At 36.5% G+C, this 144,179-nt stretch overlaps 6 protein-coding genes and 2 pseudogenes across 6 annotated transcripts; 6 read left to right on the top strand and 2 right to left on the bottom strand.

Annotated features, from left to right (window-relative positions):
* The first annotated feature begins 24,125 nt into the window (after nt 1-24,125).
* LOC113335574 (dehydration-responsive element-binding protein 3-like) lies at nt 24,126-24,758 on the top strand. Its single transcript, XM_026581603.1, has one exon. It carries the CDS (start codon nt 24,126-24,128, stop codon nt 24,756-24,758), a length of 633 nt encoding a protein of 210 aa, XP_026437388.1.
* Nucleotides 24,759-35,893: 11,135 nt separating this feature from the next.
* On the top strand, nt 35,894-36,922 carry LOC113335573 (annotated as a pseudogene).
* Nucleotides 36,923-42,950: 6,028 nt separating this feature from the next.
* On the top strand, nt 42,951-44,945 carry LOC113335671 (transcription factor MYB30-like). Its single transcript, XM_026581691.1, has 3 exons — nt 42,951-43,379; nt 43,525-43,654; nt 43,785-44,945. The coding sequence occupies exons 1-3, from the start codon at nt 43,247-43,249 to the stop codon at nt 44,632-44,634; spliced, it is 1,113 nt and encodes a 370-aa protein (XP_026437476.1). The 5' UTR covers nt 42,951-43,246; the 3' UTR covers nt 44,635-44,945.
* Nucleotides 44,946-52,669: 7,724 nt separating this feature from the next.
* On the top strand, nt 52,670-96,201 carry LOC113335572 (annotated as a pseudogene).
* Nucleotides 96,202-122,291: 26,090 nt separating this feature from the next.
* LOC113335745 (mediator of RNA polymerase II transcription subunit 20a-like) lies at nt 122,292-127,757 on the top strand. The gene is made up of 4 exons (XM_026581759.1): nt 122,292-122,434; nt 122,520-122,844; nt 127,082-127,174; nt 127,378-127,757. Exons 1-4 carry the CDS (start codon nt 122,421-122,423, stop codon nt 127,600-127,602), a joined length of 657 nt encoding a protein of 218 aa, XP_026437544.1. The 5' UTR covers nt 122,292-122,420; the 3' UTR covers nt 127,603-127,757.
* A 1,121-nt stretch (nt 127,758-128,878) lies between these two features.
* LOC113335570 (codeine O-demethylase-like) lies at nt 128,879-130,994 on the top strand. Its single transcript, XM_026581602.1, has 5 exons — nt 128,879-129,142; nt 129,225-129,472; nt 129,706-130,030; nt 130,119-130,377; nt 130,942-130,994. The coding sequence occupies exons 1-5, from the start codon at nt 128,879-128,881 to the stop codon at nt 130,992-130,994; spliced, it is 1,149 nt and encodes a 382-aa protein (XP_026437387.1).
* LOC113335569 (probable peroxygenase 4) lies at nt 130,991-131,445 on the bottom strand. The gene is made up of 2 exons (XM_026581601.1): nt 131,111-131,445; nt 130,991-131,015 (listed from the first exon to the last, which is right to left on the bottom strand). Exons 1-2 carry the CDS (start codon nt 131,443-131,445, stop codon nt 130,991-130,993), a joined length of 360 nt encoding a protein of 119 aa, XP_026437386.1.
* Nucleotides 131,446-134,547: 3,102 nt separating this feature from the next.
* LOC113335568 (probable peroxygenase 4) lies at nt 134,548-135,108 on the bottom strand. Its single transcript, XM_026581600.1, has one exon. It carries the CDS (start codon nt 135,106-135,108, stop codon nt 134,548-134,550), a length of 561 nt encoding a protein of 186 aa, XP_026437385.1.
* Between the last annotated feature and the right edge of the window lie 9,071 nt (nt 135,109-144,179).

The following is a 144,179-nucleotide window of genomic DNA, read 5'->3' as shown; positions in this document are numbered from 1 at the left end:
ATACTAATGAAATCATTTACATCCACCATGAGATTAATACATTCGTTCGACAAGAAGTAAAACACAAGAGATCAATACTAAACATTGTAGGAATAATAGTAGTATTGATTTCTTGTTGTTTTTCTTCCTGTCGGACCAATCTTTGGAAATGGTTTAAACATTGTAGGAATAATAATAGTATTGATTTCTTGTTGTTTTTCTTCCTGTCGAACCAATCTTTGGAAATGGTTACATTAGTAGGATCTGGCTCATAATGGTAGAGAAACCAAGTGCAAATTAACCTTGCAAGAATTCCATAGCACGATCTTGGCATTGAATGAATAAGTTGAACTAATACATGTAAGGATCGATGGTAAGGTTGCATTGTTAATTACTTGAATTATAAGTGCAGTATATTTACGGTTCCCAACCTTCCAAGAAAATTCATTGTAGTAGTTATTTTATATTTATTTCTTCATTTTGTACATATTTTTTCAACACAAAATAAGACCCCAGTGACACTGTTAACAGTGGTTCTGCACGGACCGAGTGCTTAGACCACGTCAAAACCGAACACTGAATTTGTCTTACAGTTTTTTTGTTGTGGCCCCCGCGGAGGACAACATGGGGTCACAGTTTTGTTAAGCTTTCAGGACTGTTTTTGGTGTGGCGTTTTTTTTTGTTGTCCGTGAAGCATTTTTGCATTGCAGTGGTTCTGCACAGACCGAGTGCTTAGACCACATCAAAATCGAACACTTAATTTGTCTCACATTTTTTTTGATGTGGGCCCCGTGGGCCCCGCGGAGGACAGCAGGGGTCATAGTTTTGTGAAGCTTTTGGGACAGTTTTTGGTGTGGCGGTTCTTTTTGTTGTCCGTGAAGCATTTTTGCATTGCAGTGGTTCTGCACAGACCGAGACACTGAGTGCTTTGACCACATCAAAACCGAACAATGAATTTGTCTCGGGGCCACGCGGAGGACAACAAAGGGTCATAGTTTTGTGAAGCTTGTGGGACGGTTTTTGGTGTGGCGGTTTTTTTTGTTGTCCGTGAAGCATTTTTGCATTGCAGTGTTCTGCACAGACCGAGTGCTTAGACCACATCAAAACCTAACACTGAATTTGTCTCACAGTATTTTTGTTGTGGGACTGATAAGTGCATAATTCATATGATCTTAGTATCCATTCCATACTTGTTTTAGCTATTATTCTTGCATGTGTTCGTATTATTACTATTGTTTTCTCTTATTTTCCTCTATTAGGTGAATCATCCAAAAAGGAGCTACAAAGTGCTGAAAATAGCTATGAAGAGAAGTATTCCAAGTATCCAAGCGCCCAAGTCCAAGAGAAGTGGAAGAAGTGCGACGAAAAAGAGGAAAACGCTCGTAATCAAGACTCAGGCCAAAGACCAATCTCAACTCATTCAAATTAAGGATTTCTCATCATCATCTTGAAGACAATTGAAAGATAAAAATAATGCAAAAAAAATAAGATTATTCCAAGTTCGAATAAAGAAGTTGTGGCCAAAACAGTTTCCATTGAAAACCGAAGACAGTGAAGTCCGCGAACTGGGTTTGCGAACCGAGTTCGCAGACTTATTTCCGAAAATATCTGCTAGAATTTGAAGGTTGCGGACTGGGTACGCGAACTTATCAAATGGGAAACGTGTATTCACACCTTGGAAGGCCTAAGGGCACGTTTGGAGTCGTTATGTCATATTTTTGGGTAACATCTTTCACTTAACTAAACATTTGCACACTTCACTTTTCTATTTCCATTTTCTTATCTATTCATGTGATTTCAGTATGTGAGTGTTGTGAAAAACGTTGCAACAAGTACGATGACTATCTTAGTAGAGTTTTGCAATCAGATTTAATGTCACACTAAGTAATTGCTTATGTCTGATGATTGGAATGTATGTGGGATGTTTGCAGCTCAAGAACTTATGCAAGCTAATTATTTGGCTTTCTACTTTGTTATCCTTAGTGGTTCTTCCAAGGCGAGATATTGGAGTAGGGTTTTTGGGTATACCTCTTGTAAACCCTCACGAGACTATAACTCGTCCACTAGGGACACCTAGGGGTTTAAAGGCCTGTTATTCATGCTAAGAGTAACCGTATCCTCACGACATGAAGTTGTTGTATTTAGAATAAGTTTTATTTAGTTTGATCGAGGACTAGCAAAAGATAAGTGTGGGGGAATTTGATAAGTGCATAATTCATATGATTTTAGTATCAATTCCATACTTGTTTTAGTTATTATTCTTGCATGTATTCGTATTATTATTATTGTTTTCTCTTATTTGCCTGTATTAGGTGCATCATCCAAAAAGGAGATACAAAGTTTTGAAAATAGCTAAGAAGAGAAGTATTCCAAGTATCCAAGCGCCCAAGTCCAAGAGAAGTGGAAGAACTGCGACGAAAAGGAGCAAAACGCTCATAATCAAGACTCAGGCCAAAGACCGATCTTAACTCATTCAAATTAAGGATTTTTCATCATCATCTTGAAGATAATTGAAAAATAAAAATAATTCAAAAAGAATGAGGTCATTACGAGTTCGGATGAAGAAATTGTGGCCAAAATAGTTTCCATTGAATACCGAAGACAGTGAAGTCCGCGAACTGGGTTTGCAAACCGAGTTCGCAGACTTAATTCCGAAAATATCTGCTAGAATTTGAAGTTTGCGGACTGGGTACACGAACTTATCAAATGGGAAACGTGTATTCACACCTTGGAAGGCCTAAGGGCACGTTTGGAGTCGTTATGTCATATTTTTGGGCCGGGTTCCTAAACCTAACTAAATACTTGGAGACCAAGCAATGTAAACCTATAAAAAGGTATTAGGCTATGTAAAAATATCATCGAATCTCATATCACAAGTTCTACATCAAAACCTAGGGTTTACCCCTTTAGGGGGAAACCTCCATTATCATCTTCTTTGTAATATGAGGAGCTAAATCCTTTGTTGATCAAGGATGAATTCAATGTTCTAAGCATGAAGCTTTATTATTAATACAAATCTATTAAGAGTTTTTATCATCATCGTTTGTCTTTACCATATCTAGGGTTTATGAGTGATTCTCAGATTGATTTGGGATGCATACTAGATTGGACTATTGATCGTTCTATTGCTAGTGAAAGTTATGAGATAAGTAATCGTCGATTAACTCTCTACACAAGTAGAAATCGCAAGACCTCGCAAAGGGATTTTGTGGAGGAATCGTGTGTGAAGATAACACCATCAAGTAAACCTTGAGCTAAGAGTTTAACTACTGGGATTAACCTAATTCACAAAGCTTAAAGCATTCATCAGATTACACCTTGAGTGAGCTACTACTTGGTGGTTCAGTTGAATAGAATCTGATATTGGAGAGCTTCCGTATCCGTGGTATAAGGAGTTTTGAGGATAACACTGAGCTAGCTGTTATTCTACGGTTGGTGATGAATGGTTCTTACGAACAGTAGATAAGTATTCTAATCCTGTTAATGCTTGGTAACGGCGAAGGATTCCTTGATCATCCCTTTCTTCTTATTGTCTTTTTATTTATCTTAATACCAAACCCCCCTTTTGTTATTTACTTTATTTTGCTGATCATATAACCTATCAATTACACAACTCTCTGTGGGAACGAACTCTTACTACCGCTATATTATCAGTTAATTAGTGGGAAATATATTTACTAATTTGTTGTGCCTACGTCAGTGCATACAAATTTTGGCGCCGCTGCCGGGTAGCAGTTGCTAATTGATTTGTTATTTGTTTAGCTTTTTTTTTAGGTTTTTTTTTTGATGTTGTCTTTTGTTCTTGTGAGTCGTCATGTTTCCTTACGGAAATAACATGTATGGAGCACAAAATTACAAATACAACAGTGGTAATAAATATGGTATTCAATCTCACTCATATGAAAACTACCAACCATCTTATGGGTATAATCAAAACCAATCTTTTGGCTGTGATCAATATCCTACGGAACCATATGGTTATTCTCATGCATATCAACAACCTTATGACGGGTATGTAAGTGAAAAACCACAAGGATGGGGGGATAGTTATGCTTCTAATCATGATTCTTCTAGTCTTACAGATCTAATGCACCGATTTATGGATAATATGGATTGGGAAAATCAAAAGTTGGACCAGCACATTCAAATGATGGATGAACGCGACCAGACTATAGAAAGTTATGCTCCTAAAGATAGTTCTTCTACTCTCGAAGATCTAATGAACCAATTTATGAATAGTGTGGATCGGGAAAACCAACAGCTGGATGAACACAACAAAAATACTGAAGATACACTTCAAGAACTTCAAGAGGTTATTGACAACCTAAGAAGATAAATGGATCAAATCAAGAAGGGAATAACTAAGGAAGTAGTTTGGCCTCAAAGCAAAATCAATTCTGACGTTCCCACGATCACTAATGGATATACGATTCGTGAGTATCTTGAATATGAGCAACCTTTGGAAAGTCCTTGCAATAATGGTAATGTTATTCCAACTCTGGATCATTATAATGATCACTCGCCTATTCAAAAGGAGTAGAATGGATATGACATAACCGTTGTTATAAATGGTGTAACGTACTCAAACAATGATTTTAGGATTTGCACCAATGAACTAGACTTTCTAAGAGATGATTTTGATTCCGATGACGAGGTTGTTGAAGAAATAGAGATTGAGAATGAAACCAAATTGGTTGAAGTTGTGGAAGACCCAATTGAGCTAGCCAAGGATTATAATGATGCTGAGATTTTGATTGAAGCGGAAACTGACGAAGAATGGCTAAATAGTTTGATAGAGGACCACGATACTAATGGGGTAAATAATTCATTGCAATTCTATAAGAATGATGAGGATCCTGTAATACAAAAGATTGTGGAAGGTTTGTCTAGTTCTTTGCATATTTCTAAATCTTTTGATTGACATCACTTAGGATTGGAGTTGTGTTCTTCTAAAGTTTTAACGAATTATTTTGCTTCTAAGTATCCACCACTTGATGCTTTTGATTCGAATATTGTGCAGGTTCACCAAGCTGGGGAACCTTTTGAAGTTCCCGAATTCTATGTTCTCTATCCACTTTCAAGTGTAGAAAGGACTAAGTGTGGGGGAAACTTCAATAAAGTGATAGCTTCAATAAGTTATTAATGGAACTGCAGATTGTTATTTGGAAGCATTCCCAAATTTTCAGGTTATTGGTGTACGGACGATAACAATAACATCGGGCTGACGACGTTAAACCAAACGCTGCGTGGGAGGCAACCCATTGGTTTTGTATCTTTATCCCTTTTGTTTTTAGTTTTCTTAGTTTTTCATATCATATCTTGCATTACCATATTAGATTTTACAAAGTCCAATATCTATAATGAAAGTTTTGACGAATTCTCGTCAGAAAATTGTGACTGCGCACTTGTCACGAAAATAGCTCTCGAGACTTCATACGGAGTCCGTTTGAGTGGTTGACCCCAAATTTTAAAGAGCATAGAAATACCTTCCTTTTAAAAAAATAAAATTTGAATTTGGAGTCTGGTAAGTTGGAGCGATAGGCCTGGACATTTGAGTTTCATATTTTTACAGAACTTTTTCAGATTGCATGTCAGTCATTCCGGAGGTCATAAAAGTCAGACCATTTATGGAAACACTGTTCCCTTTTGACACGTTAAAGAAAAGACGCAGGTGAACAACTTTATTTTAGGATTTTTTTCCTAGTTCCCTACCCATTTGTACAGTTTTTGAGTTTTTCAGGGCTGTTATGTCAGAAATCAGAATTTTCGGTTTTAAACATTGAGGACAATGTTGAGTTTAAGTGTGGGGAAGTAGTTAAGCATGTTTGGTTTGCATACAAAATAAAAAAATAATACTATTTGATTTCTTGAATTCTTGAGACTTCATCTTTTGGAGTTAATTATGAGCTATTTAGGATGACACTCTAAACCTTTTTAGGTTGAAAAAGTTCTTACGGCTATAGATTAAGTTCCATTTATTTTCAATCCTTAAATATTTACGTTCATAATTGAATGCGAAACTAAGCTATGGAAGTCGTTCGAAAGAGTCATCCTCGCAATTAATCATTACTGAATCACTTTCTTTTTATTTTTGCAGTTTTATGTTTCTCTAAAGTGATTTGGTAGGATCCTGATACTACAGTGGATGTTGTAGCAAGGTAATCATTGGTTGAGTATTTGAAAGTCCCGTAGACAATTGTCTAACACTCATAAAGAGTGACCCGAAAAAAAAAAGAAAAAAAAAAGAAAGAAAAAGAAAAAGAAAAAGAAAATAAAATAAATAAGGCTCCTCTTCATTTATCGACACTAATAAATGATAGGTCCGGAATTGCGGATTAATCATAGTCGATAAAAAAAAACCATATCATCATTATATAGCAAGTCAAAAAAGACTATTGATGAGGTTCTTGACACTTGGATAGCAGTATGTGTGAAACATTGTCCCTATCTGCGTCTCCTAAGCAAGCGTGGAGTGCAAGATACAAGGCAACTATCATGTACTTGATGAATAGGAACATGCACTTAGAGTATCTAATCATGTGGTCGAGTTAAATGGGTGCTTCTCTCAACTAGTGCGCTATAAATATATATCCTTTGACGACATTCATACAAGTATTGTGGGTAACATTTTTCACTTAAGTCAACACTTGCACACTTCACTTTTCTATTTCCATTTTCTTATCTATTCATGTGATTTCAGTATGTGAGTGTTGTGAAAAACGTTGCAACAAGTACAATGACTATCTTAGTAGAGTTTTGCAATCAAATTGAATGTCACACTAAGTAATTGCTTATGTGTGATGATTGGAATGTATGTGGGATGTTTGCAGCTCAAGAACTTATGCAAGCTAATTATTTGGCTTTCTACTTTGTGTCTATCCTTAGTGGTTCTTCCAAGGCGAGAGATTGGAGTAGGTTTTGTGGGTATACCTCTTGTAAACCCTCACTAGACTATAACTCGTCCACTAGGGACACCTAGGGGTTTAAAGGCCTGTTATTCATGCTAAGAGTAACCGTATCCTCACGACATGAAGTTGTTGTATTTAGAATAAGTTTTATTTAGTTTTCTCGAGGACTAGAAAAAGCTAAGTGTGGGGGAATTTGATAAGTGCATAATTCATATGATTTTAGTATCCATTCCATACTTGTTTTAGCTATTATTCTTGCATGTATTCGTATTATTACTATTGTTTTCTTTTGTTTGCCTGTATTAGGTGCATCATCCAAAAAGGATCTACAAAGTGCTGAAAATATCTATGAAGAGAAGTATTCCAAGTATCCAAGCGCCCAAGTCCAAGAGAAGTGGAAGAAGTGCGACGAAAAGGAGCAAAACGCTCATAATCAAGACTAAGGCCAAAGACCGATCTTAACTCATTCAAATTAAGGATTTATCATCATCATCTTGAATATAATTGAAATATAAAAATAATGCAAAAATAATGAGGTCATTCGGAGTTTGGATGAAGAAGTTGTGGCCAAAACAGTTTCCATTGAATACCCAAGACAGTGAAGTCCGCGAACTGGGTTTGCAAACCGAGTTTGCAGACTTATTTCCGAAAATATCTGCTGGAATTTGAAGTTTGCGGACTGGCTACGCGAACTTATCAAATTGGAAACGTGTATTCACACCTTGGAATGCCTAAGGGCACGTTTGGAGTCGTTATGTCATATTTTTGGGTCGGGTTCCTAAACCTAACTAAATACTTGGAGACCAAGCAATGTAAACCTATAAAAAGGTATTAGGTTATGTAAAAATATCATCGACTCTCATATCACAAGTTCTAAATCAAAACATAGGGTTTACCCCTTTAGGGGGAAACCACCATTATCATCTTTTTTGTAATATGAGGAGCTAAATCCTTTGTTGATTAAGGATGACTTCAATGTTCTAAGCATGAAGCTTTATTAATAATACAAAGTTATTGAGAGTTTTTATCATCATCGTTTGTCTTTACCATATCTAGGGTTTATGAGTGATTCTTAGATTCATTTGGGATGCATAGTAGATTGGACTATTGATCGTTCTATTGCTAGTGGAAGTTATGAGATAAGTAATCGTCGATTAACTCTCTACACAAGTAGAAATCGCAAGACCTCGCAGAGGGATTTTCTGGAGGAATCGTGTGTGAAGATAACACCAGCAAGTAAACCTTGAGCTAAGAGTTTAACTACTGGGATTGACCTAATTCACAAAGCTTAAAGCATTCATCGGATTACACCTTGAGTGAGCTACTACTTGGTGGTTCGGTTGAATAGAATCTGATATTGGAGAGCTTCCGTATCCGTGGTATAAGGAGTTTTGAGGATAGCACTGAGCTAGCTGCTATTCTACGGTTGGTGATGAATGGTTCTTACGAACAATAGATAAGTATTGTAATCCTGTTAACGCTAAGTAACGGCGAAGGATTCCTTGATCATCCCTTTCTTCTTATTGTCTTTTTATTTATCTTAATACCAAACCCCCCTTTTGTTATTTACTTTATTTTGCTGATCAAATAACCTATAAATTACACAACTCTCTGTGGGAACGATCTCTTACTACCGCTATATATTTATTAATTTGTTGTGCCTACGACATCCCATACAAAATTTGGCGCCGCTGCCGGGTAGCAGTTGCTAATTGATTTGTTATTTGTTTAGCTTATTTTTTTAAGGAGTCCGATTTGAGTGGTTGACCCTAACTTTTAAAGAGGACATACATACCTTTATTTTACAAAAAGAAAATTTGAATTTGGAGTCTGTTAGGTTGGAGCGATAGGCCTGGACATTTGAGTTTCGTATTTTTACAGAACTTTTTCAGATTGAATGTCAGTCAGTACGGAGGTCATAAAAGTCAGACCATTTATCGAAACAATGTTCCCTTTTGACACGTTATAGAAAAGACGTAGGTGAACAACTTTCGTTGAGGATGTTTTTCCTAGTTTCCTACCCATTTGTTCAGTTTTTGAGTTTTTCAGGGCTGTTATGTCAGAAATCAGAATTATCGGTTTTAAACATTGAGGACAATATTGAGTTTAAGTGTGGGGGAGTAGTTAAGCATGTTTGGTTTGCATGAAAAATAAAAAAAATAATACTCTTTGATTTCTTGCATTCTTGAGACTTCATCTTTTGGAGTTAATTATGAGCTATTTAGGATGACACTCTAAACCTTTTTAGGTTGAAAAAGTTCTTACGGCTATAGATTAAGTTCCATTTATTTTCAATCGTTAAATATTTACGTTCATAATTGAATGCGAAACTAAGCTATGGTAGTCGTTCGAAAGAGTCATCCTCGCAATTAATCATTACTGAATCACTTTCTTTTTATTTTGCAGTTTTATGTTTCTCTAAAGTGATTTGGTGAGATCCTGATATTACAGTGGATGTTGTAGCAAGGTAATCATTGGTTGAGTATTTGAAAGCCCCGTAGACAATTGTCTAACACTCATAAAGAGTGAGCCGAAAAAAAAAGAAAAAAAGAAAAAGAAAAAGAATAAAAAAATAAAATAAAATAAATAAGGCTCCTCTTCATTTATCGACACTAGTAAATGATAGGTCCGGAATTGCGGATTAATCAAAGTCGATAAAAACAAAAACCATATCATCATTATATAGCAAGTCAAAAAAGACTATTGATGAGGTTCTTGACACATGGATAGCAGTATGTGTGAAACGTTGTCCCTATCTCCGTCGCCTAACCAAGCGTGGAGTGCAGGATTCAAGGAAACTATCATGTACTTGCTGAAAAGGAACATGCGCTTAGAGTATCTAATCATGTGGTCGAGTTAAATGGGTGCTTCTCTCAACTAGTGTGCTATAAATATATATCCTTTGACGACATTCATACAAGTATTGTGGGTAACATCTTTCACTTAAGTCAACATTTGCACACTTCACTTTTCTATTTCCATTTTCTTATCTATCCATGTGATTTCAGTATGCGAGTGTTGTGAAAAACGTTGCAACAAGTACGATGAATATCTTAGTAGAGTTTTGCAATCAGGTTGAATGTCACACTAAGTAATTTCTTATGTGTGATGATTGGAATGTATGTGGGATGTTTGCAGCTCAAGAACTTATGCAAGCTAATTATTTGGCTTTCTACTTTGTGTCTATCCTTAGTGGTTCTTCCAAGGCGAGATATTGGAGTAGGTTTTGTAGGTATACCTCTTGTAAACCCTCACGAGACTATAACTCGTCCACTAGGGACACCTAGGGGTTTAAAGGCCTGTTATTCATGCTAACAGTAACCGTATCCTCACGACATGAAGTTTTTGTATTTAGAATAAGTTTTATTTAGTTTTCTCGAGGACTAGCAACAGCTAAGTGTGGGGGAATTTGGTAAGTGCATAATTCATATGATTTTAGTATCCATTCCATACCTTTTTTAGCTATTATTTTTGCATGTATTCGTATTATTACTATTGTTTTCTCTAATTTGCCTCTATTAGGTGAATCATCCAAAAAGGAGCTACAAAGTGCTTAAAATAGATATGAAGAGAAGTATTCCAAGTATCCAAGCGCCCAAGTCCAATAGAAGTGGAAGAAGTGCGACGAAAAGGAGCAAAACGCTCATAATCAAGACTCAGGCCAAAGACCGATCTTAACTCATTCAAATTAAGGATTTATCATCCTCATCTTCAAGTTAATTGAAAGATAAAAATAATGCAAAAGGAATGAGGTCATTCCGAGTTCGGATGAAGAAGGTGTGGCCAAAACAGTTTTCATTGAATACCGAAGACAGTGAAGTCCGCGAACTGGGTTTGCAAACCGAGTTCGCAGAGTTATTTCCGAAAATATCTGCTGGAATTTGAAGTTTGAGGACTGGGTACGCGAACTTATCAAATGGGAAACGTGTATTCACACCTTGGAAGGTCTAAGGGCACGTTTGGAGTCGTTATGTCATATTTTTGGGTCGGGTTCCTAAACCTAACTAAATACTTCGAGACCAAGCAATGTAAACCTATAAAAAGGTATTAGGTTATGTAAAAATATAATCGAATTTCATATCACAAGTTCTACATCAAAACCTAGGGTTACCCCTTTAGGGGGAAACCACCATTATCATCTTCTTTGTAATATGAGTAGCTAAAATGTTCTAAACGTGAAGCTTTATTATTAATACAAATATATTGAGAGTTTTTATCATCATCGTTTGTCTTTAACATATCTAGGGTTTATGAGTGATTCTTAGATTGATTTGGGATGCATACTAGATTGGTCTATTGAACGTTATATTGCTAGTGGAAGTTATGAGATAAGTAATCGTCGATTAACTCTCTGCACAAGTAGAAATCGCGAGACCTCGCAGAGGGATTTTGTGGAGCAATCTTGTGTGAATATAATACCAGCAAGTAAACCTTGGGCTAAGAGTTTAACTACTGGGATTAACCTAATTCACAAAGATTAAAGCATTCATCGGATTACACCTTGAGTGAGCTATTACTTGGTGGTTCGGTTGAATAAAATCTGATATTGGAGAGCTTCCGTATCCGTGGTATAAGGAGTTTTGGGGATATCACTGATCTAGCTTCTATTCTACGGTTGGTGATGAATGGTTCTTACGAACACTAGATAAGTATTCTAATCTTGTTAACGCTTGGTAATGACGAAGGATTCCTTGAACATCCCTTTCTTCTTATTGTCTTTTTATTTATCTTTATATCAAACCCCCCTTTTGTTATTTACTTTATTTTGCAGATCAAATAACCTATCAATTACACAACTTCTCTGTGGGAACGATCTCTTACGAACGATCTCTTACTACCGCAATATTTACCAGTTAATTAGTGGGAAATATATTTATTAATTTGTTGTGCCTACGACAGCCCATACAAATTTTGGCGCCGCTGTCGGGGAGAAGTTGTTAATTGATTTGTTATTTGTTTAGCTTTTTTTTTTTTTTACGTTTTTGTTTTGATATCGTATTTTGTTCTTGTGAGTCGTCATGTTTCCTTACGTAAATAACATGTACGGAGCACAAAATTACAAATACAACATTGGTAATCAATATGGTTTTCAATCTCACTCATATGAAAACTACCAACCATCCTATGGGTATAATCAAAACCAATCTTTTGGCTGTGATCAATATCCTATGGAACCATACGGTTATTCTCATTCATATCAACAACCATATGACGGGTATGTAAGTGAAAAACCACAAGGATGGGGAGATAGTTATGCTTCTAATCATGATTCTTCTAGTCTTACAGATCTAATGCACCGATTAATGGATAATATGGATTGGGAAAATCAAAAGTTGGATCAGCACATTCAAATGATGGATGAACGCGACCAGACTATGGAAAGTTATGCTCCTAATTAAAGATAGTTCTTCTACTCTCGAAGATCTAATGAACCAATTTATGAATAGTGTGGATCGGGAAAACCAACAGCTGGATGAACACAACAAAAAGACTGAAGATACACTTCAAGAACTTCAAGAGGTTATTGACAATCTAAGAAAATAAATGGATCAAATCAAGAAGGGAATAACTAAGGAAGAAGTTTGGCCTCAAAGAAAAATCAATTCTGACGTTCCCACGCTCACTAATGGATATACGATTCATGAGTATCTTGAAGATGAGTAACCTTTGAAAAGTCCTTGCGATAATGGTAATGTTATTCCAACTCTGGATCATTATAATGATCACTCTCCTATTTAAAAGGAGGAGAATGGATATGACATAACCGTTGTTATAAATGGTGTAACGTACTCAAACAATGATTTTAGGATTTGCACCAATGAACTAGACTTTTTAGGAGATGATTCTGATTCTGATGACGAGGTTGTTGAAGAAATAGAGATTGAGAATGAATCCAAATTGGTTGAAGTTGTGGAAGACCCAATTGTGCTAGCCAAGGATTATAATGATGCTGAGATTTTGATTGAAGCGGAAACTGACGAAGAATGGATAAATAGTTTTATAGAGGACCACGATACCAATGGGGTAAATAATTCATTGTAATTCTTTAAGAATGATGAGGATTCTGTAATTCAAGAGATTGTGGAAGGTTTGTCTAATCCTTTGCATATTTTTAAATTTTTTGATCGACATCACTTAGGATTAGAGTTGTGTTCTTCTAAAGTTTTAACAGATTATTTTGCTTCTAAGTATCCACCACTTGATGTGTTTGATTCGAGTATTGTGCAGGTTCACCAAGCTGAGGAACCTTTTGAAGTTCCCGAATTCTATGTTCTCTATCCACTTTCGAGTGTAGAAAGGACCAAGTGTGGGGGAAACTTCAATAAAGTGATAGCTTCAATATTTATATTTTGTGCTAATGTTATTTTGAAGTTATTAATGGAACAGCAGATTGTTATTTGGAAGGATTACCAAATTTTCAGATTATTGGTGTACGGACGATAACAATAACATCGGGCTGACGACGTTAAACCAAGCGCTGCGTGGGAGGCAACCCATCGGTTTTGTATCTATATCCCTTTTGTTTTTAATTTTCTTAGTTTTTCATATCATATATTGCATTCCCATCTTAGATTTTACAAAGTCCAGTATCTATAATGAAAGTTTTGACGAATTCTCGTCAGAAAATTCTGACTGCGCACTTATCACGAAAATAGCTCTCAAGACTTTATACGGAGTCCGATTTGTGTGGTCGACCACCATTTTTAAAGAGAACAGACATAAATTTCTTTTACAAAAAGAAAATTTGAATTTGGAGTCTGTTAAATTGGAGCGATAGGCCTGGACATTTGCGTTTCGTATTTTTACAGAACGTTTTCAGATTGCATGTCAGTCAGTACGGAGGTCATAAAAGTCAGATCATTTATCGAAACACTGTTCCCTTTTGACACGTTATAGAAAAGACGTAGGTGAAAAACTTTTGTTTAGGATGTTTTTCCTAGTTCCCTACCCATTTGTAAAGTTTTCGAGTTTTTCAGGGCTGTTATGTCAGAAATCAGAATTTTCGGTTTTAAACATTGAGGACAATGTTGAATTGAAGTGTTGGGGATTAGTTAAGCATGTTTGGTTTGCATACAAAATAAAAAACTAATACTCTTTGATTTATTGAATTCTTTAGACTTCATCTTTTTGAGTTAATTATGAGCTATTTAGGATGACTCTCTAAACCTTTTTAGGTTCAAAAAGTTCTTACGCCTATAGATTAAGTTCCATTTATTTCAATCCTTAAATATTTACGTTCATAATTGAATGCGAAACTAAGATATGGTAGTCGTTCGAAAGAGTCATCATCGCAATTAATCATTACTGAATCACTTTCTTTTTATTTTGCAGTTTTATGTTTCTCTAAAGTGATTTGGTGGGATCCTGATACTACCGTGGATGTTGTATAGCAAGGTAATCATTGGTTGAGTATTTGAAAGCCCGATAGACAATTGTCTAACACTCATAAAGAGTGAACCGGAAAAAAAAAAAGAAAAGAAAAAAAGCTAAAATAAAATAAGGCTCCTCTTCATTTATCGACACTAATAAATGATAGGTCCGGAATTGCGGATTAATCATAGTCGATAAAAACAAAAACCATATCATCTTTATATAGCATCTCAAAAAAGACTATTGATGAGATTCTTGACACTTGGATAACAGTATGTGTGAAACATTGTCCCTGTCCCTGTCTCCGTCGCCTAAGCAAGCGTGGAGTGCAGGATCCAAGGAAACTATCATGTACTTGCTGAAAAGGAACATGCGCTTAGAGTATCTAATCATGTGGTCGAGTTAAATGGGTGCTTCTCTCAACTAGTGCGCTATAAATATATATCCTTTGACGACATTCATACAAGTATTGTGGGTAACATCTTTCACTTAAGTCAACATTTGCACACTTCACTTTTCTATTTCCAATTTCTTATCTATCCATGTGATTTCAGTATGCGAGAGTTGTGAAAAACGTTGCAACAAGTACGATGACTATCTTAGTAGAATTTTGCAATCAGGTTGAATGTCACATTAAGTAAAATAATTATTTGGCTTTCTACTTTGTGTCTATCCTTAGTGGTTCTTCCAAGGCGAGATATTGGAGTAGTTTTGTGGGTATACCTCTTGTAAACCCTCACGAGACTATAACTCGTCCACTAGGGACACCTAGGGGTTTAAAGGCCTGTTATTCATGCTAAGAATAATCGTATCCTCATGATATGAAGTTGTTGATTTAGGATAAGTTTTATTTAGTTTTCTCAAGTACTATCAAAATCTAAGTGTGGGGGAATTTGATAAGTGCATAATTCATATGATTTTAGTATCCATTCCATACTTGTTTTAGCTATTATTCTTGCATGTATTCGTATCATTACTATTGTTTTCTCTTATTTGCCTCTATTAGGTGAATCATCCAAAAAGGAGATACAAAGTGCTTAAAATATCTATGAAGAGAAGTATTCCAAGTATCCAAACGCCTAAGTCCAAGAGTAGTGGAAGAAGTACGACGAAAAGGAGCAAAACGCTCATAATCAAGACCCAGGCCAAATACCTATTTTAACTCATTCAAATTAAGGATTTCTAATCATAATCTTGAAGAGTATTTAAAGATAAAAAAAATGAAAAAAAAAATGAGGTCATTCCGAGTTCGGATGAAGAAGTTGTGATCAAAACAGTTTCCATTGAATACCGAAGACAGTGAAGTCCGCGAACTGGGTTTGCAAACCGAGTTCACAGACTTATTTCCGAAAATATCTGCTGGAATTTGAAGTTTGGGGACTGGCTACGCGAACTAATCAAATGGGAAACGTGTATTCACACCTTGGAAGGCCTAAGGGCACGTTTGGAGTCGTTATGCCATATTTTTGGGTCGGGTTCCTAAACCTAACTAAATACTTGGAGTCCAAGAAATGTAAACCTATAAAAAGGTATTAGGTTATGCAAAAATATCATCGAATCTCATATCACAAGTTCTACATCAAAACCTAGGGTTTACCCCTTTAGGGGGAAACCACCATTATCATATTCTTTGTAATATGAGTAGCTAAATCCTTTTTTGATTAAGGATGAATTCAACGTTCTAAACGTGAACCTTTATTATTAATACAAATCTATTGAGAGTTTTTATCATCATCGTTTGTCTTTACCATATCTAGGGTTTATGAATGATTCTTAGATTGATTTGGGATGCATACTAGATTGTTCTATTGATCGTTCTATTGCTAGTGGAAGTTATGAGATAAGTAATCGTCGATTAACTCTCTACACAAGTAGAAATCGCGAGACCTCGCAGAGGGATTTTGTGGACGAATCGTGTGTGAAGATAATACTAGCAAGTAAACCTTGAGCTAAGAGTTTAACTACTGGGATTAACTTAATTCACAAAGCTTAAAGCATTCATCGGATTACACCTTGAGTGAGCTACTACTTGGTGGTTCGGTTGAATATAATCTGATATTGGAGAGCTTCTGTATCCATGGTATAAGGATTTTTGGGGATATCACTGAGCTAGTTGCTATTCTACGATTGATGATGAATGGTTCTTACGAACAATAGATAAGTATTCTAATTCTTTTAACGCTTGGTAACGGCGAAGGATTCCTTGATCATCCCTTTCTTCTTATTGTCTTTTTATTTATCTTAATTCCAAACCCCCCTTTTGTTATTTACTTTATTTTGCTGATCAAATAACCTATCAATTACACAACTCTCTGTGAGGAAGATCTCTTACTACTGTTATATTACCAGTTAATTAGTGGGAAATATATTTATTAATTTGTTGTGCCTACGACAGCCCATACAATTTTTTTTTCGGCTCACTCTTTATGAGTGTTAGACAATTGTCTACGGGGCTTTCAAATATTCAACCAATGATTACCTTGCTACAACATCTACGGTAGTATCAGGATCCCACCAAATCACTTTAGAGAAACATAAAACTCCGTGAACCCCGCAGAGGACAACAGGGGGTCATATAACCCCGCGGAGGACAGCGCGTGACTTGGACCTAACTCAGCGACTTTTTTTTCTTCGACTGAATCTAGATTTTGGTGTTGATACTTCATTAATTCAGGTGCTTGTTCTTTAATTCTTCTTGTTTTTTGTATCATAATGATTCTGGATCGTTAATTCTAGTGGTTCTCATGGATTCTTCATCTAAAACCACTTCAAGTAATGGGTCTAATTCGGAAAAATCCTTAACAATGGTAAAGTTTCAACCAACAATTTTCCTTCGATAGATTTACCTGATGATCTCTTTGAAGATGCTATTAATCCATGGAAGTTTTCCTTGATTGGAAGGTTAAATTTACAACAAATCAAATTTATAGATGCTGCTGCAATTTTGAGAAAACAATGGAAATTAGTTGGTGACTGTAAACTCATTCCTCTTGGAAGAGGTTTCTTCACTATAAAATTAGATAATGAAACTGATTGTCAATATAGCAAAGAGGGTGTATGGGAGGTTCTTACTCAGATTCTTAAAGTAAGAAACTGGATTTTAAACTTTCGTCCTACAAGTCAAAGATCTTCAAAAGCTATGGTATGGATTCGTTTTCCAGGTCTGGGTCTTGAATTCTGGAAGGAGGAAATCTTATTCAAAATCTGTAAAGAATTAGGAACTCCTGTCAAAGTTGATAATGCAACAATTAACTGCGAAGTTGGATATTATGCAAATGTTCTGGTGGAAGTAGATTTTGCTAAATCCATACCTAATAAAATTTGGATAGGTACTAAGTATGGTGGTTTTTTTTTCAGGATATTCTGATTCCTGATTGCCCTAAGTTTTGTTCTACCTGTAAAATTATTGGTCATTTGATTACAAAATGCAGGGTAGAGAAAGCTAAAAGTCAATCTGTTGAAAAACCTAATCAGCAGAGAGCTAGAGATACTCAACAAAGGGCTAAAGGTACTATGGTTACTTTTGACATATGTGATAGGTCTGCAGAAGAGACTAGTCATACTATTGAAATGATTCAAGGAAGTACTTCAAATTCAGTCTCAAATCATAAGCAACAAGCAACAACATCAATAATTTCCAGCATTGCATCACCAGTTATTATTCAGCAACACAGTAATATAGAATCACCTATTTCTGGTAGCAGATTCAAGGTTTTGGTCAGGATGATAAACTAGAAGAAGATGATCTCAGTGTAGATGAAGATATTACTGTTGATATTGAACCACACAAATTAATTCATTTAGCTGAAACTACAGAGTAAGAGAAAAGTGAAGTCAAATTTGTTGATGGAGGTTCTGGCAAGGTTACAACATAACCAGTTTCTTATACTACTTGGGTTTCAGTCCTTAATATTTCCACATTACAGCAATCTCCAAGTCAAATAGGTAACACTCAATCTTTAGGTAAAAATGATTCTACTGAAAAGTTACATCATCCAGTCATTAAGCATATTAATCAAGGAAAGAATGATAAATCAAGTAACCCAGTTCCTGCTAAGTATAATTTTAGAAAAAATGTTGGTAAGGGAGGTCTAAAAAACCTCCATATCACACAATGAAGACAATTTTTTGGAATTTGAGAGTCCTTAGAGCGTCCACAATGTACGACTAAACCCAAATATAGTGTCCAGTGGATAGGCGCAGTGGGACGGACCATCGATCAAAATTTGATCAAAGACTAAAATCCAGACCAAATTTGGTCGGGGACCAAGACCAAATCCAAATATAGTCGGGCGTTTATATAGTCTACGCCCCATAACCAGGCGGACGTATAGTCCACATCCCACCCCAGGCGGACGTATAGTCCACGCCCCACACCAGGCGAACGTATAATGCACGCCCGTCTTTTTTTTTTTATTTCTTTTGTGTGGGACGGGCTTAATACCTCCGCCCCACTCTTTACAAACTTCAAATGCATGGGGCGGGCATAATACCTCCGCCCCACTTTTTTTCTTTTTTTTTTTTTTTCTACACCGGGCGAACGTATATTCTACGCCCCACACCAGGCGTTGGTATAATGTCTGTCTGACCAAATTTAGTTTTTCCATCGTAGGGTCACACACCAGATTAAACCCAAAATTTGGTCTTTTTTTCCTCTTTGGTCTTTGGTTATACTCGCACCACTGCAGTTGCTCTTAGAAGAGCTAGGGCCCAGCAAAAGTTAATATCTTTAATTAGTCAATTTAATCCAACTTTAGTGTGGATTACTGAACCAAAAATTAAGTGTTCTCATTCTTTTTGTAATAAACTAAATCTTTTAGGGATGCAACAAATGGTGATTTATAATGAAACTGCTAATCATAAAAGTAACATTTGGATTTTTTGGAGCAAGTCAATATCTACACCAAAAGTTATCTCCATAACAAGTCAGATGATTACAGTTGAAGTGGATAATGTTTTAGTATCTGGAGTTCATGCTCATGTCAATATGGTTCAAAGAAGTTTTTTTGGTCAGAAATGAAGTTAATTAGTGATCTTAAGAGGCCTTGGCTCATTTTGGGTGATTTTAATGCTATTTTATCTGTAGAAGAAAAAAAGGGTGGTAGAACTCCTTCAAGAAGATCAATGCTGGATTTCAGTGATTGTTTGAATGACTGTGAGCTTCTGCAAGTTCCCAAAATTGGGTTGGATTTCTCATGGTCTAACTGTCAGCAAGGTAATAGAAGAATTTTGTGCAATCTTGATAGAGCAGTATTCAACATGGAATGGTTAAATATTTACAGTGACTGGGGATACAAAGTTGGAACAAGAATAGCTTCAGATCACTCTCCATTACTGGGAGGCTTTGCTAATGTTCTAAAACCATGTAATGCTCCTTTAAGATTTCAAAAGATGTGGTTAGAACATCCTGACTTTATGAAGCTTGTTGAAGATAGTTGGTCTGCACCACTAAATGGAGATCCTCCTTATGTTTACATGCAGAAACTCAAGAGATTGGAAGTACTGTTGAAAGAGTGGAATTGGTCTGTTTTTGGAAATGTTCAAGTAAAAATCAAAGAAGCTGAGGAAAAAGTAAAGGAAAAAAATGCTCACTTCAGATAGTAATCCTAATGATGAGAATGCTCTGCAAGAATTAGTTATAGCTGATAATGAACTCAATTCTAGAGAAGTTCAATATAGTATAATGTTAAAGCAGAAATCAAGAATTTAGTGGGTCAAAGAAGCATCATCCAATACTAATTTCTTTCACTCTAGGCAAAGGAAAAATATGATTTGTGAGTTGGAAGATGAATCATGTAATCTTATTTCAGATCAGGACACGATAGTTGATATGCTTGTCCAATTTTTTGAAAAAAGGTTTCAATTTCAAGAAGCTCAAGTTGATGATTCACTCCTTGAGGCAATTCCTAATCTAGTTACAACTGAAGACCAAGCAATGCTTGATGCAGTTCTAGAGGCAGAAGAGATTAAACAAGCAATTTGGGACATGGATTCAAATAGTGCTCCAGGGCCTGACAGTTTCTCAGGAATGTTCTATAAAGCTTGTTGGAATATTATCCAAGCTGATTTTGTCAAGGATGTTCAATACTGTTGGAGGAGACAGTACATCCCAAAAGGTCTTAATTCTAACTTCTTAGTTTTACTACCTAAAGTTCAAGGAGCAAAGAAACCAAATCAATTCAGGCCAATTGGTTTGAGTAATTTCAGTTTCAAAGTTTTTACAAAAATTTTATCCACCAGAATGGGAAAACTTATATGTAAACTTGTCTCTCCACAACAAGTAGCTTACATTCAAGGAAGAAGTATTCAAGAACAAATTCTGTTATCCTCTGAATTAGTTAATGAAATGAAGAAGAAGAGAAGGGGAGGTAATGTAGGCTTAAAGTTAGACATTTCTCAGGCCTATGACTCAGTGAGCTGGAATTTTTTATTCAAGGTACTACACCAATATGGTTTTTCATCTAATTGGTGTGATTGGCTAAGAGTTTTATTTTCCTCAGCAAAAATTTCAGTAATGGTTAATGGAAGATCAAATGGATTCTTCTCAATGCAAAGAGGGCTGCAGCAAGGTGATCCACTTTCACCCATCTTATTTTTCTTAATGGAGGAGGCTTTAAGCAGAAATTTGACTAAACTAGTGGAAACAAATCAAATGCAACCAATGGTTACAAGAAATGGTATCTCTCCTACCCATCTTTTATTTGCAGATGATGTTTTCATATTTAGTAATGGTTCAAAAAAGAGCGTAGTTAATCTCTTAAAATTATTAGAAGCATATCAGCAGAGCTCAGGGCAATTTATAAAAAAATCTAAAAGTAAATGTTTTGCTGATGGATGTACCCCTTTGAGGAAAACTCAAATCTCAAGTTTGGTGCAGATGGAACTAACTTCTTTTCCAGATAAATATTTGGGAGTAATAATTCATCAAGGAAGAGTTAAATCAACATCTGTTTGGCCAATGGTGGAAATGTTGCAAGATAGTTTGTTGTATAGAAGGGAAGACTTTTATCTTTTCATGACAGACTTGTTCTTATCAAGTCAGTGCTTTGCAGCATCCCTATTTACAACATGGCAGTTTATAAGTGGCCAAGTTCAGTTATCAAGGTGTGTGAGAAAATCATAAGAAACTTTCTTTGGTCAGGGGACAGTGAAGTGAGAAAATATGAAATTTTGGCTTGGAAAAAAGTTTGTACTCCAATTTAAGAAGGTGGATTGGGGATTAGAAGATTGTCAGATGTTAACAGGGTTCTATTGATGAAGATGATGTGGAAACTTCTTAATTCCAAGGAAGATTGGGCCTTATTGTTTGCAGCAAAGTATAAAAACAAAAATGGACAATGGTATTCTCAATGGAAGTTATCATCTGTTTGGACATGTTTAAAATGGGATTGGCAGGCTCTTAAAGATAATATCAGATGGATTATAGGGATGGAGAAAGCATCTCAGTTTGGTTTGATACTTGGATAAGAGAGTGTCCACTTATTGAAACTCTAGGATTCAATGCTTTTGTTAACAATAATTTGCATATGAAAGTGAGTAATCTTTTACATAATGGTGTATGGAAAATTCCTGAAGATCTCCAACAATCTCTAATTCTACCACTACCAGTTGCAAGTGGTGATAAGGATCAGCTAATATGGTGCAATGGATTAAAAGGCAAATTCTCCTCAGCTTCTGCAGTAAACAAAATCAGACATAAAGAAGTAAGCATTCATTGGACTTCTCAGATATGAAAATCTTTTCTTCATCCATCAATTGCAAGCAATGTCTGGAAAATTCAACAAGGTGTCTTTGTGGATGATGAGAAAATGGTTAACAAGGGTTTCTCACTGGCTTCCAAGTGTTGTGTTTGTAAGAAAGATCAAGACAGTATGACTCACTTGCTCTGGAAATGCAAATTCAGTAAAAGCATATGGACATGGTTAGGTAACATTTTTCACTTTCCTAATCCATTTTCTTTTGATGATATTATAAAGTTTGCAAAACACAAAAGCCCAATTGTTAAGGAAATCTGGCTAACAGCTTCCTTTTCAACAATGAGAGAGCTTTGGTTTCAGAAGAATAACATTATGTTTGACAATGTCAAGCCAAATGAGAATAATTTTAAGAGAAGAATCATGAATTTAGTTCACTATGGGGGATACATAATGCATGGCACTAGATGGGGGCAATAATATGATTCTGATATTCTTAATGCTTTCGATCTAAGTAATAGAAGAACTAAATTTCAATCAATTAAGGAATGCTACTGGACAAATCCAAAGATTGATTATGTATTGTTCTGCTGTGATGGAGCTGCAGTTGGGAATCCAGGTATGGCAGGATATGGTATAATAACAAGAAGCAACAGTTGTGAGGTTATAGGGACTGTATCTGGAGGTTTAGGCATATCCACTAATTATATTGCAGAAAATCTTGCAATTATATGGGCCATTAAATGGGCAGGTAAACTTCAGTGTCACAAAATCATCATCAGGTCTGACTCTAAAACTGTTGTGGAAGATTTTATAAGAGGAGAAATACCCTGGTGTTTCAAGTCAAGATGGATTAAAGCTTGCAAAGCATTAACTGAGATTCACTATGAGCACTGCTACAGGGAGATCAATTTCACAGCTAATGATTTGGTAAAAAAGGAGTAAAACTTCAGATGAGACAAGTCATTCAATATATTGGAAGATCTCCTAATTTAGTTCAGGTAGAAATGCCAAACATGATATACTACAGATTCTGTTGAAATTTTGGTCTGTTGTAATTTTTAGCTTTTAATTCTTTCACTTCATTTTGTAACTCTGATTTAGTTTTTTATTAATAAAATTGGGTGATTAAGCAAAAAAGGAAAAAAAAAAAGCTACATAAATACCTAATAATAATATATAATATCTACCTGTACATACACGAAGTGGCTACCATTGGGTATGTATGTACATATACTAAATGGTTGCCACTTGCCACTACGTCTCATTCTAAGTTGCATTATGGGCCTTAAACCTTATACGTACCCTACTTGGTTTGGACCCAACATGCCTACATAAATCTCATTGCCGTACTGTTGGATTTTGCTGTCCTTAATCTTATTTGCAGGCTTGCAGCGTCCTCGAACGCGAACGCGAAAGCGATTGGTTATTGTTATTATCTACAGCTTGTGAACTTTGCCCGGGTGATACCTGAATAACAATAACTTAGACAGTTACCAATACCATCACCTAAATCTTACACCTTGAGCATTGGTAAGTCTTTTTAGGTGAATGTGAATATCAAGGTGAGTAACCCAGTACCACACCGTGTTGACCTTAGTTGTTCCTCTGTCATTTTTCTACTATTCTACTTGTTGAGAACCCAACCTGACACCTCTAAGCTCCGAAATTAACAAATAACAAGGTTGCTATAGGGGATTAATTACCGAGTTCCCTGTGAGCTTACCAAACTCCTGTTTTTGCTTGGTACTGGTATTGGCAATTTCCTATAGAAGCCTTGGAAATTAAGCCCATTAGATGTCGGCAGGTGAAATCAAGTCAAAGGCACAACAAAAATGATTTCAACTGCATGTAATGGTGTTTCTATACCTCCACTATATATAAACACATCTCTCTCTAATTGCGTCCAAAAAAAAAAAAAAAAAAAAAAATCTCTCTCTAATTAGTTTATAAAATCATACAAGTTTCTGTTTCTGTTTCTTTTTTTTGACAAAGGCGCAGATTCCATTTCAGTCTCTTGCTTATGTCTCTTTGGATCCATCTTTAGACACCAAATAAATCAGGAGGAGAAAGTAGTACTAATCGTATTTATTTTTATTCCTTTTTTGATCTATGAAGAATTTGGTGCTGGCTAGATTAAATCTGATAAATAACATATACTAGGAATCTTGTTATGGCAAATCATCAACAACAACAACAACAACAAAATTATGAAGAAACTGAAAACCCCACGACAAGGACGAAAAGGAAGAAAATGATAAGAGATTGTGGAAAACATCCAACATACATAGGAGTAAGAATGCGTTGGGGTAAATGGGTATCAGAAATAAGAGAACCAAAAAAGGCATCAAGGATCTGGCTTGGTACATTTCCGACACCAGATATGGCAGCAAGAGCTCATGATGTAGCTGCTTTAAGTATCAAAGGTAAATCTGCTATCCTTAATTTCCCAGAACTTGCTTCTTCGTTGCCTCGTCCTGTTTCGTTATCACCTCATGATATTCAAGAAGCAGCTTCTAAAGCTGCTATGATGGACACCTCGTTACCCTCATCATCATCATCCCTACTGTCACTTTCATCAGCTACAGCCGAAGATGAATTAACTAATGAAACCGTTGAATCTTTCGACGAATCACAGATGAACGGTTATATGTTTACCGATGATTCTTCTAATGATGGTTGGTTTTATCCTACTCCATGGTTACAAAGTCCTAAAGTTGATTGTAGGTTTTTTGCTGATCATATTTTACTTCATCCTGGATGTTCAACTTCTTCCACTTTGGAATCCTTGTTGTTCGACTACTAATTTTCTGTTTTCTATTTCTTCTTTTTCCATTTGTGTGTGCAATTTCTTTTCAACCATGTTGATATATAATTCCAAGGGGTTGCTTGATTGTTCAAGTTGTCACTGCGTTACTATATTTCCATTGCAAAACTAAATTAGACTGTGACAGTTTGTCCAGGAGATCTTTTTCAAGATTGCTACAGGGGGATACCGCTCCAACGTATGTCATGTCGTACTTCATTGACACATTTTATGCCTTTAGCTTGTGTGTAAGTTTTTTTTTTTTTTTTTGCTCTAATAATAAAATTTCTCGTTAAAAACCAAAGAAAACACTATACAAGAGAGAGCTACCCATTAAAGTAAGCTAGAACAAAAAAGAAAAGCAAAATGAAACAAAAAGAAAACTCAACTGAAACGAAACCTCTTTACAGACCATTCCAAAACCCCAAATGAAACGAAAATAAAATGGGTGAGGAGTTTTCAGACCATTTAAGAAAAATGGTCGCACATTATGCTCTGTTACATCCCCTCTAACCAATCAAGCCCCTCTTAATTTGTCCGCACTGTAGCTAAGCACAAAGTTGATTCTGTATAACCCTGAGCAAAAATTAGTTGCTATACCTAAACCACCAGACTTTGCAAAAATGAATCCACTTCTGTGGTTTCTGCATATAAAACCATATCCTGCAATACCAGGGTTACCCTTAGAAGCACCATCACATCAAATCAAAATTTTATTTGCACTTGGAAGTTTAAAGTGGATCTTTGGTACTAGTTGCATTCTGACTTTCTTGTCTGTTAGACCAAAATTTGATTTTAGCTTGTGTGTATGTTAAATTGCTAGTGTTGTGTAACTTTTGCCGTGGGTCTCCTGCTTGCCTCTCTTTGGTGGTGGGTGACATGGTGGTGAAGTGGGGGAGGTGATGTTATGGTGCTTCCCTTGTTGTCCATGTTTTTAAGTCCATGTTCCATGTGTCTCGATATTTCCTGAATACCAAATCTTTAATTTATCAATCAAGATGGTAAGGTAAACAAAAGTTTTCTCTTTTATCTTCTCTCTATCATTCTCTTTTTCTGGTTTGGAAGAAGGGCCACACAAATGCCAAAAGAAGAAAAAGATCCACAGTTTTCGTCTAACCCAAATTTCCCCTTTGTCTTTGATCAACTCTTATAAAACATCTTTCCTAAATTTTAGGGGACAGGAGAAAAAGTGCTCCAAATAACCCACTAGTAAATCTACTTTCAGGGCACTTGACAAGTGGTATGGCTAAATTACATATGATATACTCCTTGTATCCCGAATATGTATGTATCATGTTGTGGATTTTGGTTGTCCCATTAGGTTAGAGCTGTCAAACGGGCAAGCTAGGGTCAACCCGGCCCTAGCTTGCCAACCCGTACTAGGGTTAGGGTCAACCCTAGCCCTAGTACTATTCACGAACAAGCTCAAAACCCCAACCCTAGCCCTAGACGGGTCAACCCTGACGGGTTGGCGGGTTGGCTTGTTAATGTTATCAATTTAAAAATTAAATTTAAAATTTAGGATTGTTTAGGATTATTCATTTAGTAAAGGTCGAACCTAGGTCAATTTGGTGTTTAACTAGAAGCCCCACCACTGAGTTGTAAAGTGGACGTTTTTATTGCCACTTAATCAACGATATAGCCGGTTACGGCGCTTTAGTTTTCTTAGGCAGAGAACCCTAACATCAACTAAGCATTTTACTTTTTTTTTTTTATCATTTTATAAGTTTAAATTAATGTGAGTAAGACTAACTCACTGTTTAAATTATTCTAGTCCTTTTATTAATTTAGGACATCCCGAATAAATATGTGATTGATGAATCTAAGATGTAATTTAATTTATTGATTGATTATTTAAAATCTAAAAATTGTTATATTTGTTTGGATATATCCAAAATTAGCTTTATTTATTGATTTAAAATTAACTAATTCTAATATATGTTTGCAAATCATGGATTTTAAAGAGTTGGTGGGATTGAGGGATATATTTATTAATTTTGACGGGTTGACGGGTAACCCGCGGGTTGGCCCTAGCCCGACTTGTTTTCTAGTAGGGTTGTATATGCCAACCCTAACCCGGCCCGTTTAGACAACAAGCCAAGCCGGGCCGGGTTGAAACAAGCCGGGTTAGGGTCAACCCGCAAGCCGGGTTATAAATTGACAGCTCTACATTAGGTAGACCAAACTCCTATTCTAATATGACATTTTCCATGTATGTCCTTATCTATAATCATCGGAAAATGGATCATTTGTCCAAATATTTTTAAAACATGGTTCTATTGGTCAAGTAAAAATTAGTATGAATGAAATGGACACCAAAAAAATAGCAAGAATGAAACTGGATTTATCCTGGCTTAAACTTAAAAAAGAGCGAGGATGAAACTGGATGCATCCTGATGTAAATTAAAAATAAGAAAAAGTATTTTAAAATGGGTAGGATGAAACTGTTTACATCTGGCTATTTTTACATTCTCATCCATTTAAACAATATCAAATTTTACATGTCTTTTTCACCCAGGAATTGTTGATTTTGGTCTTTTTAACCAATTTTGTGTATAATCATCGATCACAATTAAATTAGCATTTCTAATATTGAAATTAAATTAGGGATAAATCAAAAATAACTCTTTTTTCTTTTTTAATAAATATCAAGTAAGCTTTTACTCTAGCAATATTTATTTATGATCTTTTTATAAATTCGTAAAACTATACTTAAACTCGAACATTTTTCTCTCTCATCTCTTTAACAAGGATTCTCTTAAAATCCAACAAATTTATAGTGAATTTCCTGACTTTCAAGAATTAGGGAAACACACACTATTTATCTTATTCTCTAATTAATGAGGTCCAAACTAGAGTTAATCATAGAGAATGGAGTGTCATAAGAGGCGTCCAAAAAATTAAACTGTGATTGAAGAAAGTTCATTCCAAAAATGGATTGCACAAAATGAGAGTATATTAAAGAATACAAATTACCAAAAAAGAATTCATTTCTGAAAAAGCACCGCAAAAAAAAAGAGGATACCCTTATAAAATACGGAAAATGGGTCATTTGTCCAAATATTTTTAAATCACGGTTCAAATGGACGAGTAAAAAATAGTTTGGGTGAAATGGCCAAAAAAAAAATAGTAAGGATGAAACTGGACACATCCTGTGTAAATTAAAAATAAGAAAAAATATTTGAAAATGGGCACGATGAAACTGGTTACATCCTGCTTATTTTTACATTTTTTTCCATTTAAACAGTATCAAAATCTAACTGTCCATTTCACTCAGGAATTGTTGATTTTGGTCTTTTTAACCAATTTTGTGTATAAAATAAACCGCCAAATAATCAGTTCATCTGCCAAAATAAATCATCATTTAACTGTTGGACAAAGTATCAATTCAACTTTTATTAGAGGATAATGTCATCCAGCATTTTTAAGGATCAAATATCAATTTTTGGAAAAAATAAATAGTCATTAAAGAAAAAAACCAAAGATCAACTAAAACCTAATGGTCGAACCTATAATTTTGTTAAATGACAAAGTCATCCCATGTCTTTATTGACCAAATATCAATTTTTAGATCAAATAAATAGTCTCTGGAAAAAAAAAACACAAATCAAGAAATCCCTATTAGCCAGGGGAAAAGAATAGATCTTTTTATTTATGAAATACACATCCGAAAGTGGAACGCTAGTTAGCAATTCGAGGTATGGGAAACGTTCAAAACGGGATACGTACGAGTATTATACGGATTCGAAAAGGTTACATTCGGTCAAAATCCGGTCAACAGTTCGCGATTCGGTAGTAATACGAAAGTCATATGTACGTGTATAATCCGTTTTAGAGATTTGAATTCGCCATATATTAACTTGTAAAAGAATCACTTCTAAATAATCTCTCCTTAGATATTATGATTTAGTAATTTACATGAACTATCTATACGTACGATATGTGCATTACAATCAACAAATAACAGGTAGTTGGTGGTATAGGAATCAGACTGGTATATGTAAGATTTTAAAAGTGAAAAATATAATAAAGAATGATAATTTAGTAATGATGTGGAAAAGTATTATACGGTCCGTATGATTCGATAATTCGTAAATATGTATACATATAATTCGTTCGGGCTGGAAATTCACGAAACTAGGTCGGGATTTCAGATGTGTAGATGATACGTACAGATTCGATCGATACGGACAGATTCGCGAATTATACTCATATAATTCGCGAACTTACTAACTAGGAGTGGAACCACCTCAAATATTTCCAGTTTTCAGACAATGCACTTTAGATTGACAACAAAGTTTAAAAAATGTATTAAAGTTAATGACCCACTTACTATTAGTGCTAATGCTATGATGAAAATGTTCATTTTATGTTTATGATTTTGTTGAATAGACGGAACAACTTGGTTTATAAAGTTATCAACAACTTGGTCTATAAAGTTATAAGACAAGATCTTTAAATGATTTCATACCTTATGTTTATTATAAAAAAACTCGAAGACCCTTCTATATGTAAAACCATTTCAAGTAGAAGATATAATATGTTCTTTAGCAACCCGAAAGTAGCATGAAACAAAATCTTGTCAACAAATTTAGCAAAATTAAAAGTAGCATAATAAGAAGGTGAGGTGTTGACAGTGTGATATTGGTATGGAAGGACCTACATATGTATAGAATATGCATGCCAAAATGAACAATATAATTTTGAGTGATCTAAATATCATTGAAATTTCATGAAAGCGATATAAACCTTTTCCTTTAAGTTAAGGATATGTGTGGTAATAGTTAGCGTGATGTCTAGTACTGTAATACTTCTTTTAAATATATTGGTATGCATTACAGTTTCAGTTCAAGAGTTTTATCACGTTCAGACATAAGTTGAAAACTGAAGTGCTCGGGGAAAGTAAGGTCACTAAGAAAGGGAAGTTACTATTTAGCAAGTTTGTTTTTCCAGCCCATTATAATAAAAGGTGTTTGCTATATTAGATGAATCTAAGCATCCCAAAAGTACAACTCTTAAAGTTCAAAGAAAAATAAAAGCTCTTGGAGCGTCCATGATCATGCGACCATACCATAACTAAACTAAAAACTAAAAAAATTTGGTTATACTTGGGGTTGCAAGCAACGGTGTTGGAGTAAAATTTGGTCAAACGTAATTATAATTTGCGCCTGAAATCGAGCGTAATTTTAATCTACGTCTAGCAGCCAAGCGGACGTATAATTCAGCGCTCCAGTGGGGCGTACTCTAAATCTACGTCTGATATGAGCAGAGTTTTAATTTATGTTTGTTGCTGGACGGAAGCTTAAAGTTGCGCTTGCGTGACAGACGCAGATATAATCACCGCCTGATGTGACGATTTCAAATTTACTAGTTATTACCATAAGTCATTGAACAAGTGGTTAATGAGGCTGATGAACATGTGGTTAATGGGGCGAACATTTAAGTTGCGCCTGATGAACATGTGGTTAATGGGGCGAACATTTAAGTTGCGCCTGATGGGGCGAACTTTTAAATGGCGCCCGTCTGGAGCGAGCTTTTAAGTTGCGCCTGTCCATCGAACGGATTTTTAAGTTACGCCACATTTCAAACGTAGATACCATTGGCGCGTGATACCAGACTACTTTAAATTTCCGCTCGACTATAATTAGTTTTACTGCACCCTATCGACCAAATTTACTCTGAAACACATTCTCTCACCAACTAAATATGGTTATACTCTTGTTTATTGCGATTCGATTTTCGACCAAATATGGTTATACTCCACCTTTTACTCGTCTATTGTGGAAGCTATGCTATGAGTTTTAGCAACAAACCAGAGTAGGTAAGCATTTACGAAAATATATGGGAGAAAAGTATTATATTTTTCAGTCAAAGTGCTAGCAAGTACTCTCTCCATCCAAATTATAATAGTGGAATGTTGAATTTGGCTTGTCCAATTAGATAGGCGAAATTCTAGTTCCAAAATGAATTTGCATACATACTCGGAAACGATAAATTATATGTATATGCTTTATTTATGATAGTATCATCAAAATTGTTTATGCTTCGAAAGAAAAAAAATCAAAATTAGTTTAATATATGAACGCAATTATTAACAATAGGCCTTTTCTGATCGATCAAATTAATTATTTATTTATGAGGAATAGGTCAAGGGAAAAAAAGAAAAAGAAAAAGAAAAAAAAAATTTGAAACCTATATTTTTTCTTAATCTAAGATATTTAAAAGTTTTATGTTTATAACTTGGACGGAGTAAATAGTTTTCTCTAAGGATGTACGGCACAACAACAACATACGATTTTAAGTAGGAGGTAAATGAGATATTTGTACTCTAAGCTCAATACAATAGGTAATTGGTAGAATAAGATGACGTATATTTTCCTTAGGAAGCTGCTTATAGTATCTTGTGAAGAATATTCCCACATCCGATAAAAAGCTAAAAATTCTGCGGTTTATAAAGGTTGGGCCACCCCAGTCGCGCAAGCCGGTTTTCGATATGAGTTAGGCCCATAGACTTCATTATGGATTAGAATTAGAGCATGCAATGTGATGAGTTTTATATGACCATATCACACCTATTAAGCATCACCTGATTCGATGTCCATGTATTAGACCTAACAAGGCTACACGTGAGGGGCATGTGTACGGTTTTGCAGAAACCAACGACCTTTTTTACCATGGGGTATTTATAAAAAGAAACCTATTATAGGGACTCCAAACTTTTAGTTTTGAGACTTCCTATAAATTCAAGTGCCTCAATTATGGATAAGGGGATATTTTACCCATAATAAAAAAAAGGAAGATATTCTTAAATAACTAACATAAAGCCAAAACCTAAATCTAATCCTCTTCTTTTTCTCAATTGTTTCTCTTCTTCCTTTTTTTTTTGTTTTTCTTCAACCACGATTCTCCGCAAGTAATTACTTCAATTAGGTAAGAATCGAAAACCCACCCTTTTTCGTTGCTTTTGATCGCATAAATAGGTTAGATTTGATCAAATTAGGGGTTTTGAAATAGTTTCGGAGTTACTTACGGTCGGGAAGTATTGGTTTTCCGAACCGTAAAATAGTTATACGGTTGGGAAAATATGAACTCCCAACCATATTTTAACCTGAGTTTTTTTATGGTAGGGAGTTCCAACCGTATGTGGTAGTTACGGTTGTAAAAATATAAACTCCCAACCATATTTTAACCTGGGTTTTTTTTACGGTTGGGAATATGATAGTTACGGTTGGGAAAATTGAAGACTCCCAACCGTATATTAAATTAAAAAGAAAAAGTTAGATTTTGATTTTGATTTTCAAACCCTAACTATAAATTAGTCTAACTTAATTTCAATCATACTTAATTTAGTTAATATAATTATTAGCACTAAATAATGGAAGATATTATCATTAACAAAATTAATAGGTTAAGGGGTTTTGTCGATTACTATTTCATGATTCTCTATTTTGTCATCTTGTGAGTCCCTAAAAACCAAAATTTGGAACCCCTATAATAGGTTTCTACATAAACACCAAAAAGGACCGTCATATTCATTTTGAAGAATTCCCCAATCACCCTATTTGTTAAGTACAGTAAAGTAAATAAGAACAAGACTTCTTTTTTCAAGCATTAAAGAAAATAAAAGAAATATAAAAGGAAAAAAGATGGAAATCTGCATATAAAAGAGCAACCCACTTAAATACTTAAAACCGATATACAATTATAGATACTTGCCTTAGTTCCAAATTAAGAATAAGACAAGTTTCCCTGATGTAGCAGTAGGTAAAAACAAAACTAATATAATGATTAAGGCCCATTTGGTATCATAAATTCATAATTAATCAACCAAAGAACATAATTTCAGGTTAACAACGATTATACTTGCACTTTATCATTTTTAATCACGTGAACATGTTTCTCAACCCCAAGATCCCCACCCAATTGGTAATATAATCTTCTTTTCTTTCATCATGTGTAGACCCTATAAGAGGAAAGAAAGACATCTTATTGTATCTTTTCTATTCTTAAATATATAAGTCTGTGTGTGGAGATTTAGAATTTTAGTGTAATTCTTTCTGTACACTAGTCACTAATGTTTTCGTTCATACTGTTTCTTACTTAAATCCCCAAAACTCTCGAGAGTCATGTTACTCATGTACTCATGTTTTCATAGAGAAGAAAAAACGAAGTTTTAATAGTGATATGATAGGGATTGAAATGTTTAGGATAGCTATTACTCTCAGTAGTAAAATGATCCTCTCGAGATGGCCAGCTCTACCTTCTTGTGTTTTGTGTATATAAGTGTTCGGATATCACAAGAGAAGCAGATTTCCGACTTAAAAGATTAGTTTTAAATAAACAGACTTCAGGATTCAGGGTTCAGGGTTCATACGGGCACTACCAAAAACACCTTCCACGTAACCACCATAAACGTTATCGAGTTGTTCTTAACGGTCTACTTTCGATTAAGCTAGTTGGATATATTAAAAATCCAAAAGTTTGGATTCATGTATGGCAACTCACACTATCAACCAAGTTAATATAGTTTTTATTTCAATTTTAGATTTTTCATTTTTGATTCTGGAGGTCAGGTTCCTTACCCTGTCCGTTCATTTATAGTTTTTTTAATCCTTTTCTTTGTGTACTAAAGAAGAAGAAAAAAAATCTAAACTTCCAATCTGAAAATATTAAATTAAAAATGACAACATTTCACGATTTTATTATGCTAAAGGTTTGTTGGGCACAAAGGAAATTACTTTTCTTCTTGCAGGCCGACAAACAAAAATAGCTAGAAAGTTAATGTCTAGCAAAATAGTAAAACTAGAGGATTATGACCTAGGTCTAATTAGTCCATATAGGAACTCTGAACGAAAACCATCAAGATGTAACAATGTCCATGTTTAGTGCTACAAGAGATGCATATATATACAATACTCCATCCTCCATAAGTCCATCTCCACTGCCACTAAGGTACTGTGGTTTCCTAGTCCTTTGTTGGCGATTATATTTGTGTCCCCCGGTTCAATATATATAACTTTGTCCAGTGCGTCTTGAACTACTCGTTCTGATTTGGAGTCGAGCACTCTTGTTGCCTCAGTTAATAGTAATACCTTTGGGGCTTTACGTATAGCACCCGTAATAGCCTTGCTGTATCTTTGTTTTGCTTAGCCGTTATATTTCTCTTCGTAAAGCTTCATACGCTTCTCTTCAGCGCAACATAAACCATCCCTGCCTTTTGTCCCCAGACAACCGAATTTCATTCTCACATACTAATATGTCTAAATCCTGTGGATTCCAGTTAGTATTATGATTTATTTGCATTATATGTGAATGAGAGATAGACACACAGAAAGACATATGGTCGAAAGATTTGTAAACCAAGGAAAAAACGGAAGCCTCAGGCATTTTGTCTATGAAAATTAATTAATGGCAGCATTGGCAAGCTCAGTTGCAAGTCTAATTTCTTTTGGTGCTGCATTCTCCGTTCTTTATGACTCCTGTCTGACGAGCCCAATTTTTTGCCCCGTCCGAACCAATTACAGTAGAAACTCTTTCAGAATTATGCCAGGTATAAGAATTTCACCTTCTTGTGGGTTATAAAATCTTTCTAACAGACTAATTAAAGTTGACTTGTTGGATTTTTATAGAAACTTCAACACTCGATTATACTTTGGAGATATATAAGCATAGTAATTAGTGTTGCTTATACAAGCTCCTAGTAAACTAGTAGATGAAGCAAGATTTGATTCTTTCGAACTGATCTTTTCTTATTAGTATTCTTGCTCAGTTACAAAATGGTACTGGATTCTCTTATTTATATGTGTATTTCCTACTTATAGGCTACAATGACCGACCACAGAACAATTTGTGTTTTCTAGATTTTCCTTTTTCTTTTTTATCTCTAACTAGTCATCTAGTTCACACTTACTTGTTACATCGACTTTCACTAACACTACAACCTTAATCTAGAACTCATCTCGCTTACCCACCACTTATTTTGTTTAAACTATACAGTAATCTCTAGATTTATCTAGATAATAGTAAACAATTCTAGGCATTACAAATTACATACCAACATGAATTAGTTTCCGCTTCCACTTCGTCAAACCAAACCAATGGTTGTACCGCTAGGAATGTATAGAGAGAACCCATTGAATATTTCTCATTTGGTCTTGTAGGGATAACCAAAGCGAACATCCCTGAACCTAACATGTCCACGAATATATATATATATATATATATCATCCAATATTCTCCCACAAATGGTGTCAGCATCACTCCCTGGCTTCCTGTTTTGAACACGTTAAAGGCTGATGCTTGTCCGGAAGCTAGCAACTGCACCCAAACATATAGATGAAATCCCTAGAGACCTGAAGTGTAAGGATATAAAGCTCTAAGAATACCTTACGTACTGTCAAAGTTTAAGACCATATAACTAAGGATGGTGCAAAGAGCAACTTACCCGTAGCCAGTCATTAGTGCACGAGAATGTTAAGAAAATCGCCGCCTCTATCACATTTTTCACTTATCAATCTTGCTCCAACCCATACGGCCAAGCTGTAAGAGAAAAATGAATATGGGGACTATGTTGTAAAAGGCGAGCGCCCGGAGCGCCTAGGCGCCAAAGGCCCACTAAGCACAGGTCTAGCGCCCGAGTAATCCTATTGCATGCTACTTTCCACGCCAGCGCCTGAGGCGAGCGAGTTTGGCGTTTTTGGCGCCTCGCGGAAGTGTTAGGCGCCAGCCTAAGCGCCAAAGGTGCCAAATTCGATTTATTTTTCCTATATCTTTCTCTTGTTTCCGATATTAATGGTAAGTATGCATATATTGCAGAGATTTTATAGCTAATTGGTTATCAAATATTCAATCCAAACTTAATCGAAGAGATTTTATAGCCAATCAGTTGACTTCGATCACTTAATTGGAGATATTCTTAGCTAATATTAGTTGTCAATGTTCAATTAGATCTTAATTGCAGAGATTTTATAAGAAATTAATTGTCAAATTTTCAATATAAAAGGTAAGCCAGAATATGTTGTTAAAGATATGTGTGACCATATCAGGAGCAAATTGAGTTTTAGTTTCCTTTCTTTGTTTGTAAATTTTGAATTTCCTTTATACGGTATTTACTACCTCATATCACGGCTGTAATTATGTTAAGAATGTATACAAATATATGCTTTTGTTTTGGTCTTTTGACTCTTTTCATCGATTGAGAAAGTAGGAAAATTATCTTCTCTAACTTAACTACGTACATATATTCTCAATCAAAGAATATCGTTGATATACACCATGAATTTTTACAGGAATTCTCATAAATCACAAGGGAGTATAAGAAGATGATGCTCATATCACAAAAAGAGGAAGAAGACCCGTTGATGATGAGAGTTGGGATAGCTAGCAGCCTAGGATTATGAAACAGACGTTCAACCACAAGGCAGTACAAGAAGAGCATTGCAACCAAAACAGGATTACGATAAATTGTATTTGTGGTCGCCTAGGGCGCTAGGCGACAGGCTTGGCGCCTCGCCTCGCCTAGCGCCTGACACAACATAGTATGGGGATATGATTGATAACAATGAGTTTGTGATTCGGTTGAACAATGAGAACTACAGGTTATGAGAAGAATGTGGGGTCGAAAACTAGTATGTCGTTTGTGAATAGCAATATATTGAATATTTGTGCTAGAAGGGAGTCGTGCTTTTGTCATCCATATGGTGAAAACTGAAAAGGTTCCGATTGTTATGTATATCCGTCAAGCAATACATTTGATGGATTTTACTATCAAAAAAGCTCCGATGCTTATTATAAATGCGAGGTTTGATGTTCTATGTTCTCGCATTGTGAAATATTATTCGTTAAAACTATTTATGGAGGAAACTGGGAAATCACCTGAAGAATGGCCTCCTTCGCACGATGAAAGTATGTTTCATTGCTCTTCGAGTATGCAAGCTGTAATGCTTGCGCTAGGGATTTGGGGTAAAGTTAGTATATTTGGGTTTGGGAAATCTGACGTAGCGAAGCACCATTATCATACTAACAGAGTAACAGGATGGCAGAGCTTCATTTGCACGATTATGAAGCAGAATATGCTTTCTACTGCGATTTGGTATGGAAATCCAGAGGTAATTCAATTCCTTGTTAACAAATTCAAAGTACGTCCGATGGAAATATATCATTGATTTATGTTTAAAATGTTTTGTGATATGTGGGATCAGTTGTGTCTTGGCTCTGGTTTCTTTCTTTTGATGTTGTAATAGTAGATTACAAAACGTACTTACTCGACAAACAATAATCTGGTAAATTTTGCTGGTAAATATATGGAGCCAGAATTTTCGCACACTTACTCTGCGTCCCGTCACTTCCATTTATTTCTAAGTTTTTAGTTTTGCTAATGGGCGATTCTGAGAATGCTAAAAGCCTATTTGTGAAGTATATTGTAGTGGTTTTTGTTAAGATATGGTCAAGATATGATATATCTTGATATTATTGTGTTTGTTATTTGGTTGTAACTGCATATATATTTTTTCTGTATATATCCTAGATATTGTTAGGTGTATCTTTTATTTGCCTTATCTAGTTGTTAGGTGTATCTTTTATTTGCCTTATCTAGTTGTGTAAACATGTATAAATCAGGCTTTTGCCTATCAATGAAGATACAGAGAATTATTATCACAACTACATTAGAATCTCTATGCTCATGTTTATCATGGCATCAGAGGTAGGAAAGATCTGAGAACCAGTTTCCGCTGCAATACAATCCAGAGAAAACATAGTAATCATATCAAGAGAAGATTCTCAACCTATCACTGTCTGTTTTGATGGAACCAATTACAATCACTGGTCATTCCTCATGAGGAGTTTTCTTAAAGGAAAGAGTATGTGGAAGTATGTCGATGGTATAGAAAAGAAACCTACAACAAGCAGTTCTGTTGAAAAAGGGAAAGAAAATGAAACACAGAAAAAGAATCCAAAAGAAGAATGGGAGATTAACAATCACAGAATTCTCACTTGGATTGGAAACACAGTCATTCCTTCCATAAGCATGCAACTCACAAGTTTTTGAGGTAGCCAAAGATGCATGGGATTTTCTTTCGAAAAGGTACACCCAAATCAACTTTTTGCTCAGAGGTATAAACTCGAACAAGATATTAGATCTATGAAACAATCGCATGATCAGTCTATTTCTGTTTTTCATTCTGAGATGTCTTTAATCTAGAATCAATTAGCACTCATTGAACCAATATGGACCGTAGATTTGGAATTGTGGCAGAAGTATAGAGAGGAAACACGTTTAGTTCAATTTCTAATGGCTTTGCGTGATGAGTTTGAGTCTGTTAGGGCATCAGTCCTTCATCGTTCACCTCTTCCCACGGTGGAAGTTGCTTTGTCTGAACTTATTACAGAAGAAACAAGGAAAAGAATCACACCGGAAATATCAGGAGTATTTGTTGTGCCCTCACGATCCAGCCCTAACAATTTTCCAAGAAACTCAAATGCTCAAGTGCAACGTGATATGTCTCAAGTACAGTGTCATAACTGCAAGACCTTTGGACACTTGGCAAGGAACTGCAATCTCCCATCGGCCAATACATCACCTGCTGCCACAATACCTGACACACCCACAACACAGTGTGGGTATTGTAAGGAATTTGGTCACTCATCTAGATTCTGCACCTCACCAACCTCAAGAAACATGAGAAGGATCAATGCTAATGGAGGAAACAAATTCAATACACCTACCAGATTTACGAGAGCTCCAGTTTCATCTGCAACAGATCCATATGCAACATCGACAACCTCATCTGCATTAGTTGTACCTGGTGGTGGTTCAGCACCAAACCTTGCTGATATTCAAGAGATGATTAAACAAGCACTCTCAATTGGTAACAACCCTACAGCTGCATCTGCCTTCTCTATCTCCTCAGGTATTTATTCAACAGAATGGTTTCTCGACTCAGGAGCATCAAACCATATGACTTTTAATCAAAAGTTTTTTGAAAGTCTTCATCCTGTCATCAACCCTAAGATTCATACTGCTGATGGATCAACAGTAACTGCAAGTCATATAGGCTTGGTCAACAATTCAAATAACTTCTATGTACCAGATGTGCTTCTTGTTCCAAATATTACAATGAATCTTATTTCAGTTGGTCAACTGTGTGATCAAGGTTATAACGCATTTTGTTTTCCTTTTGGTTGTACTATAAAGGATCTCAAAAGCGGGAAGCTAGTTGGGATAGGTCGTAGAGTTGGTCGTTTGTATCTCCTTCAATCTCTTGCTCTCTCAGCGGAATCTAAAAGTCATGTCGTAGCTGCTACTCCCACTGCACCTGTGTCAATATCTCCCTTCATGTCTTGGCATTCTAGGTTAGGTCATACTTCCTTTTCTCGTATTTCATATATGATGAATAAGGGTTTACTAGGAGATACTCGGTTAGATAAAGAACCAAATTGCATCTCTTGTAAACTGGAAAAACAACCAGCTCTTTCTTTTAATCTTAGCACTTCTGTCTCAACTGAACCTTTTGCTATTATACATTCTGATGTCTGGGGTAAATCTCCAATTATGTCAAAGGGAGGTGATTTGTATTATGTCAGTTTTATTGATGATTATTCGCGTTATACATGAGTATATCTATTCAGCTCTAGAGCAGATTTTCTTAAGTTATATGTTGATTTCTCAACCATGATAAAAACTCAGTTTGGTAAAGTGATCAAAGTCCAATCCTATCAAAGAATTTATTAAAACCCAAGGCACCATTCTTCAACTGTCATGTACTGAAACTCCAGAACAAAATGGAGCCGCAGAACGTAAACACCGTCATATTATAGAGACATCTAGAACTCAGTTAATTTCTGGCTCAATTCCTTCAAATTTCTGGGGAGAATCAGTCCTTACTGCAGTCTACACCATCAATAGAGTCCCAACAACTGTCATAGGAGGAATGTTACCTTATGAGCGTCTCTATGGTAAGAAACCAAACTATTCTGAGCTTCGAGTCTTTGGTTCAACTTGTTTTGTACTCCTTCCAGAACGTGAACGTCATAAACTTGGTCAAAAGAATGTCTTGTGTTTCTTCCTTGGTTATGGTATTGAACAAAAAGGGTACCGTTGTTATGATCCAATTAATAGAAAGCTTCGTGTCTCTCTTCATGTCACATTCTGGGAGAAAGTTCCATTCTGGTCACTTCCAAGCAGCAAATCATCATCTTTTGAGTCTTTCACTTATTCTGATCCATTTCCTAGTGAATCCAATCCTAGCACTTTTCCTATATCTACTCCTGAAAGTCCATCTCCTCTAGTTGTTGATCCACCAAATACGGATGACCAAGACCACTCTACGACTCAACCTAACAGTGCAACTCAGTAACGAGATCCTGATTCTGAAGAAAATTCTTTGCTACCTCGCAATCGAAGACCACAAGCTAAGTATGCATACTATCACTGTTCCTTGTCTTCTATTTTGTCATTTTATGAACCAAAAACATACAGAGAAGCTGCAGCCATTCCAGAATGGCAAGATTCAATGGATGATGAATTGGAAGCACATGCAGAGGCAGGCACATGGGAAATGGTGGACCTTCCTCCTGGAAAATCAGTTGTTGGAAGCAGATGGGTCCATAAAGTTAAGACCAGGTCAGATGGTGAGTTTGAACGATGTAAATCACAAGTTGTTGCAAAAGGTTATACACAAGAGTATGGTGTTGACTATGAAGAAACATTTGCACCAGTGGACAGAATGGTTACAGTTCGTACATTACTTGCTGTTGCTGCAGCACGACAATGGGGGCTTCATCAAATGGACGTGAAAAACACGTTTCTTCATGGTGAGTTACAAGAAGAGGTTTACATGCAACCTCCTCCTGGTTTGCCTCATGAACCTAATTAAGTATGTAAGCTTCGACGGGCATTATATGGACTCAAACAAGCACCTCGTGCTTGGTTTGAGAAGTTTAGCAATGCAATTCTCCAGTATGGCTTTACACAAAGCTTCTGTGATTCAGCTATGTTTGTCAAATCGTCAGAAAAAAGAATTGTCATTCTTATCTTGTATGTTGACGACATGGTTATTACTGGCAGTGATCTACAAGGTATTACTGAACTCAAATCATATCTCAGTGATTGATTTAAGATGAAAGATCTTGGATCTTTAAGTTACTTTCTTGGCATTGAAGTTGGCATGTCACCCACTGGTTATTTCATATCACAAGTCAAATATGCATCTGAGATTCTACAGCTATCTGACAATAAGGCAACTGACAAACCTCTTGAATTGAATGTAAAATACAGTCCTACAGATGAGACTCTATTGTCTAATCCAACACTGTATCGTCAACTAGTAGGGAGTCTAAATTACTTGACCATTACGAGACCAGACATAAGTCATGCAGTTCACATAGTCAGTCAGTTTATGTCTGCCCCAAGATTTACTCATTATGCAGTTGTTCTCAGAATTCTAAGATATATCAAGGGGTCTCTTCATCAAGGTCTGTGTTTCTCATCCAAGTCTGATCTCACTCTTCAAGCTTACTCAGATTCCGATTGGGCTGGGGATACTACAGATAGAAAATCTATTACAGGCTATTGTGTGTTCTTCGGAGACTCGTTGATTTCATGGAGAAGTAAGAAACAAAGTGTGGTTTCTCGTTCAAGTGCTGAAGTAGAGTATAGAGCACTTGCTCACACCACATATGAACTCATTTGGTTACGGTGGCTACTTCGTGATATGGGAGTTCTAATTTCTGCTCCTACACCACTGTATTGTGATAACAAGGCTGCTATTCAAATTACACACAATGATGTCTTTCATGAGCGTACAAAACATATAGAGATAGATTGTCATTTTACTCGTCATAATTTCAAGAAAGGTACAATCACTCTTCCACATGTTAAATCAGAATTTCAAGTGGTTGATCTTTTCACCATGACTCACTCTGCAGCTCGTCTTCGATTCTTAATCTCCAGACTCAAGATGTGTACTCCACCACCTTGAGTCTGTGGGGGGGGGGGGGGGGGGGTGTTAATATATGGTAAAGATATGATATATCTTGACATTATTGTGTTTGTTATTTGGTTGTAACTGCATATATATTCTTTCTGTATATATCCTAGATATTGTTAGGTGTATCTTTTATTTGTCTTATCTAGTTGTTAGGTGTATCTTTTATTTGCCTTATCTAGTTGTGTAAACATGTATAAATCAGGCTTTTGCCTATCAATGAAGATACAGAGAATTATTCTCACAACTACATTAGAATCTCTATGCTCATGTTCATCAGTTTTGATTGTGAAGATAAAAGATGTCACGTGAGATGTTCGAAAAGCTTAGAATCTGAATCCAATGTTATCGTAAATTGATGTTTCCATTGCAGATAATTTCATCTACATATACAATTCATCGAATCCGAGATACATATTTTTTCTTTATTCGACTGTATAGGAGGCATGCGAATGGGTAAGTGTACGTGCCGAGTTTTTCCTTAAAATGACCGAGTTCTTATGGATATGTTTGCTTTTACGTGCTCAAAATTAGGCCTCGGTGATCTAAAAGGCATTCACGTTAGCAATTAGGGAGTAGATGAAAAATAAACGTTAGAACTCACTAACATTTGGCAATTTTCTGATGTGTCACATTATATGTTCGATATATATAAGAACTTAACCATCTACCGGAGATGCTGTTATAAAATAATTTACACCAGAAGATATTCTCTAAAACAGGATTTCTAGGCGGGTTCAAAGCAAAACTTGCTTGGTTCCCAAACCATCCAAATGCCCGATGACCCGTATATATGTACTCTTGTTGTGCAACTAGATTGGTTCGGAAACCAAACTTGTTTGGTTCCGAAACCATCCAAATGCCGCAAAACCCCTTGTATATTCTTGTTGTGCGACTAGATTGGTTCGGAAGCCTCGGGTAGTTTCAGAACCTCCCTCATTTTTCTTCAAATAAACCTCGACAATCTTCAACTACTTTTTTATAAGATAGCCCCCACTAAAATAAATTCCTGCCAACATCGATGTTAATGTTGCATGGATTGTTTTCCTCAATAGATTTTGACATGCACCATCCTTCCTCACCACTCCGCTGCTAGTTTTATCATCATACAGCTAAACTACAGTGGAGACGGGAGAATTATAACGTGTTGGCATGCTGATCATAATCATCCCCTTTTGGTTAGAACTGCCGACAACAACTAAATAATTTACTACTCCGTGTTTATATATGCACACACCATTACTACTGCTGTATCTAGCTAGGAAACACAAACTCTCATGATTTCCTACAAAATATCTTCACAAATTCTACCGACTTACTGTAAATTTGACTGAATTTAGAATGCATGTTTTGATGAGAAAGTTAGTAATAGAAGAAGCTAAGTAAGTCAGAGACTCAGAGGTACCCGATCGAAGAATATTCTTATATATAATTAGTATAAAAAGATAAAATCATACCAAAATATATAGAGGAGAAAAGAAAAGAAAAGAAAGCAAGCAAGCCATGGGAAGACCTCCTTGTTGTGATATAGTTGGTATCAAGAAAGGGCCTTGGACTCCTGAAGAAGACTTAATTTTAACATCTTATATCAAACAACATGGATCAGGGAATTGGAGATCAGTTCCAACTTATACCGGTAAGTATAGAGAATATATCCTTGATCATCAGTACTTTCTCTACTTGGAACTTGTTAATTATGAATTTTATATGCAACATGTTGATCTTTATACTTTGATGTGTATGACCCTAATTTTTTTCCATGTTTGTTCGATTATTTTAAGGTTTGCTAAGGTGCAGCAAAAGTTGCAGGTTGAGATGGACTAATTACTTAAGACCAGAAATTAAGAGGGGAAAGTTCACTGAAGCTGAAGAAAAGATGATAATTAGTCTTCAAAGTGTATTGGGCAACAAGTATATATACTTACATTTCTCTCATAAACCCTACTAATATTTAGTTAATTTGATTCCGAAGTCAATTACTACAGTATGTTAATAATTATTCTACAATTTTTAACTAATAGTTCCTAACCTTTTTTCACAGATGGGCAGCAATAGCTTCGTATCTTCCACAAAGAACAGATAATGATATAAAGAATTATTGGAATACACATTTAAAGAAAAAACTGGACATGTTTCATTCGGTACGACACCGGCCTCATCATTTGGGATCATCATCATCATTGGATTCTTCAACAAGCTTTCAATTTTTTAAAAGAGAACACCATCATTTGATCCATAAAAGCTCATCCCTAAATAAGTTCATCAGTACTATTACTAGTAATAGTACTAGTACTCCCTCATCTACTACTTACGCTTTTAGCACAGGAAACGTTTCAAGACTCTTGAAAGATTGGATGAAGACTTCTCCTGATGAGTTGAATAGAAATACTACCCTCAAATTAAAGACTACCCAAACAAGAGAGAAAGTACTACCCGATGGCATCGATAATTCCAATAACAACAGTGGTAACAATAACCTTGATGATGGCAAGATACTTGCTAAGAAGATTAAAATAGAAGAAATCTGTAATGGCGATGATGATTTTATCTCAAAAGAGGCTGCAGATTATAACTTCGAATCTATTTTAACATTTGAGAATATAAGTAGTTGTTGGGAGCAGAACTCTTCTTTAGACTCAACTACGGTTCATGGGTCGACATCGGCCACCCGGGAAGAATGTCAAACAACTACCACTACTACAACTACTACCCCAATCAATGATAAGGTTGATCCGATATCCGAGAGTGGTCGCCAAGGGTTGATTGAAGGTGATCAAAACCAACCTCTATTTTGTTTACTGGAGAAGTGGCTCATGGATCATGAAGCAACTGGACAGGTTCTTGAGGAAGATCATCGCCAGAAATCTCTCCAATATTTTGATCAAATTTAAATAAAGCATGCGGTTACGGCATATTGCTTTTCTTCTTTCTCTCCATATGTGCACAACTTACGCGCAAGAAGAAAATTCGAATTAATAATTATGTGGTGCGATGATCTAGATAAGGGGTACTGTTCTTTATGAGTATTAGTTTGTGTTGCAAGAACATGATATGTAATCTCTTTCACAGAGTGAATCATGCAACGGTTACGGTTTATTATGAAAATAAAATGTAGCTAGCTAAGCTGGATCAATTTCAATATTCCTTTGCTTTGCTGGTTTACCTAAGAGGTTTCGTATGTTATGCGTGGGAGAAGTACTGCTTGGAGTTTCTTAAAAACATTAAGTTTGAATTTTCGCACATCTAGCAATGATTGTGCTGATATTCTAGCCAATTGTGTGTTGGAATATTTTCAACGCCGCTAACCAAAAGGGGGTCCTGGGGGGCATCGCCCCCCAGGCTGTGGTCGATAAAAGCCTGTTCGAAAATTTCGAATCCAAAAGACACCATTGATGTCTGTTGATGAAGGAACCTGACGTTTCGTGAATAGAAACCTGTTGGCGAATAAAAAAAAAACCTATTCCCAACAGGTGCAAAACCCTTTATAAATAGCTTCTCCCAGTTTCGTTTAAAATATAAGAAAAATCAATCTGTTTTCTCTGTTTCAAAAAGCATCATCAGAAATCAGAAATCTCTTTGTGTGTTCTTGATTGAATCAAGGGGTACAAACCTTGAATTCAGTTTTCGTTGCAGGGTTTTCATTGTATCCTGAAGGCAATATTTCGCATACCTGTTGTAATCGCCAATTGTTATTGGGAGGGTAGAAATATTTGTCTAAAAGAAATTTATACAAGCCTTGAAAGTTTTGGAGTGCAACACTTTCTTCTCTGTGTCATTCATCCTTTGTGAAACCCATTTTTTTCCAACAGTTTTTAGACAAATAATCTTCTGGCAATGGAGGGTGAATCTTCGAATTCGAATGCTACTGCTCAATCTCTGCAAGTGATGAACCAAACCTTTACTCGATTGGAACGTTTTGATGGTGAAGGTTTTACCCGTTGGCAAGAGACTGTGAAGTTTTTCCTGATCATCATCAAGTTGTGGTACATACTTGAAGATGGATTGGAGGAAATTCCTACTGCAACTGACAATGACACTGAGGAATTGAAGGCTAGACGAAAGCAGCGTCAGGAAGATGATTTCATGTGTCGTGGTCATATTTTGAATGCTCTGGACAAACATGTGTACAATGCACATCGGAGTATTGGGACTGCAAAGGGATTGTGGACTGCGCTTGACAACAAATACAAGATTTCTGAAGCAAGCAACAAGAAATTCCTGATTTGCAATTTCATGGATTTTAAGATGGTTGACAGTAAGTCAATCATTGCCCAGGTCAGTGAACTTTTACTCATAGTTAATCATCTTAAGGATGCTGGAATTGATCTTGTTTCTGCGTTTGTTGTCGGGGTTATTATTTCTCGTCTCCCCCCTTCTTGGAATGGTTATAAGAAGAAACTTAAGCATGCTGAGACTGACTATGATTTAGAGGCCTTACAACGTCATCTTCGCATAGAAGAGGACTCTCGTAAGCGAGAACTTAAGGATAGTCCACATTCTGAAAACCATTCTAAGGTGAATAGCGTAGAAGAATCTAAAACACCGAATTCCTTGAAACCTAAGAATGATACTCAGTTTAAGAAGCATCCCAACAAGAAGAGTAAGAAGAAGGGCGCTGTCGGCCCTTGCTACTTCTGTGACAAACCCGGCCATTTTGCTCGTGACTGTCGTCTCAAAAAGAAACAACAGCAGAACCAGAAAAAGGAGGCAAATATGGTCGATGACAAACTTGTGATCGTGGTGCAAGCCGCCAATGCTGTTGCTGAAACTGGGGGTGGATGGTGGTACGACAATGGTGCAACCATCCATATCTGTAAGGATAGAAATCTTTACAAGACATACGAACTGGATAGTGGAGAAGGAAACGATGTTGTCTCCGCAAACGGTCAACGCAGCAAAGTTATTGGGAAAGGCACTGTTGAACTCTCGTTTACTTCGGGAAAGACTGTGACGTTACTAATGTTTTACATGTCCCTGACATCGTGAAGAACCTTGTTTCCGGCGACCTTGTTATGAAGGCTGGATTCAAGACGACCTATGAGTCTAATAAGTTTGTGTTGTCCAAAAATGGTGTGTTTGTTGGACAAGGATATGCTTGTAATGGGATGATTAAGCTTAATTTAATAAATAATGGTTCTGCTTATATTGTTGACTCTGTTAATTTATGGCATGGTAGATTAGGGCATGTGAATTATGGTTCTCTTAGAAACATGAATCGATTAGGCTTGATTTCTGATTGCAATTTTGATCATGCTTCTAAATGTGAAATATGTGTGCAAGCAAAGATAACTAGAATTTCCCATAAGTCTGTAGTACGAAATTCTTCCTTACTTGAATTAGTACATAGTGATGTGGGTGATTTGCATGGTTCTGCCACTCGTGGTGGAAATAAGTATTATGTCACTTTTATAGAAGATAGTACTAGATATGCTTATACATATTTAATGAAATCTAAGGATGAAGTCTTTGATAAATTTAGGATTTATAAAGCAGAAGTAGAGACACAATTAGAGCACAAAATTAAGATTTTACGTTCTGATCGTGGTGGTGAATACTTTCCTACTGAATTTAATTCCTTTTGTCAAGAGCATGGTTTAGTTCATCAACGTACTGCACCTTACACACCTCAACAAAATGGTATGGCTGAAAGGAAAAATAGAACTTTGATTGATATGGTTAATTGCATGCTTATAAGTTCTGGTTTGCCTAATTCTTTGTGGGGTGAAGCTATGTTGTCTGCATGTTATATTTTGAATAGAATTCCTTTGAAAAAGAAGAGTGTTTCTCCTTATGAGTTGTGGTTTAAGAGGAAACCAAACTTGAGAAGACTTAAAGTCTGGGGTTGTTTAGCATATGTTCGAAAGCCTGATCCCAAAAGACCAAAGTTGGGAAACAGGGCTTATAAATGTGCTTTTGTGGGATACTCTCTTAATAGTATCACCTACAGATTTATAAACCTTGACACTTTTGAGATTATAGAATCTGTAGATGTGGAATTCTTTGAGAACTTAAATAGGAACAGTTCTCAAATGCAACCCATGGAGAATCCATTGTTACCTGATCTAGAACCTATGGAGATTGATAACAATGATGAAAATCCCTCTCCTACTATGACAATGATATTTCAGTGCCTACTGAAGATATCGAACCTAGAAGGAGTAAGAGAGGAAGGATTGAGAAAAAGCCTGATCCAAACTTTATTTATTACCTTGTAGAGGCAAATAAGAATAGAATTCTTAGTGTTAACCAGTATGTTATGCATACTGATGATGACCCTAAAACTTATGCTGAAGCCATGAGTTCTAGAGATGCAAATTTCTGGAAAGAAGCCATCAATGATGAAAAGCATTCGCTTTTGACTAACGGGACTTGGGTATTAGTAAATTTACCTCCTGGTGCTAAAGCAATAGGAAGTAAATGGATATTCAAGAGAAAGTTGAGAGCTGATGGTGAAGTTGATAAGTTTAAGGCAAGGCTAGTTGCCAAGGGTTATAAACAAAGACATGGTATTGATTACTTTGATACATATGCTCCTGTTGCCCGCATCTCATCCATTCGTTGCTTGATTGCACTTGCTTCTATTCATAAGTTGGTTGTGCATCAAATGGATGTCAAAACTGCTTTTCTAAATGGGGATTTAGAAGAAGAGATATATATGGAACAACCTGAAGGTTTCATATTACCAGGCCAAGAGAAGAAAGTTTGCAAGTTAGTGAAATCTCTCTATGGTTTGAAGCAAGCCCCTATGCAATGGCATGAGAAGTTTGATAAAGTAGTTTTGTCATATGGTTTGTGGTGAATGATGCGGACAAATGTATCTATAGTAAGCATGATAGTTCTGGTTGTGTGATTCTCTGTTTGTATGTTGATGATATGTTAATCTTTGGGTCTGACATATCTGTTGTGGAAGAAACAAAGAAGTTTCTTAGTTCTAACTTTGATATGAAGGATTTAGGAGAGGCTGATGTAATCTTGGGAATTAAGATCCTAAGAAAGGGAGATGAGTTGGTTTTAACTCAATCTCATTATATTGAGAAATTTCTCAAGAAATATGGTCACTTTGATGACAATCCAGCACCTACTCCTTTAGACCATACTATCAAGTTAATGAAGAACACCGGCCGTACTCATGCTCAACTTGAGTATTCTAGTGTTATTGGGAGTCTTATGTACGCTATGCATTGCACAAGACCGGACATAGCCCAAGCCGTGGGAATATTATGTCGTTTCTCAAGTAATCCAGGATATGAACACTGGAAAGCAGTTTCAAGAGTTATGGCTTACTTGAAAGGAACAATAAATTTTGGTTTGCATTACCAAGGCTATCCCGCTGCACTAGAGGGGTACAGCGATGCTAACTGGAACAATGTAGAATCAAATTCCAAGTCAACTTCTGGATGGATTTTTACATTAGGGGGTGCTGCTGTGTCTTGGAGTTCCAAGAAGCAGACTTGTATTTCTGATTCAACAATGTTGTCAGAATTGATAGCTTTAACTGATGCATGTAAGGAGGCAGATTGGCTTAGAAACCTACTTATGGAAATTCCTTTTTGGAAGAAGCCAACTCCGGCGGTCTTGATTAATTGTGATAATCAAGCTACAATCTATAATGTCTCTAATAAGACTTATAATGGAAAGTCTAGACATGCAAGTCTTAGACACTACATGGTTAGGCAACTACTCAAGAGGGGGGTAGTTACGGTTAACTTTATTGAATCAAAGAGGAATTTGGCAGACCCATTTACGAAAAGTCTACCAAGTTCAGTGGTTTCAATAAAAAGGAAACAAATGGGACTAAGGTCTGTGAAGGAAGTTTGATCTCCCATAGCAGAAACCCAACCTATGTTTTGAAAAGGATAAACAAGGTTCAATGTGGTACCAACAAGTTATGGATGTGGATTATGGAGCACTAATATAAAAACTTCCCATTTCTTATTAGTGCTGGTTTCTGCAAGAAAATAGGATGGATGTAAATCCTTAATGAGTCTATGATTAGTAAAAGGTGTATCGCAGAAACACCTTCGAGACTTACCTATATGAGTATGGAAATAAGGCCGTTTCCTAAGAGAAGAAGACCGTTCTCTAAAGAAGACTCATGAACAAGGATATAAGCACATGGCCATTAACGTGCTTGGCTACAGAACACATGATTTTATGAAATCAATATGTGTGGAGACTCCGGTTTTATCATAAGGGGTACTTGGTTCAAGACTGGTTTCACCATAGAACCTCGATAAGGCTTTGAGTTTCTTACACTAAGTGAAGGTTCAAATCCAAAAAAATACCTATCATTTATGTGTTGATTTCAACGATGATGCTTAGTCTCAATTGTGCTTGAACTACGTTGGCTTGATCCCACTCGGGTACGTAGGCAGTCACTTCGGTGATGCAGTCACTCTGATTTAAAAGTTTTAACTTTGTTTTATGGTTTTTGAAAATAGGGGGAGAATGTTGGAATATTTTCAACGCCACTAACCAAAAGGGGGTCCTGGGGGGCATCGCCCCCCAGGCTGTGGTCGATAAAAGCCTGTTCGAAAATTTCGAATCCAAAAGACACCATTGATGTCTGTTGATGAAGGAACCTGACGTTTCGTGAATAGAAACCTGTTGGCGAATAAAAAAAAAACCTATTCCCAACAGGTGCAAAACCCTTTATAAATAGCTTCTCCCAGTTTCGTTTAAAATATAAGAAAAATCAATCTGTTTTCTCTGTTTCAAAAAGCATCATCAGAAATCAGAAATCTCTTTGTGTGTTCTTGATTGAATCAAGGGGTACAAACCTTGAATTCAGTTTTCGTTGCAGGGTTTTCATTGTATCCTGAAGGCAATATTTCGCATACCTGTTGTAATCGCCAATTGTTATTGGGAGGGTAGAAATATTTGTCTAAAAGAAATTTATACAAGCCTTGAAAGTTTTGGAGTGCAACACTTTCTTCTCTGTGTCATTCATCCTTTGTGAAACCCATTTTTTTCCAACATTGTGGTGCCACCGTTTCTAACGCTCAGTAGTGGCTGATCCACCTCATTTATCCGACTATGGGCATAGATTTAGATTTTTCATTTTCTTTCTTCCGGAGGTCAGGTCTTTGCCCCCTCCTCCTATATTTTATTTTCTTCAATCAATAAATCGACCTGTTTGCACGTAGGAATGTAGGATTCTTCAGAAAAGAAAGAACAAGCTTTCTTGTGTGATTCATGAAGAACGTAAAAGAAAAATGATTCGCGGATAGCCGATCAACAAAAAAGAAAAGGACAATCGATAGTCGATCGACAAAAATGAAAAGGACAATCGGTTGAGTTGGAGATTTGGTGTTCCCTTCCAATCTTCTAATCGCTTAAAAAGTGCTAGCATCAAATAATGGAAAAGTCCTTGAATCCATTATTCTCTCCCGTAGGCAAGCGAGAAAATAGTTTGAGAGTAAAATACGGGGTATAAAGCACTTTCTCTTTCCTTTATTTCTTGAGATGGTAATTCGCTTTCGATCATACCACTGTACGTACTTTTTGCATGAAAACAGGAGAGAAGAAGATGAAGTTATTATACGTAGTCTATTTCGGTGCGTGTCTTTTTCTCTGATATTATGTGTTAAGTGGTCCTTCTTATGGTATCGAATTTATGGCTAATGGTTAGGTTAAATGTGGTACTAATGTACGATGAATAGACCTTATGGAGTAATACAGATCAACTTGATCTCTAGCATCAATAGAGAGAAAAAGAAGATAGATAATAACATGTCTAAAAGAGATGGATAACTCCCCTGCTCGAGTAACATTTAATTCCCCTAATAGCAATAGGTGTCTTAAACTCTTCCATAAATCTTTCTTACTAGAGGTGTAAGGTTTGGGATGTAGATTTTGGTTAACGAATTATCCACAAAAGTTAACACTTGACTGTACATGTCACGGTGAACCCAAGCCATCAACAAACATTTAGAACCCAAATATTAAAGCATGCCAAAATCTAGACCCAAACGCTGGCTTGGTCCCGTCAATTTGGTGGCTTTGTGAACGAAAAAAAATTGTGGCCCCTATTTTACCTGTTTTAGATTTTAATTTTTTTACAAAAATAACTAGAAAAAAATTTCATTGTTTTTGTAGATTTTCACACGTGAAATCATGTATGTAATCATTCCATAGTCGTAAAGAGAGCTTCGACGGAGTTACATATTCAGATTACTTAGGAGCTATAGGTTCGTCAGCAGCAGAATCTGAATACACGGACTATCTATTCGTGCAACTAAGTTGATATGGACTTCTTACTTACACGAGGAGTTACAGATTCAGATTAATTACCAGACCTTTCAGAATTTTTTGTGACAATCATAATGCTAGAAGTCTTGCCTTGAATATCTTGTCTTTCATTCAAGTGTAAAACACATTGAACTTGAATATCATTTCATTAAGGATCTGTTTGCAGGTGGCTGCATAGAAGTTCAATTTGTACATCCAGAAGATCAAGTGGATGACATATTCACTATGGCTTCGCCTTCTCATATGAATAAAATGAGCCATTTTCAGTGAATGCGTGTAAAGCATGTACCCTTTTTTTTTTAATGAATAGAAATTAATTAATTCATGTCTTCAAGTGCATGCATAAACACCATGCATCCATTTATCAGAGGATACATATTAGAACCATGCCAAAAGTACAAAATTTTATTCTTTTTAATCCATGCAACCATTTTTCAGAAGACGCAACATGTAAATTGTTGTCACTTGTCACATATTTTTCATAGATTTTCATATTTTAAAAAAAATTGGGCTTTGCAATAGATTTTTTTATCTTTTGGGTCTGATCTCAATTTCCCAATCCCCATTCAAGTCGAGGACTTGAGTGAGTATCACAGATTCGCAGCTCATATACAAGCCCCTTCAAAACCCTGGATCGTTTTTTCTTCCTCGGTACTTCAAATCTAAGAAGAAACCATGCCTGTAAAATGGTAAGAACCAAAACCCTAGTTCTTAAATTTCAATCCCAATTTTTGTTTGTAGTATCCTTGTTCTGATGGTTTTCTTGTTATTGTTTGTTTCAGGCTATTATATTGGGCAACCAAATGCCGGAATAACAGTGAATACTCAAATTCTAACAGAAATATCACAATGTATTGAAAGTAGTATTAATGGTATTAAAGGCGGAAGATCGAAAGCAATACTCGTATTCTACAAAGCAATCACCAGAGATCAGACTTCACATAATGGTTATCTAAGTGACTTGATGGGTGTTTCGTTACCAGAGCAACCAAATAAATATTATTTCGTTATACGTACTAATAGGATTGTCTTGGAAGCTGATTCAAATATTCAGTCGATTATGGAGAAAGCACAGTCTTATAAAGCTAGAGTTAGGTGCCCCAAAACGCAAGAGGTTTCGAGGTTTGCTTTCCTTCCTTGTTTCGCATTGCTAAAACTACATAGTCCATAGTTATTATCTATGTATTTGAACATGCTTAGAAGTCCAAATTCTGCTCTTATACTATGAAGATGAAAGAACCCCTTCTACATTTGATGCTGCTCTATGTTGAAATGTATAGTTAGGTGCCCCAAAACGCTTTTTTAAACAATGTTCATAGTAATTGAGTATGCTTTAGACTCTAGAAGTTGAAGTTATATATGTAAACTAGATTATTTCTGGTTAATTATCTGAACTAACTAACGCTAGACTGACTAGGATGAACAAAAGAGAGTCCCTTTTACATTTTATGCTGCTCTATGTTCAACACATTTCACTGCATATTGAAACCTGTCAATCTAATGTGTTATGTCTTTGTTAGACCTGTGGTTTTGATTAAATGGTTGCAAATAAAGCATAGCAGCCTTGATTAGCTGAAGTATTGGTTTCCAGTTCACCAAGCCGGCAAGCCTTAGAGTTTGTATGGATTGTAGTCTTACTAATTGAGAGCGAGAGCCTTTGTTATCTAATGTAACTAATAGAGCTGTGATGAGAGAACATGTTAACAGAAGTGTGTGGGTTCTTCCTAATTTTTTTAATGCGGTGTTTGAAAAGTTGCTAGCCTATGTATGTGTTCTCAAATCAACAATCATATGGATCCTTACATTTATAGTACCCAAAGTGATGTATGCTTGTGCCAATTATTAGCTTAAAGATAAGATCATCCTTTAATACTCTATAAAACAAGGGTTAAAGGACAAAATGCCCCAAAATCGACCCCCAAGTTTGAAAATGCCGGACGTTAGGCAAGAAATCAAAATGCCCCAAAACCGTATCAAAATGCCTCATTCACGTGGAAATTTTTTGTTCTTTATACCCTTCTGTTCACCAAGATGACAATCTAGGGTCCTATTTTGGGGCATTACATTTACCGTTTTTTTTAAATGACCACGGTGTCCTATTAGCTAGGATCGCGACACGTGGAACATCCTAGCTAATCAACGGCTAGATTTTCCGACCGTTGTGAGATTCCGACCGTTGTAATAACGGTCATTTTTTTTGTCTCCCCTGACTTATAAATTGTGAAGATGATCCAACCAAAAATCAGTAAAAAAAATTCCTTCTTCATAATGGCTGCTACATCGAGCCAGGAATGTGAGATGTGCAACGAAAGAAATCATCAATAAATTGATTGTCATTGGATCTACACAAGGTGTAAATTAGTTCCTTGTAATGGTATTCGTAAACTTTTAAAGGTCAAAGATGGTGCTAATTCAGGGAAGAAATTCTTCTCTTGCTCTAATCCCATGTGTTCATACTTCGAATGGTTTGATAATGCAATTAAATCCATTGCACCTCAGTACAATGGAGGTTGTAAAGCTTGTTTTGGTGATCACAAATTTTCTGATTGTCCTTGGTCACAGACTAGATGTATCAACCCCAAATGCAATTCAACAAACGTGAGGATTTTAAACATAGCTCAAACATCATGGAATTATGGTATTGGCTACCTAAAATGCCTAGAATGTGAAGATTTCCAATGGGTTTCTGATGCAATCTTTATGAAGAAACAAAAGCAATTAGATAATATTGAAGATCAAATTTGTGCACAACTAAAGATAAAGTGCACAATTAGAAGATAAAGCACAACCAACTAAATTTGTTATCATATTGGAAGTATTCCTCAATGTAATGAGCTGAATTAAGAAATAAAACCATGATTGTGTCCATACTTTTTAAACCCATAGATTCATAAATAAAAGTATGCTAAAACTTTCAACATAAACTAACTAGTAGTATGTCTGCCATTAAAAGACATAGGTCTATAAATGCTAAAAGACAAAGACATAAAAATACATAAAATAGGAACCCAACATTTCTATTGTTGATACTTGGAGTTAGGTTCTCTAACCCTTTTTGATGATGGTTCGGTAATGTTGATTGTTTGGCTAGAAATGTTAACAGTACCATTAAAAATCTGGTTAAAACATGCACTAGAAGGTGTAGAAGAAGTAGATGGTACCTTCCTTTTAGATCCAACATCAACTGCAGTGGAGGAACATGGTGCAGTTGTCTTACACTTTTTCTGGGAACCAGATGTAGAAGAAGATGGTGTAGTAGCAGCTTCCTTACCCTTTGAAAATGGTGGTACATCAGCAGTAGCAGTCTTTGATGCAGATGTTGTTGCAGTGGTTGGTGCAAACAAGGCCTTCCTCATCTTCTTTGTTGGTGCAGCAGTAATACAAAACTCATCTCCATTAACAGAACATTCCATTCTAACTCCTTTCTTCTTTGGATTAGAACCAACTGGAGGACCTTGACAGGTAAGGATGTTATGATCAAGACCTTTACATACACTGCACTTTGTTACTCTTTTGGGCTGCTTGTTCTTCTCATACCAAGACTTCTTTCTCTTGACACAAGGTCTTCCCTTATCTCTCAATCTGTGTGGATGTATAATGTTGATACCAGTCTGCAAACAAAATAGAAGTTAGGGTTAGTAAACTTTAAATGCACAGATCTAGAGAATAAAAAAATCCATAATAATAATACAATAAAGTAAAAGTACAAAAGTAGATAATATTATTCAATGAAAAGATTCTCAAACAAAAAAAAAATTGAAATCAGACAATGGAAAAAGTAAAGACTTTTGAAAAAGTTAAGGGCTAAAAGTTAAAGTAGGTTGTCCTTTTGATTATCAAACCTTATTCTGATACTCATCAATGTCTCCCAAAGGTGTTATTGACCATTGGTAGGCTGTCCTATAGTAATCTACAGTGTAGTACTTACTGCAGTACCTGCACAAATAATTGATAGAATCAGTCATCATTCATTTATTGCATAACCACATTCAACTATGTAGGTGTCGTAGATTTACTCACTTGGACCAATTAGGATTCAATTTAAACAATGCAACTACACCATGCAAGCAAGGGAACTGCCTCAATTGCCACTGTCCACATGTACATTTTTTTTCTTCTACTTTTACCACAAAAACTTTGCCAGTAGCTTTGTTGGTCACCTCATACACTTTGTGTTCTACAGAAGGATCACATTCATAGTTACCTCTAAGATCACACATCACCTTAATGAGATCTTTCCCAGCAGGAACAAGGTCACCAGCTTGCCAAGTTGCAGCAAGATTTCTTCTATTTGAAAACAGCACCATCACCAAGTGTGTGTACATATCAACCAACTGAGTGAGAGGCTTGCCTCTGAATTTCAGGGCCATGTTGTTAAAACTTTCTGAAAAGTTGGAGTAGATGTGCTCACAAGCAACATCATGAGGAAACCATGACCTTTCCCAAGACTTTGGTTCTGCATCAATCAGGTATTTGTATGCATCTGGAGATATCTCTGCTATTTCTTGCATGGCCTCCTACAAATAGGTGTCTAAGTTAAATAATCTGATGTAAGAAGGCTTGACTAATGAACATTCAATATAATCAAACATTTCTTACCTCCCAATGATGATATTTGTATGCCTTTGCAGCCTGCCAAAGAAGCTGTACAAGTCTTGGATTTCTGAATCCTTTGGTCAAGAAATTCTTGTATAGGTGCCTGAAAAAAAAAAGATAATAAACAAGGACAAATATTAATAAATTTCACTGTTAAAAAAAATTGTTATCTTTAAAAATTATTAAACAAAATTACCAGTCAAAACTAAATGTACCTGAGGCAGTATCTATGATTTGACAAAGGATACAATCTTTTTACTGATTCAAGAATTCCCTTCATTCTATCAGAAATAAAGGTCAGTCCAGCCATATCTGGTATCCTTTTTCTCATTTCTTTTAACATCATAAACCAATTTTCTTCAGTTTCACCCATACAAATCATCATACATAAAGGAAATACCCCATTCTGAGCATCTATACCTGTTGCTGAAAGCATCACACCACCAAACTTACCAGTTAGGTGAGCTCCATCTAACCCAATAACCATTCTACAACCATTCATAAAACCTTTTATCTGTGCATACGCCAAAATGAGACTCTCAAATCTGTTATCTTTATCATCTTTGGACCAGCTGAAATGACCTATGCTCCTTGGGTTCAATGAGGTAGCAGCTATGGCCAATTGTGGTGTTTTTTTGTAACAAGTCTCAAATGTTCCATCCCTTTCTGCTAGCACCAATCTCTGTGTACACACACAGATAAAAAATTAGCAATTCAAATATACCAAAATTTATTAAATAAACAAACAAAAGGTAACAAAAACAAAGCATAAACATGATACCCTTGCATGACGAGCAACCCATTTTGGTATTTCAGTTTGCAACTGAGGTCTAATGATTTTCTTAGCTATATCATCTGCCTTCTCCACTGGTGAAGCAACATCCATCGTCTTCAACAAATACTTAGCTACAAATTTTGCATTGCATTTTCTGCTGTAGTCTTCATTGGGATTTTTACAAGTGTGTTCTATGTTGCATTCTCTGACTGTGACTGTCATATCATCTTTCTCTGGTACCTTTCTTGCATTCACCATCCAAGCACAGTTTTGGGCATCCCTGTAACCACAGTAAGAATAGTTTCTAATTTTATCTCCTTTCTTCACCTTAAAATCCCTATGTTTCAACACCGCATATTCTCTAAAATGATCCTTATAAGCTTGCATACTTCCAAAAGCCATACCAGTACTTGGTGTGAAAACGAAAGCGCACACAAAACCTACAAGTATAAAGGGCCAAGTTATAGTAAAGGGATGAGTAAGGGGAAGTCCACAGGGATGTGGTGTGTAGTGATGGTAGCTAAGCTACGAACCAAGGCAAGTAGCCAAGAGCAAGGGAGATAAATTGTAACTAAATGCAACCTATCATGAAACTAAGAGTACAAACTAAAACAGGAAGTAAGCAAATTGCAGGGTGATTTCAAGCACAACAGTGCAAGGCAGAGGAGGACGGTGCACTATAACTAGTGCACAACAAGGTTTAAGTTGCACAATTTAAGCAAAACAGTGAAGAAACAAGTAGCTGGGTAATAAGCAAAAACAGAGAATTTCAAGTGACAGTGAAGTGAGTTTGTGGACTAAACTAAGGTTCTGAATCCACCTAGTGACCTAGCCAGATAGTGTAGTTCTAGGTTAAATCCCTATCCATAATGGAGCTAGGTGAAGGTTCAAGCCTGCCTATGTTCCAGGGCATACATAGATGGAATGGAAGAATAATAAGCTAGTTCAACTGTTTTACTCCTAGCATTGACTGTCTTTTAACAGCACAATCAATCACAACCAAAGTTGGACACTAATTTCCTCCATTCCTCAATCAGTTCAACTTACATGAGTTATAACCTAACATTCCACCACCTAACTGTGTACTAAGGTTTCATCTAAACCTTAGCTAATGTAACTTAGCTCATAACTAACATGTTACTAATATCATACATCTTAAAAGATAATTGACACATAACTTCAAATTTTTACTGAACTCAAATAACTGAATTTGAAATTGGAAATAAAACTACTACAATGTTCACTGGCTAGTCCAGATATGATTCTAACATTCACCCTTCATCTCTATTTATACCCAAAAAATTCAATTAGGGTTTACAAGCATTTTCCCCAAATTTGATAAAATTAGGGTTCTTGGGAAATTGGGGAAAACTCACCATACCCTCTGAATTCGTTGTCCCCTCTGCAATTGAGCGCTGACCCATGCTTCCACTTGCTCCTATCAACTCGAACAACGCTCCAATTTGGTCTTCTCTCCACTGTAACTGAACTCTAGCTCTGCCTTTCTTGTTTGTAGCATCTAGGGTTGATGTGTTTCTGTGATGGTCGGGGAAGAAGGTGGTGATGGAGCTCGAGGTCTGGTAATGTCGGGGCATGGTGGTGAAGGAGTTGCAGGTGATGGAAGAGAGGAAGTTTGGGGAAGAGAAGAAGAGGTCGACAGTTTGGGGAGAATGGAGTGTTTGGCTTGAGGTCGATGGCTTTGGAAGTTAGGGTGTTGAGCGGGTGTGGCAAGGGGTGATGATTTGCGAGGAAACGTGTCGGATGTGAAGATGGTAGGTGGATCCAACAGTGAGATGGGAAGATATTGGAGCGACCGTAGGATGAGGAAATGCAGCAAAAAGGACGGCTCAAGATTGAGATGGGCGCTGCGATGTGAAGCGAGGACTTCGGAGTTTGATGTGCAATAATGGAGCGACCGTAGGATGATGAAATTCTTCGATCTGACGGCTGAGAACCGAGGCGGGCTTGGGTTGAGATATTTGCGTAATTCCTCCCGGCCTTTCACTACTTTTCTGCTCTTTTCCGCTCCGCAATTCATCCAACTTTATTTATTACCTAAAAATGCAAAATTAATTAATAAAACTATTTAATCTTGAAAACAAGGAAAATACAGAATATGGGGTAAAATGTAGAATTTAATGCACAAAGGATGAGTTAAATGCCAATAAAAATATATAGAAATATGCACTTTTTAGCACTTATTAAATACCCCCAAACCTAAATTTTACTTGTCCTCAAGTAAAACAAAACTAAGGAAATCCTACCTATACCACTGTCACTGGTCTCTCGATTGCATTTAGCGAATGCAATAAGCCTTTTAAACCACTAAGTGTCCCTAGTGGACGAGTGAAGTCTCGTGAAGGTTTGCTTAGAACGTACCTACAAAGTTCTAGGTCAAAATATAAGCTCAGATTCCATCAAATGTGACATGTGCAAGTCAGTTTAAGCTCACAGCAAAATGGAGATGTCAATCTAGCTATCAAAGGAACAATCCTAGCACTGATAACAAATAAAGACATGTGATAAGAGTGTAAAGTGTATCTACACATGTGTAAAGAAAGATCGGATGTTATGACCACTAATCACCAAGAGATAGTTTCTCAGGCTAAGAACCGAGGTCGAAATCTAGCTAGTTGTCCGGACTTTACGAGAATTGTGAATGAGTTGGAGGTATTTCACAATTACTCGCGTTGTACATCAATGGCATACACCCTTCCTTGCTTATAACAATAAAACAAAAGATGACTCTTTACATGACTCTTATTTACATTGACTACTCTCTTTTATTTTTGGAACAAGAGAGGATGGAATTGATAAATAGTTTTTTTTTTTTTTTTTTTTGATAAGGAAACACTTTTGATACATATACAAAAGGAAACAAAATATTACATGACACTTTGCAAGAGGTATCCCTTTTTGATGCACCCAGTTAAATTCGATGGTTGTCTTTCTTAATGTAACCTCCACCTTCTATCCCAACCAACCAAAGAACAAGCTAGTCAAGTTTCGTTCAGTATTCTAAAGTGATTGGCAACTAAAACTTCCGATAGAACACCTCAAGGATGAGGCTATACATGTATTGGTAGATCGTGCGCGTGCAAGTTTCTTATCACTATGTGAATTGTGCTAGAATCAGGGTGCCTAAATATCTAGACTAAGACTCCTAATAATTACATATTTGCACAAGAGTCAACATTTCAAGGTAAATGAGCTCCCTTTTTATGTTTTTTTTTCAATTTTTAATTTTTTTTTTATATATATAACTCTTTGGTTTTAATGGGTTTGGTTTCTTGGGATAAATTTGGTTTAGACGGGATTATGTCAAAAAGAAAGAGGTTTGTTTTCCTATTATAGCATGTTATCAGGGTTCCTAAATCTACCCACAAACCTAAAATAAACAGTGTCCTCAATGTTTTAGAAAGGAAAGAAAAACTGTACATGAAGAAACAAAAATCACAAGAAAAGAAAGAGCATGGAATGTTTAACCTGATATATGTACAAGGTTGGATCAGCTTAGTCCACATAGACTGGGTCCTCCAGGTTGGTTGTTTCAATGTCGGGTGGGATTGGTTCAAGGAATGGCTTTAATCTCTGCCCGTTGACTTTGAAAAGTTTCTGTTGGCGACATCTTCCAGTTCCCAGCTCCATGAGGGAAAACTGTGCGTACTAAGATGGGCTCGTCCATCTGGAACACGTTTGCCCGGAAAAAGATGCAATCGGAGTTTGACAACAACTTTCTGACCAGTCATGACTGAATTGCGGAGAATCCGCTTGTCATGAAACATCTTCATCTTGCTTGTACAGCATGGCAATATAGCCTCATTTCTCAATTCTTCCAACTCGTTGTGGAGTTGGAGTTTCCTTTGAATACCAGCCTCGTCCAGAGAGAAGTTAAGCTTTTTGATTGCCCAATAAGCACGATGTTCTAATTCCACGGGAAGATGGCACGACTTTCCATACACTAGACGATAGGGGGACATGCCAATCGGTGTCTTATAAGCTGTTCTATAGGCCCACAAAGCATCATTCAGTCGTAATGACCAATCTTTCCGGGACGGGTTAACCGTCTTCTCTAGAATGTGCTTGATTTCCCTATTAGACACTTTTACTTGTCCACTCGTCTGAGGGTGGTACGGAGTTTCAACCTTGTGAGTTATGCCATACTTGCGTACTAAAGACTCAAAGTACTTGTTACAGAAATGTGAACCGCCGTCATTGATGATAGATCTAGGGGTACCAAAACGTGCAAATATGTTTTCCTTTATAATTGAAAGTACCACCTTGTGGTCGTTTGTTCTGGTTGCGATGGCTTCTACCCACTTAGAAACGTAATCAAATGCGACTAGGATATACAACCTACCGTCAGAAATAGGGAATGGACCCATGAAGTCGATCCCCCAAACATCAAAAAGTTCCACTATCAAAATAGGGTTCAATGGAATCATGTTTCTCCTCGAAATACTTCCTAGCTTTTGACAGCGTTCACAAGCCACACAGTGATCATGGCAGTCTTCGAACAATGATGGCCAATAGAACCCACACTGCAGAATCTTTGCAGCGGTTTTCTTGGCACTGAAATGGCCTCCACATGCTTGGTTATGACAAAAAGATATCACTTCTCTCTGTTCATTGTTGGGGACACATCTCCGAATGATTTGGTCCTGGCAGTACTTAAACAAATATGGGTCGTCCCAAAGGAAATGTTTAACTTCATCCAAGAACTTAGAACGGTCTTGTCTAGACCAATGTGAAGGCATTCTACCTGCAGCAAGGTAGTTAACAATGTCGGCAAACCAAGGAAGGTCTGACACAGACATCAATTGCTCATCAGGAAATGATTCTCTGATTAGTATAGACTCATCATAGACTCAATGGTTAATCTAGACAAATGATCAGCAACCACGTTCTCACAACCTTTCTTATCACGGATTTCGAGATCGAATTCCTGTAATAAGAGTATCCATCGAATAAGGCGAGCTTTAGCATCCTTCTTGGAAAGAAGGTACTTCAAAGCCGCATGGTCAGTGTATATGATGATCTTAGATCCTATGAGATAAGATCTAAACTTGTCTAATGCGAAAACGACACAAGCAATTCCTTCTCGGTAGTTGAATAATTGAGTTGGGCATCATTAAGGGTTTTGCTAGCATAGTATATCACACATGGTAGTCTATCAACACGTTGTCCTAAAACAGCACCAACGGCATAATCAGAGGCATCACACATGAGCTCGAACGGTAGTCCCAGTTGGGTGGTTGACAATAGGAGCTGGATAAGGAGAGTCTTGAGTTCTTCCCACGCCTTCACACACGCAGCATCAAAGTTAAAGACAACATCTTTGGCAAGTAGGTTACACAAAGGGCGAGAGATTTGGCTAAAGTTTTTGATGAATCGCCGGTAGAATCCGGCGTGACCTAAAAATGATCGAATCCCCTTCAAAGTGGGGTTGGGGTAAATGTTGAATGAGGTAGACTTTAGCTTTATCTACTTCAATTCCTTTTTCCGATACGATGTGTCCTAGAACTATGCCGGAGTTCACCATGAAGTGGCATTTTTCCCAGTTTAAAATCAGATTCTTTTGCTTACATCTTGATAGCACAAGGACTAGATGGTCCAAACATTCGTCAAAAGAAGAACCAAACACAGAGAAATCATCCATAAAGATCTCGAGAAAACTATCTATCATGTCTGAAAAAATGCTCATCATGCAACGCTGAAAAGTAGCAGGTGCATTACACAGCCCGAAGAGCATACGTCTAAAAGCAAATGTCCCAAATGGACACGTGAATGTAGTTTTTTCCTGATCTTCCGGTGCAATGTGGATTTGGTTATAACCGGAAAAGCCATCTAGAATACAGTAGTGACCGTGTCCAGACACACGTTCTAGCATTTGGTCTATGAAGGGAAGGGGGAAGTGATCTTTTCTTGTTACTGTGTTCAACTTCCTGTAGTCGATACATACTCGCCATCCTGTGGTTGTACGTGAAGGGACTAACTCATTCTTTTTGTTTCGAACTACAGTAATGCCTGACTTTTTAGGAACAACTTGAATGGGACTAACCCATCTACTATCTGAAATCGGATATATGATACCCGCATCAAGCAGCTTCAAGATCTCACTCTTAACAACTTCTCTCATGTTAGGATTAAGTCTCCTTTGCATTTCCCTCGATGGTTTGTCATTCTCTTCAAGGTTAATGTGGTGCATGCAAATGGTGGGACTAATTCCTTTGAGATCTGAGATGGTCCATCCTAAGGCCTCTTTCTGCTCCTCAAATACTTCTAAAAGCTTGTTTTCCTGTTCCATGTTTAGTTGGGAAGAAATGATAACAGGTAAAGTATCATCAGGACCTAGAAAGGCATACTTCACAGTATCGGGTAGGGGTTTCAATTCCTGCTTGGCCTTAGGAGACTCATCCGAAGATATGACAGACTTCTCAGAAAGTGGGAGTTGTTCCACTTTAGTCTGCCATTCAGTGATGTCCATATGAGGTACATATTCGAGCAAAGATTGGACTTCACCAAGGTATTCATCATCATACAACTCCAAGTCAACTTCTTCCAGACATGCTTGCAAGGGTTCGACTGACATCATGTTAGTCAATGAGTCTTGTATCAAACTCTCAATCATATTGACCTCATGTACATCCTCATCATCAAGATTCACATGTTGTTGACTAACATTAAACACATTCAGCTCTACAGTCATGTTTCCAAAAGACAGCTTCAACACTCCATTACGGCAATTGATGATCGCATTAGACGTCGCCAGGAAAGGACGCCCTAAAATGACAGGAATGTGGCTATCCGGGTTATGTACAGGTTGAGTATCTAAGACAATAAAGTCTACAGGAAAGTAGAACTTATCAACCTTAATCAAAACATCCTCAATCACACCTCGAGGGATTTTGACGGATCGGTCCGCCAATTGGAGAGTTATGGGTGTTGGCTTCAACTCTCCAAGACCTAACTGCGCATAAACAGAATATGGCAGGAGGTTCACACTTTCACCTAGATCTAATAAAGCTTTATCAACCATGTGGTTTCCTATAGTGCAAGAAATTGTTGGACAACCTGGGTACCTAAACTTAGGTGGGGTTTTTTCAGAATGATGGAACTCACTTGTTCAGCTAAGAAAGCACGTTTGTGTACATTAATCTTGCGTTTTTGAGTACACAAGTCTTTGAGGAATTTGGCATATGCAGGGATTTGCTTAATTGCCTCAAGTAAAGGAATGTTTATGTTGACTCTTTTGAACAGTTCTAACATCTCATTGTAGTGGGTGCTTATCTGTTGGCGAACTAACCTCTGAGGATATGGAGCAACAGGAGCATTAGGAGGTAGAAGGATATTCCTAGCAGTGGGATTGTCAGCTTCACTAATGTGCTCGGACTCTTTATCTAAACTGGAGGTTTCCTTAGGTGGTGTAGGCAGTGCTAAGTTTGGCTCGGATTCACTTGTTTGTGGCATGCCTACATTGTTCTCAACAATCTTACCACTTCGGAGAGTGGTGATGGAATGGACTTGATCGGTTGAGGTTTCTTCGCAAGATGATGTGCCTGCTTGAAATATCCTCTTTGGATTTTGTTGGGGTTGGCTAGGAAGTTTACCCTTTTCTCTCTCACTTATTGAATCACAAATTTGACCCATCTTTTGATCTAGATTTTTCTGACTTTGCACCAAACTCTGGAAAATCTCCTCTATGTTGGATAATCTCTTGTCGGTATTGTGTTGAGGATATGATTGTTGTTGAGGGTTCCTAGGGTATTGATATCCCTGATTGTTTTGATAGCTTTGGGTGGGTTGAGATGGTCCTCCTTGAGTGGGGCCTTTGGACCATGAAAAGTTGGGGTGGTTCCTCCATCCTGGATTGTAGGTCTGTGAATAAGGGTTATGCTCTGGTTTTTGAAACATAGCATGTGATTGCTCAAGTCTAGCTTCCTGGACTGCAAGTAAATCTGGGCAACTATTGAGTTGATGGTTGGGATCATGGCAAGCAGCACATACAGACATTTCGACATGTTACCGGAGAGTAGTGGTGGAAGGTTTTGCATTTTTATGTAGTTCTAACTCTTCTATTCTCCTAACTAACGATTCCATCGTTGCATTTCCCTCAAAATCTGACTCAATCCTAAGAACCTTAGCTACAGGTGTAGTCTTTCTGGGTTCACGAATGGATTCCCACGGTTGCGTCTTCTCAGCTACCTCAATTAAGAAGTCCCAAGACGCATCAGCAGTTTTGTCTACGAAAAGACCATTGCACATCGACTCAATCGTTGTTCGGGTGGACACATCTAGACCCTCATACAAAATTTGCACAAGTCTCCATTTTTCAAAACCATGATGGGGACATTGGAGCAATAATTCATTGAATCTCTCCAGGTATCTAGCTAAGGTCTCACCCTCTAATTGCACAAAGCTATTCAGACTTTGACGAATTGTCGCAGTCTTGTGGTTTGGGAAGAATTTTTTGAAAAACTCCTTTGTGAGGTCATCCCATGTCATGATGGATTGTGGCTGTAAAGCATACAACCAGGCTTTTGCCTTATCTTTCAGGGAGAAAGGAAAGATCCTTAACTTTAGGGTTTCCTCGGTCATTTGAGTGAAACGCAGAGTTCCACAAATTTCCTCGAATTCTCTCACGTGGTGGTAATGGTTTTCATTTTCAACACCTCTAAAAACAGGGAGCATTTGTATTGTGCTCGATTTCAGCTCATAATGGCCATTAGCCTCGGTTAGGACAATGCAAGAGGGTTGACTTGCTCTAGTTGGGCACATATAATCCTTGAGGGTACGGTGTTCTCCCATTGTTTCAGATTGGTCCGGTGTGTTTTCCTCAGAAGTTGTGGGTATGTCAATTGGGTCTATTTGATTTACTCTAACTAGTCTATTTGATTGGTCACTAAAGGTTACAATCATATCCCACTCATGAAATAACAAGCCCACAGATAATGGAGAAAACACGGCCCATAAGGATTATGAAGATTTGGTTTTGAAAGGGTTAAGTGGAATTTGGTTTTAAGGAGTGGAATTTTTGGTTAAAATTGGGTTTGGGAACTTTGGTTGAGTTGGGTTTGAACTAAGCCTAATTTGGGTTAATTTAGGCACACGAATTTGAAGCTTAATATAAATTATCACACATCCACAAAAGAAAGAAAAATAACAACAATAAAAAATATTACAAGCCCATGAAAGAAAAAGAAAAGAAAAAACAAATAAAAATTATTACAAGCCCAAATGAATTGAATAAATTATTACAAGCCCAAATTGAATTTTAATGAGGCCCAGTTGGGTTAACTCATGGGTTAGGCTTACTTGGTTTTGGAGGGAAGCCCAGTTGGGATTTTATTCCCTTTGTTGCACTAGCCCAGTTGGGCTTGGATCATCCTTAGCCTTTCTTTGCATCAACCCAGTTGGGCTTGTCTCTAACTCAGCTTCACTGCAGCCCACAGCACCTTGGTTCAGCTCACCCAACTGGAATAGCAGCACTGGATCAGGAGAACAAGGTAGAGGTTGGTAGCACAAGCAGCAGCAAAGCAGAACAACAGCAGCTAGAAGCAGACAGTAGCAGCACCAGCACCAGCTACACAGCACAGCAGCAGTAGCACACAACAGCAAGGGTGATGCAGCAGCAAAGCACAGAACAGGTATCTGCTTAAGTTACAGCAGGTTAAAAAGGGAGTTGGCAGGAAAGGTAGGTAAGCAAGGCTGGAGCCAGATAAGGAGGTAGCCAGCAGCAGGGACAAGCACTACTCAGCGCACATCCCCGGCAGCAGCGCCAAAAACTTGGTGTGAAAACGAAAGCGCACACAAAACCTACAAGTATATAGGGCCAAGTTATAGTAAAGGGATGAGTAAGGGGAAGTCCACAGGGATGTGGTGTGTAGTGATGGTAGCTAAGCTACGAACCAAGGCAAGTATCCAAGAGCAAGGGAGATAAATTGTAACTAAATGCAACCTATCATGAAACTAAGAGTTCAAACTAAAACAAGAAGTAAGCAAATTGCAGGGTGATTTCAAGCACAACAGTGCAAGGCAGAGGAGGACAGTGCACTATAACTAGTGCACATCAAGGTTTAAGTTGCACAATTTAAGCAAAACAGTGAAGAAACAAGTAGCTGGGCAATAAGCAAAAACAGAGAATTTCAAGTGACAGAGAAGTGAGTTTGTGGACTAAACTAAGGTTCTGAATCCACCTAGTGACCTAGACAGATAGTGTAGTTCTAGGTTAAATCCCTATCCCTAATGGATCTAGGTGAAGGTTCAAGCCTGCCTATGTTCTAGGGCATACATAGATGGAATGGAAGAATAATAAGCTAGTTCAACTGTTTTACTCATAGCATTGACTGTCTTTTAACAGCACAATCAATCACAAGCAAAGTTGGACACTAATTTCCTCCATTCCTCAATCAGTTCAACTTACATGAGTTATAACCTAACATTCCACCACCTAACTGTGTACTAAGGTTTCATCTAAACCTTAGCTAATGTAACTTAGCTCATAACTAACATGTTACTAATATCATACATCTTAAAAGATAATTGACACATAACTTCAAATTTTTACTGAACTCAAATAACTGAATTTGAAATTGGAAATAAAACTACTAAAATGTTCACTGGCTAGTCCAGAGATGTTTCTAACATTCACCCTTCATCTCTATTTATACCCAAAACATTCAATTAGGGTTTACAAGCATTTTCCCCAAATTTGATAAAATTAGGGTTCTTGGGAAATTGGGGAAAACTCACCATACCCTCTGAATTCGTTGTCCCCTCTGCAATTGAGCGATGACCCATGCTTCCACTTGCTCCTGTCAACTCGAACAACGCTCCAATTTGGTCTTCTCTCCACTGTAACTGAACTCTAGCTCTGCCTTTCTTGTTTGTAGCATCTAGGGTAGATGTGTTTCTGTGATGGTCGGGGAAGAAGGTGGTGATGGAGCTCGAGGTCTGGTAATGTCGGGGCATGGTGGTGAAGGAGTTGCAGGTGATGGAAGAGAGGAAGTTTGGGGAAGAGAAGAAGAGGTCGACAGTTTGGGGAGAATGGAGTGTTTGGCTTGAGGTCGATGGGTTTGGAAGTTAGGGTGTTGAGCGGGTGTGGCAAGGGGTGATGATTTTCGAGGAAACGCGTCGGATGTGAAGATGGTAGGTGGATCCAACAGTGAGATGGGAAGATATTGGAGCGACCGTAGGATGAGGAAATGCAGGAAAAAAGGACGGCTCAAGATTGAGATGGGCGCTGCGATGTGAAGCGAGGACTTTGGAGTTTGATGTGCGATAATGGAGCGACCGTAGGATGCTTAAATGCTTCGATCTGACGGCTGAGAACCGAGGCGGGCTTGGATTGAGATATTTGCGTAATTCCTCCCGGCCTTTCACTACTTTTCTGCTCTTTTCCGCTCCGCAATTCATCCAACTTTATTTATTACCTAAAAATGCAAAGTTAATTAATAAAAATATTTAATCTTGAAAACAAGGAAAATACAGAATATGGGGTAAAATGTAGAATTTAATGCACAAAGGATGAGTTAAATGCCAATAAAAATATATAGAAATATGCACTTTTTAGCACTCATCAGTACTTATTTCACCAGGTGTGACCTCAGGAGTATCTTCATTTATCATTTCTAGACGTTGTGGTTCATTTAAATGCTGACCAAAATCTTCTTCCCACTTAGTTTCTTCCTCTTGAGTGACTTCTTGGATGGGAAGATCTTCATCTGAAGATGCATTCACTGGTGCACTCTGTTCTTCATAAAAGCCACCTACATTGAAATCTTCATTACAATCATCAGGGTCATTACCAACATCTATACCCCTAGCACACATAGAAGCCCAATCTTCATAATTCATCTTTTCTTGTGTTTCTTCTTCACTATCATCTCCACTCGCATCCTCACTTTCATCTTCACCATCCTCTTCCTCATCATAGTCCTTAAAGAAAAATTCAGGCTTGTCATCAGGATGACACTCATCTTGATGCACATTAGGCAAATTCACCTGGTCATCTTCATACCCCTGTACATGGTTGGCTGCAACAGATGACTGTGTAGGAATACTTTGAGATTCATGAACATGGTTGTGAGCAACAGATGCTTGTGTCAATTCCACTTGCTCTTCATGCTCAAAATCAAGTCTTGTTGGTCTCATATCTTTAAGCCCACTAACAGTAATAGTCTTATTAAGTCTTGGACTCCTCCTAACCTCTACCCTTTTACTAACAGTTTTCTTCCTCACTGGGCTGATATAATTAGTCACACCACTTACCCCACTAACACTGGAAGCATCATAAACATAACCCCATTCTCTCACTGAAAAAGTAGGAATAATTGGAGTGAACCACAGTCTGACCAAATTATCTTTATTTACTTTCCCTTTGTTCCAAAATGAAATAAACATTTCTTCTGATTCACACATATCACATGCATTCCCTTCTTCATCATTAAATAAAAACAGTTCAAGTGTAGAGTTCATACCTTGTTCATTCACCAACTTAGTCTTTACCATAGCCATAAAAGCATCTCCACTGGTACCAGCTTTACAACCAAGAATATGCAAGTCTCTAAACCGGCCACCTATATCAGTTAACCAGAAATTCCTATCCTTGCTACCCATTCTGTAACAGATCCCCAACAAAAAAACAATAATTATTACAGTAGTGAAACAAATTTTACAGTAATCATTACTGTAAACAAATAGTATGAAACAAAACACTGAATAATATGATTACAGTAATGAAACAAATTTTTACAGGAAATTTTTTTACAGTAATGAAACAAAATAATACAGCAAGGGTGTTAGCAGCCATGGTAGTTACATAAATGTTTTGCAGTAATCATACTAATGATTACAGTAATCATACCAAAAATTTCATAAACATACTAATTTCATTTTCCCTGAATCAAATTACAACACAATCAAATTTCATAATCATACTAATTTCATAATCATACCAATTTTCTTCAGTTTCACAAACAAACCCTAATTTGTACTTTCTGAAATCGATCCACTAGGTTTGCATATCCATAATTTATCAACAACCCTTTCACCCTGCATCCATTACCAACTCAGTTTAAATCTCAAATCGTCACAAACCCTAACTTCAGATTATAACAACATCATCTCAAACCAATTTCATAATCACATTCCCTGAATCGAAAAATCAAAAATCATAAATATCCTAACCCATATCCTAAATCGCAAACCAATTTCACAAACCCTAACCCCAAATCGTAAAGCATATACCAAATCAAACAGATCAAATGTAGAAAGATACTCATCACATGGTTAATCACAAACCCTAAAACGTCAAATTTCTGAACAAAAAACTTACATGTTCCTCACCGGGAAGAGAAAACCTGCCTCTTATCTACTCCGTCTCATCTATCTTATCGATCTGCAGTTCCCTTTTTCCTTCCGATCTATCAGTCTCTCAATATCTCGATCTCTCTCGCCTGTAACCCTATTGCTCTCTGAACTTTCGATTTCTTTCTGTGACTGAAAATCGATTTTGGTGAAGATAATACCTGTAGCACACGTACGAAACACACGTTTGCTACAGGTGTCAGTCCTTGACCACGTGTCCTTGAAATAGATGCCCACGTGTTAATAGAACCATATCAGTACGTGTCGGGTATTTTTTCTTGCGAAGGGCAAAAATGAAAAATCACACTATAGTTGACTGGTCAAATGTAGTGAAAATGCCCCAATTTTGACCAAAATTTGAAAACTAACGCAATAGGGCATTTTGATTTCTTGCCTAACGTCCGGGGCATTTTCAAACCTGGGGGACGATTTTGGGGCATTTTGTCCTTTAACCCATAAAACAATTAGAAGCCACATTTGAAAGTTTTTGCAGCTTGCTAATTCCAAATTATATTAATCATTTGTGGCATCTTCTTTACAGGGGTTACAATATCAACTTGGTGATTTCCAATTAAAAGTTGGAAAAATTGCAGTTACTACAAATCCTGAAATTTTGAGGGGAATTGCTATGGAGGTTGTTGGGCCGGTCACAACTAATGGTCCAACATATGAGGTATCCCCTTAACCATTTGAGGGAAGAGCCTAACACCTATCCAAGTTAGGTTACAAAAAGTGAGAAACGATATTTGTTTCTCAGTCATCTTCTTTACATGTCGTAAAGAAAGAAAGGGAGGCGGCAATGAGAGGGAGTAAGAGAGATAGTGTGTAGCCACCATTAGAATTAATCTTTGGTGATGATTTGAAGTTAATATTTGAAGAAGAAGAAAGAGTTCTTAGCTAAGGATCTATTGGTTAGTGTGGTGAAGATTGATTGATCAATTTCAACATCTCTTCAAAAGGGGAAAATCTAGGGTTTGTTCAAACCTTAGTAGTAAGTATCTCTTACTCTTGATATTCTCAAATTGATAGTGAATCTCATCTTATTGGTGAATGAATTGTTGATCCATCCATTGGAGTTAGTGTAATTTAAGAAAATTGTTATCCAAGTTCTATATGCACCTTGATTATGGTGGAAGATTTTCCCGTGGTTTTTTACCCTTCACCTTGGAGGGGTTTTTCCGGGTAATTCTTGGTGTTGTCTGTTTGCTTCTCATATCGTCGTAGTTGTGTTATTTCCGCATTGTGTTTCATTACTTGTGTAGTTTTCGTATTTCACAAAGCGGCTCGGATTTTGCAAGTCTCCCCCAACAACTGTATTAGAGCTTTTAGGTTGAGCTAATCCTTTGCAATGACGGAAGGTAGCACTAGTAATAGAATGGTCGTTTTGACCAGTGAGAACTATGTGATATGGAAGACGAAGATGAAGGATTGGTTATATTGTGAAGATCTCTATGGTCCAATACAGAGCATGGGTATATGTCATGTACAATCAGTACCGAAGACTCCACAACATAATGGTGTTGCAGATCGGATGAACCGCACTATTCTTGAGAGAATTAGGTGCATGTTATCTCATTCCAAGTTGCAGAAGCATTTTTTGGGTGAAGCAATGAATAATGATGTGTACTTGATCAATCAATCACCTTCAAGACCGCTAGATGGATGATGAGTGCTAAAAAGTACATATTTCTATATATTTTTCTTGGCATTTAACTCATCTTTTGTGCATTAATTCTACATTTTATCCCATATTCTGTGTTTTCGTTGTTTTCAAGAATAAATACTTTTCTTAATTAATTTTGCATTTTTAGGTACTAAATAAAGCCTGGTTATCTCACGGAGCGAAAAGAGAAAAGGAACGGCAAAGACTCTCGCTAGGAGGAAGCAAAGAATGATGTTTGCAAGAGACGGATCAACTAGAAGTGGGCTTGAAGAGGAAGAATTGATCTTAAAGAAGATATGGGCTTGGCATACCCAAGACCCAAAACCCTTACCCAAATCCATTTCCATTATCCATACCCATTTCCATGAGAGCCGTCAGATCGGATCCATTCCATCATCCAACGGTCGCTTCATCATCGCGCATCGAGATTTGATATCCCTGTCTAACACTTTAGCACCTAACTCCATCTTGGACCGTCAGTTTTGATGTATCCATCATCCAACGGTCGCTCCACCATCTCCATCGCTCCATTGGATCATTCTATCATCTTTTCATCCAACGTTTTCCCTTATCAGAACATCTAAAATTGATGAGTCCGTCTAACACCCTAGTCACCGAACCCTATTACCCAACCAAACGGACCCTTCTTCTCCATCGGGTTATTCTTCTCATCTTCCATAAAAACTCCACAGTCCTACCACCATACCGCCTACAACTCCACTGCCACCACCATCTCTTCCATCACCACCTCGAGCTTCACCATCTCCATTCTCCCGACCAAATCAGAGCCATCACCATCATCCAGCTCCCTAGTATTTCCCTATCTTGTTCTTAGCATCAACATTAAGTTCTACAAATAAGAAAGAGAAAAGCTAGGGCATCAGTAGACGCAATTGGGAGCAGTTCAAGCTGAGGAGGAGCAGAGTGAACAACAACAGGGCATGGGTCGAGCAGAATTCACACATGGGTGAGAGAATTTGATTTTCCCCAAATCAATTTAGGGTTTTCAAAATTAGGGTTTTTAGAAATTAGGGATTTGATGTAAGCTATAAATAGAAACTGATGTAAAATGTTTAAACGGTTCTTGGGTCATCCGAGATACCCCCTAATTGGGTTAATTTCATGTTTAATTTCAATTTCAATTCCATAATACTATCAGTACATGTTCTTCACTGTTAAATTTTGTTCTTATGTTCTAAACTTTGTTCTGATGTTATGTTCATGTTCTTGTGTACGTTAATGTTCATGTAATTCCCCTGTTTGACTCACATGTTCTTGTTTTGAGTCTTAATGCTTGACAAACATGAAAACTCCTAACTTCAGCATGTTCTAATTCACCACTAGGGTGAGAAGACCATTGAACCATGTTGGTTAGCCATTTGGGTTAGATCCTGTTGAGCTCAAAACACTTAGGTTAGTGCCATTCCAAGGGTTCACTGGCTTGTGATTAGTGGTTCTTTAAACAGATCATTAATGCTAGAAGTTAGTAATAATCTAAGGGATGAACAAACCATATTAGTTAGAAACCTAGGAACCTAAATGACCTGTGATTGTTTATGCTTTAATCATATAGGAAATGCTAGGGGTTAATCTAAGGATTTTAGATAGTTAACTAGCCACATGACAAGGATTTATCCTAGGCTAACTAGCTAGGTGAAAGAGAATTATCATCCATCTCCATACACTTCCATCTTCAACTGTTTTGCTTGTTTTCTGTTTTCTTTCATTTATTTTACCTTCATTGCTCACTGTTTGTTTTCCCCTCATGCTCACAGTGGTGTCTTAACACCACAATATTTACTTGTTTCACTCACTATTTACTGCCTCCATTCATCTCCATGTTAGCTTAGGAAGCAGCTAGAGAAGCTAGAAAACAACATTTGCTCCCCCTTGTCCCTGTGGACTTTCTCTTTCTTCCCATTCTAGCTACAATTGACCCTGTATACTTGCAGGTCAATTTGTAGGTTGTTTATAAAACCCACCAAGTTTTTCGCGCCGCTGCCGGGGACTCTGTTGCGGCGCATATGTTGTTTTTCTTTCTTTGCTCATTTGCTTGTTGTTGCTCTTAGCTTGCAGCTGCACTTGCATCATTTGTTGTTTACAGTGCATTCTTGTTGTTTGCATCTTCATCTATTTGTTTACTTGCTGTTCTTGCACAGCATCAGAGCATCTTCTTGCCTGTTGCTTTAGTGCACTGCTGTGAACTGCTTAGCCCAGTTGCACCTTTGTTGCTGGTTCTGCCTTGAACCTGGTGCTGCTGCTGCTTGCACTGCCTCTGCTGTTGCTGGTGAACTGGTGGAACTGAGGCTGTTACTTTCCCTGCTGCTGCCTTCTGCACCTGTTGCTGTGTGACCTGACCCAAAGCCTGTTGTTGTGTTGTTGCTGCTGCTGCTGATCTGCTCCTGCTGCTAGGCCTGAAGTGGTGTTGCTTCCATTCATAAACCAATCCCAACTGGGCTGAAGCTGCAGAAGGAGAGGAAATTGAACCAAGCCCAACTGGGCCTTGAGAGTTGAAGCCAAAGCTTAGGATGATCCAAAGCCCAACTGGGCTTTTGCAACCAAACTGAGCAGTTGGGCTGTGCTTAAGCAAGTAAGCCTAAACCCATTAAGAGAACCCAACCTGTGGGCTTCCATTTTTAATTTGTGGGCTTGTAATAATTTTTTCCATTTTTATGTTGGGCTTGTAATTTAAGTTAACTTTTGGGTTTGTATTTGAGCTTAACTGTGGGATTGTCCCTATCAAAATTTTGGGTTTCAAAAAAAAACCCAACAAACAACCTAAACAAGTTTAACTGAACCTACCAACTCAGCTGGGCTTCGTTAGTTTCTGGTCTTGTTGAAGTCGTTAGTGGGCCGTGTACCCAAACTCTAGGCCGAAAGTTGGGCTCTGTTTCACAACAATTTTTCCAAAACCCAACAGTGGGCTTGGCCTTTTATCCCATAAAACCAAAGTTTTCAAAACCCAATAAACCAAAGTGTTTTCTTTTCCCATTAGGTCCAAATTTTCTAAAACCCATTAAAAACCAAATTTCTTTTCAAACCCGACAAAACCAAATGTTACCCATAAAAACCAAATTTTTCCCAAAAATCCAAACCCATTAAAAACCAAATTTTGGGCTTTGTAACATAGTTACTTAGCTTTTGATCCAAATCATGTCTAGATCTTGGTCTACAGTTGGGGAATACAACAAATCCCTTAGAGAACTTGCGTATGGACATACTCCACGTTATGAACCTCCCATAGACCATGATGTCAATAGTTATAGGAATTATTATGGACATTTTCAAAGTCCCGAGCCTCAATACATGAACCCTAATAACTATTCACACATGCATCATTCACCACAACGTGAAAATGAACATTTTGCTAGTGCCTCACTCACACAATCATCACTGATCGATCAATTAGAAGCTCGAATCGCAGCTTTAGAAATGCAATCACATGAGGAATCTGTCACATCTAATTTTCTTAGGAAACCTGAAATCTATGCATGTCCCGCATGTGGTAGTTTAGACCACCCTGTTGAGAATTGTCATATTTTGCATAATTTTAGGCAATCTAGAGAAAATCCAAGGTATGAAATGCCCATAAATTGTGAGAATGATAGTCATTGGGACCATAATCAATCCTTTGAGGGTTGCGATCAATATTTTGTAAACCCTAATGACCATGCACACATGTACCATTCACCACAATTTGAACATGAACAATTTTGTACTCCCATGAATTTAGACTCCACCACAGAAGCTTTCAGACTCAGTAAGCAAAACTTTGATAGATCTACATCACGAATTCAGGCATATTTAGATCAGATTTTTCTTCACCTACAAAAGGAGGAAATTCATGAGGAAATGTATGTTGTCCCTAATGAAGTGTCTAGTCCCATTCATGTAAATGATGTTGAATATGAACCTAATTTAGAGGAACATGAATCGACTAATGACACCACCACTGTTAATGAGGACCAATATGCATGCTACCATGATGATGATTATGATGATATGTTAGAAGAACATGAAAATATTGTGGAACCTGTTGGTTCAATAACATATGGCTTCTCGCCCTCGACCTTCATGAATGTTGTTTTTTCTAATACTCATTGTAATTCATATGATTTTGATATTGACATGGGATTCGTCCAATTATTCTGCGAAGATGAGCATGACATAGGAATAGTTGAATCTTCTGTAGACACTAATGCTAATATGCATGAAAATATATTTGATGTGTCTGATTCTCTACCTAGGTCACATTGTGATATTTCTCCTGATTTGCCGATGCATGAGAATAAATTCGTTGATGATGTTGATGACTCTGATTGTGATCTTGCCAATTTGTTTGATGATTGTGAGCATGTTGTGACACGTGTAGAAGACTTAGGAGATGTTGATGTGATTAATAATGATGTGCCTATCTTCCTACATAAGTCACAATCTGATGGCCTTCCACCCAACCTAGATTTGGTTTGTACCCATATTGTCAAACCGACTTTTCTGAGAGTCCCTAATCTAGGTTTGGAACTGTGTGCTTCCCAAGTCCTCTTGGACTATTTTTCTTCTAAGTATAATACATTTGAGGAACCACAGTTGGAATTAGCATGTTTTCCCGTCCCTAGCACAGTTCACTTTGAGTTAAACCTTGTACATGATGAACCCCCAAAACTGCGAGATTTTGTTTCCAAAATTTTGTCCGTTGAAAAATCCAGGTTTGGGGGTAGCTCATTTTGTTTCACAGTTTCACTTGCGTTTATTTCCTGTTATATTTGTGTGAAGCTGTTGAAACCTCTACACTTTGTCTTTTGGGTTGATCCTCAACTCTTTAGATTGTTAGTGTATGGTGAATTTTTTGTATATAATCCAGTAGATAAAATTTCTTAAAACCCTTTTGTTCCTTTTGTATATATTTTGCTAATCCAATATGATCTCGGCTGACATATGTTGGATTCTTGCCTTGAATAATGGAGTTCTAATATTGCTTTCGCCGAAATCGGGTATTCTCTTTCCTTTTTCTCTACTCAACATGATATGTTGTATTATAATTTTGTTCATATTTTGAAACATTGAGGACAATGTTTAGTTTAGGTTTGGGGGTGAAAAGTAGATACTTTGATAATATGCCATAATTGAAAACAAGAACTCCTTCTTTTTGAAAAAATTAAAAATTCTAAAAAAAAAAAAAGTTAAAAAATTAAAAAATCACAAAAATGGAGCTCATTTACCTTGAAATGTTGGCTCTTGTGCAAATATGTATTTTTATTAGGAGTCTTAGTCTAGATATTTAGGCACCCTGATTCTAGCACAATTCACATAGTGATAAGAAACTTGCACGCGCACGATCTACCAATACATGTATAGCCTCATCCTTGAGGTGTTCTATCGGAAGTTTTAGTTGCCAATCACTTTAGAATACTGAACGAAACTTGACTAGCTTGTTCTTTGGTTGGTTGGGATAGAAGGTGGAGGTTACATTAAGAAAAACAACCATCGAATTTAACTGGGTGCATCAAAAATGGCTACCTCTTGCAAAGTGTCATGTAATTTTTTGTTTCCTTTTGTATATGTATCAAAAGTGTTTCCTTATCAAAAAAAAAAAAAGATCAAAAAAAAAAAAAAAAAAAAAAAAAAAGCGATGTATATATTCAGAAAAAAATATCAAAAAAAAAAAAGTATTTTCAATTCCATCCTCTCTTGTTCCAAAAATAAAAGAGAGTAGTCAATGTAAATAAGAGTCATGTAAAGAGTCATTTTGTTGTTTCATTGTAATAAGCAAGGAGGGTGTATGCCATTGATGTACAACGCGAGTAATTGTGAAACACCTCCTACTCATTCACAATTCTCGTAAAGTCCGGACAGCTAGCTAGATTTCGACCTTGGTTCTTAGCCTGAGAAACTATCTCTTGGTGATTAGTAGTCATAACATCCGATCTTTCTTTACACATGTGTAGATACACTTTACACTCTTATCACATGTCTTTATTTGTTATCAGTGCTAGGATTGTGTCTTTGATAGCTAGATTGACATCTCCATTTTGCTGTGAGCTTAAACTGACTTGCACATGTCACATTTGATGGAATCTGAGCTTATATTTTGACCTAAAACTTTGTAGGTACGTTCTAAGCAAACCTTCACGAGACTTCACTCGTCCACTAGGGGCACTTAGTGGTTTAAAAGGCTTAGTGCATACGCTAAATGCATTCGAGAGACCAGCGACAGTGGTATAGGTAGGATTTCCTTAGTTTTGTTTTACTTGAGGACAAGTAAAATTCAGGTTTGGGGGTATTTGATGAGTGCTAAAAAGTACATATTTCTATATATTTTTCTTGGCATTTAACTCATCTTTTGTGCATTAATTCTATATTTTATCCCATATTCTGTGTTTTCGTTGTTTTCAAGAATAAATACTTTTCTTAATTAATTTTGCATTTTTAGGTACTAAATAAAGCCTGGTTATCTCACGGAGCGAAAAGAGAAAAGGAACGGCAAAGACTCTCGCTAGGAGGAAGCGAAGAATGATGTTTGCAAGAGCCGGATCAAGTAGAAGTGGGCTTGAAGAGGAAGAATTGTTCTTAAAGAAGATATGGGCTTGGCATACCCAAGAAGCAAAACCATTACCCAAATCCATTTCCATTATCCATACCCATTTCCATGAGAGCCGTCAGATCGGATCCATTCCATCATCCAACGGTCGCTTCATCATCGCGCATCGAGATTTGATATCCCTGTCTAACACTTTAGCACCTAACTCCATCTTGGACCGTCAGTTTTGATGTATCCATCATCCAACGGTCGCTCCACCATCTCCATCGCTCCATTGGATCATTCTATCATCTTTTCATCCAACGTTTTCCCTTATCAGAACATCTAAAATTGATGAGTCCGTCTAACACCCTAGTCACCGAACCCTATTACCCAACCAAACGGACCCTTCTTCTCCATCGGGTTCTTCTTCTCATCTTCCCCAAAAACTCCACAGTCCTACCACCATACCGCCTGCAACTCCACTGCCACCACCATCTCTTCCATCACCACCTCGAGCTTCACCATCTCCATTCTCCCGACCAAATCAGAGCCATCACCATCATCCATCTCCCTAGTATTTCCCTCTCTTGCTCTTAGCATCAACCCTAAGTGCTACAAATAAGAAAGAGAAAAGATAGGGCATCAGTAGACGCAATTGGGAGCAGTTCAAGCTGAGGAGGAGCAGAGGGAACAGCAACAGGGCATGGGTCGAGCAGAATTCACACATGGGTGAGAGAATTTGATTTTCCCCAAATCAATTTAGGGTTTTCAAAATTAGGGTTTTTAGAAAAAGGGATTCGATGTAAGCTATAAATAGAAACTGATTTAGAATGTTTAAACGGTTCTTGGGTCATCCGAGATACCCCTAATTGGGTTAATTTCATGTTTAATTTCAATTTCAATTCCATAATACTATCAGTACATGTTCTTCACTGTTAAATTTTGTTCTTATGTTCTAAACTTTATTCTGATGTTATGTTCATGTTCTTGTGTACGTTAATGTTCATGTAATTCCCCTGTTTGACTCACATGTTCTTGTTTTGAGTCTTAATGCTTGACAAACATGAAAACTCCTAACTTCAGCATGTTCTAATTCACCACTAGGGTGAGAAGACCATTGAACCATGTTGGTTAGCCATTTGGGTTAGATCCTGTTGAGCTCAAAACACTTAGGTTAGTGCCATTCCAAGGGTTCACTGGATTGTGATTAGTGGTTCTTTAAACAGATCATTAATGCTAGAAGTTAGTAATAATCTAAGGGATGAACAAACCATATTAGTTAGAAACCTAGGAACCTAAATGACCTGTGATTGTTTATGCTTTAATCATATAGGAAATGCTAGGGGTTAATCTAAGGATTTTAGGTAGTTAACTAGCCACATGACAAGGATTTATCCTAGGCTAACTAGCTAGGTGAAAGAGAATTATCATCCATCTCCGTACACTTCCATCTTCAACTGTTTTGCTTGTTTTCTGTTTTCTTTCATTTATTTTACCTTCATTGCTCACTGTTTGTTTTCCCCTCATGCTCACAGTGGTGTCTTAACACCACAATCTTTACTTGTTTCACTCACTGTTTACTGCCTCCATTCAGCTCCATGTTAGCTTAGGAAGCAGCTAGAGAAGCTAGAAAACAACATTTGCTCCCCCTTGTCCCTGTGGACTTTCCCTTTCTTCCCATTCTAGCTACAATTGACCCTGTATACTTGCAGGTCAATTTTTAGGTTGTTTATAAAACCCACCAATGGAGAAGTAGCAGAGAAGGTTTGGAGAGACAAAGAGCCTACTTATGATCACTTGAGAGTGTTTGGTTGTAGGGCATTTGTTCATATCCCAAAATATTAGAGGTCAAAGCTTGATGATAAAGCGAAGCAGTGTGTGTTCCTAGGCTATGGAACAGAGAAGTTTGGTTACAGATTTTGGGATCCAGTTGACAGGAAGGTTATCAGAAGTAGGGATGCAGTATTCCTTGAAGACCAAACTATTGAAGACTTTGAGAAGATCGAAAATCCAAAGCTTCAAGAAGATACTTTCTTGGATCCAAATCCAGTTGTTCCTTCTCTTGAACAACATGATGATGATGTTGATGGTAATGATAATGAAGAACAAGGACACAATCATGAAGATGTTCCAGTAGGTGATGTTGAGCAAGAAGCGCAATAACAACAACCAGAAGCTGAGTTGAGAAGATCCAGCATGACCAGATTACCTTCAACAAAGTATACACCACATGAGTATGTAATGCTCACAGATGCAGGTGAACCAGAGTCTTATGAAGAAGCTCTTAATGTTCCTTAAATCCATAAGTGTTTGAAATCCATGAAAGAAGAGGTGAGCTCTTTAAATGAGAACGACACTTTTGAGTTGGTTGATATGCCAAAGAACCAGAAAATTCTGAAGAACAAGTGGGTATATAGAATCAAGACTGAAAATGGTTCTGATATGAAGACAAAGCCGCTACCGAAGTACAAGCATGTGCATTTTTGTACCAGGGCAGGTTTGGTAGTGATGGGTACCTCACCATAAGTCGTGAGGGGGAGATTTTTGGGTCGGTCACAACTTATGGTCCAACATATGAGGTATCCCCTTAACCATTTGAGGGGAGAGCCTAACACTTATCCAAGTTAGGTTACACAAAGTGAGAAACGAGATTTGTTTCTCAGTCATCTTCTTTACATGTCGTGAAGAAAGAAAGGGAGGCGGCAGTGAGAGGGAGTAAGAGAGATAGTGTGTATCCACCATTAGAGTTGATCTTTGGTGATGATTTGAAGTTAATATTTGAAGAAGAAGAAGAAATGGTTCTTAGCTAAGGATCTATTGGTTAGTGTGGTGAAGATTGATTGATCAATTTCCACATCTCTTCAAAAGGGGAAAATCTAGGGTTTGTTCAAACCTTAGTAGTAAGTATCTCTTACTCTTGTTATTCTCAAATTGATAGTGAATCTCATCTTATTGGTGAATGAATTGTTGATCCATCCATCGGGATGAGTGTAATTTAGGCAAATTGTTATCCAAGTGCTATATGTACCTTGAAGAAGAGTGTATCCCCAAATTGGGAGAATTGTTTGTAACCCATTATTTGATTATAGTGGAAGATTTGCTCGTGGTTTTTACCCTTCACCTTGGAGGGGTTTTTCCACGTAATTCTCAGTGTTGTGTGTTTTCTTCTCATATCGTCCTAGTTGTGTTATTTGCGCATTGTGTTTCATTACTTGTATGGTTTTCGTATTGCATATATCAGCTCGGATTTTGCAAGTCTCCCCCAACAGAGGTAACATCTACTCTTACTAATACTTCATTTGAGATCATCCTTTTATGTACATTGATTGTTAAGAGTGGCGCTAACCTATATATTTGCCGTATTTTTCTTTGATTGTTTAGTTTCCTATAATAGTAAATAGTTAATCCTTCAATGATTAGGGTTTTGCTATACACAATATGCTTTTTACATAGCCTTCGTTGATGGTTCGTATTCAGGTAGGTTCATATTGTGAAAAATATGGGTTTTGGATGTTGGTCGTTCACGAGTTGGGTGAAAAACTTGGGGAATTCCTTGCATTTTCATTTTTCATTCAGCGAATTCTAATTCTTTGGTTAAAGGAGTTACTTCTACCAAAGAAAGGTTTCTTCTTAATTATTCTAGCTAAATGGATTCTTTTGCAGGTGGAGTACCTTCCACTCTCATCGCTTGAAAGATTCAGACAAGTCATGGAAGATTTTGTCGGTATATTGCAAGAGATTGTTTCGCCAAGATCATTACCAAGTCATTTTACACATATCGAATAAAACTTTTCAGAATACAGCCTTACCGATGATTACAGTTCTCAACACACCTCACTTCACACTACAACAAAAAATGCTATAGATCACACACTAAACATCACAAAGTTTGAACACTTGTGGTATTTTTAAGGCTAAAACTTAAAGACCATTAATATTATAGTGTTTGTGATCTTAGATAGAAAGACCTGCCCATACATCTCTTACATTTCAAAAAAGTGTGATATTATAACTGAGCCTTTGGCCACTATCAATATTATTTTTGTGATCAAAAATTTGTCTTTCGATAAATTTTAAAAAACTATTGCGGTGAGCGTGGCTCGAATTTGCGACCTTCAGATTCCCATCAGGGGAAAAAAAGAATGCCCATATATAAATTAATTTCAACTTTTGTTCGTCCGTAAAATTAAACCCTAATATGGAAGAACAAAAATTGATATTAATTTTCCAACAAGACTAACCTGTAATTGTGGATCAAATTTTCTCCAGAATTCAATAAATTTGTATAAACTAACCAATCTATCAAGTAAAAACCTAAACTAACCTAAATCAGAATCAAATCGCGAAGTTAGATCACATGCCAAAGAAAACTTCATCAATCTTCGAAACAAAATCTCACACGAGGTTCAGATTGCATACATCTGCTGAAAAACGACATTGAAATCACATATCAAAACAAATAAAATTATACCCTAATTTCAAATCTCAAACTTCAATTTTTGAATCAGATTCCAAAAATAATCCAAACAAGAAAGGGAACCAGTTGAATCCTACCTGAATCCAAATAAAATTAACTATTTCGACGACAACTCGAGATTGTTATTTGAATTCTTTATGATTGATTGAAGAAAACTCGATAGATAGATGGAGAGAGACATAAAGATTTCGAGTGAAAATGAAGTTCAGATTGAGAATACGAGGATTTTCTATTGGACCCCCAAAATTAAGTAGGCATTCTTTTTTTCCCCTGATGGGAACATGAAGGTCGCAAGTTCGAGCCACGCTCACCGTAATAGTTTTTTTAAAATTTATCAGAAGATAGATTTTTGATCACAAAAATAATATTGATAGTGGTCAAAGGCTCGGTTATAAAATCACACTTTTTAAAATGTAAGAGATGTATGGGCGGGTCTTTCTATCTAAGATCACAAACACTATAATATTAATGGTCTTTAAGTTTTAGCCTTAAAAATACCACAAGTGTTCAAACTTTGTGATGTTTATTGTGTGATCTATAGCATTTTTTGTTGTAGTGGTCTTATAAAGCTAAGATTGCACTTACATTCGAGGTTTGGTTTCGTGTGATCTCATTGTGAAATGTACATAGTAGTAGTAGATCCTTTGTTAATGTGTTGAAAGTAGTGATAATGTGTATGTGTATCACATTGTTCCTAGTTTTTTAATAGTGTTCAGATTAACCTTTTATGATCCAGATCCTTACCGTTTAGATAGTAATCTTCCAAATATTTCTCCATGCGTCTTGTTACTCTTGTACTTGCATCAAATTTTAGTTTGGAGATAACCTTTTCTGACATAACATGGATCGTAGTGATAAGCAAAGAGTCTATGACACTACGAATTTCATGCAATATCCGAATGAGTCTGCAGCACTATACTTCTTCCGACAGGGGTTCCAGTTTCTCGGTGATTTCCAATTAAGAGTTGGAAAAGTTGCACTTATTACGGGACATACGTGGCGTATCCATCGCATTACTTCATCTTTTAGGCGTGTCCGCCCAATTAGTAGGTAGCTTTTTCTTAAAGCGTAGTAATTATAATTAATATTAGGTGGTTGGTTTGTACATCCTGCAGGTATGTGGCGAATGGTCGCACTTAAAAGGCCTTTTTTTTTCCTTCTTGTTTTTATCAGACGTACAGTTGAAAAAATTGTGGGAAAATATTATGAGGATAGAGACATAGGTAAGTACAGTGACACGCGGCTGTTATATCATCAGGCTATCATTACCACTGATAAGGACATTTCATAGAGCTATCAATACCCCGATATTATATCTCTTGTCATAGGCAATTGATGTGTACTTTCTACCATTATGTGGTAAGCAGTCCTGCACATGAACTGGAAAACAAAATCTGACCAATGTTGCATGTTACGAAACAAAAAAACTTGAGATGTATTGCGGAAACTTTCTCTATGCCAAGGTAAGGTGGCACTGGCAGAGAAGTAAAATGAACCCGCAACTCTTTAAGAAAAAATATTTGTGGGAGATTAATATTATGGATTACTGATAGAGACATGGTTAAGTACAGCGACACGCCGCTGTTCGCATGCCACAATATCGTTCACGAGTCCATTAATAGACAAATTGCGGGTAAAACTCCATTAATTTTTTTTTGATAATCAAACCAGAAGTATTTCATTCCATAAAAGAAACGTTTAAATTGATGGTTTTCAAGATAGATAAGTACATCAAAAACAATAAAACAATTAAAAGTAAGATGCAACGCGCAGATAAATCGCGAAGAGAAAGAGCGATCTACAACAACGACAAAACCCAATTCTTGTACATAGAGACTGGAAAAGGAATGGTATTCGAAATTATAATTCGACCATTTTGATTTGTTTTCTTCTTTAAAAGAGGTGCTCCTATGAGAAAGGAGTAATTTGCCCAAAAAATCTTCATGCGTAGCGAATAACCCGGAAAATCTAGATCTATTTTTTCTGATGGAACCTTGATTTTGGCTGTGTTAAATCGCCGATGTACTTGTATCTCGATAACGAATCACGAACAAATCTAAGAAAAGAAACACTATGAAAGTGTAAATAGAATCGCCCTAATAGCGAAAAATAAAATCGCCCTAATATCAAAGAGAAAATCGCTCTAATAGCGAAGAAATTTATTATAATCGACTTCTAATCACGATTAACTACAAAAGCAAGAAATCTTTGCTCAGATCCGGACCCTAAAAGACCAGATCTGAGCAAAGAAGAAAAAAAATGAAGAGATGTTTTCTAAGGTTTTGAGAGGAAGGAGAGAGAAGAAAGAGAAAAAGGATATAAAACTCTATTAATTAATACTCTACTAATGTATTCTACTAATCTATCTAAATACTCCATCCGTCCTATATTTTACTTGATTAAAATGGTTTTTGCTCATAGATTAAGGAAAGTAGAGAGAAGAATTTTTTTCCCAACATAGGTTTATTTAAGATGTGCATGGGAAATAGAATTACCTGATTCCAACATAGGGGTAAATTAGGCTAAAATCGGAAAAAAAAAAATGAAACTTAGCAAGTAAATTAGGACAAAAAAAAATGTCAAATTTAAACAAGTAGACTATGACGGAGGGAGTATAAAATTTTTTATGATCCTAACTATGTTAATAAAAATTAAATTCTAACTCGTTAAATTAATAATTTTATATAATTACTAATTTTTTGTTTATTGTCGTATTTGATTTGAAAGGGATTGGATTGTGATCTTCTTTTTTTCTGGCCATTGTCCTCCTAATCTAGACAGAAACTTCATGAGTAAAGTTTAATTTTTTTTCCAAGGCTTTTCTGCCCAGATCCGAATTATTATATCTTAAAGACTCACGCCAAATTGCTAATATTTATAAGTTATCCCCTAGACTCTAATGTCTGCCAAAAGAGTCCTCAGACCGTGTGTACGGCACACTCATATGTGTACTTAATGTTGAAAAACTAAAAAGTAGGATCCTAGTTAGCAATTAGGGGTACAAGAAACGTTCGGAACGGGATATGTACGAGTATTATACGGATTTGTAAAATTTAAATTCGGTCAAAAATCCGGTCAACGGTTCGTAATTCGGCAATAACACGGAACGACATACGTACGTGTATAATTCGTTTTAGAGAGATGAATCCGGCGTACAAAATTCGGCATATATTAACCTGTTAAAAAATCATTTTTGATATAATTCCTCTTTAGATACAGTAATTTAATAGTTGACATAAAATATATATATGATATATGAATTACAATTAGCAAATAACATGTATGTTGGTGGTATTGGAATCAGATTGGTATATGTAAAATTTTAAAAGTCAAAAATATAATAAAAAATGATAATTTAGTGATGATGTGGCAAAGTATTATATGGGCCATATGATTCGGTAATTCGTAAATGCGCGTATAATTCGTTTTGAGCTGGAAATTCGCGAATCTAAATCGGGATTTCAGTTATACGGCTGATACGTACGAATTCGGTCGATACAGACGGATTCGCGAATTATACTCGTATAATTCGCGGTCTTATTGAATAGGAGTAGGATGATTCTAGATAGGCAGACCGTCCTCCAACACAACACCAAAACATTATGTTGGAGAAAATAAGTTTTTAATAAAAGGTTTTTAGGAGTCCAATTTTGTGCACACTCCTTTAAAGAGTGTGCACATAACAAAACAACCTTGTTCAAAAACTAACGTTTGTTAATTAATAAATTTAGTTTTTCTTATTTTTAAATTGAATACTCCCTTCGTTCTAAATTAAGAGTCCGCTTTGACTTTGTCAAGATATTAAGGAAATCCTGTAAAATATTATGACTAGCCCTTGACTAGCCTATTTAATGTTATATTATTACCAAAAATAAATTATTAGCTTAAATATGATAGTATTATATTTTAGGGAATATTTTAAGAAAATAAAAACAAATTTATATTGTTTTTATTATGGAATCCACAATTTAAGAAATATTTTTATAACTATCCATAAATGTGTTTATTTAAAAAGGAATGACAATTAATACAACGATATTGAGTAAGTTTTCCCTTATATATGGTGATATTATTTACGATTTTGATATTAAAAATGATTTTATGATTATTAAAAGTAAAGGGTATATTTGATAGTTTAAGAGAAAAATATGTCTATAAACAAAGCGGACAGATAAAAATGAACAAACCAAAGTAGAAATTAGGACAGATCAAAAAGGACAGAGGGAGTAGTAATTTTATAAAAAGGAAAGCATATATGTATCATATTTAATATTCCCTAAAATATACTAATTCAGGGAAAGGAAGCAATTGCAATAACTTTTAATGGTGAAAATTTTACTAAATGTGATTAAAAATACAGTGATTTTTTGAGAGATTCTAATAATTTGCGTAAAATCGGCTTTACACTTTCAATATTCAATTTCGTTTTTAACTGTAGTTTGCGACTTTGACGACAAACATTTTGGTCCTTACCTCTATTATTTTGATCTCGCCTAATGAACGATGAAGAAGTCTAACACAAAAGCTAAGCGTAGTGCGACTGTGATTGTGAAATTATCACAGCAAGCAGTTTCGATCATCAACTTTTAATTGACTGAACATCTTATGTTGTAATCATATTTAGTATTATTTCAATTGCTTACTGTTGATATCTATGGTAACACTTTCTTAATTTTCTTATCGCATGATGATCAAACTAATCATCACGTTTCGATCAGTTGAAAAACCTATTTTACGATAAATAACCCGATTGTTGCGGTCATCTCTTTTTTTTTTTAAACTAAATCTCGATATTTTAGGGGATCTTAGATCAGATATGACTAGTGTTTTCTTTCCTTATTCAAGATTAAAATTAATTTTATATTAAAGAAAAACTAATTTTATTAAATAGAAAACGGTAGATCTGAAACAACCTTGTTTTGTTTTGTTTTGTTTTGTGCACACTTTTTAAAAGAGTGTGCACAAAATTGGACTAGGTTTTTAGGTCTTGACATGGTTTGATTTGATGACCTAAGGATCTAAGGGTACTTACTCTTTTTGTGAGCAAATTAAATGATCATTTAGCCTCACATTATGGAACACTAAAGAGGAACTCCATTACATATCCATTTGCTTATGGATATATTGACAAATGAGGATGGAGCTCTAATATGCGCGTATACCATGCACCAAATCTTGTTTTACTCCGAAATTATTTTTGCAAGTTTTTTCTTTAGGAAGTTTTATTTATTTTAGAAAGTTTTATTTATGGGAAATTTTTTTTTCCGTGTTTTCGTTGTTTTATAAGAAACAAAGTTCGTTTTAGAAGAAAACCTAAACCTTGTTTGATTTGCAAGTTATTTCTCCTATAAATATAACTCGAAAATCTCTTTTGGATTCACACCAGAAGCGACTACGTTCTAGTCTTCTTTTTATCATCTTCTTTATTTGTTTTGTGTGGCGTGTTCACTTCTAATCCTTTTACTAAGTTTAAGAGTGGGTAACTTGCATTGTGCTAACTCAAGTTACATCAGGCAGTCTTATCCTAGACACATCTACGCTATGAGGGGTTTAGCATTACTCATCTCGCTTATACCCGCGAACTGATAAGTTAAGGACAACTTGTTAAACCTATGAGCCCTCTTCAAGTTGTTTCGTTAGAATTGTTTTAATTCAGTGCTTTAAATATTATTTTGATACATTTAACGTGATGTTCATTGTTGCAAGATTCCAAAACAATATACCTCGAAAAGGAGATGATAAACTATTTCTAGGGAATAGTGTGTCCCAGTTAAATGCCATGGGATCAAGATTTGAGAAACGAGTCATGACCCAGATCACGGCCACTGACCGTGACCATTATAACACGTTTTAAATGGTGTGATTACATTCTCGGAAAAAACATGTTTAACTCGTTATCATACTTCTCATAGTATATTTAGAATTCCCGATTAAGTTGTCCTTAGATTACGCTTGGCGAACTTACTAATTTAGAGTTTTCAATTTTGATGTGGCAACGATCCTGTATGAAAATAACGGCAACAACGACCCTGTATGATAAATAACTTTGACGACCTCGAATGAAGACGGACTAGATTTTTGCCCGTGCTAAGCAATGAGCATTTTTTTCTTTTAACTTGGTGTACGTCGGACTTCGTCCCGCCCCATGTCCGTGCTAAGGAATCGTATTAAGAAGTATACAAGCTGTGCACGACCTAATACGCCATACACCAAAAAGACGGAAAAACAACCCCCAACCAAATAAGTTGAACGGATAAACAAAAACCAACAAAGACCTTTTGACAAACCTTAAAAACTAAACCACCATTCTCATTTGCTAATTAAAACAAGAGCGCAAGCTACATTTAAATACATAGGATTTTCATGACCAAGTATGCAATCCTATCTATGAAGATTTCCCTGCAGGACCAACCTCTTCCACATTTAAACCCTCATGATTTTTTCGCCACACCAGTAAACATTTCTTGACGATTTTTCTTTGAAGATGGAAAGCTTAACCCCATTAATTATACAACCAAACTCCATGAAATTACCAGCTGAAATCTTACTAGGAATAGTAAGAGATTTCCGAGAGCATTTTGAATAACATGGCCACTATAGGTTTGCCAACAAAAACAGAAGTGGGTTTCAAACACAAAATTACGAACCGAAACACTTTTATTATATTATTAGGATTTCAAGCTAAATATGATGCTTCTGAGCGATAAATACAGAATTCATATGTGATGCTTAGTTACTCAAATACATTTTTTTCAGCCGACTGTACGTTGAACTTTCTTCTACTTTCAAATGTGGAAGCTTTTCGGAGATCACTGAGGCCTACTTTTGAGCAGGTAAAAGTAAACATATTCATAAGAACACGATCATCTAAGAAAGAACTCCGGACACTACCCCATTCACATGCCCCTGCAGTTAAATCAAGAAAGAATATGTCTCTAGGATTCGATGAATCGTATATGTAAATGAAATTCTCTGCCAAAGAGATATCAATCGACGATAATATTGGATTCACATTCTTAAGCTTTTCGAACATATCTGGTGGCATCTTTCCAATCTCCTTACTATGAAAACCATTACAATTCACTTCCCAAATTCCTAGGCTTTTAGCATTCTCAGAATCACCCATTAGCCCAACTAGTATCAAACGTTCACAAGCAAAGCCGAAAACTGAGAAATAAATGGAAGGGTCGGGATGCAGAGTAAGTGTGCCGGAACTCTCGCTCCATATCTTTGCATTCGTGTCGAACCAGCATAGTTTACCAGATTGTTTGTCAAGTAAGTACATTTTGTTGTCTTGCACATCAACGGAAAGCCAAGAGGCAGCAGCAGAATTCCTCAACGCAACAGGTAACGGTTGACACATAGACCAGCCTGGGGATGTCATATCATAAATCTCAACTGCCAGGGGATCCTTCTCAAAATCGTAAGCGCCACCAGCAACAACTGGATATGATTCAACAATTGCGACTGCTGGATCGGTCCTCCAAATCCTTGGTGCGGCAAATTCATGCCATGTTTCATGGAGTGGGCCTGTCGAGAAACTGAATTTGGAAGGTGTTAACATGTAAAGAGTATTAGAACAAGAGGACCGGAGTGAGGATGTGTAAGTGGTCGGTGATGGCCCCGTAAATTCGATCCAAACATTTGAACCAGGATCATATGCACGACTCATGACTAAAGACAGATTCTTTCGGTTTTGCATGTGTACAACGAGCCATGGTTTAGCGCGTGAAGGATCACGCATACAGGAAATAACTGCATGTTCCCATGATCTTGATACGTAGGATGATGGTACGAGATGGATTGTTGGTAAGCAAGAAATGATGTCAACTAAAAGATCTCCACGAAGAGGAGTTTGTTCTTCTTGTGCTTTTTCTTCTTGTTGGTTTTCACTCCTCGAGGTTTCTCCAGCCATTATTCTGATATTCTCAATTTGAAATTTTCTTTTCGGATGCTTTTGATATTTAAAAGCTTTTCTTAGCCAGGGAAGTGATGTCTTGAGGATTTTGTGATCTCTTTCTTCTCCAGTAGTTAGGAACAATAATACAACTATTCTTGTGCGATCATTGAGAGACGCACTATAGCAACAGTAGAAACGTAAATACGTCTTAATTAGTTGGTATTGGATATTGATGTATAGGAATAAATAACTTAATTATTGTAGGATTTTATTGTATTTTAAATTGATAAAGGGAGAAATAGATAGCACAAATGCATGAAGGCAATGCAAACAACAAGACAACTACATGATACTTCAACGAGAACTTCCCAATTAATCAATTAATGATCAATATATGAATAAGCTGTTTGTGTCGCATTTTAATGACGTACACGCAAATAAAGAATTTTATAAAGACTTTTAGGGAAAACCTTATCTATATATTAAAGAATCCATTGGACCATAGCTTTGATGAGAAAAATGGACCATGCATTTTACCAGTAATGGCTTCTGCTGGGGCTGGGGTATATCCCTCCGTCCTGATGTGCATTAGAACAGGCCCGTTTGCAAGCATGGATCTGTTTTCCCCTTCCCTCCCCACAACGATTTACTTTATGATTTTTATGATTTTGTGGGGAAGGGAAAGGGGTTGTAGAAGAAGGGTTGTTCTGTAGTTGATTTGTCTATTTGAGTAGGTTGTAGGCTGTAGAAGCTTAAATTATCTAGATCTTTCACTAAATTATGGGTGGTTACTTAAATTATCTAGTTGCACTTAGCTAGAGTGTTGCTTATCGTTCGAGGTTAGGTTTGTTGTTTATAGTAGCTAATTCTGTATTTGAGTATGTTTTAGAAGTTCAATTTCTGGTGATATATTTTACATTTGATGCTGCTCTATCATCTATGTTGAAAACATTTCACCACATAGTGAACTTAAATTATCCATGTGATTTTGATTGAACTGCTGCAATTTAATTTAGGAGTTTTGATTAGCTCAGGGAATTCATTGGTTCCCAAGACTTAACTACTTAGAGTTGGATGAGAGGAAACTGCTCCCGAGAGATTTTTAATAGGTAGGTTCTTTAGTGTTGAAACATTTCGAACGATTTCATGCTAGGATGGTGTTTGATGCTAGGTATAGGGTAGGAATCTGCTCTAATAAGCTCCACTACTTCAAAACTTCTTTCTTCTTCTTGAATAAAAATAGTTTAGTTTTTGCTTTTAGGTTTTATCTTTGTTGTTTTGGGTGTTTATGGACACGTTTCTTAGCTATTTGGGCGATCTTTTCTTCGTCTTTCGGACGATTTTTTCTTCGCTTTGATAGCAATTCCTTCAAATCTCTATGGTGTTCCTTGGCTTGCTATTCACGAATCATCAAGAACATCAACGATTCTGCTTGGCATCGCCTTAGGTTCATCTTCAACAAAAGGGATCTGGTGCATCCGGATTCGTTAGGATCTACAAGATTTTGTGAAAAATACTCCATTTTATTTGGAGCATCTCTTATTGAAGAAGAAAAACATTTTAAATGGTCGGAGTTGATTCCGGTTTACACCATCATTCATCACTACTGCAACTACAAAAATTGGATGTCTTTGCGGTTCATGGCTCATTCTCTTCGCGATGTACTTGCAATTGGTGTCGTCATTTGTATTTGGGTTTTGATTATCTTGTATTTTGGTGTTTTTGATAATCCTGTAAGCAATCATGTAATCACTATTTTGGTTTGAGTGAATTGAAATGTGATTTCCATCAAAAAAACAAAAGTATATTTCAATCTGGAAATGATAAAGGAACCGAGGATTATCCAGATTCCCGTCCCGACCCTAGTTAGCAATTTGGGGTACGGAAAATGTTCAGAACGGGATACATACGAGCATTATACGGATTTGTAAAAGTCAAATTCGGTCAACGGTTCGTGATTCGGCAGTAATACGGAACGACATACTACGTGTATAATTCGTTTTAAAACTATTAATTCGGCAGACGAAATCCTGCATATATTAACGCGTTAAAAGATCATTTTTAATATAATCTCTCCTTAAATACTATAATTTAACAATTGACATGAACTATACAAATGATATGTGCACTACAATTTGATGGTTTTGGAATATTTAAAATTTTAAAAGTCAAAAATATAATAAAAGATAATACTTTAGTGATGATGTGACGAAATATTATACTGACCGTACGATTCGTAATTCGTAAATAAGTTTATAATTCATCTTAAGCTACACGGTTAAGGATTCGCGAATTATACTCATATAATTCGCAAACTTACTAACTAGGGTCCCGACTGAAACAGAAAAGGGCGTTCCACCTTTAACAGCCTCATGTTTTCTTCTGGTGGGCCCCACTAGAAATCTGGTATCCGTCGTAGCTGTATCACTTCCCATTTCAATCTTTTGACAGATTTGAAGGAAGAAAGCTAAAACCATTTCAATATTTTGACAGATTTGAAGGAAGAAAGCTAAAAGAAGGAGATGGTTACTAGGTAGGTTGTTCACTTAAGACAACCCCCTGAGCTGCCCACTCCTTTCACTTGCGACTGCCAGCCATCATTGGAGAGAACCCTACGTTCAGTTCCCTGCTAACTAGCATGGTTTAAGCAGTTCAGTACACATAACTTGAATCCTCTAGAAAACAGCAGTTTTGCATAAGTCGTAGATAAGTACAGATTTAATACTCATTATTTGTGCAGTCACATTTCTTCCTAGTTTTGTAATACTAAAACCTGTTGCCCAGTGTGTGTACTCAGGTTAATCTTTATACAGATACTCGTTGTTTATCTTGCAAATGTTTTTTCATGTGACTTGTACTTGCATCAATAACATTCTGACCTAACACAGATCGCAGCGATATCTTCCCCTTTCATCGCTTCAGAAATCCAGACAAGTCATGGAAAATTTTGACGACATATTTCAGGAAATTGTTTGGTCGAGATCATTATATTACCAGGTCACTTTACACTTACCGAACCAAACTCTTCTGGATACGGCCTCACAGACCATTAGAGTTCTCAACACACCTCACTTCAGTATGCTACTGTAATGACTCAACTGCTAACTACGTACAATGAGAAACTAGTAGTATGTGAACTGAACTTATTCTCCTATTTTAAATCTGTTAAAGTGTCATGTTGCATAATATTAGAATGTAATGGTAAAGCACAATCTCTAACTTCTAACAGTACGCAACTTGGATGATTTTTCATTGGATCGTCATGTGGCTAGAACTCTACCGTTTTTTTGGATATTGTGTATTTTTGGTTATCAAATAGATGAGATACAAAATCTTATGCTGGGTCAAGATATTGTTGTTGGTGTAGGAGTAAAAACCTCACGCCTATCAGATATGCGAAGTAATGACCATCAAGATGGAGCGAAGACGACCGCACACAATATATCTGGAATGACGCATCAGATGACGTCAACGCATGAGTAAAGTGTGAAGAGATGTGCGATATTAAGAGTACGTACGAGAAGAGTCAATATAAGCGTGCGTTAATGACGCACACAAAATCCGAAAATAAGGGCTTTATTAGCTGTCATCCACTATGTAAACTCATATATAAGGAGCCGAGCGACTTGTATTGAGAGAGATCTTTTTGAGAGCTTAGACAAGACTTTAGGAAATAGAAAGATTATTTGGAGAGCAAGTTAGGGTTTCTTTATCTATTTGTATCCAATTAAAAGATTTTAATGAATGTTCTTGTGATTCTTACGGAGATTACTCAGATTATTTTATACATTTTATCAAGGGTGTAGTTGTGAGATTTCTCACAACTACATTTTGGCGCTAGAAACAACTCGGAATGATATACCCTGTTGGTGAATTTCTGTAAAAACAAGCTTTGGATTCTTCATAGTTTATCACCTTTTCATTAGAAATCTTTGAGAGTTTTAGAAGTTTAGATTTAAAGAAGTTCCACCGAAAGTTTCAATCTCAGAAAAACAATCTTCATCGGTCCAGTTTTCAGTTCTTTAAAGAGTAATTTTTATCTTCGAAAGGCGAAAGAATTGTTATAGACTAACAAGATGGTGAGGCAAACAACTGCAGCAGAAAAAGCAACAACAATCAGGAGGAGTAGAAGGATCACTGGAAGAAGAAGAAGTGAAATCTCTGAATCCTCAAGAATGGGAGAAAGAAACAATAGAGGAAATCAAGTCCAAACTCAGATCCAACAATAACCAATGGAGACCAATACCATAGACTACGATCGACTGAGTGTGCATACCGCAAATACAGATTCAACAAAAGAGGAAGACAAAAGAACTGGAGCTTCAGGATTAATAGAAGAGAATGAAAAAAACATGACAATCGAGGAACTCCGAAAAAGGTTGGTTGCAGAAAGAAGGAGAGAGGATGAAGAACATGCGAATTATAAATGTACAACAGCGCGAACATTACCGCATTCAAGAAGGTCATAGAGGAAATAGATGTGAACAAGCAGATGAACGTCACCGCACACATCATGATTATGATAGTGAAGAAAATGAAGAACAAGGAAGAATTATATTGCAAGGTATGACCAGAGAAGAGGAAGCTGAAAGGAATAATGCCGCACAGGAGCATGCAAGGGATGAAAGAGAAAGACGCAAGCGAAGAAGAGAGGAGGCTGAAGAGAGAGAGAGATACAAGAGGCTTCATAACAAGCATGACAACAGAGTAAGACATGCAAGGTTGAAAAGACCAATGCAGCAAGATTCAGACCAAATCATGAGCGGAGAAATACTCAGAGAATTAGCAGAGATGAGAGAAATGATGACGGCGCGAAGAGATGGTGGTAGGAGACAACTAGATGAAGCAATAGGAAGCGGGAAAAACACCGTTTGCAAGGCAGATACAACTCGCAGTAATACCACATAAATGCGACCTACCTGTATTTACTAATATCTTTGATGGAAGCACATGTGCAGTACAACATATAAGGGCATATAGACGGTCTTTATTACAGTGGGAAGAAAATGATGCGGTGTTATGTAAATATTTTCCTGTGAGCCTGACAGGGGAAGCCTTGCAATGGTTTGAAGGATTGCCAGTAGGAACCATTCGATCATTTTATCACTTACAAAACATCTTCTTAGGACAATACATCAATAATAATATGCTAAGACCAGGTATTGAAAAAGTGTTCAGCTTACATAGAAGGATCAATGAGAGCTTGCGCAGTTTAACCACACGTTAGAGAAGTGTGTGTAGCGAGATGGTCGGACGAGTAGATGAGAGAAACCTTATATTAGCCTTCATCAGTGCACTTTTTCCTACAGATTTATTCTATACACATATCTTCAGGACAAAAGATACAATAAATATGGCGGAGTTACACGAGTTTCAAGAAGAATACATAACTCTCGAAGAAAAACAAAGAGAAATGAAGTCTTACCCAGTTGCGATAACAAACGCAAATGAGGGGAATGTTAGCTTACTCCCAAGGACAACAAATGTTGTTGCAAGTACATCGCAAGGGAGTCACGGAAAGAAAGTAATGGAAGAAGGGAAAAAGCTAGTAGCCATGGGTAGTAGGGATCAAGAAGAGTTTGAAAGAGAATACCCAGAGAAGAAGTTCAACAATCGTGGAGGAAATAATAATATTCAAAGGCTTGATAACCAACCAGAAGGTTATGGAGGGCAAAAGCAATATTACAACCAAGGCCCAAGAGGTAGCTGTTAGAGCATTGCTCGGTCAAACTCGCATGCGTTGCTATCTCAAGCATGTTTGTCAATGTTAGTGACCAAAAATATAAGTCTTGATTTCTAGTCTCTTATAGCTAAGTCTCGGACTAGGATAGTAAGTGTAGTTGAGCTCAAGTACTTCATGGCGATTCATCATACAAGTAGAAAATATACTCAAGGAACCAGTGGAACTTCTCGACAAAAAGGTATGTGGAGACTTGAACTTATCTGTCACTCAAAAGTCTATTTATTCTATCTCCTACTCTTTGAGACAAAAGTCGTATGTTATGTATATATAAACTAGATCATACACATTTGGTATTTCGAGCCGAGTATACCTCGCCTATCTATATCTCGAAATATGTGTCGGTAAGCTTTTCGCTTCGACCAAGTTTATCTTTACCTAGTGACGAAAGTCATGAATATTTCAATCACTTTGAAAATTGCTTTGACGAGAAATAGTGTAACAACTATATAACGTCCTCTAAGAATGTTTCAATGATTGGAATGAGGGTTTAGATTACATAACCAATGGATTCCTTGAACGGGAGTTTTTGAACTTTGTTGATCAAGAGAACCGGAAGTATGGCAAGTGCCAAGTCCGCGAACTGCCGAAGTTCTCAAACCCGAGAATTTCTGCTGGAGTTGACAAACTACTTGCGTGAGCCAAGTCCGCAAACCAAGTCCGCGAACCCATTCCGCGAACCGGCGTAGTTCTCGAACCCGAGAATTTCTGCTGGAGTTTGTAAACTCTATCCGGTGTCTTAAGTCCGCGAACCTAGTCTGCGAACTTGAGAAGGTTATATATATAAATATGATTTCTGAACTTAATCTTAAAATACTAAGGAATGCATTTGCAAACCGTGGCTATTAAAGTTCATGAACCGATTCGAGTGAATCAAATCATCGTTGCTTCAATTGTGTCTTGTGTAGTTACATAAGATTTCCTTGCAATTGAACAACTCTCTTAACTAGTTCATTTGAGTCAATTGAACTAGTTATGGTGAAGAAGAACATGGTTGGTATGAAACGCTCATATGGTTAACCTCTTTGGGTAGAATATTGTTGAACCAACAATGTACACGTTTGGGTGCGGTTAACAAACCTAGAAGCGTACAGTCATTTGTGTATGACGAGCTAAGTTTTCGATCTAACGGTTGAGAAATATTATCTTGAATCTAAATCATGTTTTCATGTTAACAAACTTAGCTCATACTATCCCAGTATGAGCTAAGTTTTCGATCTAAGTATAGAATGAGTTGGGACTGTTAATATATTGTGCAATCTAGTTAGATTACCTATCAGTTAGCTAGTGAATAGGTTATTTCATCTCTTATCACTATAAATAAGAGAGTTCAGTGTAAATGTAACCATCCCAGAATCATCAAACTCTGGAGATCATAATCAAATTATCCTTTTGGGGGATTTCTCAGTGGATGTAGGCGTTAGTGCCGAACCACTTTAATTCTCTTGTCTTGTTTATTCATGTTTGATTGATTTTGCTTAATCGATGATTCGTCTCGATACCCATAATTTATTATGGTATCAGAGCGGGGAGATCCGCTCATATTGCTTCCGCTTTCTTTTCTTTTTTGTGATAGACACATTTTTGTGTTTAATTTGATCTCAATACTATATATTGTTGGCACTCGATTTTGTACTAATTTTGGTGTTTTATGTGTTTGTAGGCACCTTTGGAAAATAAACATTTTTTGGAAAATTCGGCTCGAAAAGTTGGTAAAAGCCCCGGAAGACACGTGTTATTCGGACTCTCACTGTTGGATAAGGGGCACCTCAATTACTAAGGGGCACCCCGGGTCACCGCAAAAGGCATCTTCTATTCTCACCCCAGTACAAGATTAGGGGGAGGTCATCTTCTCCATTTGAATTTTGTTTTTGGCGGGAAAATGGAGAACACTTCTGCAGATTTTTGATCGAATTGTTGAACGTGTTCTAGGGAGATTCAATGGCTGATTTTTGGTAGATAGTTGTGATATGGCCTATTAAACACACTGCGGGCGTTTGGTTCGACCATAATTGTCTAGAATCATCTAAACAATTCACGGGTTGAAAACAGGGCAGTTCGTGTATATCACGGGTTTCACGCGATTTGGAGAAGATTCAACGTGTTTTGTGCGTGCATGGAAGACCCTCACAGCCTGTTGGAGCGTGAAGGAGTTAAATATGGTAATTTTGAGGCTTGAAAACGCGTGAGAAGATGAAACAGGAAAGAAAGTATTCCAAGAAATATTTTCTTTACTGCCGAGTTAAAGAAAATTATATGGAGTGAATGAGCGAGATTCGATGGGTCTGTTGGCTATAAATAGGTTGCTGGGGTTGAGTAGAAAGGGTGTCGAGAGTCTGGGGGGCTGAGGAGAGCCAGAGAAGAAGAAATTCGAGTTTTTCCAAACTCGTTTTCTGCTGCTGCTGCTGCTGAAGAACATGAAAAACACGAAGAACGGACCTGCACCAGCAGTCGTTTTTCTACAATAATAACGACTCACACCTGTGGGTCGTACATCAGGCAGACTTATTTGCTACAGCGTTTGCGACACAGCTGCAACAGTCTTATTTTGTCACTGAGGGTCGTAGTTCTCTGGTTTGTAACAAATATAATTTTTACAAACCCGGTTTTATTGTATTTCTCATATTCTCATCATTTGTAAACCATTTTTGAGCATCAATGAAATATTTTGAGAGATTTTGCAACATGATGAGCGGCTAATTCCCTCGTAACCAAGGCAATGGAGGAAGCTATTCACGCAACATAGATGGGTAACTATTTCATTTAATTATATAATTCACCTAATCGCTGCTTTTGCAGAGTTTTAAATTATTTGAATGATTGTCTTAATTATTTGTTATTCAGTTTGATAGGTTATGCTTGGTTTAGTCTCTTGATAATCTATGATTAAGGTTTACAAATAATTTTTGAGAATCTGTATGATTGATAGTGAATTAAAGATAAAAGAGGACTTAATAATTGAATAGAGTTTTGAAATATTTATCATTCAATTTTGCATAATAGTGGAATCTAGTGTCTTGGTTACTTCTCGCACCCATTGTTAATATTTTTGTATATATATTTTATCAAATCTTTAAATTTAATCTTCACAAGTCCGAGAGTTTGAACCTCATTACAACAACGGCTCTCAAAAACATTAACAATTTTGGCGCCGCCGACACGGATTTGTGCTTAGGTAGAATTTATAGGTTTTTATTATTTTTATTATTCCATTTATTCTTTTTACGTCTCTTTGGTTGTGTCTTTGTATTACAGGTTTGAAGTTGGATACTAAAGACCTTGGAATCAAAGCTTAAAGCTAAAAGAGAAGGAAAAAAGACAAAGCAAAAAAATAAAGAAAAAAGAGAGAGAAAAAAAAAGAGAGAGAGAATTTTTTTTTTTTTTAAAGAGACTTTGCATTTTTTTTTTGTAATTATTATTATTATTTTTTGTACTTCTTTTCTTGGACTGGACTTTGGACAATTTATTTTAATTTTAAACCCTACGGAAGGGTTATATAAAAAAAAATTTAAATATAAACTGTTTGCAGGGAAGGACGACGATTACAATATCGTCTCGGCCCCTCGGGTTCGTACATGACATATGAGTCGTGGCCCGAGTCGACTTCAACGGTTCATCCCCCGTCTGGAACGGGAGGTAAGAATTTTAAACACCCGCGAATCTCCTGTCAACGGGTTTACTGGATGATTTTGTATGCATATATGTTGAGGAATCGAATACGGCTGTTTTAATTTCCTAGTAAAGGGCAAGGCCTGGCCATACAAGATAAGGGTTCGGATTTCATCACCGTTCTCTTCTTGCCCGCCTTAGGAAAACGAAACCAAACGCGAACCTAAGCTTTAAAATTTGGAATAGACGAGACCTATAGGGTAACGAGCTTAGTAGGAAAGTCATTCGAGAAATATTGGTTACTCTTTTAAGCATACTTCGAAGTTCATGATGGTTTCTGTGAGTTGAATGCGTGATTGCGCCACCTTGTAATGCGGTGAGGCCTTAGGTATCAAAGCTCCACACAGCTTCCCTCGCCTCTATTCAGCTTACTTTGACTCGGATTGATTCCAGAGGGGTTTGCTCAGATTGTAACAAATTCCTTTCCGAAAGAATAGAAGCTGGTCTAGAAACAATCTAAGTGGAACCATCATGCTTTTTGTTTGCTAGATAAAATAGGCTTGTTGTGGTCGAGTCAGCCTTCTTTGTGTTTGTTTAGAATTCCCTTGCAGTTAGGATGTCGAACTGGTATTATAAGAGCCACTACAATGAGTATCCGACTGAGCAGCTTGGACATTATCCTTTTTATGACCATAGTGTGAATAGTGATTGGGAACGCGAAACTTTTGAAGGTCATGGGTTATACCTTGGTGAGCCCAATTACTATCCACATGCGCACCGGTCATACGAGCAAGAAGACTATAGCACTAGTTCCTCGTCTTTGGAGGATGCAATGAAACTATTGAAAAGTAGTCCTTTTATGATCCTTTTGATAATTCCTCTTTACTAGAGTCAACACGTAAATTAGCTGAGTCGACACGTAAGTTAGCAGAAATGAATAACTTAGTTTTTGACGAAAGAGAACTTTCTATAGAGGAATCCCTCAAGCTGATGGCTGAGACGAATGAAAGACTTGATCGAAATAATCTTACTTTCCAATATAGTGTTTCCAATAATACCCTTAAAAATGAGGATAGTTATTTTCATAATCAAGATGACGAGGTTAGAATTGGTAACACTACTTGTTTTTATGAGTTTCGATCATTTTCATGTTATTATAATGATGATTATGATGAGGATAGTATCGATGAAGAACATGAAATATGTAGGCATAGTGATCAGGAATTTGTTACTCCAATTAAGCTTTACGATGATAATATTATTTCTAGTTCAAATCCAAATAATTTTTATAATTATTCACCTATTCAAAAGGATGAGGATTTGACTAGAGATACCCCCGTTTTAGATGATGTAATATTTCCTGTCTACGAAGACGATGATAGTTTTGAGGAACGAGTTTATTCTGAGTATATTGTTTTAGAGTCTAGAAATTTAGAAACATTAGACTTAGAAAAAGAAAATGAACTCGTATAAATGAGTGAGGATGAACCCGACTTAGAAGAATCAATTGACCATTTTCGGGAATCCGATGACCTAGAAATTAGGGAAGTTGTGACTAGTCTTTCTAGAGACACAGAAAACTATAAGTTTGGGGGTGATTATCATTCTCCGTGTGCTTTAACTGTTAAAAAGTTCCCTCGTGTAGGACTTGACATTTGTGCCTCAACCATCTTATAAGATTATCTTAGTATACTTTTTCCTGAACCTAATAATGTCCAAAAAGAAGTTCAGTCGTTAGAAACCCATCCTCTGGTTGATGTGGTTTGCCCAGGCTATGATACCCAGATTGACTTTGTTTTCCCACCAAATAGTTTTCTTCCAAATGTGGGAACGTATATATTCAAATGCGTCGAATATTAAGTTGTGAGACTAAACCTAAATGCTTTAGGAAATTAGAATCGACACATTTGCTTAAGAGTGACCACTACTCTCATTGTGGTCAATTTTGTAAGTCAAATCTTATTGACTTAGAGAATCCTCAGTTATTTAGGTTATTATTGTGCGCTTCTAAGAACATATTTGAGTTTTTCTAGACTCTAGGACCTAATGATTCGGATCCCACCTATGAAGAAACGCAACCAATGAAAATATTTTATTTAGACCCTTTCTTAGAACCTGAACCTGAACCACAATTAGATATAAATATCTTAATCAGGAAACTAGATAAGGGCATGCTATCCTTGTTCACTTTCTTGGGTTATTGTAGTTTCCTTTGGTCAGCTCTTTTTGGTTTTGAAGACCCACAGTTATTTCGGCTGTTACTTTTTGATTATATGAGGTGACTAATTCCTTCCGATGTCTGGCTGAAGACTTTAAACTTAGCACTTCTTGGGAGGTAACCCAATCTCATGCAACATGGTAATATTTTTCCTTAACCCTTTTGCTTCAAATGGTAACAGTTTCTCCTTGTTCATATGCTTTTAATTTTATCTTTAGAACATTGAGGACAATGTTAGATTTAAGTTTGGGGGTATGGGAGAAACTTTTTAGTTACATTTTTGAAACTTCTAGCGTCACATGGTATCCGGTTAGCTAAGCTTACATACTGTTTCTCACCGAAAAGATAGAAATTGGAATGCTAGGGATAACAAGTTATTGAGACATTAGAGAAAAACACATTGAGATCCTTGAAATTCAGGAGAGAACTTGTTCCTTTTAGAGGGTAACCGTGATGGACCTAACCATACATGATTGAAAGGCGAGTAGGTCAGGAGGAAATGCCAGAAAGACAAAGCAACCTCACAATGTAGTCTTAGTTACTGGATTGCGACTCTCTCTCAGTAGAAACTTATCATCATCAACAAGCGGAGCGACATAAAAATCTATGAAGAAAGTGAAGACGTTTTAGGTTTAGAAGCAACAATAGAAGAGAATAATTCAAAAATCAAAGTTGAAGTTATAAGAGCAAATGATATAAGTTGTTAGAATCCATGATACCAAGACATCACAAGTTCCTTCTCTCATGGCCATGTAAATTTTTGTCTTGTAATTTTTTGTTCATCAAAAAAAAAAAATTGAAACATCATTACGTTCTTTTTGTTCAATAAGGCCATAGGGAAGAAGAAATTTATAAGTCAAGCAAGAAATCGAAGAGAAGAGTTAATTGTAAAGGTTCTATGAGGTTCGAGAGTTTATCATCAACAGTTGAAGACCGAAGAAGACGTTATTTCTACTGAGCACTGTGAGAGAGTCGAAGAAAGATGCATTTTGGTTGCTTTGTTAGTCTGCTTTCAATCTGGCACAAGATCTTTCTAGCACTGGTTTAACTCATCACATGTAATTAGTCCAGCTGTGTAGCAGATGTCCCTCTCATTTTTATCTCTCTCCTAATCTTATCCAGTTGTAAAGCAGTGGACGCATCTTACAATGTTTATCTAGCTGTGTAGCGGATATCTTTTTATCTAGCAGTGGTGCGGATGTGTCTCCCATTTTCTTCAGTCAGCTTTAGAGCTGACACCTTTAATTTCTCTGGCATTCTACTTACTTGGAGATAGGTTGATAATATGTATGTCCTCATAGCTCTTTGGATACTTATGACCAATTAGGAGTAAAGGTTTTGTGGGTACACCTCTGGTAAACCCTCCGGAGACAACACTCCGCCGCTAGGGCCACCTAGCGGTTTAACGGACTGCTGCACGTGCTAAGTGTAGTCTTTTTATCTTTTCAAAAATAAATTTTGCTCGAGGACTAGAAAATAATAAGTTTGGGGGTATTTGATAGACACATTTTTGTGTTTAATTTGATCTCAATACTATATATTGTTGGCACTCGAGTTTGTACTAATTTTGGTGTTTTATGTGTTTGTAGGCACCTTTGGAAAATTCGTCTCGAAAAGTTGGTAAAAGCCCCGGAGGACATGTGTTATTCGGACTCTCACCGTTGGATAAGGGGAACCTAAATTACTAAGGGGCACCCCAGGTCACCCCAAAAGACATCTGCTATTCGCACCCCAATTGATTAATGATTTTTTGTGGGTTGTAGTAATGAGGTTCAAACTCTCGGACTTGTGAAGGTAATGGATTTTTAGATTTAAAAATATATATACAAAAATATTAACAATGGATGCGAGAGGTAACCAAGAAACTAGATTCCACTATTACGCAAAATTGATTGATAAATATTTCAAAACTCTATTCTATTCTTAAGTCTTCTTTTATCTTTAATTCACTATCAATCATACAAATTCTCAAATTTTATTTGTAAACTTTAAGCATAGATTATCAAGAGATTTAACCAAGTATAACCTATCAAACTGAATAACAAATAATTAAGACAATCATTCAAATAATTTAAAACTCTGAAAAAGCAGCGATTAGGTGAATTATATAATTAAATGAAATAGTTACCCATTTATGTTGCGTGAATAGATTCCTCCATTGCCTTGGTTACGAGGGAATTTTAGCCACTCATCATGTTGGAAAAACTCTCAAAATATTTCATTGATGCTCACAAGTGTTTACAATGAAGAGAAAGATAAGGAAATGTTATGAAACAGGATTCTGCGACCCACAGGAGGCGTCCAGAAACAACGACACAGAAGAGGTGCTATTGTTACTGAATATCTAAGACCCACAGCTACGACCCACGTCTGTGAGTCTCTTTTACTGTTGATAAACGACTGCTGCTGCGAGTCCGTTCTTCGTGTTCTTCGTGTTCATCAGCAGCAGCAGCAGCAGCAGAAACCGAGTTTGGGAAAACTCGAATTTCTTCTTCTCTGGCTCTCCTCAGCCCCCCAGACTCTCGACAGACCTTCTACTCGACCCAAGGAGTTAATTTATACCCAACAGCAGCATTTAATCCCTCGCAATAACTCCATATAATCCTTCATTATTCGGTTTAAAGAAAAATATTCTAAAAATATTTTCTTCCCTGTTTTGTTTGATCACGCGTATGCAGCTGAAAAATCACCTTAATTGTCTTCTAAACGGTCCAAAAGTGTGCTAGAGTCCTCCATGCATCATCATAACACGTCCGAATCCCTCAAAAATCCTCTCAAACCCGTGACTGCCCTGTTCTCTGATGATGACTTGTTTAGCCGATTCTAGCCAAATTCGATCGACCAAAACGCTTGCAATAGGTTTATATATATCCTAGGAACACTCTCACCAAGTTTCAGCCATTTAATCACCCTAAAACACCTTCAAAATTGGATCGAAAATTCTGCCAGTTGAAAGGAAGCTTTTCCCGCCAATTTTGATTTTTCAAATAAAGAAGATGACCTCCCCCTGATCCTGTACGGGTGTCCCTTTAGCAATTGGGGTGGAAATAATAATATTGGGGTGGAAATAGTAATTTTTCTGGGTTCCTCCGGTACATTTCTGGGACGCTTCCGGTGCATTTCTGAGGTGCCTCCGGTACATTATCCTGGGGTGTAAAACACTACTTTTCGAGCTCATTTCGTCGCAAAGGCTTATTTCTCTAAAAACATCTACAAAAACACAAAATAACACAATAAGTACTTAATCGAGTCTAACAATACAGAATATTGAGAACAAAATAGACACATAAATGCGTCTATCACCAATACAAGATTAGGGGGAGGTCATCTTCTCCATTTGAAATTTGTTTTTGGCGGGAAAATGGAGAACACTTCTGCAGATTTTTGATCGAATTGTCGAACGTGTTCTCGGGAGATTCAATGGCTGATTTTTGGTAGATAGTTGTGATATGGCTTATTAAACACACTTTGGGCATTTGGTTCGACCAGAATTGGCTAAAATCAGCTAAACAATTCACGGGTTGAAAACAGGGCTGTTCGTGTATATCACGAGTTTCACGTGATTTGGAGAAGATTCAACGTGTTTTGTGCGTGCATGGAAGACCCTCACAGCCTGTTGGAGCGTGAAGGAGTTAAATATGGTAATTCGGAGTCTTGAAAACACGTGAGAAAATGAAACAGGAAAGAAAATATTCCCAGAAATATTTTCTTTACTGCCGAGTTAAAGAAAATTATATGGAGTGAATGAGCGAGATTCAATGGGTCTGTTGGCTATAAATAGGTTGTTGGTGTTGAGTAGAAAGGGTGTAGAGAGTCTGGGGGGCTGAGGAGAGCTCAGGAGAGAGAAATCAAGAGTTCATGAAACTCTGTTTCTGCTTCTGCTGATGATGAAGAACACCAAGAACATGAAGAACAGACTCGCAGGGACAGTCGTTTATCAACAGTGAAACAGATTCACAGGCGTGGGTCGTAGGTGTGGGTCTTAGAACCACAACGACAATAACACTTCTCTTTTATCGTTCTTTTGTGACGCTTCCTGTGGGTTGCACATTAGCTGTTTACACCATTTTCTCTTCTTCTCTTCATTGTAAACACCATTTGAGCAATAAATAAATATTTTGAGCGTGTTTTTATCATGATGAGCTAAACCCAACACTGGGACGAAGGAGGAGGGTGAATTTCATACATGGGTAAATTTATTTTTTTCTTTTTTATGACTTTTGCATTAATTTAAAATTGAAATATGATTTGAATTAATGGGTTGCTATTTAATTTGATGATGTATGCTTAGCTTAGGTGTTTTGATACATCATGCTTAGGACTTACAATCGATGTTTTGAGAATCTATTTTGGCAAAATCAGAGTCCATGTTAATTTTATTGAGTTTTAAATTGTCAAAGAATATATGAATGAACCCTGTGTAGTGAATTCGGCCAAATCCTTAGTCCCAGTACCTCTCGCCCATTGTTAATATTTTTTGTATATATATATTTTTTTTTAAATCTAAAAATTCCATTTCCTTCACAAATCTGAAAAGAACCCATTTTTACCACTATCACAACAACCATTTGAAAATACATCATTTTGCTGTGATTTTCATCTATTTTATTTGGACTAATCTCCAATATTAGCCTATATTCTATGGATGATTTATATTCATTATCTCCAACAGAGTTATCATCAAATAACTCTTCCTAATGATCGTTTCTCTCATCATCATGAGTTTCGTTTTCATTATATCTATGGGTATCGTTCTTTGAAATTTATCATTGTCCTACTCTCAAATCTCAAACGATGTTTACATTTCTGTTTGCAAGTTCCATTTCTTTTGCACTTTGTGCAACTGTCATTAATCTTTTCAGGTTTCTTTTCTCTGAACATCAGTCCCAATTTTTATCATATTTTATTTTGGGCAATTTTATTGATTCCGGTGTTGGTTTTATTCCGACGATTGTTCATAATCATCCGTTTTGGAAGGATACTTTTACTCCAAAATTTGTTATCATCACTGCAAATCAGTTTATCTAGTCAAGACAGTTTGTTAGTCTTGGTTTACTGTTTCTTCAATCCTATAAATATGATTCATCATGTAAATGTAAACTATCCCAGTATGATCAAACATCTGGAGATCAATAATAATTCACCCTACGGGGTTTGTCAGTGGATGTAGGCGTTAGTGCCGAAACACTTTAATTTTGTGTTCTTTGATTTTATTTCCTTCTAATCGATGATCCGACTCAATGATACCCATAATTTATTATGGTATCAGAGCGGGGAGATCCGCTCATATTGCTTCCGCTACAAAATTAAAGTCGTTTGCACCTATCAACATTTTTCTTGTTTTAAGTTTGATGTTTTTATCCATTGTTGGAATATTGTGTTCGTGTATCAACAACCAAGGTGATCGTGCAGTTCACATGAAGAGAAGACTAAGTACGTGCATATGAAGAAAGACTAAGTCTAGTAATATATATATATATATATGTAATCTAACTACCGTAGACTCCACTTAAGATAAGTGAAGAAGAGTCAAAGCATCCAAAATATGTGGATCTGTTAATCATGTAGTTAGTCATAGTTTAATCTCTTATCACTCTATAAATAAGTGAACCTTATGTAACTGTATTTATTCCAGAATTATCAAACTCTGGAGATCAATCAAATTCACCCTTCGGGGTTCTATCAGTGGACGTAGGCGTTACTGCCGAACCACTTTAAACATTGTCTTCTTTGATTTCTGTTTTCGAATCTATGAATCCTCGATACCCATAATTTATTACCACTCAAACTACAACAACAAATATTGTCATTTTAATGATACCATTACTGAGGTGCCAGATGCTCTCCATCTCGATGGAGATTACAGTTTCGGCCTTGAGACTAGGTTTGAGTTGGAGCCGGCAACCACCGGAGGCGGACTGTACCACATCAGAAGCATGCACAATAACAATACTGGTCATGGGTGGGGCCACCATCCAGAGAGTAAATAGAACTCGCACACTCCTCCAGCCCATTTTTGTGAACGCAGGTGACGAAAAAACGGTCAGGTTCCGGCACGTCAACCTCGGCTACTATGTAGGCTTATGGAGGATCGACTTTAGGATAAGTGATCTTTAATTTTTGAACAGCCAATTACCTTCGGAAAACCAGAACGACGTGTTCACAATCATCGACTGGCAATCCGTTGTGATGTTACCCAACCGCATCGTGATCAAGGGGCTAATGCCTTGCTTTCAACGGTGGAAGCCTGGGAAGTGAGGATTTGGAGTATGAGGTGACCCCAAGTCGCAATGGAGGCATCCGTGTGAAGAATATCCACTACGGAAAATATTGGAGGGATGACGATCTATCACGTTAAGTATTTGCAGACGGGTCTGACCCTACAATCCACCACACCAACACTGTCTTCTTACCTGTAAAACTTGATAACAATGTCAAATACCGTCTCACTGATCAAAGGGTCCACAGAAAAAAAGTCATCATGCTTATCAAGAAAGAGGGCACCAATAGAATTCATGAGCCCAACACGGTAGAGATAGATCTCAAGCAAACAGATACTCAGACTAGTACATGGAATGCAAGCGTCTCATTCACATTGGGCGTCAAGACAACCATAAGCGCTGGTATCCCACTCGTGGCGGATGTGTCTGTTGAGGTTTCGGCGAGTTTAACAGTTCCTACCAATGGGGAGAAACCGTGGAAAAGAAAATCGAAGTAGGGTCTGGGTATAAAGTCATTGTGCCACCTATGAGTAGAGTGAAGGTAGGTTTGATGGGGATACAGGGTTCGTGCGACATTCCATTCTCGTATACTCAGCGTGATGTCTTGAAAAACGGGGCACACAAAGTCTATTACAAGAACGATGGCTGGTATACTGGCCTCAATTCCTTCAATAACTTTGATTTCGACGCAGAGCAATTCCCCCTCCACCAGCCTAATTAAGACTTCTTCGGGGGAAGGACGAGGAGGATGACGATGATCTAGGCAACTTAATTACCTGCTTGTTAAGCCTTAGTATGTTTGTTGGTTAGCTTTTGCTTGTTGTGGTTGTTTGATTGTTTTGGTTTTTGCCATGTAGATGTTTGAGAGGCTTGGGCGATGTCTCTTGGGCTGTTTTCTAGTTTCTCACGGTTTAATTTTTTCGTTGGATTTTGAATAAGGAAAATTTCTTGTTTGGTCCTAAGCCCATAAGGTTATTTATAGGAGGGTTTAACCGGATTTTATTCTTATCCTAGGGTCCAAAGGTTTTTGAAAACATGGAAATGACTAATATACCCTACTGGTCAAATATGTGTGAAATAACATACTTCTACCAAATCGAGATTTTATTTATCGGGAGGTCCAAATTTAATTAAAACATATAAAATACCACAAATTTGAGTACATATCTGCTAAATTTGTGTTACAAATTTGAGTACATATCTGCCACCATGCTTAAATTTGAGTACATATCTGCTGCACTTTTTACAAATCTGAGTACATATCTGCTGCACTACTTACAAATCTGAGTATATATCTGTCGCACTGCTTACATATAGAGTGTGTATCCGTTGGACATATGGAACCTGTAAATGTGATCAGAATATAACAATATTAAAAAACATCAACAAAGCAACCATCTATTTCAGAATTTCGCACACATACTCATGGGTCAAACAAAAAAAAGTGGCAAAACTATGAACAAAACAGAATCAAAAGAAGTTTCTATCAGTACGTCATATACGTACTGCAGATTCATAAACTAAAAACTCAATTACATGTCAAGAAGTGATGAATTCAAGTAATCGATCAGTATTTGGGTTTAATTTATATTCAAACTTTCTCCCAAGAAATTAATAGCACATAAGAGCAATAACACATTTATCACCACCATACATTTTTAGCATTAATCTTATTTACTGATGCCCAAAACACTCATATTCGTCTCATAAACGGTTCAGATTATAACAGCGACCGGCATCATAGCCGAAATAAAAATGAGAAAACAATTATACTCACCATAAGTCTGTGTCACTTGATCAATAATTTTATTTCTCTCTATTTTTACCCGTTGTTTGGATTTTATTGTTTGTGTTTGGCTGGGGAGCTTCCTATTCCCCTTTCACAGTATCTTCAGCTACAGACTTTACTAAATCAATCATTCCTTGCAAATCAAACTGCAAAATAAAATACCCATAAGAACAAATCAAGGTAAAATATCGTTATTCAAAGTGGATTCCAAGAGGAAATCAAGTAAATGAGAACAAAGTAATGTTAAGACCTGAAAATTGTCCCGCATTCCTTAACTGACCTGATATTGCGAGAACTTAGCACATTCAGACTGAAATTTCTCGTATAATGCCTCTAGTAGCTTAGAACTAATTTGCTCATCCAAGGAAATCAAAATTAGGATTTTGAACGAAACTTCAAAATTTCAAATTTGGTGCTTTGAAAATTAACAAATCTAGGGTTACCTGGTATCCCTGTAAAGACTCATTTTGTAAGTCTATCGAACTCATTTTTTTAAAGAAATAAATAAAAACGAAGAATCAAAGTTAAAACGCACCTGATCAGGTAGAGAAAAACTTAACTGAATGTCAAGAAGAAGTGATGAATCCGTAAAATCTAACCGAATCAAAGCACATATTTCAGTATTCCATATATGTACTCCTGGATCAAACCAAAAAAATAAGAAAAAAATCTATAAATTCATAGTAAACACAAAAATAAACAGTACGTCATATATGTTTTGATGGTTAATACACAAAAGAAAACTGAAAAACAAACCAAAAATCATAAAAATATCAGATCTACTAATGAAATAAACATAAAACATGATTTTTTATTTAGATATGAACTTGTTTCATCAAAATCCACCAGTATATCATATACGTACCGACGATAGATACACAAAAGCAACTCAAAATCATATAAAAAACAACCAAAATGAAACTAAAATCAGCTGCATGTGAAAACCAAGTAATGAATCCATAAAAAAAATAATCGAAACACTTTTTTTTTCCAGTATTCCATATATATACTTCTAGATCGAAGAAGAAAAATATCCAAAACTACAAAAATAACAAAATTAAAGCATAATTTTTTAGTACATCATATATGTACTGCTGATTCATAATTTAAATTTCAGCTGCATGTGAAAAACAAGTAACGAATTTATGAAAAAATAGAATCGAAACACTTTTATTTGAGTATTCCATATATGTACTTCTGGATCAAACAAGAAAAATCTCCAAAACTATAAAAAAAAAACAAGATTAGAGCAGTATATTACAGTATACCAAATATGTACTGTTGATTCATAGTCTAAAAATCAGCAGCACGTGAAAAACAAGAGACGCATCATGAGATCGAACTACCAAAACCTCAAAAAGAAAGTGAAAACATCATGAAATCGATCGAATTTTCATGATTCAGTTGAGAAACAAAACAAAAAAAAAGAAGAACTGGAGAAAAATTAAATAACATACCTGTAAAACCACTAAACATCTTCACAAACCCTAGTTCTAAACTTCATAAGCGGCAGCAGTAGAGAAGAGGAGAGGGAGGGAGAGAGAGAAAACGGATCTGAGAAGAAAAAGAAAATTGAGGAAAGTTGGCTTTTATTTCTGTTATATATAGTGAAGGCTATTTTGGGAATTCTTAAAATGCACGTAATAGGTTACACACGTGTGCAGGACCTGGGTTTAAAAAATTGGGTCCATTTTTCTCTTTTCTTTTAATTATGGACCTCCGGTTACTAGGCTTTAGTGGGTGGACCTGCCACTAACTAAGAACACTATAATAGGATCTATAGGTAATTCCTACTTTGAATAATGGTGAAATCTTCCGCGTGTTTTTTTTTCTTCCTCTCCTTCTTTTCTAAGAAACCTATTATAGGGACCCTAAGCATTTGATTTTAAGGGCTTATAAGTTTACAAGATGACAAAACTAGGTCCTCAAATAACAATCAACAAAACCTATTATCCTACCAGTTTTGTTAAACACTAAAATGCCTCGTTGGGTTAGTGTTGAAAATTAAATTAACTAAGCTAAGTAATGTTAGTGACTACATTGGAAGAATAATTTGATTTATAATTAGTGTTTGAAAACCAATTTTCAAATAGAACGGGCACCTAGCTCAGCTGGTCATCCCCGTTTCTTAAAAAGTTTCATGCGTTTCAAGAGGTCCCAAGTTCGAGCCCCCAATGGCGTAATATTGCAGGAATTAACATGGAAGGTAGAGTTAGCTTGCCCCCCTTGTGACACAATCTCAGCCCCCTTTCGCTTCGGCTCCTTTGGCTAGGTTATCCATGAGGCTCGCTGGTAGGCTAGCACAGCAACCTGTTCAATTAATATGGTAGTATGTTGTTGGAGCTTAGATTGTTGCCCGACTACCAACCAAATCTGTGTAAAAATTTTCATAATAATAATAATTTTTGATTTTTAAAATAATTTTGATTATTATTTATTCAATTATATTTGAAAATTGATATTAAGGTAAGAATTCATAACCGTAAAAATAATATACGCTTGGGACTTCATAATTTTGTCAGATTAATTTATGGTTGTAATATTTTTTTTTTAAATAAAAACACTATATACAATTGATTTTTGTTAGAGGGAGAGCAAAATGTAATCCGAGGAATGAAAAAATCGTAGTTAACTCGCTAACTAGGTTTGACCCTACGTTTTTTTCTAACTCGGTCAAAACTATCCTTACTAACCGCACACGTTTTCTCACACATGTCCAAAAAAAATTAAAACTCCCTTTGCTGACTTTTTCTTCCATAACGAGTGATGAACCCTAAAAAAAAAAAATCTCGTTTGTACTTCGTACTAACCAAACAGAGTAACAGACACGAAGAAGGGAAAATGAAATTATGTTATTTTATGTTAAATTAATTTACAAAAGTTTGGTTACAGACTGACTATGCACCATGCTTTGCAGATTAAGTTTCATATTCCAATTTTAATGATAAAGGATTCCTTTATAATACTCCCTCCGTTCCTTTTTAATAGGCTGTTTTTTTAAAATAAATGTTTCAAAAAAATAGGCTGGTTTTCTAATTGGGAAAGTCAAATGTTACTTTTTTCTTAACTTTTTTTGATGACAAGTGTCATGTGGACCATTTCACTATACTTCTTTTGCTGACGAGTGTCATGGGGACCATTTCACTTCATATTTTATTGACAAGTGTCATGAGGACCACTTTCAATGATTAGTTCTCTTAATTTCCTTAATCTTCTCTAAAAACAAAACCAACCTATTAAAAAGAAACGGAGGAATTATGTTATTCTAAAATCAAAGCTCATAGATGTTATCACTTTCCAATTAAACATTTCCAAAGTATAACGATTTTGAGCCCGTTCCCACGCACATATGTCCACGAACTTAACAATACATGAAAGAAGTATAATCAGGGAAGAACTAAAACGTCATTTTGCTCAGATAATGTCCGTATTAAGCTTGCTCCAAATTAAGCATACCGTTTTGAGATAAACCTTCGAAAAGTTCTTCAAGCGGCATAAGAAACCAACTACAATCGATTAAGTTGGGAATTTTTTCTTAGAAGAAGACGACGATAAGCAAAATAAATTTTCTTTAACATGTGCCGATGATTTGTGTGATTAAATAGGATATTTTAGACCAAGTTAGAAAAATTTATTGAGTTGACCCTAGTTACTGTATTTGTAAGGATATTTTATCGATCTCGATTCAAAAACATAATTTTTTTATGTTTAAGGTTTTCATGCAATTGTATTTGTAAGGATAATAATGGATACTCAAATTCTAATAAAAATCACAATGTTTTTTTTTTTGAATAAATTGGTTTAATCACAATGTGTTGAAAGTACTATTAACGGTGTTAAAGGTGACAGGAGGAAAGCAACTTTTGGGATACCAACACAAATTAGGAGTCTAGTTATTTTAGGAATGGGTATATGCATGTCTCCGTATTTCTTATTTAGTTAGGATAGAAGTAAATTTTTTTTATATATTCATAGTTTGCTCTAGTGTTTAATTATCCAATTCAATCAATATTAAAAAGCTTTGCTTAATTTGGCGGCTAACCCCAATTCAAAGAATTAAGGTGGTTGATCCACAGTCAAAGGAATATTTATCTATTTTTAACATTAGGTCGGATCCTCTATTTTCGGTGTCAGATCCTAACATGAGCACTCATATTCTACACTAGAAATCATACTTCCCAAAATGATCCACTTAGAATGACCTTGACCCAAAGCATTGGAGATGTAAAAATTTCCATTTGTTATATCAAGTGTCCTGGCAAAGTTGCAGCGTCGTTATGGTAAACCAGTTCAGCGATTGAGATGCTATTGAGCGATCTTAACTATATCACCAGCAATATAGTCTTTTTTGCTGATAATTTTGACTATATTTGTAATGACTCGACCCTCCACCGATACTTTTTCCACTTTACTACTATAGTTATCTGGAAATGTGAGGTTTTCAACGGGCATTATATGTTGTGAATATGTTGTTTATAGGAGTTACACCATTCTATTTTCACATATTGACGGGAATTACATGTGAGAGAAATGTAATTCCATTTGACAAATTAAAATGGGAGTCGGTGGAGAGGATAACTTCAATTATAATCAAATGATATATTTGGAAATCCACATCATAGAAAACCAAAAAGCCGATGGATTAAAGGTGTCTTGGTTGAAAAGTTTTACAGCGTTACGCTAGGAGAATGAATGAAAACCAGATCGCAAAAAAAAAAGACACATTTGTTCCCTAAACATTATGAGGAGTTCGAAATTATCACTTATTATTGTGTTGTGAGAATAGGCCTATGTCTATTTACAAATGCTAGCTCAGTGACTTAATTTAATTTCTCGAATCATTAGAAGATTTAGATCGAGCGCCGACAGATGACTGGAGTTCCTACAATTTTAACAAAACTTTACATGACCTTCGGTCATTGCTCGTTCTATTCCACAAAAAGCCTGAATAATTTTACATTTTATTAAGTTTTAGTTAGACCAATATTTAATTTAGAAAAAACGCAATCACAATACATAGCAAAATTATTACATAACACTTAATCAAAATTAAATGCTTACACATGAATCTTATAAAGTTGATAGAATTGATTATGCTTAAACCATCTTTGGTTGGCTTCAACAAATTTGGACTGAGCTTTATTTTTTTTGAAAAAAACAGATAAATAATAAGTTTATATGATTTTAGTTAAATAAAGTTGAGTTATTAAAAGAAGAAGAAGAAGGAAAAAAAAAAAACCTTTTTCCTCTTCCTTCTCTCTTCATCTTCCCTTTCTCGAAAAAAACAAAAAAAAAACTAGAGCCATCTTGCTCAGATGTGGTCCAAAAGGACCACATCTGAGCAAGAATTCGTTTTCTTTTAAAGTTTTTGGTAGTGATGAGTGCCAAATATTGTATATATTTATCCCTTTTTGTTGGCATTTAACTCATATGTTGTGCATTAATTCTACATTTTATCCCATATTCTGTATTTTCATTGTTTTCAAGAATAAATATTTTTCTTACTTAATTTTATATTTTTAGGTAATAAATAAAGTCTGGATGAATTGCGGAGCGGAATAGAGCAGAAAAGTAGTGAAAAGCCGGGAGGAGTTACGCAAGGAAGCCGCGAAGAACGTTGTGCATAAGACCAAGAGGCTAGGAATGGGCTTGAAGAAGAAGAATTGTCCTTAAAGAAGATATGGGCTTGGCATACCCAAGGCTCAAAGCCCTTTCTCAAACCCATTTCCACTATCCAAGCCCGTATCGGATTTCAGCCGTCAGATCGAAGCATTTCAGCATCCTACGGTCGCTCCATCATCGCACATCAAACTCCGAAGCTCCCGCTTTACATCGCAACGCCCATCTCCATCTTGGGCCGTCCTTTTCGTTGCATTCCTCCATCCGACGGTCGCTACCCACAGCCTCCCATCTCATCGTTGGATCCACCTACCATCGTCACATCCCACGGACCAGATCGCGAAACATCATCCCTCGCTGAAACCGCTCAACACTACAGTACCAAACACCCTACACCTCTACCAAACGCCCCCCTCTCCCCAAAAAATCAGTCGACCATCTTCTTCTTCCCCAAAAACTCTGCAACCCCCTGCCATTGTCGCCACCACCAGCTCGACCACACTCTGCCATCCCCACACCTCTGCCACCATCACCATAACCTCCACCATCACCCGACAGAACAAACCCCCAAACAATCCCCCTAAACCTAGCTGTTTTATCCTCTCTCATCAACTGTCCTAGGTGAGGTTGATAAAACATCTCGATTTAGGGAAATTAATGGTAGCAGAAGATTCAGGAGGGAGCATAAGGACGATTCAAAGCATGGGTGCTCGATTTCAAGGCTCAATTTTCAACAAATTAGGTAACCCTAATTTCTGATTTTTGGGAAAAGGTGGAAGAACCCTAATTTTAATCTGTGGGTATAAATATGTACTGTTGGGTTGTGTTATAGAGGATCTCTGGGCTAGCCAGTGAACATTTTATTGAATCAATTCTCAATTTTCCAATTTCTGTTTAGCAACAGTTGAAGGTGTGTATCTTGTATGTATGTTGCATTTGAATTTAGTCTGTTGGATGAATGCTTTGGTTATACTCATGTCTAGCATGAGCTAATTCACTGCAACTAGGGCTCTGATGAAGCCTAGTGCACTGTTGGATGATGCATGGTTAGGATAGTGTTCTTATTGCCTGTTTGCTTGAGCAATGAGAAGTACTCAGTGCTCTGGCATGCCTGTGATTGATTGTGCTGTCAAAAGACAATCAATTCTAGGGGCATATCAGTGAGCAAGCTGATTTTCATCTCATTCTAGATGTATGCTTAGGAACTCCAACTAAACCTAGATTGCATTGCTTGATTAGGGCACAATGTGGATTCAATTGCCTTAGTTACTTCACACAATTCTGCATTTTTCTCTTTGTCAGTCACTATTGCTCAATACCCTTGCCTTAGGCTGCTGCCTTTGTTTCACTTTTACTCTAGAAACTTGTCACTGTCACCTCAGTCACTGCCCTTAGCTCACTATACACTTTATCTAGGAAGACTTCTTGTATGCTCCTCTCCCTGTGGACAAACCCACTCATCACTATATTATAAATCTTGGCCTTGTATACTTGCAAGTGTTTTGTGTGCTCCCCATTTTCACAACAGGTAGTAGGTAATTGAATAAGATGTTTTTACATCGTTTTTGGTGTCTTTTGACATATTTCTTCGTCGTTTTGGGACGATTTTTCTTCGTCATTGTGGGGCGAGTTCTTCCAATTTTAATTGCTGGTTCGTGGCTTGCTATTCTTCATTCAAAAACATCAACGATTCATCACGACATTCCTTTGTATCGGCATCCGTATTTGTGTGGATCGACAAATTTATGGGCAAAGTACTCCTTTGTATTAGAAGCATCTCATATTGAAGAAGAAGAATGTAATCAGATTAAATGGTCGGATTTTAATTCCGGATTTACCATCATCTCTCCCTTATACATAAAATTCTTTTGGGTATCTTTGTTGTTTATCGCTCTTTCTCTTTGCGATCTACTTGTAATTGATGTCCTTATTTGTATTAGGGTTTTGATTATTTTGTATTTTGATGTTTTTGTTATTCTTGTAAGCGAACATGTAATCACGATTTTGATTTGAATGAACTGAAATATGTTGATTGTCCAAAAAAAAAAAAGAAGAAAAAACGTTAGTAAGATATTAAGTAATTCTTCGATAGACAATCTTTCCTCTTTACCATCCACAAAATTTATGCATACTTTTTTGTATCCTTATTGATAAAAGGAAAATCTATTTTAAATGCTCGTATTTATTCTTCTTGGATTCATTACCGTCTAACGTCATAAATCTTTGAAACGCACTATCCCATAAATTAGAGGGTTACTTAACGTTTGGTATCCCGTAATGACCAACACCTTAATTTGGTACCCAATATTTCTAACATTAAGGGATGATACATGGGATGACAGTTGACTGTCAAGAACACCGTTTGACTAGATTTTATTTTGTTTTCCCTAATTATCGCTTAAAATAAATTATGATTTTACAAATTTACCCTAATAGAAAACAAAGTCTACGTAAAATATGCGTGGGTGTGTGGCTGAGTAATATAAATTGGTTTGATGGAGTTAAAAGGTAAAGAATATGAAGATACTCCATTACAAAGAAAAAATAAATCTCCTTTTATCTGTGATGCGTCAAACACTAGAAAAAAAAATATTGATCTCGGACGAAATTGAAACTTGAAGTTTTACATGGTGTATAGAGTTTTACACTCAAAGCTCCAAACTCCGTGGAATTAGATTAGATTTTAGGAGCAAGATTATATTTGGCCAAGTGAATGGGTATTGTTTTCATTGAGATATTTGTCTTCCTCTGAGGGATAATTATTGTAATGACCTGACCCTTCATCAATATTGTCCCTACTTAGCCACTGCGGTTATCCGACAGCATGAGGTTTTTAATGGGCATCCCTGCGGTCATCCAACAAAAACTTCACGGGAGGTCACCCATTCCTGAATTGGTCCCGCCTGAGCACGCTTAACTGCAGAGTTTTCTACCAACTCTGGAGCCGTTTGTGCTGAAAAGGCCTCGATGTTAGGAAAGGACAAACCATTACCTATATTCCATTCCATCGGCGAACCACTGCCGAAATCGGGGTATTACAATACCACCACCTTAAATTGGAGCGGTCCTCGGCTCCAGAATATATTTTGAAGCCCAGATTTCCGACGTTCCCTGCCCCTCATGAGAGAAACACCTAGACTAACCTCGTGTACCGTACCTTCCCACCCGCAATAGGTGACTAGTCGTCGGCTCTGATACCATTTATAGTGTGGGGTTTTCAACGGGCATCGCTTCATTCATCCAACAGAAATTTTCCGAGAGGTCACCCATCCCTTGATTGCTCCTGCCCGAGCACGCTTAACTGCAGAGTTTTCTGCCAACTCTGGATCCAATTGTGCTGAAAAGGCCTCGATGTTAGGAAAATGACAAACCATTACCTTTATTCCATCTAATCGACGAACCACTGCCGAAATCGGGGTATTACAATTATAATAGAATTTATTTGTTGCTATGGTGCGTGCTGGTGGTGGAGATCGAGTGATGGGAGAAGGTGACACGTGATAGTTGTATAAAGAGGATGAAGATTGAGATTAGATGATGCTAAAGCATAACGAGATTCTATTTAATCTTCTTTTACTTACACGATTGATTTTATCCACAACATACATATGAGCTAGAGTTTGGTTGATTATATACTGATTGATTTCGATTGTTTCAACTTTTTATGAAGGAAGATGAAATTGACTTTTAAATTTTGAGAGATTTTGGTTATTTCAGGATAAATTTGTAAAATTTTATTCTCTTATTCTTCCTTTTCTTCTCGTAATTAGAGAAAATATAAAAAAATGTCCAAACAATGATTTTGGCGGCCAACCGTCAATCCAGGTGCCATCCATTAATATTTGGAATGTTGGTACCAAAAGGTGCTGGTCATTCATGAGAACCATACGTTAAATAACCCTAAATTAAAATAGGTTAAATTGAAGTTGACGTCGTTTGTAACTGATACCCAGAACGACCAACAACAACATATTTTTTTAGAGTGCAACGAATGCTATCCATATCGGTGAAGCGAACACTAGCCATGTTGAAATGTAAATTAAGAAATTATGAAGTGCGGAGAGGATGTGATTAGTGAATTTTTCTTTAAATTAAGAAAAAATATGAGTGATGAACTGAGAAATTCTTAAAGAAGATTTCTAGAAAGATTTAGAAATTCCTGTATGAGTTAAGACGAATTTGAAGTAGAATATTTGTAGGAATTTCTGAACATTGGGTGATGAACCACTAAACGATGACCATAGCATGGAACAATAGTCTTAATATCGTTGGTGGAATGCTGACCAACGAGCAATATAAAATTTTATTCCTATTGAGCTACAAAATTTTATTCACTTTTCTCTGCCATCCATTACTGGTGCTCAAGATGAATTAGTTTGGAGTGGTGACATGAAAGGAATCTTCTCTACATCAGCATCAGTTGACAAAAATAAGACATAAAGAACCAGTTCTTCATTGTCCTGCCCACATAGGGAAATCTTTTCTTCATCCTGGCATTTCAAGTAACATATGGAAAATCCAGCAAAGGGTATTTGTAAATGATCAGCTGAAATTCACCAAGGCTACTCACTGGTTTCTATGTGTTGTGTTTGCAGACAAGATCAAGACAGTATGCCTCATCTTTTGTGGTCCTGCAGTTTCAGTTTAAAAATATGGCAATGGCTAGGTAATATTTTTAACTTTTCTATTCCTTCTTCTTTTGATGAAGTGATCCATTATGCAAATAATCATAGTCCCATAGTCAAACAAATTTGGTTAACAACAGCTTTTGCTACTATGAGGGAATTATGGTTCCTTAAGAATAGAATCACTTTTGAGAATGCTAAGCCAAATGAAAATGATGTTAAGTGCAAAATCTTAAACTTGGTTCATTATGGAGGATATAGAATGAAAGCAACAAGATGGAGTCATGACTATGATACACATATCCTTAATTTCTTCAACGTAGGAAATAGAGGGAGCAAGTTCTCTACCATTAAAAAATGTATCCGGTTACTGCCTCCAAGAGGGGTTATTCTGTTTTGATGTAATGGAATTGCAATAAGGGATCCAGGTTTGGCAGTATTTGGAATTATTGCCAGGGATTATGAGGGTAATGTTATTGGAACCATTTCAGGAGGTCTGGGGATTGCTTCTAGTTATGTAGCTAAATCCTTTTCAGTGGTATGGGCCATTGAATGGGCAAAAAAACTAAATTCTGATAACATTATTATCAGAACTGATTCACAAGCAGTAGTTACAGATTTCCAGAAAAGTGCAGTTCTTTGGTGCTTCAAGACAAGATGGATCAAGGCCATAAACAGTTTAAGTCAACTATGCTATGAACATTGTCATAAAGAGGTGAACTTTTCTTCTGCCAGTTTAGCTAAGAAGGGATTACAACTGCAAATGGGAGCAGTGGAGCATCATATTGGAAAGCCTGCTCATCTGATTACAGTAGAAATGCCAAATAGAAAATACTTCAAAATGTGCTAGCTGATTTTCTTTTCTTGTAATTTTCTTTTTTCAATTTTAGTTTTTTCTGATTTTTGGTTGTAAACATTTTTGTTCTTTTATTAATAAAAATTGGAGATTCAGCAAAAAAAAAAAAAAAAAAAAAAAAAAAAAAACGAGCAATATAAAGGCCACCAAACATCCGAGTATGTATGTCTCAATAACTTGGTAGAGTCCATATCGCACCTGGCTAAGTGGTAATATCCCAGTTAGCCGAATATGCTTGCCATTCCCATGGATTGGGGGGCCATAAACCAAAACACTTTAGCTAGTTGTTATTTGATGTAAGAAGAGTGTAAGAATGTGTAACTAAACAGGAGTATAAGATTTCTGCCCAATTTGTTTCTCTAGACCCAAATACAGTCAAGAACCGAACGCAGTCCCATAAAACCCTAAATCGATTTGTCTTCCTCAGTTGTTCAAATTCAAGAAGAAATCATGCCTGTCAAATGGTAAGAATCAAAACCCAAGTTTTCAATTTCATCAATTTGAGTTCAAAATCAAGTGATTTCCTTGTTTTGATTTCATGTTATTCAGGTTATTATATTGGCAACCAAACGCAGGAATAACAGTGAATACTCAAATCCTTACTGAAATATCACAGTGTGTAGAAAGTAGTATTAATGGTGTTAAAGGTGGAAGATGGAAATCCACACTCATATTCTACAGGCCAATCACCAGAGATCAGAGTTCACAGAATGATTATCCAAAAGATTTGTTGGGTGTTTCATTACCAGAACAACCTGATAAGTATTACTTCGTATTGCGTTCTCATAGGATTGTCTTTGAAGCTGATTCTAATATTCAGTCCATTATGGAGAAAGCTCAATCTTATAAAGCTAGAATTGCACTTACATTCGAGGTTTGCTTTCTTGTTTTTATATGTTTGAGCATGTTTAGAAGTTCAATTTACTATGAAACAGACGAAAGAAAGAAAACCCCTTTTACATGGTTGTGCTTTTAATGGAACTGCTGCGAATAAACCTTAGCAACCTAGATTTGCCGAGAAATTGTTTTAAAAGTTGAATGTCTGCTGATATTTTACTGAATTTATGCGGGTATTGAACTTTGAGAGAAGAAGAGAATTAGTTGAATTGCGTATTTAAGGTAAGTCTGACTAAAGTAAACTTAATGTATTTCTGTTGCACTTAACTCGTTAATTTCTGATTTGAGTATGTTTTAGATGTTCAATTTGTGCCGATGTTTTACAATTTGATGCTGTTCTATCATCAAAGTTCAAATCATTTCACCACATAGTGAAGTTGGTGAAACAACTCAATGTCTTGTACTTATGATTTCGATAGAACTGCTCGTGGAAAAGATTCGTAATAGGGAGATCCTTCAATTTTGAAACATTTTTGAACAAGTACATGCTAGGATTGAGTTTGACGCTAGGTAGGGTGGGAAGAGCTAGGTGTATTCCTGCTTTCCTGACAAGGCTGTCAGCAGGAGTTTAGTCTATACATAATTTTTTTGATAGATCCTATCTAGTAGTCACATACATTGGTTATGAACACTTAGCTATAAAAGAAGGAAATGGTTAGTCACATGACTCACATGTATTGCTTAATGTCTGCTGATGTTTTACTAAATTAATGCTGGTATTTAAATTTGTGAGGAGGACTCAGAAGAGAAATAGTTGTTTTGTGTATTTGATTAGGTCGGCGGCTCTAGAAACTTAGAATTATGTAGATTTCTCACTAAATGATGGTTGCTCGTTGAAGTTAGTCCGGTTAAACTAAACCTGCTGTGTTTCTATTGCAATGAGCTATACTGTCCCTTACATTTGAGGTTTGGTTTCTTGTTGATAGTAACTAATTCTGTATTTGAGTATGTTTTAGATGTTCAATTTCTGTTGATTATTGCTGCTATATCATCTACGTTCAAATCATTTCACCACATCAACATAATGAAGTTGGTCAAACAACTTAGCTCTAATGTTTTGCACCTGTGATTCTAATTGAACTGCTGTAAATTAAACTTAGAATCTTGATTAGCTCAAGAATTGGTTTCTAGGCCTTAGAGCTGGATGAGAGGAAGTGCTTGCACAAGATTTTCAATAGGGGGGTAGGGAGATCCTCTACTGCTGAAACCTTTCTGAACAAAGTAATGCTAGGGTTGAGTTTGATGCTTGGTAAGTTTGGAATCTACTATCCACTGTGGCGCCTACAATATAGATTCTCTAGATATTCATTCTTTCCTAACAAGGCTGTCCGCAAGGATTTAGTCTATACGTCAATCTTATGATAGATCTGATGGCCTGCTACGGTTACTTACAGACATTAGTTATGAACACTTAGCAATAAAAGCAGGAGAGAGTTATCTGGCTGTTATAGGTTGTTTCACTTGAGACAACCCCCTTGAGGTGCCTCACTTGAGACTATCACTGTTAGCTCTCATTTGGAGAGAACCCTACACTCAGTCCCCTGCTAAATAACATGGTTCGAGCAGTTCAGTACACAAAACTTGAATCGTCGAGAAAACATCATTTTTGCTTGATTTGTAGATAAGTATATATTTGAGACCTTGGATTTTGTTGGATGAGTTACATCAAAAACACCATTTAATATTCAGTCAATTATGGAGAAAGCTCAGTCTTATAAAGCTAGGATGGCACTTACATTCGAGGTCTGGTTTCTTGTTTCTCTGTATTTGAAGTTCAGTTTACTATGAAAACAATGAAAGAAAGAAAACCCCCTTTTACATTTGATGCTGCTCTATGTTGAAAATGTTGCACTGCATAGTAAGGTTGTGCTTCTAATGGAACAGCTGTGAATAAACCTTAGCAACCTAGATTTGTCGAGGAATTGTTTTAGAAGTTTAATATCTGCTGATGTTTTACTAAAATTATGCCGTTATTGAACTGTGTGAGAGAAGAAGAGAATTAGTTAATTTGTGTATTTGAGTTGGTTGTTGGCTCTAGAAGCTTAAAGTTATCTAGATGCTGCTCTATATTGAAAATGTTGCATTGCATAGTAAGGTTGTGCTTCTAATGGAACAGCTGTGAATAAACCTTAGCAACCTAGATTTGTCGGGGAATTGTTTTAGAAGTTTAATATATGTTGATGTTTTACTAAAATTATGCTGGTATTGAACTTTGTGAGAGGAGAAATAGTTGATTTGTGTGTTTGAGTAGGTTGTAAGCTGTAGAAGCTAAAAGTTATGTGGATCTTTCACTAAATTTCGGTGCTTAGTTGAACTTGTTGAGGTTAGACACTAAAGTAGACCTAATGTGTTTCTGTTACACTTAACTCGTTAAATTCTGTATTTGAGTATGTTTTAGATGTTCAATTTGTGCTGATGGTTTACATTTTGATACTGTTCTGTCATCAATGTTCAATTCATTTCACCACATAGTGAAGTTGGTGAAACGACTTACAGTGTTATACTTGTGATTTTGATTGAACTGCTTGCAAATTAAACTTAGGAGTCTTGATTAGCTCAGGGATTGGTTTACAGGCCTTATCTACCTTAGCTGGGTGTAGGGTACTGTTCACGCAAAAGATTTCTAATAGGGAGATCCTTTACTGTTGAAACATTTCGAACAATTTCATCCTTGGATTGAGTGTAATGCTAGGAAGGGTAGGAATTTGCCCTAACAAGCTGTACTAGATAGGATCCATGGTATTCCTTCTTTCCTGACAAGGCCGTCGGCAGGGGTTTAGTCTATACATAATTTTTTTGATGATGTTAATAACTTAATATCTGCTGATGTTTTACTTAATTTATGCTTTTATTTAAATTTGTGAGAGAAGACTCGGAAGAGAATTAGTTGTTATGTGTATTTGATTAGGTCGTAGGCTCTAGAAGCTTAGAATTATCTAGATTTTTCACTAAATTATGGGTGCTCGTTGAAGTAAGTCAGGCTAAAGTAAACCTACTGTGTTCTGTTGCACTTAGCTGGAGTGACCCTTACGTTCGAGGTTTGGCTTCTTGTTGATAGTAGTTAATTCTGTATTTTAGTATCTTTTTAGATGTTCAATTTCTGGTGATTGTTTACATTTGATGCTGCTCTATCATCTATGTTCAAACCATTTCACCACATCCACATAGTGAAGTTGGTCAAACAACTTGGCTCTAATGTGTTACACTTGTGATTCTAATTGAACTGCTGTAAATTAAACTTAGAATCTTGATTAGCTCAGGAATTGGTTTCTAGGCCTTAGAGCTTGATGAGAGGAAGTGCTTGCACAAGATTTTCAGTAGGGGTGCGGGTAGGGAGATCCTTTACTGCTGAAACCTTTCTGAACAAAATAATGCTAGGGTTGAGTTTGATGCTAGGTAAGGTAGGAATCTTCCCTAACAAGATCTACTAGCTAATATCCACTGTGGCGCCTACAATATGGATTCTATAGATATTCATTCTTTCCTAACAAGGCTGTCCGCAAGGGTTTAGTCTATACGTCAATCTTATGATACGGTTACTTACAGACATTAGTTATGAACACTTGGCAATAAAAGCAGGAGAGAGTTATCTGGCTGTTATAGGTTGTTTCACTTGAGACAACCCCCTTGAGTTGCCACTCCTTGCACTTGAGACTGTCACTGTTAGCTTTCATTTGGAGAGAACCCTACACTCAGTCCCCTGCTAAATAACATGGTTCGAGCAGTTCAGTACACAAAAACTTGGATCTTCGAGAAAACAGCAGTTTTGCTTGATTTGTAGATAAGTATATATTTGAGACCTTGGATTTTGTCGGATGAGTTACATCAAAAACACCATTTAATACCCATCATATTGTGTAGTCTCCAGTCTCCCCACATCCTTCCTAGTTTTTTAATACTCTTGTGTTAAATCCTGTTACCCAGTGTTTTTGTGTGTGTGTGTGTGCAGATCGATCTTAATGTAGATGCTTACTATTTAGATAGTAATGTTGCAAATATTTCTCTACGTGACTTGTACTTGCAATTTTTTTAGAGATAATTTTTTCTGACCTAACATGGATTGTAGCAGTAATCAAAAAGTTTGTGCCGCTGCATTTCGTTCTATTGATTTATCTTCTTTCAGTATTGCATGCAAAAGCCAAATCTTAAAAGTCTGCAGTTTCGTTAATTGTAATGTATCATAATAGTTTGTAGCACCATACTTTTTCTTACAGGGGTTTCAGTACCAGCTCGGTGATTTCCAATTAAAGGTAGGAAAAGTTGCACTTACTGCTCATGCAGAAAATCTGAGGGGAATTGCTATGGAGGTAACTTCTACTCTCATTCATACTTGATTCGAGATCACCTTATTAAGTAGGCTTTTAGTATAAATAATACGGGCGTTGACTGTAAGCCGTGAAAATTTGGGTGAAAAATTAGTAGAAATACTAGCTTTTCCCAGTAATGGTATTCTAATTCTTAGGTAGTTGGTAATTGACAGTTAAAATGAACACAATTGCTTCTTTTGCAGGTGGAGTATCTTCCCCTTTCGTCGCTTGACAAATCCAGACAAGTCATGGAAGATTTTGTCGATATATTGCAAGAAATTGTTTCGTCGAGATCATTACCAGGTCACTTTACACATATCGAACCAAACTTTTCGGAATACAGCCTCACAGATCATTACAGTTCTCAACACACCTCACTTCAATATGCTACTGTAATGACTCAACTGCTAACTACACTAAGAAACTAGTAGCATATGAACTGAACTTACATTATCATATTATACATCTGTTAGACACAATCTCTATCTTCTAACAGTAATGTGATTCGGACTCTATTGTCGATGTCATGTTGCATATTTGTAGAATGTATAATTTCTATCTTCTAACGGTGGAACTTTGATTATATTCGTCTGTTTGAGGTTATAATTCTGCCTTTCTTTAGTGAGTTAAGTGGCACTTCCTGTAAGTTGGCAAACTTTAATCATGTGGCAGATTTTGGTTAACTGCTCTTCACCGGTTTTGTAGCTGATATCCAGAATTTAGCTTCTGGAATGGAAAGTTTGATTTCGGAACACCAATTCAGAGAAGCTAACTTTGCCGCAGATTTTCTTGCTAAAGCGGCTGTTGCAAATGAGTTGAATAGTGATCCTCCTTAAAAGCCAAAATGATCTGTTAACAGCTGATACTTTGAGAAGGGGTTGCTTTAGGATAGTGACTTGAAAATGCTTGGTCGTCTGACAGATTATACCCACGGTAGATTTTGGTGACATTGTGAAGGAGTTGTACCTTAAAGATGCACTAATACGCCTCCCCACACCCTACTGAAATCTGAAGTTGTAGAAGACATTTATTCATTCGTCCTGCAAATTTCAGACCACAGAGTCTAACCTCTAGTCTGACCTGTTGTTTGGATGAGATCATGAAGTTCCGGTCGTTCACTGTTGTAGAGATCCCACTTTTTACAATCACTGGTAAGTCCTTTTTTTTTTTTTTACAATTAGCCAACTTTAATATATTACCATGGGGTAGAAAACACGTGGGCCATGCGAGTTGCGGATCATGGCATTAATTCGCTTCAACGGGTGTATCATCTCCTGGATCTAGAGCATTTAGATGGTGGAAACGTCAGACCACCTGCAACTTAGCAAGTTGCCAAGCATGGTAGGAATTTTTGTTTCGGGAGTTTTTTTTTGTGGAAATTGAATAACAATGTTAACAGTTAAAAGAATACTAGTTTTCCTAGAATTGCCAAGTTATTAACAAATTATCAATAGTGTTTCAGTTGACAGTTGAGTTATGTTGTGTACAGATAAGAACTAGTTATAAAATAGCATATCTTCTCCAGTAAACAATGTTTCCTTAAAATAAACAAATTAAAAAAGGTTAAGGTTGTTGGAGTCGTATAGTGCGACAAAAAAGAGTAGGCAAACCATGGAGTAAATTAAGAGTGCGACTGAGTTTTCATATTCTTATATCAAAAGAGTTTCATCAATCTGATTAGGAGTTTGTCTATTTGGAAAAATCATGGACACCCAAAAACAAGTAAACTTCGGTAGTTCTTTGTTAGTACCTAGTGTTCTGGAATTGGCCAAACAATCGCCTGCAGAAGTCCCAGATCGATACATACGCAGCGATCATGACTCGTTGACTACCCTCTCTGGTGTATCTATGACAGATCAAACTATACCTGTTATCGATTTGCAGAGTCTACTATCTCCAGAACCCATCATTGGTGAGTTAGAATTAGAGAGGCTTCACTCTGCTTGCAAAGAATGGGGTTTCTTTCAGGTATATATATCACACTTCAATTATGATACTGTATAGTATCATCTGTTTTATGATTAGGATGTAAATTGAGTCTATGATGTAGGTGGTAAACCATGGAGTTGACATTTTATTGGTGGACAAAGTGAAATCAGAAATTGAAAGTTTTTTCAATCTTCCAATGGATGAGAAAAAGAAATTTTGGCAGGTGGAAGGAGATTTGGAAGGATTTGGACAAGCCTTTGTTCATTCAGAAGACCAAAAACTTGATTGGGCAGATGTGTTTTTCATTCTCACTCAACCCCAACGTATGAGGAAGCCTAAGCTGTTCGTCAAACTCCCTCTACCTCTCAGGTGCCTCTTTTGCTTCCAGGATACATGATTTGGTTCCAGTATTTATTTATTTTTTCCCATTTATACATGATATTAATGCAGTACTACTAGCAAACTGAGGGATGAGGTGAGTTATGATGCCGCCCTGAAAGTATGTGCTGCCAATCTATCTAGTACCATACCATTCAAACATATAGCATAATACATTGAAGTTGCATATGATTCTTTAACTGGCGGTTCATCTCTTCATGCAGGAAGACTATTGAATCTTATTCATTAGAGACGAATAAACTAAGCATGACCCTCCTTGAGTTGATGGGAAAGGCTCTACAAATAGAGAATGGGGTCATGGCAGAGTTGTTTGAAGGCGGGAGACAAACAATGAGGATGACTTATTATCCTCCTTGTCCTCAGCCCAAGCATGTAATCGGCTTAACAACACATTCAGATGCTGGCGGTGTGACGATCCTCCTTCAACTCAACGCAGTGGATGGATTACAAATTAGAAAAGAAAAGTTATGGGTTCCTGTTAAACCTCTACCTAATGCCTTTGTAGTGAACATTGGGGATATTTTGGAGGTAAAACGAAAAGAGTTAATGAAATCAAATTATCCCAGGGCGTCTAACAAGTTTTGACTATTAATTATTTGTTGCTTCCTTGTGTCAGATAATGAGTAATGGGATTTACCGTAGCACAGAACTCCGAGCAACAGTAAACTTAACAAAGGAGAGGCTATCAGTTGCAGCATTTCTTAGCCCTAAAAAAGGTACGAAAATAGGTCCGATTCTTAGCATGCTCACACCAGAGACACCTGCCTTGTTCAGAACATCTGATTATGAGGATTATTTTCAGAAGCACTTTTCTCATAAACTCGATGGGAAATTATTTCTTAACTCCATGAGGATAGGAGAAAGTGATGAAGGCAATAACGCTACATGATTGTTGCCACAGGTGTACCGTGTACATCCAATGAAATAAGTTACTATTGATTGAATGAATTATGAATTTGCGAATCATTGGATTAGTAGTGGTGTGACAGATGGACAAATCTGAAATAGTGTAGTTTCTGAGAAAAATCACACATGACGACTCTGAGTTACAGTCGATATATAATATACCTACGAATACACACCAAATTCCCATCAAAGGAACCTCCTGATACCATGGTTACACATCGATAATTCTGAAGCCTCTAAAACTTATTGAATGAACTATCGCGATAAACAATGAGTTACAGTCGACTCTTATATATACATACCACGACTCAAATCATACATACTTGGCACACATACACACGCTCCACTCACTGACACATACATGTGTGCACCCTGCACACTCAAATCATACTAATTATACAGCTCACACTATTACCCACCATGTTACCCCATCTTGCTTGCAATAAGAAAATATATTCTGCTATTTTCTTAATCAATAACGCTTATTTGCGAGCTGATACCTCCTTCTCTATCTGCTCAAGAAGGCCACCAACGTAAAATAATCGAAGTGTTTCCTTCTGCACTAGCCCATCCTTGTCCTTGCTAATCAAATAGAGATTTTTCCATCCTAACCAGCCTCCATACCATTCAGGATAGTCTTTAAGTGATTTATTGGGTTTCATCAGACCCAATAACTCATCTTCTGTTAAAGCATTTCCAGACTTCGAATGCTTGACAAAAATTTCTTCAAATTTCGCAGCGTCGAAGTTTCCTTCAGCGTCATAAACACCGGTGTCCTCCTTACGCTTAGCTCCTATAATGTTTTTTACCTCAATTGGGAAAAGGAGATTAGGAAATTTACCTGGACGAGTTTTCCCACTGAGACCTACATTGAGAACCACAGCAAGAGCAGCGGACATTCCTATACCCAATCCAATTGCACGACATCCTTGAAATGTTTCCCATGGATATACAAGCCCATCTTTGTTTCTGTCAAAGAATCCTACATGATTCTGAAGAACAGTACTCCGATTGTAATTCATAAGGGGTTCATCCATAGTAGACGAAGGAAGAGCCATGGAAGAAGAATAAAGAGAGGTAGCTAGAGATCAAAAGAACAAGGTAAACAACAAGCGTTCCTTGGTAATGATTCTTACGATTTGAGATTTCATAAATAATGGTTTATAGACAAAGTGGAGAACTGTTTTACCCCATACATTCAATATTAAAACCCATGTTGGAGCAGGTAGAGGGTACTTTTCATAACCGATAGTCGTAGGGAGAAAAAAACACGAAATTCTCACTGCTTAGTTGATCGCCTATTATATTGTCAAGCAGCCAATGGTTACTTGCATGCATAATGCAAGTGACGTGCTCTTAGATCTGATTGTAAAAAAGTTAGTTGACAATCTGTGTCGGTGTATAAGTAGTGTGCCCTGGATTGACAGGTCGTTGTAAAATTGTTATGGTCTGTTAAATAAATTGTTAGTATGTGACTGTTCGTCACACTTTCAGGAAGCAGCAATAAAACGATACGCTTGCGAAAATTGCTCTTTGTGCTATTTGTAATACGCAATGGTGGCATACTCCACCTTTTGAGCTTCAATCTAGTTTACAAGGGTCTATGTAACTTCCCTTTCTTTTTTTTTGAAGCATGTTTATGTAACTTCTGTTTGTGTCATAGAAGTATGGTTATTTTTCAAAAAAAAAAAAGAACAAAGAAGAAGAAGGTACGTACTCAATGCACTGGATCTCATCTCTGAACTTGTATTAGAATTAATGAGTACTTCAGAGAATAAAACTGATAGATCGTGCTTCCAGGGTCTATTTTAGGAATAACGACGGTTTACGTCCTGTTTCGAGGACATATTCGAAATACCAGTTTTGGGATATATACTTAGGATTTGGACTTTTAGTTAAAGATTTTCGAACTTGTATGTCTTCAAACCTAATTGTCTTCTCTAAGGTGGAATTGGATACAAATAGACTAAATTTGTGCAGTGCTCCGCGTCCGGCATGTGGTAACTTTGCTTTTTGTGGTAGAATGAAGGGGATTTTAATAAAATGCCACACTTTATTAAATGCCACACTCTTGACCTTTTCCATCTCATTTTTTTGAGATAACAGTTAACTGCTGTTAGTGCCTACATGGAAGTAAATCAGCCCTAGTAAAAGACATTTAAGCCCCCAAATGAACTAACTAGGACTGATTCAAATCGATCTAATAGTGTGACTCATTGCCGAGTTTGGCTGCGAGTAAGTCTGTATGTGCCCACAACATAATCATTTGCACGTCTTGCAGCTCATACATCAGCATCAGTGCCTACTTCAAACTCAGCAACATCAAGACCCATTTCCTGCAATTCTTACATCCACACAAGCCATTCTGTCGATTGCCGAGTGAAGCTGGTGGTTCAAGCAATTCTACAAACACCTACATGTGTTCTGCTGGTGGCATATATATCTTCAATCTCAATTCCCATCAGCAACAAATTATTATCTTTCATTGATTTTAAATCTCAAATTCAGAAACCCTTGAACAACCACAAACCCTAAATTCGTCACCAATATCAGCAGTAAACAAATATCAACAAATTCCTTCTCTCCTTCGTATCCAGTATCAATTCGGCTGAAAACCCATCTTCCCTGTTCATCCGAATGCAATCTCAACCCTACCAAATCAGTAAATTCTGGTTCATTTCTCATCTATCCATCGATCTGACCCCATGGCAGCAACATGAGTTCATCTTCTTTGTTCTTGACAAATGAAACCCAAAATCGTCTCGACATGCAACCACTGTTCGATTTCCAAGCATCCCTTGTTCTTCACTGCAATACCAAATTCATACAAAATTGATTCATTCATTCAATCCTTTCTTCAATCTAACACGACTCCAATTATTCAGTTCAGACTCAAATCACCAACCCTTGTTGGCTTCAATTCCTAGCCACTACCAAGTCAAATCCAACAAAAACATTCTAATTAGAAACCTTAATTAACTGAAGTACAGAATTTAACATGTGAAACTGAAAAAAATGAAAATCAAGTTAAACTCTATTCTTAAAACAACCTCAATTGTACGAATTAAACCTAATTTTGACGAACCCTGACTTTCTTCCACAATTTCAGAAAGTATTAAATCGTTATTAACAAGAATCAATTGATTGCCAAAATAACTGAAAACAGATGATTAATGGTGGTGGTGGTGGTAGTGATACACGGGAAGAAGAAGCAGTAATTGTAGATACACTGATTAGATCGAAGAATAAGAGAATTAAAAGAAAGTCGAACATCTTCTATGTTTGTGCAATGTCGATTCAGTTGGAGGAGAAGAAAGAAGATAAACTATTAGATAAGATTACGAGGACATTTAAGTAATTGCATCGTGAAATTTTGACCAGGTCAGTCGTAAATGACCAATCATGTGGGTCTTGACGGAATTCATAACGGCTGTGGCACTTTATAAATTTTGAAAAAAACGGTGGCAGTTTCTTAAACCGGAAAACCAAAGTGTGGCATTTTGTTAAAATTCCCTAGAATGAACTTACCTGGTTTTCTATATAGTTAATCACAGAAATGAGAAGGGAAGAAAACTTGTTTCACAAAAAATTAATATTTTTTTTGCTTTTAATAGTTATTCTAGAAGTTTTGTTTCCGACCAGACTTCTGACATTTTTGCTCAGTCGAAAAATTAGTTCTTAAAGTGTAGATAAACACCCTCTTAACTTGTAAATTTGCAAGTTGATGTATGGTTCTAGGAGAATGCAATTTTCAATGCAAAAAAGATGTGTTTTTACCGTGTTCAAATTTCAATACAGTTTTTGTTAGTTCCCCCTCCATTGTTAATCGCCTTTCCTGATTAAGAAAAAATAATTGGTGGATCTTTCAGCTGTGGAGAATGAAATTCGAATGCTAAAGGAATGCACAATACAAACACTGACACAATATCATTTTTGATTTACTTTTTAGGATGCAAAATTGCAAACACTTGCTCAATTCCACTCGTTGCAGTTAATAACCATGCACCCAGTTGAACCATAATGAAATGACAAAAACAAATATTATAACATTCAGAGATAAAATCTCAGCAATGGCCACTATGAAAGTCTGAAAACATGATCTATACCGAGCACCCAGCTATTATCTTAATCGAGTATGCTTATTTGCGAGCTGCTCTCTCCTGCTCTATCTTCTTAAAGAGGCCACCGGTGTAAAAAGCTCGAAGAGTTTCCTTCTGCACTAACCCATTCTTGTCCTTGCAAACGGCATGTAGACTTTTCCATCCTAACCAGCCTCCATAATATCCAGGATAGTCTTTAAGAGATGTTTTGGGTTTCAGCAAACCCAACATCTCATCGAGTGTTAAAGCATTTCCTGACTGTGAATGCTTGAGAAAAATTTCTTCGAACTTTGCAGGGTCGAAATTTCCTTCAGCGTCATAAACACCGGTGTCGCCCTTCCGCTTAGCTTTCGTAATGTTTTGTATCTCAACCGGGAAAAGGAGATTAAGATATTTACCAGGACGGGTTTTTCCACTGAGACCCAAATTTATAAAAACAGCAGCAAGAGTTGATATACCTATACCCAATCCAAGTGCACGGCATCCTTGAAATGTTTCCCATGGATATATGACACCGTCTTTGTTCCTATCGAAGAATGATGCATGCTTCTGAAGAACACTCTGATTATTAATAACAAGAGGTTCTGAAGAAACAGCCATGGAAGACGAATAAAGAAGTAGAGATCAAAAGAACAAGGTACTAAACGACAAAAGGTTCCTTGGTAAGGATTCGTACCATTTTGAGATCTTATAACTATGGTTTACAGAGAAAATGGACAGCTGGTGTACCCCCCATACATACTAGAGGGTACCTTCCATAACCATAAGTCTTTATGATATCACTGACGGTGTATTATTCTGTGAAGCAGAAATGAGACATTCGGATATTCACTTGATTTGTTAATGGTGTATTTTGCTGTCAAGCAGCTAATTATATGGTTAAATGTCGTGCAAACCCATGGTATACACATGTAACACATCGCGTGTATTGTATGTAATACGAAAATTCTTGCATGCACGACGAACTAGAGATTAGAGATTATAGTATAGTTTTTTTCTTTCATTTTTTCCTGGAAGTAGTCAGCTAATAAACTGATCTAATGCAGTAGATCACCGTTGCATTTAGATTTATAAAGCACAAATACAAAGCTAAGTGGGGAATAAAACAAGTATTTACGTGATTCAGCATAAATACTTGCGTCCACACCAGGATTATTGAAATTTAGGAATTATTCCAAAATATCATCACCTTTTATAAAATTTTCTAAAATACCATCACCTTAATAATTCCATCTAGGTTCACCAAAAAAGTTAGTATCCAATTGACTTAAGTCAAGATTCCACTTAAAGAGGACAACATAAATATATCTTAGTTAGTGAAATAGACAAGAAGAAGAAGATAATATGGCCGCCGTTTCAAAGAAAGACGATAACAAAATTGAAGAAGTCAAGTGGTTCATAGATTTTTGTCTTTCCTGACTAATTTTGGATTGAACATGTATCATCAAGAATCTGATGAGGAATTGGAAAGTGGATACTTCACTTTGAAGCTGCTAAATTCTGCTACTCAAAATATCACTGCTAAATTCTAATACAAGGTCAGTTTCATGTTACCGGTTCAAATACACTTCCACAAATTTATACTCGTTAGTTTTATTTATAATACAGTTCACAAGTGATGATGTTTGTATATACGCAGGGTACTCTTCCTAATGGGGTGAACATCGGTGTTAAACGAATCAATATAACACGTGAAGATACAACATTTGAGCTTCAAAATGCAGCAAGCATGATGTCTACCTTGAGACACCCAAATGTCGCTAGATTGTTCGGACACTACACACTGAAAATGACGGCCCAATATCGTTTGAGTACATGGGAAATGGTTCCCTCGATCAATTTCTTTCCCCCCTAATATTTGGTTGAATTAAAGCCCTTCATCCAATAGCCTTTTTCTTCAAAATTATAGGAGGTGGAGGTTATTTCGGTCTTTTAGTAGGTGAGATAAAGTGATATATACCATTCCGTTAAGTTTAAAATTACTGAAAATAGTCGACATGATTGTATTTTAGAAAAATAACGCGCGCGTTATAGCCCAGAGCTGTCAACATCCGTGTAAGAAAACTCCAACAAAACAATTGATGTAAAAAAAATCCAAATTTCCCGAACTGTCTAAAATACCCAATGCTCTTATTCATCTTAAAACTAACTGAGCAAATTAACTTTACGTTTTATCTCGATTCCGTCGTTTGTTTTCTTCTAGTTCTCTTTCCTAACCTCTCAAACATAAGAAAAACCAGATCTACGAGTTCATTTTCCCTTTCAATTTTCTCATCTTCTCCTAAAACCTCAGATTAGAAACCAGAAATCATAAATTGAAACAAGTTATCACCTAAAATCAAAAAAGTAGAAGCCAAAATCATGAAAATTGGTTAAAACGACGAAGAAAAATGCTCACCAATAGAAAAGAAAGATGAACATGTCAGTAAAACGATTAAAAATCCTACAAAAGGTAAACTAAATCTTTTGTATCATTTTCTTCGCAAATTATTTAGAGTTTGAAACAACACACGTCAGTGTTTTCCTTGTTCGGATTGAGATGATTTTTTGGTTTCACAAACTATTTTGTTGATTTTTATGGTTAGATAAAACTTTATTCATGTTGTTCTTATTCATATTGAAAGGTTTCACAATTTCCGTTTGTTAAATTTGTTTCCACCAAGACTATTGGTGGTGTTTTCAGCTTATTATAGTTTTACCGATGAAACAATTTTTGATTTCGCCATTTTCCTTGTTAAATTTCTTTCCAGTAGAACTGTTGGTGGTGTTAGTTTATTCTTGTCTTGTTTATGAAACCATTTTTTGTCTCATCATTTTCCCTTTGTTAGATTTGGTTCCACCAGAACTGTTTGTGGCATTAGTTTATTATGGTCTTTTTGATGAAACCATTAATATTCTTGGTTTCATCACTCTTTGTTAGATTTGGTTCCACCGGAACTGTTGGTGGTGTTCGTTTATTTTGGCCATTTTGATGAAACCATATTTGGTTTCATCATTTTCCCTATATTAGATTTGGTTCCACCATAAGTGTTGTTAGTTTTTTCTGGTCTTTTTGATAAAACCATTTTTGCTTTCATCATTTTCCCTTTGTTAGATTTGGTTCCACCAGAACTGTTGTTAGTTTTTTCTGGTCTTTTTGATGAAACCATTTTTGGTTTCATTGTATTCCCTTTGTTAAGTTTGTTTCATCAAAACTTTGGTGGTTTTAGTTTATTCGGGCTTTTTCGATGAAACAATCTTTTAATTTCACATCAACAATTTTCTTTTGCGAGCCTAAACATTGAGACATTTTTTTTGTAATTTCAGGAACGATTGTGGACTTCATGTTTGATACTACATGAAGAACCTCTTGAAAGGAAACACGAAGTCTCATGAAAAGAGTATATCAGAAAAGATGGAAAACATGAGACCAAAGCCGTCCTATAAGATATGGATGGACAAACCACCAAAGAATTAGAAAAGAAGACACTACTGTCACTACACACATAAAAATTAGTGTACTATCAGCTAGTTGTAATACTTGTAATAGTTTTTAACAACATTGTATGTTTTTTTTTAAATGCTTATAATAGTAAAAGATTTAAATGGTTTATGAATGGTTTCAATTATGATTACCACATTTATGATTATTGGCACCCTGTAACTTAACCCAAACCATATCGATATACTGGATGTGCAGCGAAATATTATGTGTTTAACTGTTTTATGATGAAACCAAAAATGGTTCCAACATATTGCAGGTGAAACCAAAAGGAAAAGGGTCATATCACGGCTTGCTCTCATAAGATGTAGGAAAATGAATCTTCTCAATTCTTAGAGTTTTGGATCGTTCCTGGTCCTAATTTAAAGTCTTAATCACAACATGTATTCTTAACGTAGATGCTACATATAACAATGATATGACCGCTTATACAGGGTTCGTTCCTGGTCATAAGGCACACATACACCAGAATGAGGATGTTGATATGAAAAGGCAAAATTATAATATATTTTTAGGCACGAAACATTTTCTTGTTCCAAGGCACAAGTGTAATTACACCCAAGTATAAAACTAGAACATAAGACAGACCAAACATAGTTTGATATATTGTACTGAACTACTATAACATGGTCTAATAAATAATTTCAAATAATCACTAGTCACATTAATGATACAGTTAGAAAAGTAGTGGTGTGATTTTTCTCCAGCCATTATTCATATAGGTGCAATCAAAAATCCTATGTATATATGTTTAGGTGACAACACGCAGTGTGTTTAAGTGATTATTTATTTCTACGTAGTAGTAAAACTGATGAAATCAAAAAAGGTTCCAACATATTGTAGGTGAAACCAAAAGGAAAGACTTAATCTAGATGAAACAACAACAAAAAATTACATGTTTAACTGTTAAAAACGCATCCAAGAAAACAAATGGACAACAACAATAAAAAAAAATAATTCTCAAAACATAATGAGGTGTAAAACATTAGTTGAACAAAATAAGAGAATCTTCATCACGACCGAACTTCGTTTTCATAAGCTGCAATTATTTTTGATGAAGATTCGATTACTACAATTAGATCAATTTGAAGATGATCCATTTAAGATGATAATTCGAAGGATTAAACTGTAACGACTCTTTTTCTCTTGGAATTAAGATGAATGAAGACGAGATCTGAAAAAGAGATGTTCTTCAATTTCTTCAACATTAAAAACCAATCTTAAGATACAATTCGAAGGATTTAAATCTACGATCTCTTCGCTACTTCAGATAAACTGAAATGAAAACGAGATCTCAAAATTGATTTCTAAGATAATCAGATATGAAGTTGAACCTAAAATATTGATGAAATGGGGAGAATCAAATTTATTTGAACCCTAAAATATAAATACATGAAATTTCGGTAGAGAAGATCTCGAATTCTATGTAAATCTGATCTTCATAATCTCTGCATCTGTTTCCCTCGAGATCACCATTCTAAATATCGTGTATATACAGTGAAGGGCGAGACTGGAATTATGAGATCTAATAAAAACTGAATTCAACTATTTTGAACTGAAATGGGGTTTTTATTCCATTTTTATTGGATATGGTTTTCATTTAGCCCAAATAATATGGCTGGTGTTTTCTTAACCCAGAGAGTATCACATTGGTTTTTTAGAGCTTAATATGCTAGAAAAATTTAAAAAAAATGATGGTCCTTTGTGAAACCAAAATTTAGGAGTGAGGATAAGAATCTCTTGAAATTTTAATACAGTATGATTTTTTTATCAAGTCCTAAGTGTCAGTCGGTTCAATCTCTATGAACATGGATGAATTATGCATTTGTCGGTGTTTAGGAAGCAGTCAATGTAGATTTTTTTTTAAGAAAAATGAAGCCAAAATTTTTAATAACCTAATAAACAAATGTAATCTTGTAGACCTTGGATTTACAGGTTATACTTGTACTTGGAATAACCATAGACATGACGATGAAAATATTGAACAAAGACTTGATAGGGCCATTGTGAATGACAAATGGAATAGGAAGTACCTAAACTCTAGCATAAAGCACTTAGGACCCTTAGCATCTGATCATGTTCCCATTAAACTTAATTTGCATAACCACTTGGATGACGGGCCTATACCTTTTAAATATTTTGGTGAGTGGATAAAGCATGAGAACTGTAAGGCTCTAATTCAGAAAAGCTGGAACTCAATTGTTAGAGGGTCACCAGCTTATAAGGTTAACAAGAAACTTGGAAACGTAAAACATCTTCTCAGAGTGTGGAATATAAAAAAACTTGGGAACATAAACAGTAACATAGAGACCATAAAGAAAGCCTGGATAAAACCAACACTACTGCTAACTACCCAAACAAGACTGAACTGTTAGCCAACTTAAGAAATGAACTTACTAAATGGTACGCTATCAAAGAAAATTTTTGGAAAGATAAAAGTAGGGATCAAAACTTAGCTTTAGGAGACAGAAACACTAGATATTTCCACACGAAAGCTAAGTACATATTTAGAAGAAATAGAATTGATATGATAAAGACTGATGATAATGTTTGGCTGAATACTAAAGAGGAGATTGTTGAGTGCATAACTCAACATTTCCTCAAAATTTCCGCTTCTGTTAAGCCTGACATCGACCAAAATATGATAAATCTAATTCATACTAGTGTCACTCAAAATGATAATGATATGTTATGTGTTATTCCTTTAGAAAGTGAAATAAAAAAAATTTTGTTTTCCGTGGAGCCAAATAAAAGCCTGGGGCCTGATGGGTTTCCACCAAATTTCTTTCAACAAAATTGGGAAACCATTGGAGTTGATCTGACTAAAATGGTTCAAACTTTCTACGAAACGGGTCATATTTCTAAAGAAATGAATGCCTCATTCATCTCTTTAATCCCTAAGACCTTGAACCCCACATCTCCTGTGGAATTCAGACCAATAACTTTAGCTAATACCAGCTACAAGGTAATTTCCAAACTGATGGCAGGAAGAATGAAAGGTTTCCTAGGTAAAATAATTTCTCCCTATCAGTCTGCCTTTATCTCTGAGGGGCAAATAGTTGAGAATATTACCTTAGCCCATGAAATTATTCGCACGATGAAAAACTCAAAATCTAAGAAAGGTTTCATGGGACTTAAGATTGATATGTCTAAAGCATTCGACAGAGTCGAATGGGAATTCCTAATCAAAGTAATGACTAGAATGGGGTTTAACAACAAATGGTGTAACTTGGTTCATCAGTGCATTTCGACTACTTCGTTATCTGTTTTGCTTAATGGTTCTCCAACAATGTTTTTTAACCGTACTAGGGGCTTGAGACAGGGAGACCGAATGTCCCCCTATCTTTTTATATTTTGTATAGAAACGTTATCTAGAACTATTCAGAATGCTGAAAATTCTGGCCTGACTAAAGGCATAAAGCTTGTACAGAAGGCACCTTCTTTAAGCCACCTCCTCTCCGATGATGACTGCTTAGTCTTCTGCAAGGTAAGTGAAACTTCCTGTCAGAATCTGGTAAAATTTTTCAATAATTTCGGCTTAGCTTCGGGTCAACTTATTAACTTGAGTAAGTCTGGAGTGTATTTTAGCAAAAAAACTGAAACTAGTACTCGAAGAACGGTTAAAGAACTATTAGGTGTTACAGCTATACCCTTAACTGACAAGTATCTAGGATCCCCATTGTTCACTAATGGATCTAAAATACAGTGCTTTGAACCCTTACTTGAAAATTTGAGAAATAGGATGACAGGGTGGAATAATGGTATTAATTTAAACAATGCGGGAAAAACTGTCATGCTAAAAAATGTAGCTTTCGTCTGTCTACGTGTATCAAATGAATTGCTTTAAAATTCCAGTAAACATCTGTGATCAAATAACAAAACTTCAGAGAAACTATTGGTGCGGAAAAAATGGAAAGGGTTTGAATGAAAATAGGAAAAAGAGAGTTTGTTTAAAAAACTGGTCTTTTATCTGTAAAATTCTGGAAGAATTATGCCTAGGTATAAAAAATGTAAAAAAAATTAACATAGCTATGATAGCTAGGATGGGATGGAATCTAAATCAGAATCCTGACTCCCTTTGTGCTACTATTATGAAAGCTAAATATTACCCTAACTGCGACCTTCTCCATATAAATAGTAAACCAAATAAGAATGACAGTTGGTTATGGAAGGGAATGTTAACAGGGATCGAACAAATAAAGAAATGTTGTTTCTGGGAATTAGGAAATGGAAGAAATATTGACATTCGGCAGGATCGTTGGATTCCAGAGACTAAAATATCTCTTCATAAAAACCTTGCTGCTACTGAGGGTCTTAGTAAATTCAGTGATTTGATAACTGATCACAAAACTTGGGACCTTGATAAACTTGCTGGATGCTTTGATAATCAAATAATAGAAAAAGTCAGGGACATTAAAATACCAACTGAAGAAAAAATGCATACTCCAAGATGGAATCTAAACAAAAAAGGTACGTTCTCTGTAAAATCTTTGCATAATCACATAAATTCAAATGGAAATGCTGAGCCTAAATGGAATAGAAAATGGAAAATGAAGACATCTCTAGATGTTAAGAATTTTATTTGGAAGCAGCCCATTCTATCCTCCGTAATAGCATGAGAGTGGCAGCTGTCCTCCCTGACATTGGTACTAAGTGTAAACTATGTAACGAAAGCCAAGAAACCCTAACTCACTTATTCTTGCATTGCAACTATGCAACTCAGGTATGGATGCACTTCAATTTTGATATGGATTTCATTAGAAATGGTACAAAAAATTTTCATGAATGGTTATCCAACTGTATTGAAAACACTAACAATAAAATTTATTATGATATAGACTGGCATGTCCAATATAGTATCATTATCTGGCTTATATGGAAAGTAAGGTGTGTTGTAGTCTTTAAAAAGAAAAGACAGAATAGTGTAATAACTGCAAACAACATCATTAAATTCATAAATAGCTATAATATTATAAACAAACCAGGTCATAACATAATGGAAGACCTTTACTATAACCTTATGAATGATGTTGTTACGCAGATTAAAAAGTATCCCACAGAAAGAGTAAGCAGTGAAATGACACTGAAAATTCATATTGCCTTGACTATGACAGACTCAAACTCTAAAACAGGCATTGGACGAATTCTAGTTGATCACACAGGTACAGTTAGAGAAGCAAGAGGCCTCTTTACCGACAGTACAACAATAGAAGAGCTAGAAAGTGTTGGAGCGGAAGCAGCTTTCCAATGGGCAACATGTTGGAATGGCTACAAAATTTCCTGTAGGAGTGATTCGGAACCGACTCTAGTGCTGCTGGTGGGAATGTATGCGGAAACACGCAGTCAAAGATATCTGATCAGTGAAGAATTTGGAAACACCAAGAAGTTTGAAATGAACTTTATAGCCCAAGATTTCACTTTAGTTAAGACAATAAACTCATGTGGGCAGTAAAACTATCTCTATTTTGTAATAAATTTGATATTAAGCATAGCTGGGTAGACCACAACCTATGGGCATGAACATTCAAAATTGGAACCTAGATGTCATGAGTCTCGGCAACTCAAATTATGGAACTTCTGGAACCTTAATATCAATGTAACTAGATATCTATACTTTTTTTCTTTAAAAAAAAAAAGTCAATGTCTGAGTTCAAAATTAGAGGAAGTGGAAAAAACAAAAAAAAAATGTTGACAAAAAGGGTGATGTAATTCAACTAGTACCGAGTAGCTTTTAAAAGCAGGCCTAAAATGAAAGTGCTTCGCTCCAAAAGCACTTTGAATTTTTTTTACCAAACACAATTTTTGATAAAAATTTATTACGAGTTTATTACAAAGTGTTTTTGGTTGACAAAAAAAACAATCCCAAACGGGGCTGTATTTTTTCTAGTCCGATGGATAGAGCCCATGGGCTCCCACGGCCTTGAGTGGTATCATTTAGATATATGACATTATAGTAATTCAACCAATTAAGGAGTGTGAGTGAGACTGAGGTTGGGGATGGGAAAAAACATTATTTCTCTCATAAACAAACCCCCAAAATCAGAGCTCTTAATTTGTCTGGGTTTAAGGAGGAAGAATCAATCAATCAGAAGATGTATCTTCAGTACTACATCAATGGTAATGGTCACAAAGCTTACACTGATAAGGTATGATAAACTCAATAGACTCAAAATTCTATGCTTTTTTGATT

Source organism: Papaver somniferum, unplaced genomic scaffold (assembly GCF_003573695.1).
Source record: "Papaver somniferum cultivar HN1 unplaced genomic scaffold, ASM357369v1 unplaced-scaffold_15, whole genome shotgun sequence".
In the NCBI taxonomy this organism is placed as follows: domain Eukaryota; kingdom Viridiplantae; phylum Streptophyta; class Magnoliopsida; order Ranunculales; family Papaveraceae; genus Papaver; species Papaver somniferum.
This window is presented reverse-complemented; position numbering and strand designations above follow the sequence as displayed.

Bases quoted from the DNA above. Each gene is read 5' to 3' on its own strand.
- LOC113335569 (XM_026581601.1), bottom strand. From the start codon at position 131,445: ATGGATGAACCCCTTATGAATTACAATCGGAGTACTGTTCTTCAGAAT. The intron at 131,016-131,110 runs GTCTGGAAATGC...GAGGCTGGTTAG, and splicing joins ATTTTTGTCAAGCATTCGAA to GATGGAAAAATCTCTATTTG.
- LOC113335745 (XM_026581759.1), top strand. The intron at 122,845-127,081 runs GTTTGCTTTCTT...TTTTTCTTACAG, and splicing joins GAATTGCACTTACATTCGAG to GGGTTTCAGTACCAGCTCGG. The intron at 127,175-127,377 runs GTAACTTCTACT...CTTCTTTTGCAG, and splicing joins TGAGGGGAATTGCTATGGAG to GTGGAGTATCTTCCCCTTTC.
- LOC113335574 (XM_026581603.1), top strand. From the start codon at position 24,126: ATGGCAAATCATCAACAACAACAACAACAACAAAATTATGAAGAAACT.
- LOC113335570 (XM_026581602.1), top strand. From the start codon at position 128,879: ATGGACACCCAAAAACAAGTAAACTTCGGTAGTTCTTTGTTAGTACCT. The intron at 129,473-129,705 runs GTGCCTCTTTTG...CTCTTCATGCAG, and splicing joins AAACTCCCTCTACCTCTCAG to GAAGACTATTGAATCTTATT. The intron at 130,378-130,941 runs ATAACGCTACAT...AAGGCCACCAAC, and splicing joins AGGAGAAAGTGATGAAGGCA to GTAAAATAATCGAAGTGTTT.
- LOC113335568 (XM_026581600.1), bottom strand. From the start codon at position 135,108: ATGGCTGTTTCTTCAGAACCTCTTGTTATTAATAATCAGAGTGTTCTT.
- LOC113335671 (XM_026581691.1), top strand. From the start codon at position 43,247: ATGGGAAGACCTCCTTGTTGTGATATAGTTGGTATCAAGAAAGGGCCT. The intron at 43,380-43,524 runs GTAAGTATAGAG...GATTATTTTAAG, and splicing joins ATCAGTTCCAACTTATACCG to GTTTGCTAAGGTGCAGCAAA. The intron at 43,655-43,784 runs GTATATATACTT...CTTTTTTCACAG, and splicing joins CAAAGTGTATTGGGCAACAA to ATGGGCAGCAATAGCTTCGT.